General features: G+C 44.7%; 2 protein-coding genes across 4 annotated transcripts; both read left to right on the top strand.

Annotated features, from left to right (window-relative positions):
* Nucleotides 1-46,095: 46,095 nt before the first annotated feature.
* On the top strand, nucleotides 46,096-65,184 carry LOC115139958 (coiled-coil domain-containing protein 92-like). The gene is made up of 4 exons (XM_029677868.2): nucleotides 46,096-46,259; nucleotides 49,810-49,983; nucleotides 50,888-50,929; nucleotides 63,591-65,184. Exons 2-4 carry the CDS (start codon nucleotides 49,848-49,850, stop codon nucleotides 64,379-64,381), a joined length of 969 nt encoding a protein of 322 aa, XP_029533728.1. The 5' UTR covers nucleotides 46,096-46,259; nucleotides 49,810-49,847; the 3' UTR covers nucleotides 64,382-65,184.
* Nucleotides 65,185-66,744: 1,560 nt separating this feature from the next.
* LOC115139957 (E3 ubiquitin-protein ligase DTX1-like) lies at nucleotides 66,745-143,679 on the top strand. 3 transcript variants are annotated; one of them, XM_029677867.2, is made up of 10 exons: nucleotides 66,745-67,234; nucleotides 68,402-69,081; nucleotides 113,459-114,239; nucleotides 127,630-127,691; nucleotides 127,855-128,016; nucleotides 138,394-138,455; nucleotides 138,588-138,746; nucleotides 139,109-139,270; nucleotides 140,524-140,613; nucleotides 140,960-143,679. In XM_029677867.2, exons 2-10 carry the CDS (start codon nucleotides 68,823-68,825, stop codon nucleotides 141,182-141,184), a joined length of 1,962 nt encoding a protein of 653 aa, XP_029533727.1. In that variant the 5' UTR covers nucleotides 66,745-67,234; nucleotides 68,402-68,822; the 3' UTR covers nucleotides 141,185-143,679. The 3 variants fall into 3 exon arrangements, with proteins under 3 accessions (XP_029533727.1, XP_064882671.1, XP_029533726.1); XM_029677866.2 differs by lacking the exon at nucleotides 66,745-67,234 and adding an exon at nucleotides 67,245-67,635; XM_065026599.1 differs by lacking the exons at nucleotides 66,745-67,234; nucleotides 140,960-143,679 and adding an exon at nucleotides 67,242-67,635 and having other exon boundaries at nucleotides 139,109-140,612.
* The last annotated feature ends 500 nt before the right edge of the window (nucleotides 143,680-144,179 follow it).

Below are 144,179 nucleotides of genomic sequence, written 5' to 3'. Positions count from 1 at the left end.
TGAACCTGATATGGTTCTCAATCAGAGGCAGGTGTTAGTCATTGTCTCTGATTGGGAGCCATATTTAGGTAGCCTGTTTGGTGTTGGGGTTTGTGGGTGATTGTTCCTGTCTTTGTGTTTGTTACACCAGATAGGGCTGTCTTTGTGTTTGTTACACCAGATAGGGCTGTTTTTGTGTTTGTTACACCAGATAGGGCTGTCTTTGTGTTTGTTACACCAGATAGGGCTGTCTTTGTGTTTGTTACACCAGATAGGGCTGTTTTTGGTTTTTCACGTTTCTTGTTTTGTATATTGTTCAATTATCATCTTCATTAAAGATGTATCACAATAACCACGCTGCGTTTTGGTCCGCCTCTCCTTCAACAGAAGAATACCGTGACAGTTACGTGTAGACATTTAGGCCTGTGTGATATCATGCTTCCGACCTGATCCTAATTTAGAAATATTGTTGTTTGTTAAACAAGATGTATAATTGTTTTGTTTAATTTGAGTTTAAAAAAAATAGCCTTTTAGAAAGATTCACCATCCATGTTTTTTATACCTTTATTTAACCAGGCAAGTCAATTAAGAACAAATTCTTATTTTCAATGACGGCCTAGGAACAGTGGGTTAACTGCCTTGTTCAGGGGCAGAACGACAGATTTGTACCTTGTCAGCTCGGGGATTTGAACTTGAACCTTTCGGTTACTAGTCCAACACTCCAACCACTAGGTTACCCTGCCGCCTGAAGATGTAGGATGCATGGCTCAAATGCAGTGCAATTTCCTCTGCATTTTGCCATAGGGTGGAAAGAAATGTTTGCAGTTGTTCTATGATATCTGAGTGAGACTGACTAACAAAATCAATGAGCCCCCCCCCCCCCACAGCCGATAATTCGACCATGATAAGTTTAGATAGATGGCCGCTAAACCAGTAAAGGTGCGTGGTTAAATCACTGGGGAAGACAGAACAAAAGCCATATTACAACCTATATGTTGTGATAATTGGGTTGTTTGCTCTATGACCTGTTAGTTAAATACGCCATGCGACCGTAACATATAGGCCTAGAGGTCGAGACAAGAAGGCAGTCACAGTAAATTCAACCACACGTTTCAACACAAAAACCTCTGACCGGTGAAGTTCACAAAGCATATTTCATGTAACAGTTACCTACAGCATGGTCAAGCAAGTTAATGTTTCCCACATTTTTGCACCACTAAACACCCTTGATTAAGAACCACGGAGAGTTACCGCAAATCGCAAATAAAACAGGAGCCGCCTCCACTATTCCAGTACTATTTCAACATAACAAATCTCCTATGCTTGGTCAAATTTTTTATTTCACCTTTATTTAACCAGGTAGGCAAGTTGAGAACAAGTTCTCATTTACAATTGCGACCTGGCCAAGATAAGGCAAAGCAGTTCGACACATACAACAACACAGAGTTACACATGGAGTAAAACAAACATACCATCAATAATACAGTAGAAAAATAAGTCTATATACAATGTGAGCAAATGAGGTGAGATAAGGGAAGTAAAGGCAAAAAAAGACCATGGTGGCGAAGTAAATACAATATAGCAAGTCAAACCCTGGAATGGTAGATTTCCAGTGGAAGAATATGCAAAGTAGAGATAGAAATAATGGGGTGCAAAGGAGCAAAATAAATAAATAAATACAGTAGGGGAAAAGGTAGTTGTTTGGGCTAAATTATAGATGGGCTATGTACAGGTACAGTAATCTGTGAGCTGCTCTGACAGCTGGTGCTTAAAGCTAGTGAGGGAGATAAGTGTTTCCAGTTTCAGAGATGTTTGTAGTTCGTTCCAGTCATTGGCAGCAGAGAACTGAAAGGAGAGGCGGCCAAAGGAAGAATTGGTTTTGGGGGTGACCAGAGAGATATACCTGCTGGAGCGTGTGCTACAGGTGGGTGCTGCTATGGTGACCAGCGAGCTGAGATAAGGGGGGACTTTACCTAGCAGTGTCTTGTAGATGACCTGGAGCCAGTGGGTTTGTATGAAGCGAGGGCCAGCCAACAAAGAGCATACAGGTAGCAGTGGTGGGTAGTATATGGGGCTTTGGTGATAAAACGGATGGCACTGTGATAGACTGCATCCAATTGATTGAGTAGGGTATTGGAGGCTATTTTGTAAATGACATCGCCGAAGTCGAGGATGGTGAGTTTACGAGGGTATGTTTGGCAGCATGAGTGAAGGATGCTTTGTCGCGAAATAGGAAGCCAATTCTAGATTTAACTTTAGATTGGAGATGTTTGATGTGAGTCTGGAAGGAGAGTTTAGTCTAACCAGACACCTAGGTATGAGTAGTTGTCCACATATTCTAAGTCAGAACCGAGTAGTGATGCTGGATGAGCGGGCAGATGCAGGCAGCGATCGGTTGAAGAGCATGCATTTAGTTTTACTTGTGATTAAGAGCAGTTGGAGGCCATGGAAGGAGAGTTGTATACAGTGACAACTAAAAGATACCAAAGTAAAGGTAGTCCAATCAACGTAAAGCTACAGTGCATTCGGAGCGTATTGAGACCACCTTTCCCACTTGTTATGTTACAGCCTTATTCTAAAATGGATTAAATATTTTTCTCTCATCAATCCACACACAATACCCCATAAACCAAAAACAGGTTAAGAAATGTTGCACATTTATTAAAAATTAAAAACAGATACCTTATTTTGTGAGGGTTTTCCTCCTCTTCGTCTGAAGAGGAGAGGCGAGAAGGATCGGAGGACCAATATGCGACGTGGTAAGTGTCCATGTTTTTAATATGAAAAAACTCAACATGAACACTAATACAAAAACAATAAACGTGAACAAAACCGAAACAGTACCGTGTGGCGAACAAACACAGACACGGAAACAATCACCCACAAAACCCAACACAAAACAGGCTACCTAAATATGGTTCCCAATCAGAGACAATGACTAACACCTGCCTCTGATTGAGAACCATAGCAGGCCAAACATAGAAATAGACAAACTAGACATACAACATAGAATGCACACTCAGATCACGTCCTGACCAACAATTAAAACAAAGAAAACACAAAAGAACTATGGTCAGAACATGACAGTACCCCCCCCCCCCCCTCCCCAAGGTGCGGACTCCGGCCGCAAAACCTGAACCTAGAGGGGAGGGTCTGGGTGGGCATCTGTCCGCGGTGGCGGCTCTGGCGCAGGACGTGGACCCCACTCCACCATAGTCTTTGTCTGCTTTAGTCTCCTCCTAGGAACGGCGACCCTCACCGCCAACCTAGGACTCGCAACCCTACTAAAGGGCCCCACTGGACTAAATAAACTCCTCCGGGCTGAGGGGCAGCTCCGGACTGAGGGGCAGCTCAGTACTGAGGGATAGCTCAGGCTGGTTGACGGCTCTGGCGGATCCTGGCTGACTGACGGCTCTGGCGGATCCTGGATGAATGGCGGCTCCTGGCTGACTGGCGGCTCCTGGCTGACTGGCGGCTCTGGCGGATCCTGGCGGCTCTGGCGGATCCTGGCAGACTGGCGGATCCTGGCAGACTGGCGGCTCTGGCGGATCCTGGCAGACTGGCGGCTCTGGCGGATCCTGGCAGATTGGCGGATCCTGGCGGACTGGCGGATCCTGGCGGACTGGCGGATCCTGGCAGACTGGCGGATCCTGGCAGACTGGCGGCTCTGGCGGATCCTGGCAGACTGGCGGATCCTGGCAGACTGGCGGCTCTGGCGGCTCCTGGCAGACTGGCGGCTCCTTGCAGACTGGCGGCTCCTTGCAGACTGGCGGATCCGGCGGCTCCTTGCAGACTGGCGGTTCCTTGCAGAATGGCGGCTCCTTGCAGACTGGCGGCTCCTTGCAGACTGGCGGCTCCTTGCAGACTGGCGGCTCTGGCGGCTCAGGACAGACGGGAGACTCTAGCAGCTCTGGACAGGCGGGAGGCTCTAGCAGCTCTGGACAGGCGGGGGGCTCTACTAGCTCTGGACAGGCGGGGGGCTCTGGCGCCTCTGGACTGAGGGGCTCTGGCGCCTCTGGGCTGAGGGGCTCTGGCGCTTCTGGACTGAGGGGCTCTGGCGCTTCTGGACTGAGGGGCTCTGGCGCCTCTGGATTGAGGGGCTCTGGCACCTCGGGACTGTGGGGCGGAGGCTCTGGCACCTCTGGACTGTGGGGCGGAGGCTCTGGCACCTCTGGACTGTGGGGCGGAGGCTCTGGTGCCTCTGGCCTGGCGGGAGTCTCCGGCAGCGCCGAACAGGCGGGATACTCCGGCAGCTCTGGAGAGTAAGGAGGCTCTAGCAGCGCTGGACAGGCGGGAACACCTGTAGCCAAAGGACGGAGAGACAGCCTAGTGCGGGGTGCCGGCATTGGTGGTACCGGGCTGGGGACACGCACCTCAGGGTGAGTGCGAGGATCAGGAACAGGACACACCGGGTTGTGAAGGTGTACTGGAGACCTGGTGTGTATAGCCGGCATCAAATCTTCCGGAACTCTAACACAAGTTTCAGGCTGAGTACGAGGAACTGACACAGGTGGCGTCGGACAGCTAACACGCTCCTCAGGGAGAATGCCGTGCATACTACGCCAAACCAGCAGCTCTCTCTCTTCATTCTCCTCCAATTCCATCAACAACTCCTCAAATGTCTCATCATCTCCCATCCGTTCACTCTCCTCCAATCTGTCCAATAACCCCTCGACCCTCTCAGACTCACCCCTCAGCTTCGCCGACAGCTCCAAGTGCCTCTCCCCCCCCCAATACATTTTTGGGGCTGCCTCTCGGGCTTCCTTGCCAGTCGCATTCCCTCGTATCGTTGGCTCTCCTGCTGCTGCTGTTGCTGCTTCTTCTGCTGCTGCTATTGCTGCTGCTTCTGTTGCTGTTGCTGCTTCTTCTGCTGCCGTTGTTGCTGCTTCTTCTGCTGCTGTTGCTTCTTCTGCTGCTGTTGCCTCTCCTGCTGCTGCTGCCGCCGCTGCTGTTGCTTCTCCTGCTGCACCCTGGGGCGGCGACACTCCCCTGGCTTTGCCCAGGGTCCTCTCTCGTCAAGGATTTCCTCCCACGTCCAGGAGTCTTGTGTCTTCGGCCGCTGTTGCTGCTGCTGTTTACCACGCCGCTTGGTCCTTGGTTGGTGGGTGATTCTGTAAGGGTTTTCCTCCTCTTCGTCTGAAGAGGAGAGGCGAGAAGGATCGGAGGACCAATATGTGGCGTGGTAAGTGTCCATGTTTTTAATATGAAAAAACTCAACATGAACACTAATACAAAAACAATAAACGTGAACAAAACAGAAACAGTACCGTGTGGCAAACAAATACAGACACGGAAACAATCACCCACAAAACACAACACAAAACAGGCTACCTAAATATGGTTCCCAATCAGAGACAATGACGAACACCTGCCTCTGATTGAGAACCATATCAGGCCAAACATAGAAATAGACAAACTAGACATACAACATAGAATGCCCACTCAGATCACGTCCTGACCAACACTAAAACAAAGAAAACACAAAATAACTATGGTCAGAACGTGACATATTTACATATACTACCAGTCAAAAGTTTGGACACACCTACTCATTCAATTGTTTTTCTTTATTTTGACTATTTTCTACATTGTAGAATAGTAACCAAAAAAGTGTTAAACAAATCAAAATACATTTTATATTTGAGACTCTTCAAAGTAAACACGTTTGGCCTTGATGACAGCTTTGCACACTCTTGGCATTCTCTCAACCAGCTTCATGAGGTAGTCACCTGGAATGCATTTTAATTGACAGGTGTGCCTTTTTATTTTTATTTTTTTATTTCACCTTTATTTAACCAGGTAGGCTAGTTGAGAACAAGTTCTCATTTGCAACTGCGACCTGGCCAAGATAAAGCATAGCAGTGTGAACAGACAACACAGAGTTACACATGGAATAAACAATTAACAAGTCAATAACACAGTAGAAAAAAAATGGGTAGTCTATATACAATGTGTGCAAAAGGCATGAGGAGGTAGGCGAATAATACAATTTTGCAGATTAACACTGGGGTGATAAATGATCAGATGGTCATGTACAGGTAGAGATATTGGTGTGCAAAAGAGCAGAACAGTAAATAAATAAAATAAAAAATAAAAAACAGTATAAAAACTGTATGGGAATGAGGTAGGTGAAAATGGGTGGGCTATTTACCAATAGACTATGTACAGCTGCAGCGATCGGTTAGCTGCTCGGATAGCTGATGTTTGAAGTTGGTGAGGGAGATAAAAGTCTCCAACTTCAGCGATTTTTGCAGTTCGTTCCAGTCACAGGCAGCAGAGTACTGGAACGAAAGGCGGCCAAATGAGGTGTTGGCTTTAGGGATGATCAGTGAGATACACCTGCTGGAGCGTGTGCTACGGATGGGTGTTGCCATCGTGACCAGTGAACTGAGATAAGGCGGAGCTTTACCTAGCATGGACTTGTAGATGACCTGGAGCCAGTGGGTCTGGCGCGAATATGTAGCGAGGGCCAGCCGACTAGAGCATACAAGTCGCAGTGGTGGGTGGTATAAGGTGCTTTGGTGACAAAACGGATGGCACTATGATAGACTGCATCCAGTTTGCTGAGTAGAGTGTTGGAAGCCATTTTGTAGATGACATCGCCGAAATCGAGGATCGGTAGGATAGTCAGTTTTACTAGGGTAAGCTTGGCGGCGTGAGTGAAGGAGGCTTTGTTGCGGAATAGAAAGCCGACTCTTGATTTGATTTTCGATTGGAGATGTTTGATGAGTCTGGAAGGAGAGTTTGCAGTCTAGCCAGACACCTAGGTACTTATAGATGTCCACATATTCAAGGTCGGAACCATCCAGGGTGGTGATGCTAGTCGGGCATGCGGGTGCAGGCAGCGATCGGTTGAAAAGCATGCATTTGGTTTTACTCGCGTTTAAGAGCAGTTGGAGGCCACGGAAGGAGTGCTGTATGGCATTGAAGATCGTTTGGAGGTTAGATAGCACAGTGTCCAATGACAGGCCGAAAGTATATAGAATGGTGTCGTCTGCGTAGAGGTGGATCAGGGAATCGCCCGCAGCAAGAGCAACATCATTGATATATACAGAGAAAAGAGTCGGCCCGAGAATTGAACCCTGTGGCACCCCCATAGAGACTGCCAGAGGACCGGACAGCATGCCCTCCGATTTGACACACTGAACTCTGTCTGCAAAGTAATTGGTGAACCAGGCAAGGCAGTCATCCGAGAAACCGAGGCTATTGAGTCTGCCGATAAGAATATGGTGATTGACAGAGTCGAAAGCCTTGGCGAGGTCGATGAAGACGGCTGCACAGTACTGTCTTTTATCGATGGCGGTAATGATATCGTTTAGTACCTTGAGCGTGGCTGAGGTGCACCCGTGACCGGCTCGGAAACCAGATTGCACAGCGGAGAAGGTACGGTGGGATTCGAGATGGTCAGTGACCTGTTTGTTGACTTGGCTTTCGAAGACAGGGCAGGATGGATATAGGTCTATAGCAGTTTGGGTCCAGGGTGTCTCCCCCTTTGAAGAGGGGGATGACTGCGGCAGCTTTCCAATCCTTGGGGATCTCAGACGATATGAAAGAGAGGTTGAACAGGCTGGTAATAGGGGTTGCGACAATGGCGGCAGATAGTTTCAGAAATAGAGGGTCCAGATTGTCAAGCCCAGCTGATTTGTACGGGACTAGGTTTTGCAGCTCTTTCAGAACATCTGGTATCTGGATTTGGGTAAAGGAGAACCTGGAGAGGCTTGGGCGAGGAGCTGCGGGGGGGCGGAGCTGTTGGCCGAGGTTGGAGTAGCCAGGCGGAAGGCATGGCCAGCCGTTGAGAAGTGCTTATTGAAGCTTTCGATAATCGTGGATTTATCGGTGGAGACCGTGTTACCTAGCCTCAGTGCAGTGGGCAGCTGGGAGGAGGTGCTCTTGTTCTCCATGGACTTCACAGTGTCCCAGAACTTTTTGGAGTTGGAGCTACAGGATGCAAACTTCTGCCTGAAGAAGCTGGCCTTAGCTTTCCTGACTGACTGCGTGTATTGGTTCCTGACTTCCCTGAACAGTTGCATATCACGGGGCTATTCGATGCTATTGCAGTCCGCCACAGGATGTTTTTGTGCTGGTCGAGGGCAGTCAGGTCTGGAGTGAACCAAGGGCTGTATCTGTTCTTGGTTCTGCATTTTTTTAACGGAGCATGCTTATCTAAAATGGTGAGGAAGTTACTTTTAAAGAATGACCAGGCATCCTCAACTGACGGGATGAGGTCAATGTCCTTCCAGGATACCCGGGCCAGGTCGATTAGAAAGGCCTGCTCACAGAAGTGTTTTAGGGAGCGTTTGACAGTGATGAGGGGTGGTCGTTTGACTGCGGCTCCGTGGCGGATACAGGCAATGAGGCAGTGATCGCTGAGATCCTGGTTGAAGACAGCGGAGGTGTATTTGGAGGGCCAGTTGGTCAGGATGACGTCTATGAGGGTGCCCTTGTTTACAGAGTTAGGGTTGTACCTGGTGGGTTCCTTGATGATTTGAGTGAGATTGAGGGCATCTAGCTTACATTGTAGGACTGCCGGGGTGTTAAGCATATCCCAGTTTAGGTCACCTAACAGAACAAACTCTGAAGCTAGATGGGGGCGATCAATTCACAAATGGTGTCCAGGGCACAGCTGGGAGCTGAGGGTGGCCGGTAGCAGGCGGCAACAGTGAGAGACTTATTTCTGGAGAGGGTAATTTTCAAAATTAGTAGTTCGAACTGTTTGGGTATGGACCTGGAAAGTATGACATTACTTTGCAGGCTATCTCTGCAGTAGACTGCAACTCCGCCCCCTTTGGTAGTTCTATCTTGACGGAAGATGTTATAGTTGGGTATGGAAATCTCTGAATTTTTGGTGGCCTTCCTGAGCCAGGATTCAGACACGGCAAGGACATCAGGGTTAGCAGAGTGTGCTAAAGCAGTGAGTAAAACAAACTTAGGGAGGAGGCTTCTGATGTTGACATGCATAAAACCAAGGCTTTTCGATCACAGAAGTCAACAAATGAGGGTACCTGGGGACATGCAGGGCCTGGGTTTACCTCCACATCACCCGCGGAACAGAGAAGGAGTAGTATGAGGGTGCGGCTAAAGGCTATCAAAACTGGTCGCCTAGAGCGTTGGGGGCAGAGGATAAGAGGAGCAGGTTTCTGGGCATGGTAGAATATATTCAGGGCATAATGCGCAGACAGGGGTATGGTGGGGTGCGGGTACAGCGGAGGTAAGCCCAGGCACTGGGTGATGATGAGACAGGTTGTATCTCTGGACATGCTGGTTGTAATGGGTGAGGTCACCGCATGTGTGGGAGGTGGGACAAAGGAGGTAACAGGGGTATGCAGAGTGGGTCTAGGGGCTCCATTGTGAACTAAAACAATTATAACTAACCTGAACAACAGTATACAAGGCATATTGACATCTGAGAGAGACATACAGCGAGGCATACAGTAATCACAGGTGTTGAATTTGGAAAGCTAGCTAAAAACAGTAGGCGGGGCTAATCCGCTAGCACAACAAACAGCAGGTAAAATGGCGTTGACTAGGCAACGGGGCCGACAGGTACGACGACCATTTTGAAAAGAAGGTCGACGACATCCGATCCTCGTTTGCTAAGTCAAACGACACCGCTGGTTCTGCTCACACTGCCCTACCCTGTGCTCTGACCTCTTTCTCCCCTCTCTCTCCAGATGAAATCTCGCGTCTTGTGACGGCCGGCCGCCCAACAACCTGCCCGCTTGACCCTATTCCCTCCTCTCTTCTCCAGACCATTTCCGGAGACCTTCTCCCTTACCTCACCTCGCTCATCAACTCATCCCTGACCGCTGGCTACGTCCCTTCTGTCTTTAAGAGAGCGAGAGTTGCACCCCTTCTGAAAAAACCTACACTCGATCCCTCCGATGTCAACAACTACAGACCAGTATCCCTTCTTTCTTTTCTCTCCAAAACTCTTGAACGTGCCGTCCTTGGCCAGCTCTCCCGCTATCTCTCTCAGAATGACCTTCTTGATCCAAATCAGTCAGGTTTCAAGACTAGTCATTCAACTGAGACTGCTCTTCTCTGTATCACGGAGGCCCTCCGCACTGCTAAAGCTAACTCTCTCTCTCCTCTGCTCTCATCCTTCTAGACCTATCGGCTGCCTTCGATACTGTGAACCATCAGATCCTCCTCTCCACCCTCTCCGAGTTGGGCATCTCCGGCGCGGCCCACGCTTGGATTGCGTCCTACCTGACAGGTCGCTCCTACCAGGTGGCGTGGCGAGAATCTGTCTCCTCACCACGCGCTCTCACCACTGGCGTCCCCCAGGGCTCTGTTCTAGGCCCTCTCCTATTCTCGCTATACACCAAGTCACTTGGCTCTGTCATAACCTCACATGGTCTCTCCTATCATTGCTATGCAGACGACACACAATTAATCTTCTCCTTTCCCCCTTCTGATGACCAGGTGGCGATCGCATCTCTGCATGTCTGGCAGACATATCAGTGTGGATGACGGATCACCACCTCAAGCTGAACCTCGGCAAGACGGAGCTGCTCTTCCTCCCGGGAAGGACTGCCCGTTCCATGATCTCGCCATCACGGTTGACAACTCCATTGTGTCCTCCTCCCAGAGCGCTAAGAACCTTGGCGTGATCCTGGACAACACCCTGTCGTTCTCAACTAACATCAAGGCGGTGGCCCGTTCTTGTAGGTTCATGCTCTACAACATCCGCAGAGTACGACCCTGCCTCACACAGGAAGCAGCGCAGGTCCTAATCCAGGCACTTGTCATCTCCCGTCTGGATTACTGCAACTCGCTGTTGGCTGGGCTCCCTGCCTGTGCCATTAAACCCCTACAACTCATCCAGAACGCCGCAGCCCGTCTGGTGTTCAACCTTCCCAAGTTCTCTCACGTCACGCCGCTCCTCCGCTCTCTCCACTGGCTTCCAGTTGAAGCTCGCATCCGCTACAAGACCATGGTGCTTGCCTACGGAGCTGTGAGGGGAACGGCACCTCAGTACCTCCAGGCTCTGATCAGGCCCTACACCCAAACAAGGGCACTGCGTTCATCCACCTCTGGCCTGCTCGCCTCCCTACCACTGAGGAAGTACAGTTCCGCGCAGCCCAGTCAAAACTGTTCGCTGCTCTGGCCCCCAATGGTGGAACAAACTCCCTCACGACGCCAGGACAGCGGAGTCAATCACCACCTTCCGGAGACACCTGAAACCCCACCTCTTTCAGGAATACCTAGGATAGGATAAAGTAATCCTTCTCACCCCCCCTTAAAAGATTTAGATGCACTATTGTAAAGTCGCTGTTCCACTGGATGTCTTAAGGTGAACGCACCAATTTGTAAGTCGCTCTGGATAAGAGCGTCTGCTAAATGACTTAAATGTAAATGTAAATGTAAGACAAACAAGCAGAAAGGAGTACCGTGATTAATGGACAGTCCAGCGTGCGTCAGCTATGTAGCCAAGAGATCAGTGTCCAGGGGGCAGCGGTGGATGGGCAGGGGGGCTGGGCTGGCGAGTGTTATCCAGGTTTTTTTAAATTATTTTTATTATTATTATTATTTTTTATTTTTTTTTAAACTAACAATGACTTTTTATGACACACTCAAGAACCTCCAGACGCCAACCAGCTAACTAGCTGGTTAGCGTCTGGAGGTTCTTGAGTGTGTCATAAAAATAAAAGTAAAAGTAATAGCGATTCCGTATCACATTGGGTGAGGCAGGTTTCCGGAAGGTATAAACAACTTAAAAATCAAAAAGAGATAGAAAGTAAATGGGGTCAGAGAGTGATTGGGACGCGGTGGTTCAGACGGTTAGCAGGCCTGTGCTAACAAGCTAACAGTTCGTAGGCCCGAGCTAGACAAGGTAGCAGTTAGCGGACCGGAGCTTGACAAGCCGTTAGCAGGCCGAATTAGCAAGCAGGGAGATAGCGAGGGCTAGAGAGTTAACCTTTGGGGGACGTCGCGATGGGGGGAGTCTGTTAATTCCTCTTCATGCGGTGAGCTGGAGATACAGCGATTCAGAAAGCTCGCGGGCCTTGGCCAGCAGATGGATCTTTGGCGATGTCGCAGCGGAAAAGCCTGTTGAAACACCCTCGGACGATTATGTCGGCGGACCAGTCGTGATGGATCGGCGGGGCTCCGTGTCGGCAGCAGAGGGTCAGTAGAGGGTCCAGGCCAATTGGCAAATTAGGTATCTTTGGACCTCTTCGGCTAGTCGGGAGATGGGCTTAGCTCGAGGCTAGCTCCAGGCTAACTGGTGCTTGCTCTGGGACAGAGACGTTAGCCAGGAGTGGCCACTCGGATTGCAGCTAGCTATTTACGATGATCCGGTATAAAGGTTCAGAGCTTGCGGTAGGAATCCGGAGATGTGGTAGAGAAAAAGCAGTCTGATATGCTTTGGGTAGATGTCGCGCTGGTGTCCTAGTTAGCGTTGAAGACCGCTAGCAGTGGCTAGTTAGCGGCTAGCTTCTGATGAGGGTTCCGATTCTAAAGTATAGAAAAAGCAGATCCGTACCACATTGGCCTTGTTGAATATCTGCCATACTAATGGGGATCTATAATAAATGCCAATACATTTAATTCAAAAGTAGAGATTTGGATGTAAAAAATAAAACGTATCCTTTAAAGCAATTAAGTAGAGGTAACTCAACCATCTCCAACTGCCTGTAGAACTCAAAACATATAATTGGTACGCACTCTGCTGTTAATCAGATGTTCTTATGTTTTTCGAGTACTGTTTACAAATATTTCGTTCTGCTAATCTAATGTTACTGAGTTTACAAGTTATGATTGTTTAATATTTTAAAGTCCAACATTTATTAGACGAGCTGTTGTAACTTGATTCTATTATGTTTGACTTCTTTGCTTAACATAGTAAAGTAGTAGCCTGACACTGATATTTGAGTAAAAAACACTTGATTTGTCTATGTTGTGCTGATATAGAATGATTACTTTTTTGCAAGTTACGACTACTTAATAAAAACAGCAAATCCCTTCCTCATCCTCGTTGTGGAGTATGGCGGCCCCTTCAAAACGTGGGCTCAAAAAACACCCAAATACGTCCTTTTAGAAATGACAAACCTCTCAGTGTAGTGATGCACGTCTTTTAGATTTTGTACACATGAAGTTGTTTCATTCCGAACTTTATCCGCAATGTTATATTTCCTTTTGCGCGACTCGAGATGTTTCCCCTATCCAGCTGTTCCATTCTCTGTGTAGCCTGCTGCTACAGGTAACTGCCAAACTAAAGGAAACACCAACATAAAGTGTCTTAACAGGGTGTAGGTTGGGCCACCACGAGTCGCCAGAAAAGCTTAAATGCGCCTTGACATAGATTCTACAAGTGTCTGGAACTTCTTGTGTGGAAGCACCATAGGCTTTCAATATACTTTGTATCCCTCATTTACTCAAGTGTTTCCTTTATTTTGTCAGTTACCTGTACAGTAGAATGGACAGAGAGGCATCACTTGAGTCGCAACAAAATTGAATATAACACTGCTGATAAAGGTAGGAATGACAACATTTCATGTGTACAACATCTAAAGACCTGCATCACGGATGCATTTTGGTGTTTTTGGAGCCTTTGTTTATGTTTTCTGTGGGCCCCTATACTACTCAATGAGGAAGTGATTTGCTGTTTGGGGTAAGTTTCTCAAAAACATGTGAAATCACCACAAAAGGTGTCCGGACCCTTCTATAGCATGCAGTTTATATCAAAAATAGAGGTTTGGTTGTAAAGAAATAAAACATCTCCTTTAATGAGTTAGGCAATTACTTTTAATAGTATATATGCCTAGCCCCTACATCAGTGTGAATGCCATAGCCTAAGTTTAACAATGCATTTCCATTTTGAAGCAATGCAATTAGAACAATATTTTGCAAATGGGGCAGGCTATTTAACTAGGCTATAACGGACTAGCATTTGAATTGGAGTTGACGACGACGAAACACGTAAAATACTGTAAATACGCAACTTGAAGCAACCGCATATTTAACCATGGAGCACGTTCTGATTGGCCAGTGAAGGGCCAAGCCTTGACACACCCACAACTTGTTTATCCATCAAAACCCAGTCCTTCTGCGCCACCGCCAGCAACTGCGCCCATAACTGTGGTGATGAAAATAGCGAAGATATTTCTGACACACCCCCGAACCTATAGCGCTACTGCCAGCGCTTAACTTTACCATGCGTTCGGTTTGTTAAAATAGAGCCCCATCAGAAATACTGAGCCACTGAACCCGCTTGATTATGTTAAATGACTATTTTAGCCGAGATGCTTGGATTCAACAAAGAGGTATTCAGGCCAGCTGAAGCACAGTTTTCTCCTCCAGAAAGAGATGTTAATCCTAAAAGCTGTATTTGTTATAGTCACTTTGTAGAATCAATCAAATCATGAGATTAGATGATGTTAACTATAAACACCATATTAGAAGAGTAGTGAATTCGAAATATGAAAAAATTAAAACGGCAGTGAGTAAAGTAGTTATTTAACTGTAGAAATAATTCAACAGAGAAAAGCAATGAAGAGACATTGTAATTTCACTCTCTGCAACTCATAATTAGATACATATTTGATTTGCAAGACAGTGCTTTTCCACATGCAAGTGTCTCTGTCAGTGAAATGAGTAGGGAAAGGAAGGCAAGGCTGGGATGAGGAGGGAAGGAGGACAAAGGTATGTGTGACCAGAGCCCCTCCGCAGAGTCCTCCTCAGTATCAGGTGAAAGAATAACAGCAGTGCTGCTCACTGGATACAGCCGCTCCGCTACTTCAACAACATTACAACATTCTTCAGTGGCATTCAAAAATATTTAGAGAGGGAGGGATGGAGAGAAACCCAAGACAAACACATAGACCTGGGAGGGCTAACTAGGTCTGAAGGAAGAGCTGCCAACAGGAGCTACTGCTTCTGTGGTGCACAGGAATGTGTACAAGCACACCACTATATCCCATCCAAACCTGGACTGGGGTAGACGTAGAGTAACATAGTAAATATAAATCCGTGACACTCCAATTAGTATGATATGTTACGGTTTGTATTCATTTGTGGATGTCCATCCTCCATTTCATATGACATGTTACGAATTGCATTTCGTACAATATGCTGCGAATTTGAAAAACGTATTATATGTTCCGAATTCCAATTTATTATGGCTAGCGTTAGCTTGGTGGCTAACGTTACCTAGGTGGCTAGCGTTAGCTAGGTGGCTAGCGTTAGCTAGGTGGCTAACGTTACCTAGGTGGCTAACGTTACCTAGGTGGCTAGCGTTACCTAGGTGGCTAGCGTTAGCTAGGCTAGGGGTTAAGGATAACGGTTAGGTTAAAGGGTTAGGGTTAACATGCTAACCTTTGGGTGTGATGTGGTAAGGTTGGAGAGTACACTTGAAAAAACAACACACACTTAGTCTCAAAAATTCACTCAGGAACAGACCGCACACGGTAAACAATTCAAATGTTGCATACAACAGCAGAAAACACACCTCTTTTAACCGGGAAATCACAATGAGTAAATTGGACACACCTGAGTGTCGTTAATGTCTCCAAGATGGTCTCTGCCGACCTCTGGTGACAGGTGGAACCATGACATTGGGATGCTAGACATTAGTGTTATGCACCCACCCTTCCACCCCGACTAACCACCCTACGTTCGTAAAATGTACTGTTACCTCTAGTCTATGAGACCTCTCTCTCTCTCTCTCTCTCTCTCTCTCTCTCTCTCTCTCTCTCTCTCTCTCTCTCTCTTCCTCCCTCTCTCTCCCTCTCTGTTGCGGTAAGCATTGGACATTTGGAGCAGAAACACTAATGATACTGTGTGTAGCTGTTACTTTTGTGCTCACTCCCTGACGTCTCACCACCTGTCTCTCTCCACTGCTTTCTCAGCACTACTCAAAGTCAGCTAGGACAACACTGACAGGCATATAGCCACTGTGCTTATCTGACCTCTGATTCTGCTGTTTCACACTGGCAAGTTCATTTAAGATCAATGCTGTCAGATAATGATACCCTGCCTGCCAATGTGATATAAACATGCATTAGGTCTGTACAGACCTGTGTGGTGTGGAGCCCAGCCTAGTAGCAGATTGCTGCCTGCCTATATGACTGCAGGCTATTAAAGGTGCAAGTCAGAACACTGTATAAATGTAAACTGGTGTTAAATTTACAGCATTATCAAAGTCAGGAGGGTGTGCTTGCTGCCAACCACTTGTATCAGTGGGAAACCTTGTGCCAAAAAAGTCCAATCCAAACAGACAAAGGATTGATTTATGCAAAGGTGAATTGGGAGAGTTTTTAAATTGGTCCTGTGTCACAATATTGTATTATATATTTCATAGTATGATATTCGATAATGTTCTCTATTCCCTCCAAAAATAACCGTTTCTTATCACAAAGGTGTAATTGTTAGGTTCACAAAAAAAGCCTGTGAATAAGAGAAAAAACACTGTGAAAGTTTATAGACTTAGCTTTTGGTTTGTGTATCCTGGGCAGCGCATGCATTTTGTCAACTAGAGGTTACACATTTCAACTGCAGATCATTAAAGGGATCTTTTTGATAAATGTAATATGTAAGTGTTTCTGGCGAGGTGTTGTTCATGGTAATGAGAGTGACTGAGTGGCAGATAAAGCCTCTTTTCATTGAGTGCTCTGGGGCAACAGAGTGGACCTGCGAGGCAATGAAAATACAGCATGGAAACTATTTCCTGAAATGAAACTCAATCTGATTGGCTTCTAAACAGTAGAATGTAGACCCGCTTAGGGATCATCGGTAAAGTTCTGTTTTTGAGTTGTTTCTAGAGTGGTTGGCAAAATAAAACAAATAGTTTACATCCAAATAATTTTGTTGTATTATGGTGACACATTCATCAGAATCTGACAGCCTAACGGTTCAGTTACATGGTTGAGAAGGAGAGTTCTTTAGAATGAACAATAACAGCATTGTGGGAAAAAATCTCATAAAAACACCCACAATATTGGTTTAAAGAAATATACACTGTACAATTCAATGATTTCCATCTGAAGCGTTCAGACTGTGGCAGGGCCACTCTATTGTCGAGCGGCCTTCCTTCAGAGGAGGAGATGAGTGGAGTGCCAGCCAAGGACGACATGGGCGTTACTAAAGATACATGGTGTCGCGGTGGAAGTCATAATCCGTAGCTTTCCTGTGATGGCTAGTTTCAAAGAGCCCTGTTGGTTTTGGGTTTCCACCGAGGCAGCTGGGCTCAGAGGGCCTGTGGTCCCCTTCAGTTCCCTTTGAAAGAAGATAGTCAAGCTGAGTCCTTCATGGGGCCCCTTGGACCCTGCCACTGAAGATGTGCACAGCAGACATACAGTGAGGCTATTCCCTAGGGCATGCTGCTGAAGAGGCATCAACAACATACAGAAAGCCTGCAGAGAGCAGCTGGAGGACTCAGGGAAACAGGTGAGCACTTAAATCACCCCTTCCAGGGGAAAGAATTGGGAGTGGACTGTCTGGGACCAGGATGGGGAGTCAGCCATACCAGGTGCCATACTAGTATGGATGGATAGTAGAATGGCATAGAGGGGTAGCTGAATGGTCCAAGGGAGTGAATGTGGCACAGAGATAAGGCAGGTTGTGTGTGGAGCCTGACTAATTCTAGGAGAGAGGTACCTGGCAAGTTGACTGAGTCCATTTACTTTCCCTGCAGAGGAAGCTGACAACTTTAGGAAAAGCCTTGACAGTGCGTTGATTGGGTCTTTTCACCAATCTCTCTGATCTACACTTTTTCAATCGGGGAAGGTTTCAGGGTTGAAATGGTTTCCTTGTATTTTCCCTGGCCACACAGTCAGTGGAAAACAGGTCTGAAGCCCGTTTTGCTTGGCAAGGTAGCTCCGTTTTATTTGGAGGCCTCTGCTAAAGGATGAGTAGCACTGCTCGCCTGGAGCGGGCCCAAGACCTTTAGAGATCACACAGGCACTAAAATCCATGTGTGAGATGTATAAACAGCATCCAGTGTTTATTTTAGGCATAAGTTCCCTCAGCAGGTACCTCATACAGCTCCACACCGGAAAGAGAGAGGAGCAGGCCTCTAACATTCCTGTTTCAGGTGTAAGAGTACTGTGTTCCTCTTGCCGGCAAGGTGGAAAAATCTTCCCTTGAGCAAGGTAGTTACTTCCGGCGCCGACAGAGATGGCCGCCTCGCTTCGCGTTCCTAGGAAACTATGCAGTTTTTTGTTTTTTTACGTGTTATTTCTTACATTAGTACCCCAGGTCATCTTAGGTTTCATTACATACAGTCGAGAAGAACTACTGAATATAAGATCAGCGTCAACTCACCATCAGTACGACCAAGAATATGTTTTCCGCGACGCGGATCCTGTGTTCTGCCTTACAAACAGGACAACGGAATGGATCGCATGCAGCGACCCAAGAAAACGACTCCGAAAAAGAGGGAAACGTAGCGGTCTTCTGGTCAGACTCCGGACAAGGGCACATCGCGCACCACTCCCCAGCATTCTTCTTGCCAATGTCCAGTCTCTTGACAACAAGGTTGATGAAATCCGAGCAAGGGTAGCATTCCAGAGGGACATCAGAGACTGCAATGTTCTCTGCTTCACGGAAACATGGCTTACTGGGAAGACGCTATCCGATGCGGTGCAGCCAACGGGTTTCTCCACGCATCGCGCTGACAGAAACAAACATCTTTCTGGTAAGAAGAAGAGCGGCGGGGCGTATGCCTCATGACTAACGAGACATGGTGTGATGAAGGAAACATACAGGAACTCAAATCCTTCTGTTCACCTGATTTAGAATTCCTCACAATCAAATGTAGACCGCATTATCTTCCAAGAGAATTCTCTTCGATTATAATCACAGCCGTATATATCCCCCAAGCAGACACATCGATGGCTCTGAACGAACTTTATTTAACTCTTTGCAAACTGGAAACCATTTATCCGGAGGCTGCATTCATTGTAGCTGGGGATTTTAACAAAGCTAATCTGAAAACAAGACTCCCTAAATTGTATCAGCATATCGATTGCGCAACCAGGGGTGGTAAAACCTTGGATCATTGTTACTCTAACTTCCGCGACGCATATAAGGCCCTGCCCCGCCCCCCTTTCGGAAAAGCTGACCACGACTCCATTTTGTTGATCCCTGCCTACAGGCAGAAACTTAAACAAGAGGCTCCCACGCTGAGGTCTGTCCAACGCTGGTCAGACCAAGCTGACTCCACACTCCAAGACTGCTTCCATCACGTGGACTGGGACATGTTTCGTATTGCGTCAGATGGAAATATTGACGAATACGCTGATTCGGTGTGCGAGTTCATTAGAACGTGCGTCGAAGATGTCGTTCCCATAGCAGAAAGCGCGAACCACTGCTTTTAATCAGGGCAAGGTGTCTGGTAACATGTCCGAATATAAACAATGCAGCTATTCCCTCCGCAAGGCTATTAAACAAGCTAAGCGTCAGTACAGAGACAAAGTGGAATCTCAATTCAATGGCTCAGACACAAGAGGCATGTGGCAGGGTCTACAGTCAATCACGGACTACAAGAAGAAACCCAGCCCAGTCACGGACCAGGATGTCTTGCTCCCAGGCAGACTAAATAACTTTTTTGCCCGCTTTGAGGACAATACAGTGCCACTGACACGGCCTGCAACGAAAACATGCGGTCTCTCCTTCACTGCAGCCGAGGTGAGTAAGACATTTAAACGTGTTAACCCTCGCAAGGCTGCAGGCCCAGACGGCATCCCCAGCCGCGCCCTCAGAGCATGCGCAGACCAGCTGGCCGGTGTGTTTACGGACATATTCAATCAATCCCTATACCAGTCTGCTGTTCCCACATGCTTCAAGAGGGCCACCATTGTTCCTGTTCCCAAGAAAGCTAAGGTAACTGAGCTAAACGACTACCGCCCCGTAGCACTCACTTCCGTCATCATGAAGTGCTTTGAGAGACTAGTCAAGGACCATATCACCTCCACCCTACCTGACACCCTAGACCCACTCCAATTTGCTTACCGCCCAAATAGGTCCACAGACGATGCAATCTCAACCACACTGCACACTGCCCTAACCCACCTGGACAAGAGGAATACCTATGTGAGAATGCTGTTCATCGACTACAGCTCGGCATTCAACACCATAGTACCCTCCAAGCTCGTCATCAAGCTCGAGACCCTGGGTCTCGACCCCGCCATGTGCAACTGTGTACTGGACTTCATGACGGGCCGCCCCCAGGTGGTGAGGGTAGGCAACAACATCTCCTCCCCGCTGATCCTCAACACGGGGGCCCCACAAGGGTGCGTTCTGAGCCCTCTCCTGTACTCCCTGTTCACCCACGACTGCGTGGCCACGCACGCCTCCAACTCAATCATCAAGTTTGCGGACGACACAACAGTGGTAGGCTTGATTACCAACAACGACGAGACGGCCTACAGGGAGGAGGTGAGGGCCCTCGGAGTGTGGTGTCACCACCCGATGTTACAGGAAGGCCATAAAGATCATCAAGGACATCAACCACCCGAACCACTGCCTGTTCACCCCGCTATAATCCAGAAGGCGAGGTCAGTACAGGTGCATCAAAGCTGGGACTGAGAGACTGAAAAACAGCTTCTATCTCAAGGCTATCAGACTGTTAAACAGCCACCATTGAGTGGCTGCTGCCAACACACTGTCATTGACACTGACCCAACTCCAGCCACTTTAATAATGGGAATTGATGGGAAATGATGTAAATATATCACTAGCCACTTTAAACAATGCTACCTTATATAATGTTACTTACCCTACATTATTCATCTCATATGCATACGTATATACTGTACTCTACATCATCGACTGCATCCTTATGTAATACATGTATCACTAGCCACTTTAACTATGCCACTTTGTTTACTTTGTCTACATACTCATCTCATATGTATATACTGTACTCGATACCATCTACTGTTTGCTGCTCTGTACCATCACTCACTCATATATCCTTATGTACATATTCTTTATCTTCTTACACTGTGTATAAGACAGTAGTTTTAGAATTGTTAGTTAGATTACTTGTTGGTTATCACTGCATTGTCGGAACTAGAAGCACAAGCATTTCGCTACACTCGCATTAACATCTGCTAACCATGTGTATGTGACAAATAAAATTTGATTTGATTTGATTTTGATTTAACCCCGCAACAACTGCTCCCCTTCCATCTTCCATCTGGGCAGGCTGGAGAAACTGCTCCCCTTCCATCTTCCATCTGGGCAGGCTGGAGAAACTGCTCCCCTTCCATCTTCCATCTGGGCAGGCTGGAGAAACTGCTCCCCTTCCATCTTCCATCTGGGCAGGCTGGCGAAACTGCTCCCCTTCCATCTTCCATCTGGACAGGCTGGCGAAAATGCTACCATTCTGTCCTCCATCTGTGCAGGCTGGAGAAACTGCTCCTCTTCCGTCCTCCATCTGGGCAGGCTGGATAAACTGCTCCCCTTCCATCTTCCATCTGGGCAGGCTGGCGAAAATGCTCTCCTTCCATCTTCCATCTGGGCAGGCTGGAGAAACTGCTCCCCTTCCATCTTCCATCTGGGTAGGCTGGAGAAACTGCTCCTCTTCTGTCCTCCATCTGGGTAGGCTGGAGAAACTGCTCCTCTTCTGTCCTCCATCTGGGCAGGCTGGAGAAACTACTCCTCTTCTGTCCTCCATCTGGGCAGGCTGGAGAAACTGCTCCTCTTCTGTCCTCCATCTGGGCAGGCTGGAGAAACTGCTCCTCTTCTGTCCTCCATCTGGGTAGGCTGGAGAAACTACTCCTCTTCTGTCCTCCATCTGGGCAGGCTGGAGAAACTACTCCTCTTCTGTCCTCCATCTGGGCAGGCTGGAGAAACTGCTCCTCTTCTGTCCTCCATCTGGGCAGGCTGGAGAAACTGCTCCTCTTCTGTCCTCCATCTGGGCAGGCTGGAGAAACTACTCCTCTTCTGTCCTCCATCTGGGCAGGCTGGAGAAACTGCTCCTCTTCTGTCCTCCATCTGGGCAGGCTGGAGAAACTGCTCCTCTTCTGTCCTCCATCTGGGCAGGCTGGAGAAACTGCTCCTCTTCTGTCCTCCATCTGGGCAGGCTGGAGAAACTGCTCCTCTTCTGTCCTCCATCTGGGTAGGCTGGAGAAACTGCTCCTCTTCTGTCCTCCATCTGGGCAGGCTGGAGAAACTGCTCCTTCAGTCTCTCACTTTTTTTGCTCAGTTGAATGCATTCAGTTGTGCAACTCCTTTCCCAATGTTTCTGTTCATTTTATTTCAATGTAGATGTTGCGGTCATTGCTACCAGGGAGCTGGTGGGTTTATGTACCCTGAACCCCATCAACACTCCTGTACAGTCATACCTACAAATAAACATTGGGAGGGATGCTGGAGGTGCAGGGTCCAGTTACCCTCCTCCCCCTGCACTGGGCAAGTAGAAGGGTTTAATGATGTGTTATTTAAGGGCTTCCATCGTATAGACATATGAATGTTGTGAATATTGAACATCTTCTGATACTGTACCAGTGGTGGTGCATGGATAGAAACGAGGAGCCGAGAAGTGGAAGTCAGCAGGATCCTCTATGAGTAGACATTGGGAAATACACCTCCTACTGAAAAAAGAATGATCTTTCTGTTGAAAAACAATCATCTTTGAGCTCTATCTGTAAGCAGTGATTATGATGGTAAAGTAGTGACGGTTGAGGTGGTTGAAATCGGAGCCTGGAGGATTTTCAGAGTCCAGGAAAGGCAGGTCTGCTGGTAGCATTCCATTCTGTGAGTGATTGTGTCCACAAATAAGACTGAATATGCACTTAGTGTACTGTACAAAACATGACATAGACTAACCAGGTGAATCCAGCTGAAAGATATGATCCCTTATTGATGTCACTTGTTAAATCCACTTCAATCAGTGTAGATGAAGGGGAGGAGACGGGTTAAAGAATGATTTTTAAGCCTGGAGACAATTGAGACATGGATTGTGTATGTGTGCCATTCAGAGGGTGAAGACAAAATATTTAAGTGCCTTTGAACAGGGTATGGTAGAAGGTGTCAGGTTCAGAGGTCTGTGTCAAGACCTGCAACGCTGCTGGGGTTTTCACGCTCAACAGTTTCCCTTGTGTATCAAGAATGGTCCACCACCCAAAGGACATCCATCCAACTTGACACAACTATGGGAAGTGTTGGAGTCAACATGGACCAGCATCCCTGTGGAACGCTTTCGACACCTTGTAGAGTCCATTCCCCCCAACGAATTGAGGCTGTTGCAACCCAATATTAGGACGTTCTTAATGTTTTGTACAGTCAGTATAGATACAGTCCTGAGGCAAGGTTCTGTTCAGATTTTAGTGTTCAGAGAAAATATGGAAAGCATCTTGTCCAGATATTCAGTGAGTAAGTTATAGGTAGGCCTATTAGATTGTACAATATGAAATATACAACATGGTTACTATGCATCTTTGCTGATTTTAGTGGTGTATGTATGTATATGTTGAAACATTGAGTTCTGAAAAGAGAAAACATCACACAGTCCTAGAGCCAGAATCACTACAGCGCCCATATGTTATGTTAATAGCAAACCTACAGTGTAAGATTCTTGGCCTGAAGGAATGAGGCACTGCTATTTCTTTACAGGCGAGATTCAAAGGTTAAACCGCCGCCAGAGTGTAGAGTCTGTGCCAAGTCCCCTTCCTGATCATTCGGTATTGACTCTTCAATAAAATGTCAAAGTTCAGGAGCAAAATCAGGAGTCGCTGAAAGGAAGAATCCAGGTTTGTGCTACTAACAATAAAACATCTCCCCACCATAGGTCCATGTATTCAATAGTAATGCTCTCATCATGACTTCATCCAAATAGATGTTCTCCACAGACTGTACAGTAAACAGGACAGATCATAAAACAGCTCATGAGGAGCGCCTTGGGGAGATGTCTGTTCTGTGACATATTGTTTCAGACAATATAACATGTGTTTTTGTTACTCCATCTATTTGTTGGTGGAGGGAAAAATGGTTGATTTTTCTTTTTTTAGATGAACCTCTGTGCTTCAAGTCAAAGTCTGTATATTGTCATTGTCAGCTGTCCTGGGAACCCAAATGTTTTCATGTCCTGTCACTTCACTGACACTCTGTGTCTTATCACTATGTCTCTTGTACTGTACATGTTAAAAGATTCATTACACAATAATCACGCTGTACATTTTTTCCAGTGAGGCCGGTTGTGTGGGCACCTAAAGTTACAGCCACTTCTGACGCTGGTGTTAGTGGTCCATTAAGCACTAGTAATTAAAGTGTGGCTGTGAATGGCATGGGCATCGTTACTCTCCCTGGACTGTACAAATGAGTCGGCCTGAAAGCACGTCTTTCTCTTATAGTCCACCCTCATTACCAGAATATAAGGAAAGTGGTTTGGCAATGGTGGAGAAAGCAGTCCTAGTAAACCTTTCCATGTCGACTTTAAACAGTATGTAACATGTTCACTATACTGGAGCTTTTCTCTCTCTCCTCTTCGCTGACGTTATGTTCTCTTTTCCATCTCAGTCAGTAAGCTTGTCCCAAACTGATTGAAGGACATAATACACATATCAACAGAGCAGTGGCACATTGTAGACTTCTACTGCACGTTTGATCTGAAATCACATATATTCAACACTTTCTTCACATCATCAAACCTTCTTGTTTCCCCACCATCATTTAGCGAACTCTCATGAGCTAACCCTTTCAGTAAGTGTCCCCCCTTCAGTCTTACAGTAAGTGTCCCCCCTTCAGTCTTACAGTAGGTGTCCCCTCTTCAGTCTTACAGTAGGTGTCCCCCCTTCAGTCTTACAGTAAGTGTCCCCCCTTCAGTCTTACAGTAGGTGTCCCCCCTTCAGTCTTACAGTTGGTGTCCCCCCTTCAGTCTTACAGTAAGTGTCCCCCCTTCAGTCTTACAGTAAGTGTCCCCCCTTCAGTCTTACAGTAGGTCCCCCCCTTCAGTCTAACAGTAGGTGTCCCCCCTTCAGTCTTACAGTAGGTGTCCCCCCTTCAGTCTTACAGTAGGTGTCCCCCCTTCAGTCTTACAGTAGGTGTCCCCCTTCAGTCTTACAGTAGGTGTCCCCCTTCAGTCTTACAGTAAGTGTCCCCCTTCAGTCTTACAGTAGGTGTCCCCCTTCAGTCTTAGAGTAAGTGTCCCCTTTCAGTCTTACAGTAGGTCCCCCCTTCAGTATTACTGTAGGTGTCCCCCTTCAGTCTTACAGTAGGTGTCCCCCTTCAGTCTTACAGTAGGTGTCCCCCTTCAGTCTTACAGTAGGTGTCCCCCTTCATTCTTACAGTAGGTGTCCCCTTCAGTCTTACAGTAGGTGTCCCCTTCAGTCTTACAGTAGGTGTCCCCCTTCAGTCTTACAGTAGCCCCCCTTCAGTCTTACAGTAGGTGTCCCCCTTCAGTCTTACAGTAAGTGTCCCCCTTCAGTCTTACAGTAGGTGTCCCCCTTCAGTATTACAGTAGGTGTCCCCCTTCAGTCTTACAGTAGGTGTCCCCCTTCAGTCTTACAGTAGGTGTCCCCCTTCAGTCTTACAGTTGGTGTCCCCCTTCAGTCTTACAGTAGGTGTCCCCCTTCAGTCTTACAGTAAGTGTCCCCCTTCAGTCTTACAGTAGGTGTCCCGCCTTCAGTCTTACAGTAAGTGTCCCCCTTCAGTCTTACAGTAGGTGTCCCCCTTCAGTCTTACAGTAAGTGTCCCCCCTTCAGTCTTACAGTAGGTGTCCCCCCTTCAGTCTTACAGTAGGTGTCCCGCCTTCAGTCTTACAGTAAGTGTCCCCCCTTCAGTCTTACAGTAGGTGTCCCCCCTTCAGTCTTACAGTAGGTGACCCCCCTTCAGTCTTACAGTAAGTGTCCCCCCTTCAGTCTTACAGTAGGTGTCCCCCCCTTCAGTCTTACAGTAGGCCTATGTCTCTGTGTGTTCCAGCTGCTACTACAGAGATTCTCTCAAAGGACATACATAGACAAATACTTTCCATACCTTAGAGCAGTGAGCAGTGAGCAAAGGCAAAGACTAAAGCCTCTGGGAGGTCCCATTTACCATTTCAGAGAGTGAGAATAGCCTCAACATCTGGTTCAAACATGATGAGATGCCTTACCAGAACTAGGGTGGACTATAAGAGAAAGACGTCCCTTACCAGAACTGTCCCTTTGGGTATAGGTGGTTACAGCACATTTTGTGCATGTGTTCTGGGTGTATTGAAAGTAGTTTAGAATTGATGGCAAAGGTTAAATAGTACTCTAATAGTTGAGAACCGGTCAAACAGCGTTATACATCTAACATATTGAAGGTGAAATGCATCACGATGAACTTGAAGTAATTGAAATTAATCATGTATTTCAGTTACTGTAAATGGACTGATAGACTTGCTGACTTTGAAGTTATCAAATAAATGACACATTGCATTCAATATTGGAGTGATTACGACTGTCTTTTCACAACAACAAAAAATAAACTCTTGGAAAATGACATTAGGCTTTCAGAGTTTCAGGGCATTTAGCCTTGCCAACCTCAATATAACAACAGTAAAACTATTACAACCTGAAAAGAGTTGGCAATGGCAGCTGGTCAGAGCGGAGGCAGTAAAACCCAGCCTTATTGGATGCTACAGTATACAGCCACATCCAGCATAGAGATAATCAGACCTGCTGTGTCTGATGCCACGAAATGCCATTGAAATCCAATCAACCCTGATGTGCCAACTAAGAGCCCATCACCCACATTCTTTATTCTCCAGTTTAACAATTTCATATTTGTTTTTCTGACCTCCCTCTGTGTGCTTGACTGAATATATGCTGTTGTAACAAAAGCTTAATAGTTCAGTCTAATTACTTTCCCACCAGTGTGCCCTAGCTGTGCCTCCCTACGACAGTTTTGGGTCCTTTTCAAACACAAGTAAGGCATCACTTGGAACATTTCTGAAGATATAGCTGAATTTAGTGTCACTTGAAAGAATATATTTCCTTGCCTTCATAATTAAATAAAAATCACAATCTGGAGGCCTAGTGGGCAGTAAATCACTGCCACGTTTATTGGGCCTGCCAGCTTGTTAAAGAAAATCACAGACAGTGGACGGCTCTGGCATGGGGGAGTGCTTGGGAGATGTGGGGAAGGACATTTTTCAGCTGGACTTAATCAGCACCCCATCACTGTTACAGAGACAGGGATTCTCCTAGGGTGAGATGTCTGGACCTGCTTTTTTATCTAAATAGATGGCCATGAAATGAACAAATCTGGTTCCTTTATGAATCTTTGGAACACAAAAAGCCCAACTCTTGACCTATGTGGACAATGTTGACAATGCAAGTCTATACAAAACACAGTAGTGTAAAGGGCACTGAGGACTTCTGCCAAATAAAAGTCAATGGCAGGAAAGGAAAGGAGCTTTCCACGTTGACTCATTGACATGGCCATACACTCAATCATTGCTCTATAATAAAGGTGACATAAAGCTGGATTACAACCTGTCTGGTGAATGATTTTCTTCTCTTTTTCAAAATAATGTAGACTATTCATGATATGTTTTTTTAAACAGCTGATCCCCTTAAATCAAGGCAATCTTGGAAGGCACAACAGACAAATATCTAGGCATGGGTTTGAGTAAATGAATGTATTACCAGAACATTATCTTTGGATAATGTTTTATTTGGGAGAAGGGACAACACAAACACACCACCATAATGTTTCTGCTATGGAGCACAGTAAAAATGTCTTGAAGCAAAGAAAAATGCGCTGATACAGTATAGACTTAAGCTCCTGGTGCCCCGCTTTTCTGTCAATAGGTATCTGATTGACACACACTCGTTCCCAGTTATGATTCAGTGCTTTAGAGACACTGGACTTGACTGCTTCTAGATGGTAGTTTATAATGGCCAAGCTCCTTGTTTTACTTGGTGAGCCTCTCCCCCCCCCCATTGAGCTGTTTTACTACCTGTTATGTTATATAAATAACTCTAACAGCCTTTAAGTAAAACAAATCATGAGGAAGGTATGAGTCTCGGCTGAGGAATAATTGTTCACCTCAGAAGGGTAAAGAATATGCTGGAGGAAGGATATCTTATCCTCACCCCAACTGGTTGGTCTCTCCTCTCGATAGAAGGATCTGGGACGTGTGCCAGAAACACTCAAAATAAAGAAATGAGAAGAATTTAATCCCCGTCAAAAACATGCCAACGCCAGAGAGAGAGATTAAAGGCTGCTTTCAAAAGCAAGACAATAATCCCATTTATTCCATGAGACATTTCCCCCATTCATTTGAGACACTTTCTTAGGTTGGTTATGAAAATTGATTTCTTGTTTTTGGTTGATATCGTTTTACGCAGTATACGTGCCACTGTGGAATTCCTCGTGCCAGAGATAATTTAAGGTAGCTTTGTCAGGATGTGAGGAGTGCTGAGGGTGAAATGGTGGGAGTAGATAAAAAGTCCACTATTCTCACAGTTTATATACAAAAGTAGAGGAAACAGGACCTGAGCAGAGCTGTTATCCAGAGTAAAGCTTAGTTCAATTGTACTGCTTGAGAGGAAAGCAGGCAAAAGAAGTATGCTGCACCAGAGATCTCTTTAGGCTACTGTACTTACAGTTGACTTGAAATAACTTATAAGTTGGTATGTCTGATGTATCAGGAAAAAGTGTTTTGGGAAAGTACTACATTTTCCACTTAAAGTATTTACAATGTTCATTATGTTCATTATTGGTCAGAAGTAAACATTTGCTGGGAAGGTGGAAATATGTTTTTATTTTATTTTACCGTCAATGGTTTAGAAGCTGCAGTATCTTCCTAGGTTTAACCTTCTCTGTAAATGTTTGATATGCGCTGTCCTGTTTGGATACCTGTGGGGAATGTGAAAGAAACGTAGACTTTTCAGAGCAGAAGAGAAGGGTGCTCAAGTTCCAGATACAGGCCAAAGAAAAGTTGCATTCCAATCTTAGTTGAAGTGAAAATCAATCCGCATTATGTCAGTCTGCCTATCATTGTAGGCGTACACAGAATGTTTAGGTGGGCTGCTGTGCACTACTGCCCTGCACGTCAAAGGCCCATTCTTGAAGCATTGCTTCCCTCTGCTGTCTGTTCTGCTCTGTTGTATGTGATAATAATATAACAATTTAGGTCTATTATTTCATCTTTATTAATACTCAGATATAAATATAGTGTAAAGGAATTCTGTTTTTGTATTTCCTTTTCACATTGTGAGGAAGAAAGAGAGCCCTCTCACCAGTTACGTGTGCTCCTCTCTTTGCTAGATGGCTCAAATGTACGTACCAGATTTGTGAACAGGGCTGCATTCAGTATGTTCTTACGTTCTAGAAAGAATGGGTTGTACTACAATCCTGGTTTTACAAATGAAGAATGAGAGTTCTTGCTGTGCTATAAGCTGTCTCCAGACAGCACCACTGAATAATTTTCAACTCTGCAACCACCCAAGTTACGGCAGGCAGTGATTGGCCCCTCTGGGCCATGACGCATAATTGCCCCGCCCCTGAGGATATAATATGCACTGCCCTGCTGGACAATGTCACTCTAGCTACCCATTCAGCCCACGTAATGCTTCATTCGTAAAACCAGTTGTAGTACAACCCATTTGTTTTTTACTTCATTTCGAACTTGAGTTCTTACTTTGCTATAGTGTATATAACCAACCTTGTTGGTCAGCAGGACCTGCACCGCTGTGCAGCCTGCTGGATACAGTCAAGTGGTCTATAGAGAAAACCCCTGATATAACATACTTAGGACCGGGATAAGACAGGCAAAGCCTGCTGGATACAGTCAAGTGGTCTATAGAGAAAACCCCTGATATAACATACTTAGGACCGGGATAAGACAGGCAAAGCCTGCTGGATACAGTCAAGTGGTCTATAGAGAAAACCCCTGATATAACATACTTAGGACCGGGATAAGACAGGCAAAGCCTGCAGGCTATGTGATACATTTAATAAGAAATCGGTAACACAGGCCAATGTAAAGAATAACCTACTCCTACGGCTATGCACTGGTAGAAGGGATTATAGTGTGGACATGTAGGGCCTAAAGGGAAGTGTACAGTACATGTTTTGTGGGAACTAACGTCTAGCTGCAGACTATAGAACCTGACAAAAGTGTGAGGTGTAGCCCAAGAGGCTGCTGCGCCCCAAAGTAGGGCGCAAGATGTTTCCACACCTTTAGTAGAATACAGAGGCGAGGGCTAATAGTAAACAAGAGGAATACAAATGTATTGTGTCTATAGGCTCAAAAGGAGGGTTAGTTAACACATCCAGAACTGTAACCAAATCCCATCTGGGGAATAGAAAAGGTGTAGGCGAGCGCAGACGAAGGGTGCCATTCATAAACCGAGAGGCCAAAATGTGACTTCCCGAGGGCTTACCATCTATATCAGTGTGGCAAATAGACCTTCAACGTAGAAGGCCTTTATCAAACCGACTGTGAAGGAAGCTAAACATTTCACCAATACTGCAGTGCAGTGGTTCTTCACTAGGCGCCTTGCACCAGCGCGTAAACGCTTGCCACCTGTTTGCGTGAAGAGACGTTGTTGAAGGAGCCCTAGCACTCTGTTTAGTATCTATAACCGCCAGAGGTAAACCGTCACTTAAAAGACGTTCCCGTTCTGGTACCAAGCGACCAGCTTCCATTTGGGGAGGGGAGGGATGGAATATATCCCCTCCAGTCTGAGACAGAAGGTCTGTGCTTAACCGGAGTGTCTAAGGCGCTCTGGACACCGTTGAACTCAGGTCTGCAAACCAAGTCTGTGAGGGCCAAAACGGGGCCAACAGTATGAGCTTCAGCTTGTGCTCCCTCACTCTGTCTAAGACCTGTTGTAGCAGGGGAATTGGAGGAAATGCATATGGACGAGCTCATGGGCCAGGACATCGCGAGACAACGGTGGGTTGTTGTGTGTTACTCTTCGAGATGCGAACAGATCTACATGGGTTCGTCCGAACTGTTGCCAAATCGCCTCTATCACCTTTGGGTGGATACGCCACTCCGCAGACTGAGGCTTGGCATTCGACAATAGGCTACAACTAGATTCAACCGGCCTGGAATGTGTGCTACTGACAGTGAGCGCAGGTGTGTGTGTGCCCACAGATGTATCCGTGATGTCACCTGGTGCATGGCCAGTGAGCGGACTCCGCCCTGGCAATTGACATAAGCGATCGAGGCTGAGAAGTCTGAACAAATCAGAATTTGATGCTCCTCTATCCTGGGGGCAAAATGTAATATGGCCAGGTGAATCGTTTCCAGCTCCAAAACATAGATATGACGATTTTTGTGTTCCACCCACTGACTGTTCATTATGCGTCCCTCGTAAACTGCCCCCGATCCCCTCAGGGAGGCGTCAGTCTTTATGACAACCCCCAAGGCTACTGACCCAGCTCGATCCCAGCTGAGAGCATGCTTGGGTTTTGCCAGAAGGATAGGCTGTGGCGACATTGCCGCGTAATGGTTAATAGGCCGATAACGGTCTCTGTTGGATGAATGTGTTGGTTTGCTGGAGAGGTCTCATGCGTAATAGGCCGTGTGGTAAGACTGCTGATGCTGCAGGTACAAAAGGTATGTGAAAGAACGTGTCCTTCAGGTCCACAATGGTGAAATAATCTGCCTCTCTGACAGCTTTGAATAGACGGCAGTGTGTTAACATGTGAAAAGGTAGATTTCATAATGATTTGTTCAACTCCATCAAATCTAAGATCGGTCTCATTTTTGTCTGCATCCCTCACTGGGCGAATAGCTTCTTTTCCTAGAATTAGATTATTTCCTGTTCTTGAATAGGGGCTGCTTGAGCTGAAACTGTGCGGGCAAGACACCAGTGAACCCCAGCGGACTGCCAGCGAACTGCAATGCATAACCTTTCTAAATTTTATTCAGTCCCCAAGTGGTAGCTGGGCATGCGTGTTTCCGGACACACTCAGTCAGCTGGACAGGTCTACTCATTCTATTAGATAGGGCAGGGCTGTGGATTGATTGGGAATATCTGACTATAGACAGAGGCTGTTGTGCAGTTTGCTGATTTAGATTTGGACTGTTCAGCCAAGTCCCAGGCAGAGGCTGCTGTGTAGTTTGCTGATTTAGATTTGGACTGTTCAGCCAAGTCACAGGCAGAGGCTACTGTGTAGTTTGCTGATTTAGATTTGGGCTGTTCAGCCAAGTCCCAGGCAGAGGCTGCTGTGTAGTTTGCTGATTTAGATTTGGACTGTTCAGCCAAGTCCCAGGCAGAGGCTACTGTGTAGTTTGCTGATTTAGATTTGGACTGTTCAGCCAAGTCACAGGCAGAGGCAGCTGTGTAGTTTGCTGATTTAGATTTGGACTGTTCAGCCAAGTCCCAGGCAGAGGCTGCTGTGTAGTTTGCTGATTTAGATTTTGACTGTTCAGCCAAGTCCCAGGCAGAGGCTGCTGTGTAGTTTGCTGATTTAGATTTGGACTGTTCAAGTCACAGGCAGAGGCTGCTGTGTAGTTTGCTGATTTAGATTTGGACTGTTCAGCCAAGTCACAGACAGAGGCTGCTGTGTAGTTTGCTGATTTAGATTTGGACTGTTCAGCCAAGTCCCAGGCAGAGGCTACTGTGTAGTTTGCTGATTTAGATTTGGACTGTTCAGCCAAGTCACAGACAGAGGCTGCTGTGTAGTTTGCTGATTTAGATTTGGACTGTTCAGCCAAGTCCCAGGCAGAGGCTACTGTGTAGTTTGCTGATTTAGATTTGGACTGTTCAGCCAAGTCCCAGGCATAGGCAGCTGTGTAGTTTGCTGATTTAGATTTGGACTGTTCAGCCAAGTCCCAGGCAGAGGCTGCTGTGTAGTTTGCTGATTTAGATTTGGGCTGTTCAGCCAAGTCCCAGGCAGAGGCTGCTGTGTAGTTTGCTGATTTAGATTTGGACTGTTCAGCCAAGTCCCAGGCAGAGGCTACTGTGTAGTTTGCTGATTTAGATTTGGACTGTTCAGCCAAGTCACAGACAGAGGCTGCTGTGTAGTTTGCTGATTTAGATTTGGACTGTTCAGCCATGTCCCAGGCAGAGGCTACTGTGTAGTTTGCTGATTTAGATTTGGACTGTTCAGCCAAGTCCCAGGCAGAGGCAGCTGTGTAGTTTGCTGATTTAGATTTGGACTGTTCAGCCAAGTCCCAGGCAGAGGCTGCTGTGTAGTTTGCTGATTTAGATTTGGACTGTTCAGCCAAGTCACAGGCAGAGGCAGCTGTGTAGTTTGCTGATTTAGATTTGGACTGTTCAGCCAAGTCCCAGGCAGAGGCTGCTGTGTAGTTTGCAGATTTAGATTTGGACTGTTCAGCCAAGTCACAGGCAGAGGCAGCTGCATGACTGGAATTAAACTGTGTGTCTCGGTGATAACTGTCCCAACCTTACAGTAGGTTTGGCTTTGGGCTCATGGAATCTTTCTCTAGGGCCATGACGCTTGTAAGAACAAGTGGATAGGGGGCAGTAGAATGTGTGGGAGACAGAGGAGTGTGTACACTTAGTGTGTGTTGGAGGGATGTGTGGAATTGTGTGTCTTGTGTGCCACATACCGGACGGCTTTTGCTGGCAGTGGGTAATGTGTCGCTAGTCTTCTCTTTCGTGATGCTACCTGGCGTGGAGCGGATTTCTCTGACTGTAGGATACAACATGAAGTCGCTCCGAGGAAGGCTCTCAGGCCCTCTGCGGTTTCTTCCCTCTGTAAGCCTGGGCAGCATGCTGCTGCTGAGGGCAGCAAGGATTGCGGTTCCAGCCTCTCGCACTAGCTGCTGGAGCGGCGCGGGACACCTCAGACATCTGTCCTGGAAGCACTCGCAGAGTGACGGTGAGATGTCTTGGCGAAGCTGGTTGGAATGAGATTGTGGGTCAGGGAAAGGAGCCCGGGGCCTGCGGGCATGACAGCCTTGAAGGCTGCAGACTCCTTCTGTTCTGCTCAAACTTGTGTGTGATGGTCTCCACAATAGGCCCGAAGAGCCCAGGGCCAAGATTCGCAAAACCTTCTTGAGAAGAAATGTATTCTTAACTGCCATTTTTTCCTTAACTATAGACTTAAGGAGAAAGTTAAGTTGCTATTTCTCAAAAAGGTTATTGGGGGCCTCCCGAGTGGCGCAGCGGTCTAAGGCATTGCATCGCAGTGACCAGGAGACCCAAGAGGCAGCGCAGAATTGGCCCAGCATCGTCTGGGTTAGGGGAAGGTTTGGCCGGCTGGGATGTCCATGTCCCATCGCACTCTAGCGACTCCTTGTGGTGGCCGGGGACATGCACACTGTCTTCAGTTGTCAAGCAGTGCGGTGTTTCCTCCAATCTAAAATTAAATAAAAAATATCTTTGCCACTCAGTCGATGGCTTAGGCCATCCGATATTAAACAATTTAGATGAAAAATGAGTAAAGATGAATTTACAGATAAGAATGGTGGCTTCGATAAACAGCAGTGGCTGAATAAAGCAAGAGTGACACTCTCTTCTTCTTCTGTGAGGTTTAACAGTGGTTGGCATCCAATTTGCTGCATCACCACCTCCAATTGAACTATAGTATAGATCCATTACACGTTGTGATACAAAATGATAAAATATATACACACACACTACTAGTCAAAAGTTTGGACACACCTGCTCATTCAAGGGTATTTCTTTATTTTTACTATTTTCTACATTGTAGAATAATATTGAACACATCAAAACTATGAAATAACACGTATGAAATCATGCAGCAACCATCAAAATGTATTTTATATTTGAGATTCTTCAAAGTAGCCCTTTGCATTGATGACAGATTTGCACAGTCTTGGCATTCTTTCAAACAGCTTCACCTGGAATGCTTTTCCAAGGAGTTCCCACATATGCTGAGCACTTGTTGGCTGCTTTTCCTTCACTCTGCAGTCCCACTCATCCCAAACCATCTCAATTGGGTTGAGGTCGGGTAATTGTGGAGGCCAGGTCATCTGATGCAGCACTCCATCACTCCTTCTTGGTCAAATAGCCCTTACAGTACACAGCCTGGAAGTGTGTTGGGTCATTGTCCTGTTGAAAAACAAATGATAGTCCCACTAAGCCCAATCCAGATGGGATGGCGGATCGCTGCAGAATGCTGTCGTAGCCATGCTGGTTAAGTGTGCCTTGAACTCTAAATACTTTTTTAAAATATTACAACTGCCTTGTACAAGGGCAGAACGACAGATTTCTACCTTGTCAGCTCTGGGATTCGATCTAGGAATGTGTCGGTTACTGGCCCAACACTCTAATCACTATGCTACCTTCTGCCCTGGAAAAGCACTCTCAAACCATCACACCGCCTCCTCCATTCTTCATGGTTGGAACCACACCATGAAGGCCGACTCTTTTCTCTATATATATCAATGATGTCACTCTTGCTGCTGGTGATTCTCTGATCCACCTCTACGCAGACGACACCATTCTGTATACTTCTGGTCATTCTTTGGACACTGTGTTAACTAACCTCCAAACAAGATTTTATTTTATTTATTTATTTCACCTTTATTTAACCAGGTAGGCAAGTTGAGAACAAGTTCTCATTTACAATTGCGACCTGGCCAAGATAAAGCAAAGCAGTTCGACAGATACAACGACACAGAGTTACACATGGAGTAAAACAAACATACAGTCAATAATACAGTATAAACAAGTCTATATACAATGTGAGCAAATGAGGTGAGAAGGGAGGTAAAGGCAAAAAAGGCCATGGTGGCAAAGTAAATACAATATAGCAAGTAAAACACTGGAATGGTAGTTTTGCAATGGAAGAATGTGCAAAGTAGAAATAAAAATAATGGGGTGAAAAGGAGCAAAATAAATAAATTAATTAAATACAGTTGGGAAAGAGGTAGTTGTTTGGGCTAAATTATAGGTGGGCTATGTACAGGTGCAGTAATCTGTGAGATTCAAGATTCAATACCATACAACTCTCCTTCGATGGCCTCCAACTGCTCTTAAATGCAAGCAAAACTAAATGCATGCTCTTCAACCGATCGCTGCCCACACCTACCCACCCGTCCAGCATCACTACTCTGGACGGTTCTGACTTAGAATATGTGGACAACTACAAATACCTAGGTGTCTGGTTAGACTGTAAACTCTCCTTCCAAACTCACATTAACCATTTCCAATCCAAAATTAAATCTAGAATTGGCTTCCTATTTCGCAACAAAGCATCCTTCACTCATACTGCCAAACATACCTTCGTAAAACTGACTATTCTACCGATCCTTGACTTTGGCAATGTAATTTACAAAATAGCCTCCAACACTCTACTCAGCTAATTGGATGCAGGAGGTGAGAGGCCTGGTGGAGTGGTGCCAGGAAAATAACCTCTCCCTCAACGTCAACAAAACGAAGGAGCTGATCGTGGACTTCAGGAAACAGCAGAGGGAGCATGCATTTATCCACATTGATGGCACCACAGTGGAGAAGGTGAAAAGCTTCAAGGTTCTCTGCATACACATCACTGACAATATGAAATGGTCCACTTACACAGACAGTGTGGTGAAGAAGGCGCAACAGCGCCTCTTCAACCTCAGGAGGCTGAAGAAATTTGGCTTGGCCCCTAAGACCCTCACAAACATTTACAGATGCACAATTGAGACCACCCTATCGGGCTGTATCACTGACTGGTACGGCAACTGCACCGCCTGAAACTGCAGGGCTCTCCAGGGTGTGGTGTTGTCTGCCCAAAGCATAACCGGAGGCACTCTGCCTGCCCTCCAGGACACCTACAGTACCCGATGTCACAGGAAGGCCAAAAAGATCATCAAGGACATCAACTACCTGAGCCACGGACTGTTCACCCCGCAATCATCCAGAAGGTCTACTACTATTCACAGAGATCCTCTCAGAATACTTCACCCTTGACCCATCCACCTCTACTTTCTTCACTGCCTCAGCATACAACAACCTTCTGCACTACCCTGACTCTAGCCACCCCAACCTGCCTCTCTCGCAGCGGACATTTCTTATCCCCAGCGTCCCCTACAGTTGACACGCACAACTTTATCCGACCGAACTACACAATCCTCTTTCCCCTGCCCTGCACACTTCCCACATCTTGGAATCTCCCTCCTACACACTGCTGGGACATGACCATAAACGTTGTAACTGAAACAGTGCAGTGGATTCGCCACAAAAGCTCTAGCTGGATAACTGACACATTCTAATATGACCTTGTCAGGTATTTTTTTAAATATACATTTTACCTTTATTTAACTAGGCAAGTCAGTTAAGAACAAATTCTTATTTACAATGACGGCCTACCCTGGCCAAACCCGGACAGCGATGGGCCAATTGTCCCAATCACGGCCGGATGTGATGCAGCCTGGATACCTACCCGGTACTGCATTGACACCTCTTGCACTGAGATGCAGTGTCTTAGACCGCTGTGCCACTCGGGAGCCCAAGTGGCCATCGTGGTCATGATGGCTATTTAAAGACTCTTACTCAAAACTAAAAATGATTGACAGTGACTCCTCTGTTTCACCAGGCTCACCACCGGGTCTGCGTCGCATCATACGGCGGGCGTCACAAACACCTGTAAAAACAACTTAAATTGCTCCACCTCCACACTTAACGCTACCCCAGAAATCACTCCTTTCAATTGTGCCCTGTTCCTAAGAGCAAAGCAGGAAACAGATCTTGACCCAAGTTGCCTGACATGGAGCGCCCACACCCTCTGATCAGAAAAAACACAAACAAATATCAACAAGTCCACTACAGGTTACCTTCACTGATTCAACTGTACCCAACTCCTTTCCCACCCAACCTGAAATCACAAATGGATCCGCGGAAAGGCAAGGACACACTTTCACCTTCCACCTCATTTATCTCGCATTCACCTCCATTTCACCTCCAGAACTCGGTATAGCGCACAGCTCACTCTGTTTGCACTTGACACCTATCCTCGTTGACACCCCATCTCCACTTTTATCACCATCTTCCTCAAATTCAAATCCAACCTCTGCTTTCCTCATTTTCTTCAACCTCTTCTTCCTCTTTTTCCCCCTCCATTCCTCCTCAGAAATCCTCCTTTCTGTGTCCCTGCCCCAATATTCCTCTTCTCCTAACGTGGCCTGTGGCCCAATGGCATCCCGGCATAACTCCATCTCAAAACACTCCCTCCGTCTGTCTTTCTCCCAACGACATTAGTCCAAGATCGGAACTCCCACTCCTGTTCCACCCAGTGACACGCTCTTCTTCTTCTATGTGGTTTACTGGTGATTGGCGTCCAATACATGTTGTATTACCGCCACCAACTACACTGGAGAATACAGTAACTCCCTTACACTTTGCTTGGAAAAAGGGTAATAAATCATCAAATATCCTACCATCTAACCCTACACACATTAAAAACCCACCACCCTACTCCACTATTTATACTTATCTAGTCCTACCTCAGGCCAATGGCCTGGGAGGACGGGACACCACAATTCTATTGGAGTGGAGGGGGAAAAAGAGGAAGAAGAGGTCGAAGAAAATGAGGAAAGCAGAGGTTGGATTTGAAAAAAAGCTTGTAACACTTTGTCAGGCACTTTGTCAGGCAAAATCAAAACTCAAAAGAACCAGTGGCACTCTTCAGCAGGGCTGTGCATATTATATCCTCGGGGGCGGGGCAATATGCGTCATGGCCCAGAGGGGCCAATCACTGCCTGCCATGGCCAAGACGGGACTTGGGTAGTTTCAAAGTTGAAAATTATTCAGTGGTGCTGTCTGGAGACAGCTTATAACATAGTAAGAACTCGAGTTTGATATTTAGTAAAATGTTCAATTGAACAGAAACGGTGCTGTACTAAACGACCAGTTGAAAAACGGGTAGGGGAACGCTGTCAACAGGGACTTATTTTCTTCAATCTATGGCATGACAACTGCCCTTTAATGTCACTCATTGCTTCAAGCTACACCTCACCACGCCCACCAAACGAGAGCAAACATACCTCAAAGTCTGTTCAATAACATCAAATAATGTTTTGGAGAAACGTTTTTACGTTATGGAACATTCAATTGAATGGAAATTGTGCTGTACTGAACGACCCGTTGAAACACTGGGAGGGGTTGAGGAACACTGTCAGCATGGCCACCGCCCTTTAAATACGTCACTCATCGCTTCAAGCCACACCTCGCCACATCCATCAAATGGGAGCCAACCAATTATGTTTATACACATCATTGGAGCAAACGTACTTCAAAGTATGTTCAAGAACGTACAAGAAAGCTTTGGTGAAACGTGCCGTTCATAACTAAACATTCAAGAGAACCGAATGCACTATTTCTATGACAATGAAGCTTACGCCACAGATTAGCCTTTCTTAAAGTATGGGTCGATACCTAAAGTGGGTCGCGACGTGTCAGAGTAAATGTATCATTATATTTCATTGATTACTGGAATTGATTTGGCCAAGTGCAACTGCGCTCACTGTTCAGTGCGCTCTCTGCTTAGCAGCAGCCTCTGCTCAGTTTGGCAGCCGCTTGAGTGGGAGGAAGATGCCTGTGTGCTTCATTGTTTACCTGATATTTTTTGTGCGGTTTTCTTGAAGATCACTCCATGACCCACATGATGCAGCTCTGTCGTTCAGCAGCAGATGATGCGCTGTCAGCCACTGACTTGACATTCCCACAAGCCATCGCTCACCACTGTCATTAAATGGACTCAAGCTACCCGCAAGTTCTGCCTGAGCTCAATAGTCATGAAACGCAAATACAGCAGTGAACTTCTCTCTCTTGGTTTCATACAAACTTTGAGAAATAACGAGGAGCGCCCACAATGTGTTTTGTGCAGGGAAGTACTTAAAAAATGAGTCTCTCAAAACAATCAAATTAATAAAACGACCAGTGGTGATTTTGGCATGTAAATCTTGGTGGAGCAACAAAAATACAAGTGGAATGCATGCCAGCAAAGCCACTAAACTAAACTACACAACACTAAACAATACATTAATTGCAGTACAACGTTGACAATAGGTGCCAACAAACTGTTAGGGCCAACATAAAGCTGTCCCAACCAAATTCCCAACATCTTATCACTGCTACATCTGGCTATCAGCGGAGCCTTGTCTGGTAGAGAAACAGTTCATTCAGCCTCATTTGCTGCCTTTAGAAAAAAACTTAGCTGATATGGGAATTGATGGGAAATGATGTAAATATATCACTAGCCACTTTAAACAATGCTACCTTATATAATGTTACTTACCCTACATTATTCATCTCATATGCATACGTATATACTGTACTCTACATCATCGATTGCATCCTTATGTAATACATGTATCACTAGCCACTTTAACTATGCCACTTTGTTTACTTTGTCTACATACTCATCTCATATGTATATACTGTACTCGATACCATCTACTGTATGCTGCTCTGTACCATCACTCATTCATATATCCTTATGTACATATTCTTTATCCCCTTACACTGTGTATAAGACAGTAGTTTTGGAATTGTTAGTTAGATTACTTGTTGGTTATCACTGCATTGTCGGAACTAGAAGCAAAAGCATTTCGCTACACTCGCATTAACATCTGCTAACCATGTGTATGTGACAAATAACATTTGATTTGATTTGATTTGACTGACTTGTTTAACAAATGTGGTGTCTAATGTCAATTGAGATGTACAAACTATTGCATAAGGGGAGGACAGGTGGGTAAGAGGCAATCCGTAATTTCAATTAAGACAATGAGCAAGCTAGGACGGACATAACGTTAGTCAATTTGACTATGAAATGTCAATTGAACAATTGAAAAGTACAGCAACAGATTTCAGAACATGGGCCGTTCTTACAGTGTTCTCCTTGTACACCAAGTTAGAAGCATAGGATAAATGAAGGAGCAAATAAGCAGACAATTAAAAGCTCTTACAATATTCAATGATTACATTTCTCTAAAACAGGTTATAGGCTACAGTAGAACAGTCAGAACTGTATGCAAAATGAAGAGGGGTAAATAGACCAAATGTTTAGGGTGAGGCACATGGGCTACTAACATCTTACTACATAACGTATACTTAGTGTTACTTTCTTAGCTACAGTATACATATCTCCCTGGCATATTACATCATTTATGAAGCAGCATACAATAGATATTTGGACTCACATTGTTGTGCTCAGCTCACTTGAACAGGAAGGTGGCACGGCAGTTGTGGTAGCATAATTACAAGATGATGTTATGTTTATGCAGCATTATTGCAAAAATTAATAAATATTAAATAAAGATGATTGTTTGAAGAAATGACTAAGTTGCTCTCAGTACTGAATTTCCCCGACACGGTCCTCCGAGTTAACAGTTGTTTTGTGAGTGCGGCACAAATCATGCATCATTGACAGCATGATCAATGTTGAATGTTAATCATTTTAAACTTGGAAAAGAGTCCCTTAATCCCAGATTTGGAACCACACAACCACTGTCACTGATTCCTTCCAAACCACTCACTGAATTTGCCATTTCCAACTTGTTGTGTAATGTTTATGTCCAATGGCCATGTCACACCCCGACCATAGTTTGCTTTGTATGTTTCTATGTTTTGTTTGGTCAGGGTGTGATCTGAGTGGGCATTCTATGTTGTGTGTCTAGTTTGTCTGTTTCTGTGTTTGGCCTGATATGGTTCTCAATCAGAGGCAGGTGTTAGTCATTGTCTCTGATTGGGAACCATATTTAGGTAGCCTGTTTTGTGTTGGGTTTTGTGGGTGATTGTTCCTGTCTTTGTGTTTGTTACACCAGATAGGGCTGTTTTCGGTTTTTCACGTTTCTTGTTTTTGTATATTGTTCTATTTTCATCTTTATTAAAGATGTATCAAAATAACCACGCTGCGTTTTGGTCCGCCTCTCCTTCCCAGGAAGAACCGCGTTACAGGCCAATGAGCACCGATATGTTTTATGTATAATTTCTCTTCATTATTTCTCTTCATAAGACAAGGATTAAAAAGTATTTGCCTGTAGATTGTCGACTTGATTCATGATGATGACTGCTAGCTAAAATTGTGAAAGTATGATGTTGCTACTGTACATATAACGTGATTTGAAGTCATTTTATCTGTGGCCAATGACATTGAGCCTTCTTGGATGAGCACTTCTATGGCAGCAGCCGAAGGGGCAAGCATTTTCAATGTCTCCTCTTACACTTGGCAGTGATGTAAAGTCCCCATGAGTGACAGAACACTGAGCCAATCACGGTGCAATGCTTTGTATTTTCTGCTGGCTTGCCCCATCACCACAGAAAGGACTGAGCTGGGCTGAAACACCTGAATTTTGGAGCTGCCTTACTCAAGAAAACAAAAAAGAGTTTGTTTTTTGTACACGGCTTTATTAACTCACTGATATATATAATTTTTTACATTGTTTGCAAACTGATATGTGACACGTATTAATGCCAAAATAACATGCAAAACAGGCAAGCCCCAAAAACAAAACAAAAATATTTTTTTATTTTTTGCTAAAAATGTGGGGCTCAAAACAGGTGGGGCTCTGCCCTGAATGGCAGGTCACCACTGAAAATGAGACGTCCTGACCAACATCCACAGCATGAAGTTAAACAAAGTAGAGTACTTTCAGAACAGGGCAGAATGCTTCAGGAAACAGTGCTTCGAACAGTGGAAAAGTAAGTCAGCTAGCAAGGAATTGTTGTCATTTTCTAAGCAGATATAATGGAGTACTTTATTTATTTAACTAGGCAAGACAGTTAAGAACAAATTTTTATTGACAATGACGTCCTACAAGAAGGTAAAATGACTCCAGCGGGGACGGGGGATAAAAAATAAAAATGAATATAGGACAAAACACACATCACGAGATGAGAGACTGTGAGGACAGACGCTGGAGGCGAGAAGCAAGTACAGAGAGTGAACATTGAATGAAACACAGACAGGAACAGAAAACGGACAGCGTCTGGACAGGGGAAAACAAAATGATGCTGATACGGGGATGAAACAGAGGAAACAGACAGATATAGGGAAGGCAATCAAAACGTGAAGAAGAAGAATACCACTGAAAATATCAAAAAAGAAGGTCCAAGCATCTTCGACAGAGGGGGATCAATGTCACGTCCTGACCTTAGTTCCTTTTTTATGTCTCTATTTTGGTTTGGTTGGGGTGGGCATTCTATGTTGTTTTTCTATGTTTTCTTTTCTATGCGTTTGGTTCCCAAACAGAGGCAGCTGTCTATCATTGTCTCTGATTGAGAACCATACTTAGGTAGCCTTTTCCCACCTGGTGTTTGTGGGTAGTTGTTTTGTGTTTTCACCTTTCAGGACTGTTTCGATTTTTCATTTCCTACATTCACGTTGTTATTTTGTATGTTCGTGTTCTGTGTTAATAAATGATCATGGGCACTTATCACGCTGCATTTTGGTCCGATCCTTCCTACTCCTCATCCGATGAAGAAGAAGATCATTACAATCAAGCTGATTCTATACCAATTTGCAGAGGCCAGTTCATGAAGGAAGGCTTGCTCATTAAAGTTTTTTAGCAAGCGTCTATGACAAGTCAGGACAGGTAGTTTCACTGTGCAGCCACTACGAACAGAGGCTGTTAAACAGTGTTCACTAAGGTCATTACAGAAAACAACAGACTGATACCTATCAGAATAACATCAAGGAGAGTAGCCTTTTCTTGGTGTTTGGAATCATACCTTGTGGGATTGGTAATCATCTGAGCAAGATTTAGGGAGTCCCATTGCTTTAGGACTTGGTTTAAGCATGTCCCAGTTTAGGTCACCAAGCAGGACACATTCAGACTTTGTGTAAGTGGCCAGGAGAGAGCTTAGGGCATTTAGGGTACAGTGCTGATGGTGGCCTATAACATCCAGCAACAGTTAGCAAAGAGTTATTTGAAAGTTGAATCCGTAAAACCAGCAAATCAAATTGTTTGGGGACAGACTTGGTGAAGACAACCGAGCACTGAAGGTGTTCCTTGGTAATGATTGCCACTTCACCACCTTTGGAAGATCTGTCTTGCAGAAAAAGGCTATAACCATAGAGGTTAACATCAGTGTTGAAAACACTCTTTCTTAACCACGTCTCAGTAATGACCAACACATCTGGATTGGAGCCACACTTTCAATTTATTCATTTTAGGTAATAAGCTTCTCGTGTTAATGAGAGCAGAAATCAGTGAAGCAGATATCAGAGCACAAATCAGAATTGGGGCTAGCAACATTAGATGGGCCAGGGTGTACATGCACATTTCCAGATATAATCAGCAGTAATACAATCAGGGCACGGCAGAGGACTGGCAGAGCTCTGCAGTGTTGATTTATAACATTTAATGTGCATTAAATGGCAACAATATCATATTGTACAGCAATTCCATCAGGTAACATGAATACAAAGCTGGTGAGAGGTTGTTAGAATAGGTTGTGAGGCCAAGAGTCCAATAGAGAGTCAGAGTCCTGAGTGTGGGAACAAACATAGACTGTCCCACGGTTGGGTAAACAAGCTAGTTCATAGTCAACAAAGCATGCAGGAGTCATGATGCAAATAGCATAAAGCACAAGCGAAAAATATAACAACTTGGGGTTAGCCATTGTAAGTTCAGAGTCAATCGCCTCAACAGTGCATGTGTGCTGGAGGAGAGCGAAAGCTCGGGAGAGAGGGGAAGGTGTGGGAGGGTGTACCTATACCAGATAGGGGGAAGACAAGGTGGACGGCGAACAGATCACCAGGTGGAATCCAAGCAACAGTGCAGCAGGCAACGGGAGTAGGTGTCACACCGACTTGGGAGAAGCATTTTTCGGGAGGCAGAATCCTTGTAGAAAACCCCAGCTAGCTAGCTCTCTGTCCGTCTTTTCCACGTGGAAAAGGAGGTCGTTAGCTAGCTATATTTTTTCAGTATCGGAGAATGGTCCTTTACGACATCCAAACAAAGTTGTCCTGTTGTATTTTGGGGATTCTGAGGAGGATATCTTATCTGCGCAGATGGATGGGGCTTCAAAGTGAAAATCTCCTGCCATTGTTAGGCTCAAGAGTTTTCACACCTCTCACTTCATTCACACTTCAGTGCTAATTTCAGTCATATTCTTTCCTAGCAGCTTGGTAGCTTAGTGGCCTTATTTATTGAGCCTCATATAACAAAATTACCTAGAGATTGTTGTATTTTACATTTTGGCTTCAGAAAGTAGGTTCAGACTGAACATTACTCACTCAATTTTGTGTTGGATGGTATTTCCAGGTTCTGCTGTGTTTCTTCTGCAGGTTTTGGACAAAATGACCTGAATGGACTATTACTACCAAGGACAATCAAGAAAAAAACTTCTATCATGCCAAAACCTGCAGAAGAAACATAGTTTTGATGTTGAGGTTAGTATCTTGCAATAAAATGTAAGTTTATCTACATTTATCCAAATCTAATTCTATATTTTTGCAGGAGCCCATGCTGACACTCACACCCCACCTCCCTGCCTTGATCGGGCCTACCGTACATCTTACTGTAGAAATTATGTTGAAAACGAGTCTAGATTGGAACTGTGCTGTTAAAATACAAGTCATAATTTGTATTCTGAACTGGAATAAACTGATTGAAGCAATATGTTTTTAGAGGCAAACACACTCACACAGTTCTGGGTTGCTCATCTACAGCAGGACTGAGAAAGTATGTTCTTATCCAGTTTGGCACCACATACAAGACATGGTTCTCAACTATGGCATACTTAAAAAACAAGTACAAAAACAGACTCAATGCTGAGCATGACCTCTATGTTGCACTGTCAAAAACTGAGCCCAGAATAGACATGCTTGGTAAAAACGTCAACCTGTGTGATATGATTAATACGCTGATTAATTTTCACTCAGTTCAGAGTGAAAATTATTTATTGTATTTTAACAGCAACAGTTCCAACCTAGACAGAGTGTTTTTAATGGGGAAAAATAAACATGATTAGCTATTTATATTTCATTTCATTGTTATTTGTTTTTCTCTATATTGCATTTGTTTTAGGCATAAGGGCAATGAAATGTGCCAATATTTGCTTATAGTTGCATATTTTCATAAGTTTATGTCCCAGGAAAACACAGAATTTCTCATTTAGGCCCCAGGCTGAAAAAGTCTGGGTTTAACAATTTTATGTTTACCAAAATCACGTTTCCTTTGATTTTTTTATGCATCTATTTCTGAGTGTCAACTTATAAGTAATAAAACAAACGACCATTTATTGAACATTGTTACTACTTTTAGTAGTATCCCATGATGCATCGCCTTATTTTGTTGTAGTTCAGGGAGATGAGCGAGAGAACTGACAGACGTAGTCCTCTCTGTTACTGCAGACAACAGGAGCGTTTGACCAGCAGCAGCGACAATGCCTGACATGACAGAACGGATTTAGCCACTGTAGCAATTACGGCAACAATTTATATATTAGAGAATATCAGACGATATTGTAATATTGTTGAAGGTAGGTATCACGATATGTTATTACATTTATAAACCGTTTTCCACATTGATAACAGCAGGACCCCTCATCCATTGCACCTGTCTCTCGCAGAGTCTGGTTTTGTTAACATTCTCTAGCTAGCAGCAAGCTAGCCACATGAGCATAGCATTGTCAATGATTTATTGCTAAAATGAACATAACAACAGCTTCGAAATTTATTCGCGTGCAGCATCTTAGGTAGCGCTAGCTTCTGCACTCGTTGCTAACGTTAACGTTAGCTAACAGTTTGGTTGGCTAGCTAATTGTGACATGCCATGTGGGACTGGATATCAAGAATATAGCTACTAACGTTAGCTAGCTGACTTGGTGGTTGGTTGGCTACACAAAATGACAATCGTATTTACTAACTAGTAGGTGTACTAGATATTACCAGTTCAGCTATTTGGATTTGGAGTGCAATAAGACGATGTTGTTTACAAACAGGGCGGCCTTAACGAATTGTTATGGACTGATCATCCTACGTCTGAATTACAGTTAACATCAAATGAAACAATTAGCTAATGTAGCTAGATGCCTAGCTAACATTGTTGTCAAATAGATTTTTGATTGGAAAGTGATAGTCAGACGCGTGCCTGTGAAAGTCGGATCGGGTGCTGTCCGCAATGCAGGTGCTGAAACCAATATAAAACGACTATAATTTTGTCCTTGCATGAGGTCAGTTTGACTTGCTTTTCCATTCGGAGGAATAATTCTAATGAATAATAATTATTGCTCCAAACCCAACTGGCTACCTTGCTGTTATGGAGACAAGTGGATACATTTTTAATTCTGCACATTTTCTAGTAGAGCAATGCGGCCTTAATATCTCAATTGATTGTTCCAAAGCACATGGAAAGTTAGTTATATGAACTGGAACAAAGTATCCACGAGACAAAGATATTTGCTCAACACCCACCCTCCATAGGGTGACTTCATGATATTTTCAGCATACTAATTTGAGGCAGCACTTAGCTTGGTTAGGTGAATTGAAAGGGATTTTCTCAGTCTTAAGTGTGTGAGACTTCGACCAACCTTTTATCACAGGGGGTGTGTCTGTAGCGTTAATATCTGTTTAGCGAAGTATGGTAGCTAGTTTGTCTTGCTTCTGCAGTTCATTGGAGAGAGGGGAGGGGAGTTGGATATTACATTTTCTCTCCAAAAGCAACATTAATTTAGGATAACTGAGTATATCAGATCACTACAAATGGAGAAAGAGGGTGGAGGGTTGTTTGTTGGTGATGTCATTACAATGTGATATCATTAGAAAAGTAATCAAATGTTGTCACTGTGCTATGACATCAGCTGAGCTCTCAAGAACCAAGCCTGATGCTAGGAATGGGTTGTGCTGTGTGAGAGTGTCTGCCATCCAGGGTGTACAGGAAGGACTCAGGATTACTCATTTATTATAGATTATCTCTTTGAGTGCACCCTTTATGACGCGTCTCTCTCTCTCTGTGATTACTCGGCTGTGTTGGAGGTCAACTGGTGTCCTTTGCTTCTGTACACAATGAGAGAATTTGACATAAATCTCCTATCGCTGTAGAGCAAGCTTTGAGAGCCATCAGAGGTGACACAATTTATTAATGTTAGTAAACCGATGATGTAAGAGGGAGAAGCTATGAGATGTGTTATTGAAGCTTGCTTGCTAATGTATGCAGTGGAAGGCTCTCTCTGCACTCAGAGGGGAAAATCAATGTGCTCTCTACTCCCGGCCCAGTAGTGTTGTCTGGGAGAGGGTGGAGACAATGGGTCGGCTGCTCTGCTCTGACTGAGTGATGGTCTCTTACCTCACCTCTGGGCGCTGTCTCTGGCTGAACACTGGATGGAAGGACGTCCAAGGAGGGAGGAAGGGACAGGAGACGAGCGGACCCTGCCTGCTGCTGGAGACTGGCTGCATCATGCCGCACCCTGTGTCACTGTGACGTTTACTAATCTTCTCTGAAAGCATTCTGTACTTAGCCTCCTCCTCACGCTTTGTGCACTGAAATGGAGGAGTAAGTTCCTGACAGAGTTTTTTTGTTCCTTGTTTTCCTAGTTTTTTTTGGGATGACATGTTGATAATGACCTATTCAGCCTATGAAATACCCATTGGCCTATTAACCTATTCATTTAATCAAATCCATACCGTGTGTTCTGAAATGTGTGTTCTCTTATATGGTATTTGGATTGGTATTCATTTGAGGTCTTTTTAATCCAGGGTCTTGTCTCATTAAAGTGTTGATGTTTATTTTAAGCAACATGCTGGTAAAGGGCCCAAGAAACCCAACAAAAATGCAGATGACTTGTTTCCCCCTGAGGTGTCTTCTTTAGAGACGTAGACTGCTCTCTATCTGATGATCAAATCAATAGTTCGACATCGGTGTGTGTAAGCCAATTAGAGTAAGCAAAAAGGTATTAGCCTATGTGATCCTTCTCTCCTTGCAAGAAATATAGAATTAGGCTGCATTGCGAATTATATCAGTATAAAAAAGGGTATTGACTGAGTAGTGACCAAGAAACTGTATAAATGTACTCGGTTCATTATAATTTCTAAATAGTTCCGATTTGGTTTGAGTCATTTTTAAAGTATACTGAACAAATATATAAACGCAACATGTAAAGTGATGGTCCCGTGTTTCATTAAATAAATCCCTGAAATGTTCCATGCGCACAAAAAGCTTATTTCTCTCAAATTTTGTGACCAAATTTGTTTACATATGTGTTAGTGGGAATTTCTCCTTTGCCAAGATAATCCAGCCACCTGACAGGTGTGTTATATCAAGAAGCTGATTAAACAGCATGATCATTACACAGGTGCTGGGTACAATAAAAGGCTACTCTAAATTGTGCAGTTTTGGCACACAACACAATGCTACAGATGTTTTGAAGGAGTTTGCAATTGGCATGCTGACTGCAGGAATGTCCAACATAGCTGTTGCCAGAGAATGTAATGTTAATTTCTCTACCATATGCCGCCTCCAACGTCATTTTCTAGAATTTGGCAGTACGTCCAACCGGCCTCACAACCGCAGACCACGTGTAACCATGCCAGCCCAGGACCTCCACATCCGGCTTCTTCACCTGCGGGAATTTCTGAGGATGGGGGCATTCTGAGGAGTATTTCTGTCTGAAATAAAGCCCTTTTTGTAGGGAAAAACTCATTCTGATTGGCTAGGTCTGGCTCCCAGTGGGTGGCCTGGCTCCCAAGTGGGTGGGCCTATGCCCTCCCAGGCCCACTCATGGCTGCACCCCTGCCCAGTCATGTAGAGCCATAGATTAGGACCTAATGAATTGACTATATTTCAATTGACTGAGTTCCTTCTATGAACTGTAACTTAATAATTGTAATCTTTTAAAATGTTGTATGTTGCGTATATATTTTTATTCACTATATATTGAGTGATCCTCACCCCAAAAGTAAGAAAAATCAAAGGCAAAGTAAAGCTGGTGCACATCCCAAATGGGTGAAAGGGGGAGCATTTAGGCTAAGCACTGAACCCCAGATGGTACGGCTCTTGTTTTGATGTTGTCTCTCTGTCATCTATGTTTGCAGGTCTCTAGAGCTGGTGTGTTTCTACTGCATCATCTGCCATGGCATCCCCCACTGGTACCCTAGAGAATAATCTGCACAGCGCCCAGAAGAACCTGCTCTTCCTCCAGCAGGACCATGCCAAGACACTGAAAGGTCTACATGCAGAGATCCGCAGACTACAACAGCACTGTACAGGTGAACATGCTGAACCTCAAACTGAACTTGAACTAGGGCCACTAGACCTAAATACATACACTTCACAGGGTTCGTACAGTCATGAAAATCCTGGGAAAGTATTGGAATTTGAAAATTGTGTTTTTCAGGCCTGGAAAAGTTTTGGAAAACAATAAAATCCTAAAATGTATTTAGGCAGAGTTTAAAAAAATTATCATTTAAAAAATGTGTCCATCAAATAAAAATCAACATATCAGCCAGAATCGGAATGACAATATTGCATCTGTGTTTGAGCACATCACTTGCATAGTGCGAGACTAGTTTGCCGTTGCTTATGGAGAGAGTGACAGTCGGACATTGCAACAACAGGTATAAAATATGATAGAGAACAGATTAACTAGGTAGCCAAATCAAAACATATATTGTACCCTCTAGTTAACTGTTTAGCTATTATTAGCATATATTTTGTTATGTCCCCAAAAACATTCCATTGACACTCGCGAAAAGGTCATAGAAAGTTGATTTTCAATATTTGACAACTAACAAACACCAAAATAAAATCTAGACCGTCAGGGAGAATCTAAAACTCCAAAATTATGCATTGATTTTGTTATATGTTTGATATTTGAGTCACTCAGATAGCCATAAGTCTTGTCAAATGTGTAGAATTTCAGGAAATTTGCTTAAAACAGCTAAACGTTGTCTTTGTGGCCAACAGGATAGCCTGTTTAGGGTAGGCGACCTGCCCTGGCCATGCCCAACATCTAATCCACATTTTGATCCAGAAAAAACCCTGCTCTCCACTAGAGCTGCTAGACAGGCTCTGAATAGCATGCTCCTTTATGCCACCACACCACTCCTGTCAGAGCTGAAGATGTCACTTCCTGGTCTGACGGTGACATTTGATTCTCTTCTCTTTTCACAGACTTGACATATGAGCTGACAGTGAGAAGTTCAGATCCAACAGGTAAGATGTTTAACAGGCGTCCTTTCATAACGTGACCCCAGGCACACACACTTGGCCTGACTTTTTCCATACTTAATTATTACATAGTAATACCATAGTTATTGAGAGATCACTACTTTTTTACTGGGGTGGGATCCAGACAGTTTATTTTCTCACAATTTTTCTAGATGTAATTCTGTGGGAACTCTCTCTGTTTTGACTTGACTCTGCTGTCATTGTGTAAGTAATGTCAGTACTGGCAGTATAGTACACTGTTAGACTGAGACATGGAATGTAGCCATTGATGTTTTACCACTTGTAGTTATTCTCTTTGACACTGATTTCACTTTGATTGGAAAACTTTTGAAATGGATATATTTTCAATGCCTCTGCAAACTATCGTACTGGCAGGTATATTGTTCATGCTATTATATAGCCTATGTGAACTAAAAAAATCGCTCTCTGCTTGGCTTCACACTGGCTGTTCGAAAACAGTGGCAGTGCCCGTGAACAGCCCAGGTACTAAAACCTGCAAAGCTATAAATGAGACTTTCTGCAGCAGAACAGAGGCCTCTGTATGTCTTAGCCCTGGGAATGGGAGAGAGCAGAAGGCTTGTGCTGTATCCTGGTAACACTCCCCCACCCAGGATGCGGTGCTCTGCGGCCGGGACCCCCTGCTGTTCAGGGCACTGTCCTCCTTTCACTGTCAGCTCACCGTCAAGCTCATAGCACAGCCCCCTCCCCCACGTTACCATGGACATGTCCCAGAGTCAAACAGAAGTCTAAATGATATACACAGGAGAACTGACAATGAGCATACAGTAGAACCACACAGAGGTCCAACTCTGGGATTTGACCACGTAGTAGACAGACTCAAATAGGAATTGAACATGAATCACAGGGGATCTGTGCAATGGGTAGAAAATATAGCAATCAATGTGATGATAGATATCCTGTATACGGTCAGTACTACAGAAATACTATTAACAATGGGCAGAAGTCAAGGCCCTCCCACCCTCATCTTTCAGGACATCATTACAGTCTTGATTAAGCAGCTGAAATAGCTTTATATACTTGCCAGAGAACAGTGAGCTGATACTCACACTTTGTAGCATCTCTAGCCATGGACCCAAGCAAAAAAGAATGATAAAAAAGCTAAACAAATCATGGTTCTGAAATCAGGCTTGATCGTTGATGTCTTTTGTGCTTTTGAATTATTGAATGGGAAATCAGTCAGTTCACTGTTACAGAATAACAGTAGGTTGTAAGACAGGTAACATATCTCACTTAATGTTACCTTGTGAATCCTGTAAAGGGGCTCTGTGCAGTGCAGACAGCGCAGTACTGTGGGGGCTATTTTCAGAGACAGTAGCAGGTTAGTGTGGGACAACACGCAGATTTCAGTGCAGGAAATTAGATGATATGTCACAGCACTAATGGACAGTCTGCGACCTACTTAGTGCAGCAGGCAGGGCTCAGTGGCTCAAAACAAAGACGACATCCCCTCTCTCGGCTGGTAAAGAAACACCAATCATGACCCCCCCCGCCCATTAAGCTGATAGGAAATATACCAGACTGCCCAGTATAGAAAATAGACATCTACTCTAGTATTCATTGTAGATGGGTTGTATTGGGTAGACATCATTATGTAGGCTCTACAGTATGATATAGGCCTATCTATCTGATACAGAGAGGTAATAGCTAGGCAATATCTGTACAGTAGCTGCTTGTGAATGTGTGTCTGATCAATGCTAATGGGGTGGGGTGAGGTAGGAGCTGTGTTGATGTGGTAAGGGGAGGATGAAGAGCAATGATGAAGGTTAGAGCAGTGCTGTGACCTTGCTATCGACCAGATATGTAATTTGAGACAGGAGCTCTTCTCTCTCTCTCTAACTCTCTCTCTGCCCACCGCAGATGAGTCTCTGTAGACCATCACTCACATCAGCTGACAGACTCAGTCCATGGTCAGTGGATATACTTACTCTAGAAGCACTAAAACAGTCATTTGGACTGCTCATGAATGTATTACTCTGCCATTTTTAAAGTCATGCCCCTTTCCGTCCTTGACATTTCCGAGATACAGGGCATCGGGAAGTATTCGGACCTATTGACTTTTTCCACATTTTGTTGTGTCACAGCCTTATTCTAAAATTGATTAAGTAGTTTTTCCCCCCCTCATCAATCTACAGACAATACCCCATAATGACAAAGTGAAAACAGGTCTTTAGAATTTTTTGCTAATTTATACAAAATAAAAAACTTAAATATCACATTGACATAAGTATTCCGAATTTTTACTCAGTACTTTGTTGATGCACCTTTGGCAGCGATTACAGCCTTGAGTCTTCTTGGGTATGACGCTACAAGCTTGGCACACCTGTATTTGGGGAGTTTCTCCCATTCTTCTCTGTAGATCGCTGAAGTTGGAGACTTATCTCCCTCACCAACTTCAAACATCTGCTATCTGAGCAGCTAACCGATCGCTGCAGCTGTACATAGTCTATCGGTAAATAGCCCACCCAATTTTACCTACCTCATCCTCATGCTGTTTATATTTATTTACTTTTCTGCTCTTTTGCACACCAATATCTCTACTTATACATGACCATCTGATCATTTATCACTCCAGTGTTAATCTGCAAAATTGTAATTATTCGCCTACCTCCTCATGCCTTTTGCACACAATGTACAGTGCCTTGCGAAAGTATTCGGCCCCCTTGAACTTTGCGACCTTTTGCCACATTTCAGGCTTCAAACATAAAGATGTAAAACTGTATTTGTTTGTGAAGAATCAACAACAAGTGGGACACAATCATGAAGTGGAACGACATTTATTGGATATTTCAAACTTTTTTAACAAATCAAAAACTGAAAAATTGGGCGTGCAAAATTATTCAGCCACCTTAAGTTAATACTTTGTAGCGCCACCGTTTGCTGCAATTACAGCTGTAAGTCGCTTAGGGTATGTCTCTATCAGTTCTGCACATCGAGAGACTGACATTTTTTCCCATTCCTCCTTGCAAAACAGCTCGAGCTCAGTGAGGTTGGATGGAGAGCATTTGTGAACAGCAGTTTTCAGTTCTTTCCACAGATTCTCGATTGGATTCAGGTCTGGACTTTGACTTGGCCATTCTAACACCTAGATATGTTTATTTTTGAACCATTCCATTGTAGATTTTGCTTTATGTTTTGGATCATTGTCTTGTTGGAAGACAAATCTCCGTCCCAGTCTCAGGTCTTTTGCAGACTCCATCAGGTTTTCTTCCAGAATGGTCCTGTATTTGGCTCCATCCATCTTCCCATCAATTTTAACCATCTTCCCTGTCCCTGCTGAAGAAAAGCAGGCCCAAACCATGATGCTGCCACCACCATGTTTGACAGTGGGGATGGTGTGTTCAGGGTGTTGCTTTTACGCCAAACATAACATTTTGCATTGTTGCCAAAAAGTTCAATTTTGGTTTCATCTGACCAGAGCACCTTCTTCCACATGTTTGGTGTGTCTCCCAGGTGGCTTGTGGCAAACTTTAAACAACACTTTTTATGGATATCTTTAAGAAATGGCTTTCTTCTTGCCACTCTTCCATAAAGGCCAGATTTGTGCAATATACGACTGATTGTTGTCCTATGGACAGAGTCTCCCACCTCAGCTGTAGATCTCTGCAGTTCATCCAGAGTGATCATGGGCCTCTTTGGCTGCATCTCTGATCAGTCTTCTCCTTGTATGAGCTGAAAGTTTAGAAGGACGGTAGATTTGCAGTGGTCTGATACTCCTTCCATTTCAATATTATCGCTTGCACAGTGCTCCTTGGGATGTTTAAAGCTTGGGAAATCTTTTTGTATCCAAATCCGGCTTTAAACTTCTTCACAACAGTATCTCGGACCTGCCTGGTGTGTTCCTTGTTCTTCATGATGCTCTCTGCGCTTTTAACGGACCTCTGAGACTATCACAGTGCAGGTGCATTTATACGGAGACTTGATTACACACAGGTGGATTGTATTTATCATCATTAGTCATTTAGGTCAACATTGGATCATTCAGAGATCCCCACTGAACTTCTGGAGAGAGTTTGCTGCACTGAAAGTAAAGGGGCTGAATAATTTTGCACGCCCAATTTTTCAGTTTTTGATTTGTTAAAAAAGTTTGAAATATCCAATAAATGTCGTTCCACTTCATGATTGTGTCCCACTTGTTGTTGATTCTTCACAAAAATATACAGTTTTATATCTTTATGTTTGAAGCCTGAAATGTGGCAAAAGGTCGCAAAGTTCAAGGGGGCCGAATACTTTCGCAAGGCACTGTATATAGACTCTCTTTTTTTCCTACTGTGTTATTGACTTGTTAATTGTTTACTCCATGTGTAACTCTGTGTTGTCTGTTCACACTGCTATGCTTTATCTTGGCCAGGTCGCAGTTGCAAATGAGAACTTGTTCTCAACTACCCTACCTGGTTAAATAAAGGTGAAATAAAAAAATAAAGATACTCTCAAGCTCTGTCAGGTTGGATGGGGGGGGGTGTTGCTGAGCTGCTATTTTCAGGTCTCTTCAGAGATATTAGATTGGGTTCAAGTCTAGGCTCTGGCTGAGCCACTCAAGGACATTCAGAGACTTTTCCCGAAGCCACTCCTGCATTGTCTTAGCTGTGTGCTTAGGGCCGTTGTCCTGTTGGAAGGTGAACATTTTCCCCAATCTGAGGTCCTGATCGCTCTAGAGTAGATTTTCATCAAGGATCTCGCTGTATTTTGCTACGTTCATCTTTCCCTCCATCCTGACTAGTCTCCCAGTCCCTGCCGATGAAAAACATCCCCACAGCATGATGCTTCCACAACCAAGTGTCACTGTAGGGATGGTGCCACGTTTCTTCCAAGCATGATAATTCGCATTCGGGGCCAAAGAGTTCAATCTTAGTTTCATCAGACCAGAGAATCTTGTTTCTCATGGTCTGAGAGTCCTTTAGGTGCCTTTTGGAAAACTCTAAGCGGGCTGTCATGTGCCTTTTACTGAGGAGTGGCTTCCGTCTGGCCACTCTACCATAAAGGCCTGATTGGTGTAGTGCTGCAGAAATGGTTCTCCTTCTGGAAGGTTCTCCCGTCTACACAGAGGAACTCTGGAGCTCTGTCAGAGTGACCATCGGGTTCTTGGTCACCTCCCTTACCAAGGCCCTTCTGCCCCGATTGCTCAGTTTGGCCGGGCGGCCAGTTCTAGGAAGAGTCTTGGCTGTTCATAACTTCTTCCATTTAAGAATGATGGAGGCCACTGTGTTCTTGGGGACCTTCAATGCTGCGGAAATGTATTCGTACCCTTCCCCAGATCTCTGCCTTGACACAATCCTGTCTTGGAGCTCTACGGACAATTCCTTCGACCTCATGGCTTGGTTTTTGCTCTGACATGCACTGGCAACTGGGGGACCTTATATAGACAGGTGTGTGCCTTTCCAAATCATGTCCAATTAGTTGGGACATAACATTTTTGCATCTGAGCTTCTAGAGTGTGTGGCTGTCCTTTATTTATTTTTTAAGTGTTCCACTCCGCTAGGCAGCACCTCGCCTAAATAGGTGTGCGTTTCTTTCGCCTCACATTTAGTTGGGTTTAACATAGGTGGTCTCCAAAGTAATACAAACATCTCAAGGATGAGCAATGGAAACAGGATGCACCGGAGCTCAATTTTGAGTATCATAGCAGAGTCTGAATACTTAAGGTAATTCTGTTTAGATTTTTTTGCAAACATTTCCAAAAACCTGTTTTCGATTTGTCATTATGTGGTATTGTGTGTAGATTGATGAGGATTTTGTATTTATTTAATGCATTTTAGTATAATGCTGTTACGTAACAAAATGTGGAAAAAGTGAAGGGGTCTGAATACTTTCCAAATGAACTGTAACACACGGTCGTTGTTAGAATCTTAAATTCACAAACAGAACTGGAGTTATAACTATTTTTAAATGGTATTCCCCCCGTTGCTCCTCCTTCTCCCGACAGTAGGGCTTGCTCCTTCCTTCTCCCGACAGTAGGGCTTGCTCCCCTCCTTCTCCCGACAGTAGGGCTTGCTCCCTTCCTTCTCCTGACAGTAGGGCTTGCTCCCTTCCTTCTCCTGACAGTAGGGCTTGCTCCCCTCCTTCGCCCGACAGTAGGGCCTGCTCTCCTCCTTCGCCCGACAGTAGGGCCTGCTCTCCTCCTTCGCCCGACAGTAGGGCCTGCTCCCCTCCTTCTCCCGACTGTTGAAGGTGCTCTGCCCAGTTCCTAATCACACAGATAATTGTCTCAACTGAACCTAAACTATGCCCAAACTAATTTCACACATAAGAACAGAGTAAATAAATTAAGTGAAGTATGATTGGGGAGAATGGGTGATTTGATGAGCGAGGGGAAGTGTACACTGCAGTCAGACGTCTTGATTCCAAGATGGCGTAGCAGTCAGACGTCTTTTTCCTCGTCTTGTCGTGTCCCGTGTATTTATATTTTTATATATATTTTTTCCGCATATATATATATATATATATATATATATATTATTATCTTAACCTCAACTTCAACATACTCTCCTGCAATCTGCCTCACCCAATATGGTGTGGATCTGCTATTTTCTTTACTTTTGAACCGGAACCCCCAACAGAAGCTAGCCAGCTAACTAGCTACTAGCTAGTAGTCAGCTAGTCACTGCTAGCGGTCATCAGCTAACCTTTAGCCCGGACAACTCTTGCCAGTCTGCACAGCTCGACTCAAAACAGAGCCAATCGAACTTATTTTTCTCCATATCTCCGGATTCCTACCGCAAGCTCTGAACCTTTTCACCTGGATCATCGCAGCTAGCTAGCTACTATTCCGAGTGGCCACTCCTGGCTAACATCTCTGTCCCGAAGCAAGAACCAATTATCCTGGAGCTAGCCTTTGCTAGGCCCATCTCCCGGCTAGCCGAAGAGGTCCATCAGCCACTCCTTGGGCTACAATACCTATTTTGACAATTGGCCTGGACCCCTTTTATTGCCGACACGGAGCCCCGCCAATTCCATCACGACTGGACTACCGACATAATCTGCCCGAGGGGGTTTTTCATCTGGCTCCTCCGTTACGACGCCCCATGAAAGCCCATTTGCTAGCCGCGGCCCGCTAGCTGTCTAGAGCATATCGGACTGTTAGCTGAAGAGGCCCATCGGACAAATTCTTTGGTCACTATACCTATTTCAGAACCTTTTACCACTCGGAGCCCTGCTGATCCATCACGACTAGTCTGCCGACGCAACAGCGCGAGGGGGCCACAACAGACTTCTTCCGTTGCGACGTCCCTCTAAGGCCCTTCCGCTAGCTTGCTAGCCCCGGCCCGCTAGCTGTCTGAATCGATGTGTCTCCAGCCCGCCGAGCTACTCACTGGACCCCTATGATCACTCGGCTACGCATGGCTCCCTTATGTCAATATGCCTTGTCTATTGTTGTTTTGGGTAGTGATTATTGACTTATTTCACTATAGAGCCTCTAACCCTGCTCAATACGCCTTAGCTAACCCTTTAGTTCCACCCCCCACACATGTGGTGACCTCACCTGGTTTAAATTGTGTTTTTAGAGACAATATCTCTCTCATCGTCACTCAATGCCTAGGTTTACCTCCACTGTATTCACATCCTACCATACCTTTGTCTGTACATTACGCCTTGACTCTATTCTACTGTGCCCATAAACCTGCTCCTTTTACTCTCTGTTCCGAACGTACTAGACGACCAGTTCTTATAGCATTTAGCCGTACCCTTATCCTACTCCGCTTCTGTTCCTTTGGTGATGTAGAGGTTAATCCAGGCACTGCAGTGTCTAGCTCCATTCACATTCCCCAGGCGCTCTCATTTGTTGACTTCTGTAACCGTAAAAGCCTTGGTTTCATGCAAGTTAACATTATAAGCCTCCTCCCTAAGTTTGTTTTATTCACTGCTTTAGCATACTCTGCCAACCCGGATGTCCTAGCCATGTCTGAATCCTGGCTTAGGAAGACCACCAAAAATGTCCATCCCTAACTATAACATTTTCCGACAAGATAGAACTGCCAAAGGGGGTGGAGTTAGCCTGCAGAGTTCTGTCTAAACTATCCAGGTCTGAGCCCAAAAATTTCAGCTTCTACTTTTAAAAATCTACCTTTCCAGAAACAAGTCTCAGAAACAACTCTCAACAAGTCTCAGCTGTGCCCTGGACACCATATGTGAATTGATTACCCCCCATCTATCTTCAGAGCTCGTGCTGTTAGGTGACCTAAACTGGGACATGCTTAACACCCCGGCCATCCTACAATCTAAGCTTGATGCCCTCAATCTCACACAAATTATCAATGAACCTACCAGGTGCAAACCCAAATCCGTAAACACGGGCACCCTCATAGATATCATCCTAACCAACCTGCCCTCCAAATACACCTCTGCTGTCTTCAACCAGGATCTCAGCTATCACTGCCTCATTGCCTGCGTCCATAATGGGTCTGCGGTCAAACGACCACCCCTCAACACTGTCAAATGCTCCCTAAAACACTTCAGCGAGCAGGCCTTTCTAATCAACCTGGCCCGGATATCCTGGAAGGATATTGACCTCATTCCGTCAGTAGAGGATGCCTGGTTATTCTTTAAAATTGCTTTCCTCACCATCTTAAATAAGCATGCCCCATTCAAATAAAATTGAACCAGGAATAGATATAACCCTTGGTAGACTCCATACTGCCCTTGACCAGCACAAAAACAGCCAGTGGCGTACTGCATTAGCATCGAATAGCCCCTGCGATATGCAACTTTTCAGGGAAGTTAGGAACCAATATACACAGGCAGTTAAGAAAGCAAAGGCTAGCTTTTTCAAACAGAAATGTGCATCCTGTAGCACAAACTCCAAAACGTTCTGGGACACTGTAAAGTTCATGGAGAATAAGAGCACCTCCTCCCAGCTGCCCACTGCAGGCTAGGAAACATTGTCACCACCGATAAATCCACGATAATTGAGAATTTCAATAAGCATTTCTCTAACGGCTGGCCATGCTTTCCACCTGGCTACCCCTACCCAGGTCAACAGACCTGCACCCCCCACAGCAATTTGCCCAAGCCTCCCCATTTCTCCTCCACCCAAATCCAAACAGCTGATGTTCTGAAAGAGCTACAAAATCAAGACCCTTGCAAATCAGCCAGGCTAGACAATCTGGACCCTCTCTTTCTAAAATTATCTGCCGAAATTGTTGCAATCCCTATTACTAGCCTGGTCAACCTCTCTTTCGTATCGTCTGAGTTCCCCAAAGATTGGAAAGCTGCTGCGGTCATCCCCCTCTTCAAAGGGGAGACACTCTAGACCCAAACTGCTACAGACCTATATCTATCCCACCGACCATTTCGATTCCCACCGTACCTTCTCCGCTATGCAATCTGGTTTCCGAGCTGGTCATGGGTGCACCTCAGCCACGCTCAAGGTCCTAAACGATATCATAACCGCCATCAATAAGAGACAATACTGTACAGCTGTATTCATCGACCTGGCCAAGGTTTTCGACTGTTGTCCGGACCTCAGGAAGTCTCTATGGCAGTGCCACAGGTTTCAATCCTCGGGCCGACTCTTTTCTCTGTATACATCACTGTATACATCAATGATGTCGCTCTTGCTGCTGGTGATTCTCTGATCCACCTCTACGCAGACGACACAATTCTCTATTCTTCTGGCCCTTCTTTGGACACTGTGTTAACTAACCTCCAGATGAGCTTCCATGCCATACAACTCTCCTTCCGTGGCCTCCAACTGCTCTTAAATGCAAGTAAAACTAAATGCATGCTCTTCAACCGATCGCTGCCCACACCTGCCCACCCATCCAGCATGACTACTCTGGACGGTTCTGACTTAGAATATGTGGACAACTACAAATACCTAGGTGTCTGGTTAGACTGTAAACTCTCCTTCCAGACTCACATTAAGCATCTCCAATCCAAAGTAAAATCTAGAATCGGCCTCCTATTTCGCAACAAAGCATCCTTCACTCATGCTGCCAAACATACCCTCGTAAAACTAACTCTCCTACCGATCCTTGACTTCGGCAATGTCATTTACAAAATAGCCTCCAACACTCTACTCAGCAAACTGGATGCAGTCTATCACAGTGCCGTCCGTTTTGTCACCTAAGCCCCATATACTACCCACCACTACGACCTGCATGCTCTCGATGGTTGGCCCTCACTTCATATTCGTCACCAAACCCACTGGCTCCAGGTCATCGATAAGTCTTTTCTAGGTAAAGCCCCGCCTTATTTCAGCTCACTGGTCACCATAGCAGCACCCACCCGTAGCACGCACTCCAGCAGGTATATTTTACTGGTCACCCCCAAAGCCAATTCCTCGTTTGGCCGCCTTTCCTTCCAGTTCTCTGCTGCCAATGACTGGAACGAACTGCAAAAATCACTGAAGTTGGAGACTCAAAACTCTCTCGCTAACTTTAAGCACCAGCAGTTAGAGCAGCTCACAGATCACTGCACCTGTACATAGCCCATCTGTAAATAGCCCATCCAACTACCTCATCCTTTTATTTATTTTGCTCCTTTGCACCCTAGTATCTCTACTTGCACACTCATCTTCTGCACATCTATCACTCCAGGGTGTAATTGCTATATTGTAATTTTTTCGCCACTATGGCCTATTTATTGCCTTACCTCCCTTATCCTCCCTCATTTGGACACACTGTATATAGACTTTTTCTATTTTATTATTGACTGTGTGTTTGTTAATTCCATGTGTAACTCTGAGTTGTTGTTTGTGTTGCACTGCTTTGCTTTATCTTGGCCAGGTCGCAGTTGTAAATGAGAACTTGTTCTCAACTAGCCTACCTGGTTAAATAAAGGTGAAATAAATAAAACATTTAAAAAATAATGTAATCACCAATTGTGAATGATGAACAGGGTGGGCCATTCTATTGTATGGATCTATTCTAATTATAATCTCAAGATGGTATGTATCCTATATCAGTCCACCGAATCCAAGCAGTCTTATCAGTCTACTCTGTCCTACTTAGAGTACACAGTGTGCGTAATTTACAATGGCAAGAAGACCAAGACGAATGGATCTACTTGCTGCATTAGCGTTGCTACAAAACAAGCCTGGCCGATTATCAGCACGAAATGTCCTCGCTGAGAGAGAAGGACCTACATCGGAAGCAAAAACACACCATGTCAGCACAAGCTGACAATAATTGACCATTATTTACATCTGTAGCTTCTGTCCTGATGTTCACTATTTATCAAGCACACTTTGCGCTTATAATGATGTTTAGTTTACTGATGTTTTCATCATTTCACCGTGTGTCTTGGTGAGTGGGGTATTTAAAAAAATGTGTTTGTCATTATAGACAGAAGCTGTTACCGCTTTCTAACACATGCTTTCTATGTCATAGTTGTAACAAAGGCACGTCCCTCTCCAGCGCTCGAGTTCGTTGGTTATTATTATTAGGCTGATTTTATTTTTATTCACACCTGTCACCATCAGCGCCTAATCGGACTCAATCACCTGCTTGATTACCTTCCCTATAACTGTCACTCCTGCACGCTGCTCCGTGTTTCTTGTTTTGTCCATGTTCGTTTTATTTATTAAATTATTCTCTCCCTGTACTTCCTTCCCGACTCCCAGCGTACACTTTCCAGAACTCCATGAATAAAATCTGTTGGACACTTGAATATTGATGTTGTTTGTTTTTACATATTTTTTACAGCCTACAGTAACATAAACAAATTAAAATGTTGTTATTATAAGTACCTATGTGCAAGGTGTGTGTGTGTGTGTGTGTGCGTGTGTGTGTGCGTGTGTGTGTGTGTGTGTGTGTGTGTGTGTGTGTGTGTGTGTGTGCGTGTGTGTGCGTGCGTGGAGGGTTGGATACACAGTATGTGTAGCTTATATTTGGAATTTGCAGTGTGTGTGTGTGTGTGTGTGTGTTAGGCCCAATGCAGCAGTTTTTATCTTAATATAATTTCGGGGTAACAGTTATTTACCTTACCTTTTAATTAAAATGGTCAAAAAGAATCAGAAATAGCTTCTTAGCAAAGAGCACATTTTCAAGCAGGAATTGTACAATTTTTGTGTACCTATGATAAAAATTACAGACCTCTACATGCTTTGTAAGTAGGAAAACCTGCAAAATCGGCAGTGTATGAAATACTTGTTCTCCCCACTGTACATATGTAGGATGTTAATTTGACCAGATTCTCACAGCAGGAAAATAATCCTGCAGTAACAGGAAATGTGAATTATTGTCTGGATTAGAATGAATTGACAATTATATAGGGGTTGCAACATTTTTTGTTGAGGCAAATCAAGTCTGACATTTTTAAGATGAAATTACTTTCTTTAGAAGCATTTTTTAACCTTGAATACACTACAAGTTTGCATTTCCTGCTGTGCAGGAAATTTCCTGCAACAACAGGGTGGTCAAATTAAGATCTTATATCTGTACACAAGCCTACAGTATGTTAACTGCAGATGGCAGCCCTACCAGACAAATAGCAAAACAGCCTTGTTTGTACTCCTGATGGAATATTTTGAGAGGAATGGACAATGTTTTCTTGTGGATCCAAATAAAGCAGGCTATGTGAGACTATTTTGTGTGTTTCAACAGGGTGTAGATTTCTGATGGTTGTGTGAATGTGCATGTTTTGTCTTCATATAGGGGTCTAACAGTGTGATTTGTTTGTGTGTGTGCAGACAGCAGTGAGGCACGCTGCAGGGAGCTACACAGTAAGTGTGAGGAGCTTGAGGCTCAGCTGAAAGTGAAGGAGGAGGAGAACACTGAGCTGCTGAGGGACCTGGAGCAGAAGAATGCCATGATCTCTGTCCTAGAGAACACCATCAAGGAAAGGGAGAAGAAGTACCTGGAGGAGCTGAAGATGAAGAGCCACAAGCTGGCTGTCCTGTCTGGAGAGCTGGAGCAGAGAGCCAGCACCATTGCCTACCTCACCTCTCAGCTCCACGCCACCAAGAAAAAGCTCCTGGCAGGCAGCTCCTCTGAGGCCAGCCCCAACGTCAGCCCTGTGAGCTCCTACAAGCCCACCCCTCCCAAAGCCAAGGACCGTCAGTCTGGCCCTGAGACCCCTCTACGCCGCATGAAGAAGAGCCTGTCTCAGCCGCTGCACTCTGAGTTAACCGAGCTGTACCGGCTGGGTTCTGACGGGAGGAGGATGGTCCTACGGGAGGCGGTGGACGCCATGCCCGACCCCACCCCATTTCTGCAGGCAGCTCGAGACACGCCTGATCTACAGATGGTACGAGACCGGCCTGCTGTCATCCCCCCCATCGCCTGTGATCGCTCGTCCAGCCCCCGCCACAGCCTGGCACGGGACCGTCAGCACCGGGCACACGTGGGCGTGGCACACCGCATCCACCACAGCACCCCTCCACTAGCGCCGTCTCAGCCAGAGGTGGAGATGCTGGCTGTGGACCAGGTCAATGGGGACAAGGTGGTGAGGAAGCGATCCGGGGCGGACAGAACAGTTTAACACACGACAAGAGCGAGAAGGAGCATCACCTACTCTATAATCAGCTGCTTTTTATGCAATTCTGCAACGAGCAAAAGAAAGTCAAATGGGATACAGACAAAAAAAGAAAAATGTCACTTTCTTCACTTCAAAAGAACGTTTTTAATATGTAGACACGGACTACTGTAAGCATGCCAAATGTTTTGTTTTGAAACCCATGTGACTTAAACATCCTGTCCTTTTTGCATGGTCTTTCATCTCACTCCATCTTACATCGTGCACATAAACTTCTCCGCCAAACATCTGCATTATCGCCTGCTTACCCGGTGAATCCAATACACATCGTCATAGTTAATACTACAGTTAAGTTATCCATACTTCATCTGGTCAGCAATACTGTCCAGACAGATAAACAAGCTATATGAAGTCTGCAGCTACGTACATGTTATAGAAGTTAAACTTATTAAACTAATACTCCCTGAATGTTTTTCATCTTGTGATGTTAATACATTAACAGAAACAAATCACACAAATGAATTGGTAATTGTCTAGTTCTCACACAAATGAATTGGTTACTTGTCATGGGCATTTCTAAGACATAATCTACACAGAACTGTCTGACCTATGTGTCCGTGATATCTGTAAATATCTGTAAATCCATCACATATTTTTATTTATTGTTTTGTTTTACTTTTAATATAGAAAAAAATACATCTCAAGTATGGAAAAGTGGCATAATCACTTATTGTCATGCTTCTCACATCACACTTACTCGTCCTTGAATACTATGTCTATGACAATATAATAAAGCAGTCTTTTTGTTACTAACGTGGTGTGTGTTGGGAAGAATCTAACCTCTGTCACAGGCTTTCACCATGTCAGCGAAGCCTGGAAGCAGAACTTTGGAAGAATCTGAAGCGGAAACTGCTTGAGGTTTCAGGCTGCCAGTGGACATAGGGTGAGAAATAGGTCATTAATAGATGTGTTTTTTTTCAACTATTGAAACACTGAGTGTGGACAAAAGAATACCAACATTTTCACACTGTCATGCTGTTATTCTAATAGCACAAGTAATATAAAGTAGGTATTTGATCATTCATATAGATTTGGTCTATTATTGGTAGTAATGTGTGGGATACATCTTTCTGTGTCTAAATGAAAACGACTAGTTTCCACAAACACTCATCAGGTTTGCCATAGACATTGGCAGCCCTGCTTACTACTTTACATCTGTGTCACACTCTGCCCATGAGATTGGTTTTCCAAGAGACAGGTTCAGATCCCACCTGTGTGTAGTTGACATGAGACAGGGTCACGGTCTCATGATGAGGTAGCCCTTCATGCGACTTCAAAATCAGTGTCTCCCTCCTTCCCTCTAGGGAATGACCTATTGGGCTAACTGTTAAGACATTGGTTTCTTCTGTGGAAAATCCGGTTTCAGATCCCGGCTGTGAATGGCATCCAACGGTGGGATCTTCTTTCGTGGGAGAGGAGGTCAAAGGGGGGTGAATGTAGCGGACATTAGTTGCACTCAAAGTCTCGTGATGTAGCCCTGCCTGTTACTTCTAAATCACTGTCGCCCAAAAGGGAACCAAGACGTTGGTTTCTTCGGTGGGAGATTGCGCCCGTGAGTCATAGATTTGCACTCTGTTACTCATTCGAATTCCCTCTTTCCAGAAGTCTGCTCTAAAGCCAGCAGAGGTCGTCTTTTCACAGACAATGGTGAGCCAAATAACAAGGCGAATAGATGTGTGAAACAGACAAGCACAGCATGAGTGACGTCTGGAGGCAAGATATGTAATAAACAAGTGATCATACTGTACTGTACAAATTCAATCCCTAGGTTATTTATGAAGAAGAGGACTGGCCCAACTAGTCTATATAGTTCATATTCTACGTATTGTTTTAGGCAGAAAAGGGCTCCATGTTGTATCAGAGAAGGTTGGAAGATGTGGAGAAAGACAGTTTATGGGGATGGAAGAAATTGTGGGCCGTTTTTGACATGGAAACTCTTAATTTACAATACTTAATGAGTGAAATAAATGCAATTTGCTTAGGACCAATCCAATTGAATTACTCGTGGAAGTGTTTACCTCTAGCCTACATTTCCATATCTAGACACAAGATGTCACTATACTATCAGTACAGACTGGCAAAACCAAACATGTATTTTAAAATACCAAATGAAGCATAGGATAGAGAACAAAGGCCTAGAGATTGAGGAGACACAGACAGATAAGGGCTTGAACCATGTAACCATAGGGTTACAGAGCAAGTACACTACCTCCTGACATTTAGGCCTACAGATCCAGACCTCTTGGCAGAGACAGTAGCAATTTTACATGACAGAGAGAGATGGAAGAGAGAGCGCACGCAGTTAGAGGTGCAAACATGGGAAACCAGAGATAATCCCACCGCTGCCATCAACGTGGCGAACATATCAAATTCGCTATGATAAAGTCAAGTTCTTAACAAAAGTCATGTGTAGAAAAATCCTCTGCCGCGAAAGTGGTGCTTTCTGTTAGGTTTATCTCTATAGCGTACTATTTTATCTTAAAGTTGTGGAGCAACAGTCCAGTGCTGTGATGCACACACCGCAGGCTTTTCTCCCGGACTCGGCTTGGGTCTACCGAATGTAGGCTAAGGAAATTCAATGGAAATGTTCAGATCAAAGCGTTGAAAATGACCTATTTCATGCAAATATTTGTTTATTTATTTGATGAGTAAAAAATATAGTTGATTTCGTTCATTTACATGAGCAATATTTTGCTGTTTTTAGAACAGACTGTTCACCGTCGTCTCATTTTCACTTCAGCGATGCAACATCTTCCTGTCATTTTTCCACAACGCAACGCGATTACGCGCGCAGCCAAGGTAATAGTAGAGATTTTCTTGGTCAGCATCACAGGTGCTCGTGGACCGTTGTGCGTAATTTTCGACCACTTTTGCATGTTCAGTTTATGAGCGAATTAATTGAATACATCTAAGGGGGAAACCACCAGACCAGTCCTATAGCAATAATGGCTCCGCACCTCAAACGTTCGGGTGATTGTAATTGGGGCATGTGTTTTATTGTTTATCCATAGCAGGCTGTCGGAGTTCGGATAAACTGAGATGCATAGAACGGAAAAATGCAAATAATTGGAAATAACACCCGGCACTGCTTGATTATAAGGCAATTCATCATCTGAAATATATTTTTATTTGTAATTTATGGGAGGACATATCACATGTTTGAATAACGCTACTGTCCTGAAGAATCGAATACCGATTTTGTAAGTATTCCTGCGTTATACTAAATCACAACCTATGATTTGATTTGCGCCTGTGTATTTTTGCTTGAATTTGCAATAGGCAACATTCGCCTCGATCACAACCTACAGGTCTGTCTGCCGACCAAAATAGGCAATCATTGCAAACTCGACGGGATTAGAACAAAACCTCGATTATTATTACAATGGTTTATCGAGCCCAGCCAAAATTGTGCTTGGACGTAGCTATACTTAATATATATATATATATATATATATATATTTTAAATGTATAATTAAGATCTCGGTAGCCTAGTATGTGTTGGATTAAGCTATAATTATATTCAGCACATAAACACTTAAGAGCTGAATAAGAATGCGAACCCTATATCGAAAAAAAGAGACCTCGATAATATTGTAGAATACCGTTGAGGAATATCGTGCACATGATTGTAAATAATTAATGAATAAGATGTTGTAAATAAATTCCAAAATGAAAAGATAACGACTCAAATCATCCTTATATTGCTGTTGATATGCTAACATATACATTGTGTCACCATACTACCTAGAAATAACTATGCAAAGTATAGGATCCTGGAGCAGCATGCTTATTATGGAGTAATAACACTGTGAAGTATTAATGGTATCCTTTGAATGTATTTAAATCATAATGTTTTTGTTGCCATTTTTCCTTTTAGTTGAGTCAGCTCAGGACAAATCCTACCAATGTGCATTTTCTATCTGTTTTTTTTATGTCACATTCTTTCCTGTCTCCTGTCTGATTTAGAGTGTATATCCCATGTTCATCTGCTTGGGTTTTCTGAGACTGCTCCGGTTGTATACTTCTGCAAAGCTCATCAACATCAACATCATCTGCCACTTCAAACACATCAAGCCATAAGAGGAGGGAGCTTAGCTGCTTTTGGCATTTCAAAAAGAGGCTGGTTAAAGAAACTGCAGTGTAAAAAAGTACCTTCAGGATGACAGTGAGTTTCTTCTAAGTGAACTAGATGACTCCACTGGACCTGTGCCCTGGAAACATCACCATTTGACCGAGGACTATCAGAGTGACTGCTGACATCAAAGTTTTAATTGTTGTTTTAAAAAAGAAGAACAAATGCTTGGGCATCTCTGGTGGCCTGCTGGGTAGCAGTGGTCTTCTTGTACCGTAGTAGCAGCAGCTGAACCACGGTTGCCATAGTGGAACAATGGCACGGCCAGGCTCTGGGGTGCTGGTGTCGGTCAACGGGCTGGGGTACCCTCCTCAGAACCTGGCCCGGGTGGTGGTGTGGGAGTGGCTGAACGAACATGGGCGCTGGCGGCCCTACAGCGCGGCAACGTGCCACCACATAGAGAACGTACTGAAGGGGGACGTGCGGGGGACTGTGGTCCTTGGACAGGTGGATGCCCAGCTGGCCTCTTACATCATCGACCTGCAGTCCATGCACCAGTTTAGACAGGACACAGGTAAGAACCAGTCAAAACATCTGTGTCGTTCATCATAATTATCATGTGATGCATGTGGGGTCACACACACTTATGTAGCTGTATTTCCCCATTATGAACTTCAATGGTAGACTAGATGAACAATGTAAAAGGTGCAGTTCATGCTACAGCATGCTGTACGTATTATTCAGATGTTCATTCTTAGCCAATAGACCCCTCCATTATGGTGTACATTTTCTTTGCAACCTAGCTCAACAAGTTAATATGGAAACCACCCTTGAAGGATGTGCATCTATTTCTGTATTTTCCATACAACCATTTGCGATATTAGCATCTTGGTAGGGGAAACTCCCCCCAATTTTTTGTAGATGCATGCCAGCAAAGCCACAACACAACACTAAACAATACATTAACTGCGCTATGACAAGGCCAAGCGGTGCCCACAAACTGTTAGTGCCTACATAAAGCTGTCCCAACAGCAGAGCTTTCTTTCCAGCACCATGGAGTGAATCCTTACCACCGCTACACCTGGCTATCAGCGGAGCCTTGTCTGGCAGTGAAACAGTTCATTCAGCCTCGTTTACAGCCTTTTTTTTTAAACATAGCTGATATGGCTGACCATTTCTCACTGGCATATTACATCATTTATGCAGCAGCATATAAGACATGGGACTCACCTTGTTGTCCTTCGTTGGAACATTTTGTCATCAAAGAAAAATATTATGGGGCTCAAAAACATTATGGGTTGCCACTGCGTACAACAAATTGAATTGAACTCCTTCGGGAAGTCAGGCGAGAGATCCAAATGTACTGGGACCTATCTGAACCACAGGTTGAGATGGGTATTGTTGCTACAACAGAAGATGAAGCACTCCGAGGACCATTAATGCTCATCAGATGAAAAACAAGTTTAACAACCACGTTAATCATTACCTCATCTTCTACGCTTTAATGTCATGACCTTGCCAAAGGTCACCTTGAATGAGGCAGCCAAGCATTTCAAGTGATCGACTGCTGTATTCCTCACTCAATCCAGCGCCATAAAACAGAAAATACCGCTGGGTTTTTCATGCACACCAGTTTCCCATGTGTATCAAGAATGGTCCACCACCCAAAGGACATCCAGCCAACTTGGCACAGCTGTGGGGAGCATTGGAGTCAATATGGGTCAGCATCCTTGTGGAACACTTTCGACACCTTGTAGAGTCAATGCCCCAACGAATTGAGACTGTTCTATATTATTATTATTTGGCTCAGAAAACTTGGGGCCAAAGGTCACAATCCCAGCAAGAATCAACAGAAACATACTAGGCTTCTGATCGCCCTATAGGTTGTTTGGTCATTGAACTCACAAATGTATCCCACTAAGGTGTTAATTTGCCTGCCTGTGTTGCTTCTGTTTCTTGGACACGTTTGCTTCTCAGATGTGAGAGTGTTTTTGCCTAAGATTATCAAAGTGTTCCTGTCTGAGTTTTAGATGTCAATGCTGCCACAGTGTGTTGTGGGAGAGGATGCACGCATGTGGAGGAGGTCTCAGAAAGCTGTTCTGTCTCAGCTATAGAGAATCCTTTGACACCTCAATTAGCCCCGCAGGCTCATTCACCTGAACAATTAATGTATCATAGTGATTCATTAATTGATGAACCTTCTATGTCCCAATAGCCAAACCTCTATATTAACAGGGCATAGAACATGACACTGTGTCAGAGAGAGTGCTGGAGAGAAAGGGGAGGATAACTCATTGAGTTTTACTAGCTGGTGCATCTCTTTTTTCATAGAATATCAACTCACTCAGCATGAGCAAAACATTCTTGCTATCCTATATGCTGTGTAGCTTATGAGGATTGGCACAACAGAACAAATGCTACTTTGAAGTGAAATGAATTGTTCAGTTGGATGCAAAGTCATTGGTCTTCTATTGATAGTCACGGTGAAATCATGTTGGCTGGTGTGAATGTGACAAGGCAGTATCTTAGCATGGCTGCCTGTCACACTTGCCTAAAAGCCTAGGAAAGTGCTGTGGGTGATTTCTGCTGTCCTTGTCGTCGTGTCCTTTGATAGAATAGAGCTGCACATGTGTCTGAGACTGGGTGTCTGAGAGAGAGAGAGAGAGAGAGAGAGAGAGAGAGAGAGAGGAGCTAGCCAACCGTTTGTCAGCCATTACCATGGTGCTGGGCCTGTGCCTGACGTTTATCGCTCCTCATTGTGCTGTTCTCCGTGTTACCTTCCCCCTCAGCTGGGATAAAACTGTCACAACAGGTTCTGACGGACAGCATCCTGGACACCCCTGGCCCCTCTCCTCCACCTTCTAAAAACTGTGATAGGCTCCTGCAGCTGTGGCTGTCTTCATATAGGGCCCTGGTGAGAGGCTATGTGATATTGATCCATTTAAATGAACGCTGGAATGGGAAACCGTGGCCTCGGCTCTGTTTGTTATGGCTTTCAATACATTTGTTCACAGTGGATGTTTGCTGTGTGAAGGACAAGCGCAAATCCACAATCAACTAGCCTGCTGCAGGGCCTCAGATTGTTCCTCTGGTGGAAGACCATGGTTAATATACCAGTGGTGCTGCTGTCTACTGCAGCTGTGGATGGAGCTAGAGGCTGAAAACAGCAGTGTCAGGGTCGGACTACTGCATTCGGGGCCCCGTGGCACCGACTTAAAATGATGCAGTTTTAAAGCAAATTTCCTGCTATTCTACAAATTTTGCCGTGAGGCTGAGAGAAAGTTGACGAGCAACAAGTACTGAGACCTAAAAGACACCCACCATGAGCGCCCACAAAATTTACCCAAGAAGAGGCAAACAAAAGAAAAACTCACACCAAACCAAAAAGTGGAGCAAAATAAAGACAGGGAAGAGCATTGTATATTTTCTACATTGTGGAATAATAGTTAAGACGTCAAAACTAATAAATAACACATATGGAATCATGGAGTAACCAAAAAAGTGTTAAACAAATCAAAATATATTTTAGATTTGAGATTCTTTAAATAGCCACCCTTTGCCTTGATGGCAGCTTTGCACACTCTTGGCATTCTCTCAACCAGCTTAATGAGGTAGTCACCTGGAATGCATTTCAATTAACAGGTGTGCCTTGTTAAAAGTACAGTTGTGGAATTTCTTTCCTTCTTAATGTGTTTGAGCCAATCAGTTGTGTTGTGACAAGGTAGGGGGGTACAGAAGAGAGCCCTATTTGGTAAAAGACCAAGTCCATATTATGGCAAGAACAGCTCAAAAAGCAAAGAGAGACGACAGTCCATCATTACTTTAAGACATGAAAGTCAGTCAATACGGAACAAGTTTCTTCAATTGTAGTCGCAAAAACCATCAAGCACTATGATGAAACTGGCTCTCATGAGGACCGCCACAGGAATGGAAGACCCAGAGTTACCTCTGCTGCAGAGGATAAGTTCATTAGAGTTACCAGCCTCAGAAATTGCAGCCCAAATAAATGCTTCACAGATTTCAAGTAACAGACACATCTCAACATCAACTGTTCAGAAGAGACTGTGTGAATCAGGCCTTCATGGTTGAATTGCTACAAAGAAACCACTACTAAAGGACAGAAATAATAAGAAGAAACTTGCTTGGGCCAAGAAACACGAGCAATGGACATTAGACGGGTGGAAATTGTCCATTGGTCTGGAGTCCAAATTTGAGATTTTTGGTTCCAACTACCATGTCTTTGTGAGACCCGGTGTGGGTGAATGGATGATCTCTGCATGTGTATTTCTCACCGTAAAGCATGAAGGAGGAGGTGTTATGGTGTGGGGATGCTTTGCTGGTGACCCTGTCTGTGATTTATTTAGAATTCAAGGCACACTTAACCAGCATGCCTACCACAGCATTCTGCAGCAATATGCCATCCCTCCTGGACTTAGTGGGACTCTCATTTGTTTTTCAACAGGACAATGACCCAACACACCTCCAGGCTCTGTAAGGCCTATTTTACCAAGAAGGAGAGTGATGGAGTGCTGCATCAGATGACCTGGTCTCCACAATCACCCAACCTGAACCAAATTGAGATGGTTTGGGATGAGTTGGACCGCAAGGTGAAGGAAAAGCAGCCAACAAGTGGTCAGCATATGAGGGAACTCCTTCAAGACTGTTGGAAAAGTATTCCAGGTGAAGCTGGTTGAGAGAATGCCAAGAGTGTGCTGTCATCAAAGCAAAGGGTGGCAACTTTGAAGAATCTCAAATATAAAGTATATATATACTGCTTCCTAACACAGCGCCATCCAACCCGGAAGCCAGCCGCACCAATCCAATGTGTCAGAGGAAACACCGTGCACCTGGCAACCTTGGTTAGCGCGCACTGCGCCCGGCCCGCCACAGGAGTCGCTGGTGCACGATGAGACAAGGATTTCCCTACCGGCCAAACCCTCCCTAACCCAGACAACGCTAGGCCAATTGTGCGTCGCCCCACGGATCTCCCGGTCGCGGCCGGTTATGACAGAGCCTGGGCGCGAACCTAGACTCTCTGGTGGCACAACTGGCGCAGCAGTACAGCGCCCTTAACCACTGCGCCACCCGGGAGGCGGAAAGACAATCATTAACCAAGTTGTCCTTACCATGGACATGTCTGTTTTCAAAGGGCAAATCTTGCGATGTGAGACTCCAGTGAAGGAGTTGGCTGTTCGTGGAGCTCGTATTTTGCAGGAAAAGAGAGAGTTGTGATCGGTATAGACCACCATAGGGGTAGAGGCCGTTACATAAAACTGGAAGTACTGAAGAGCCAGTACCAAAGCGAGTGTCTCCTTCTTGATAGTTGAGTAGTGTTTTTGATATGTCTCAAGGAAGAGCACGTGCCTCGGGGGCCCCGGGGTACGTGCTCTGCGTGCCCGTTTGGTAATCCGGCCCTGAGCAGCGTTGTGTTACGCTTGTGTGTCCATGGTGTCCTAGCAGGAGTGTGAGTGATGGAGTGCTCTGTCAGTTGGATGGTGTGTGTCCTCTCTACACACTCTCCGGGATCTGGATAGTCTCCTGTGGCTTTGGGCAAAACCGTCCCTCCTATGGATGGGATCCAGACCATAGACCTACACGCACCAAGCCCATACTACCAGAATGAGAGAGCAGCAGCTCTATTTGAATTCCTCTCCCTGTAATCAGTGGAGGATGACGGCATCAGCAGCCACCACAGCCTGTGCAGCAGGGCCCTTCTCTCTTCTCTCCTGCCCAGCACATCTGCATGCTGTTGTCATTCTAAACACAGGGTTTACACAGTGCTCAGCTCAGCACTGGCTTGTGAAGAGAAGATACCAGTCTATGGTGAAGTGTAAAAAAATGGATTGCGTGCGCACAGGCTTACAGGGCCGCCTAATTTGTGGAAGTATCTCTGGCTGGAGACTGGGAATGGGTTGGCTCACATCCAAAGTGGATCGATCCATTCCCCTCCCCAGAGGGGTGTTTGAAGCTCTAAAAACTGCTCTGGACTGATCCCCTTTCACTCCACCCACTCCCATAGCACAACACATGAGCTTATCAGCCATCTCTATTGTACCCCAACACTCTCCCTGCCACTGGCCAGTGATAGGGTTCAATGCTGCCTCACCACTGTTTACCTCTCATTCTCCTGATGATGGAAAGCCAATGTAATAAACACTTATGCACCACACACAGTCATGTAACACTACATGACTTTTACATATGCAGATCATGACATTAGGCACACACAAACTGTTGTTTGTAATTTCATTCCATGAGATGTAACTTTTACATGGAATTCAACACGCTTGAAACTCCACAGCAGCTTATGACTAATCAAAATGTAGAACTTGTGACTACGGCATGTTATGCTATGACTTTAAAGACATTGTATCATTCTTATATACAGTCGTGGCCAAAAGTTTTGAGAAAGGCACAAATATTAATTTCCACAAAGTTTGCTGCTTCAGTGTCTTTAGATATTTTTGTCAGATGTTACTATGGAATACTGAAGTATAATTACAAGCATTTCATAAGTGTCAAAGGCTTTTATTGACAATTACATGAAGTTCATGCAAAGATTCAATATTTGCAGTGTTGACCCTTCTTTTTCAAGACCTCTGCAATCCGCCCTGGCATGCTGTCAATTAACTTCTGGGCCACATCCTGACTGATGGCAGCCCATTCTTGCATAATTCTTCAATGCTTGGAGTTTGTCAGAATTTGTGGGTTTTTGTTTGTCCATCCGCCTCTTGAGGATTGACCACAAGTTCTCAATGGAATTAAGGTCTGGGCAGTTTCCTGGCCATGGACCCAAAATATCGATGTTTTGTTCCCTGAGCCACTTAGTTATCACTTTTGCCTTATGGCAAAGTGCACAATCATGCTGGAAAAGGCATTGTTCGTCACCAAACTGTTCCTGGATGGTTGGGAGAAGTTGCTCTTGGAGGATGTGTTGGTACCATTCTTTATTCATGGCTGTGTTCTTAGGCAAAATTGTGAGTGAGCCCATTCCCTTGGCTGAGAAGCAACCCCACACGTGAATGGTCTCAGGATGCTTTACTGTTGGCATGACACAGGACTGATGGTAGTGCTCACCTTGTCTTCTCCGGACAAACTTTTTTCCGGATGTCCCAAACAATCGGAAAGGGGATTCATCAGAGAAAATGACTTTACCCCAGTCCTCAGCAGTCCAATCCCTGTACATTTTTCAGAATATCAGTCTGTCCCTGATGTTTTTTCTGGAGATAATTGGCTTTTCTGCTGCCCTTGACACCAGGCCATCCTCCAAAAGTCTTCACCTCACTGTGCATGCAGATGCACTCACACCTGCCTGCTGCCATTCCTGAGCAAGCTCTGTTCTGGTGGTGCCCCGATAACTCAGCTGAATTAACTTTAGGAGACGGTCCTGGCGCTTGCTGGACTTTCTTGGGCGCCCTGAAACCTTCTTCACAACAATTGAACAGCTCTCCTTGAAGTTCTTGATGATCCGATAAATGGTTGATTTAGATGCAATCTTACTGGCAGTAATATCCTTGCCTGTGAAGCCCTTTTTGTGCAAAGCAATGATGACGACACATGTTTCCTTGCAGATAACCATTATTGACAGAGGAAGAACAATTATTCCAAGCACCACCCTCCTTTTGAAGCTTCCAGTCGGTTATTCAAACTCAATCAGCATGACAGAGTGATCTCCAGCCTTGTCCTCGTCAACACTCACACCTGTGTTAATGAGAGAATCACTGACATGATATCATCTGGTCCTTTTGTGGCAGGGCTGAAATGCAGTGGAAATGTTTTTTGGGGATTCAGTTCATTTGCATGGCAAAGAGGGACTTTGAAATGAATTGCAATCACTCTTCATAACATTCTGGAGTATATGCAAATTGCCATCATACAAACTTAGGCAGCAGACTTTGTGAAAATTAATATTTGTGTCATTCTCAACTTTTGGACACGACTGTATATATATATACAGTTGAATTCGGAAGTTTACATACACCTTAGACAAATACATTTAAACTCAGTTTTTCACAATTCCTGACATTTAATCCTAGTAAAAATTCCTTGTCTTAGGTCAGTTAGGATCACCACATTATTTTAAGAATGTGAAATGTCAGAATAATAGTAGAGAATGATTTACTTCAGCTTTTATTTCTTTCATCACATTCCCAGTGGGTCAGAAGTTTACATACACTCAATTAGTATTTGGTAGTATTGCCTTTAAATGGTTTAACTTGGGTCAAACATTTCAGGTAGCCTTCCACATGCTTCCCACAATAAATTGGGTGAACTTTGGCCCATTCCTCCTGACAGAGCTGGTGTAACTGAGTCAGCTTTGTAGGCCTCCTTCCTCGCACACGCCTTTTCAGTCCTGCCCACAAATATTCTATAGGATTGAGGTCAGGGCATTGTGATGGCCACTCCAATACCTTGACTTTGTTGTCCTTAAGCCATTTTGCCACAACTTTGGAAGTATGCTTGGGGTCATTGTCAATTTGGAAGATCCATTTGCGACCAAGCTTTATCTTCCTGACTGATGTCTTGAGATGTTGCTTAAATATATCCACATAATTTACCTCCCTCATGATGCAATCTATTTTGTGAAGTACACCAGTCCCTCCTGCAGCAAAGCATCCCCACAACATGATGCTGCCAACCCCGTGCTTGCACGGTTGGGATGGTATTTTTCGGCTAGCGACCCCTTTTTCATCCAAACATAATGATGGTCATTATGTCTAAACAGTTCTATTTTTGTTTCATCAGACCAGAGAACATTTCTACAAATGTCCCCATGTGCAGTTGCAAACCGTAGTAAGGCTTTTTTATGGCATGTTTTGAAGCAGTGGTTTCTTCCTTGCTGAGCGGCCTTTCAGGTTATGTCGATATAAGACTTGTTTTTACTGTGGATATAGATACTTTTGTACCTGTTTCCTCCAGCATCTTCACAGGGTTCTTTACTGTTGTTCTGGGATTGATTTGCACTTTTTGCACCAAAGTACGTTCATTTCTAGGAGACAGAACACATCTCCTTCCTGAGCGGTATGACAGCTGTGTGGTCCCATGGTGTTTATACTTGCATACTATTGTTTGTACAGATAAACGTGGTACCTTCAGGCATTTGGAAATTGCTACCAAGGATGAATCAGACTTGTGAAGGTCTTGACTGATTTCTTTTGATTTTCCCATGATGTCAAGCAAAGAGGCACCGAGTTTGAAGGTAGGCCTTGAAATACATCCACATGTACACCTCCAAATGACTCAAATGATGTCAATTAGCCTATCAGAAGCTTCCAAAGCCATGACATAATTTTCTGGAATTTTCCAAGCTGTTTAAAGGCACAGTCAACTTAGTGTATGTAAACTTCTGACCCACTGGAATTGGCACACAGTGAGTTACAAGTGAAATAATCTGTCTGTAAACAATTGTTGGAAAAATGACTTGTGTCATGCGCAAAGTAAATGTCCTAATCGACTTGTCAAAACTGTAGTATGTTAACAAGACAATTGTGGAGTGGTTGAAAAATGAGTGTTAATGATTCCAACCTAATTGTATGTAAACCTCCGACATCAACTTTATATATATATATAGGTGATTCATTTTTTTCTAGTAATTGAGATTTACATTAGGCTACAGTGTGGGCTGCTGGTCTGACATTCTAGTGTGTGTGACTGACTACAGAGATGAACTCTATCGGAGCGGCTTTGTTCCGTTGCTGTGACCCATGCTAGTGACGTGCTTTGTTTCTCCTCCTTATTTGTTTTGGTATTGCAGGCGTGAGAACCTGTTCTCCTCTGACCTGCTTTCTCTCTGCTTGCAATCCTCAATGACTAATTCAAAACAGTTTGGTGGCTTGTGGTGGAAAAAGATACAATTGCAGAAAATTAAAGCTGTCACTTTCCATTTTCATGTGCAGATGACAACCGGCAGTAGCTGCAGTCTTGTTTCTATTGCTGTTGACGGCATCTTGCTGAGTGTGTGTACTGCAGGTGTGTTGGGGGAAGGCAGTGTCTGGTTTCTTTACTAGCCTGCAGTGTGTGTGGGGGATGTTCTGAGAAGGATTCCTGCTACGTGCTACAGGTCGGGTATGACTTGGCGCTCAGCCGTCACCATTTGAAATCAAAACATTATTGACCCACATGTGAACAGGAAGGATGAGCAGAGTAAAGGAGGACATGTGTATTAGAAAGGCTACGTGTATGTTTTGCAGGGGGGCTTTTGTCGGGCTAACTCCATCACCCTTCTGTCCTGAACTGAAGGAGAACTGGATGGATCTAAGGAGATATCGGACCATTCAATTAGGAGGACCATGGACTATTTCTAATTTCCTGTAAAAGCCTACCAATAATTTGTATTTCCTGTATAGGCCTACCTATTATTTGTATTTCCTGTATAGGCCTACCTATTATTTGTATTTCCTGTATAGGCCTACCTATTATTTGTATTTCCTGTATAGGCCTACCTATTCTTGTGATTTCCTGTATAGGCCTACCTATTCTTGTGATTTCCTGTATAGGCCTACCTATTCTTGTAATTTCCTGTATAGGCCTACCTATTCTTGCCTTTTCCTGTATAGGACTGCCTATTCTTGTAATTTCCTGCATAGGCCTACCTATTCTTGCCTTTTCCTGTATAGGACTGCCTATTCTTGTAATTTCCTGTGTAGGCCTATCTATTCTTGTCATTTCCAGTATAGGCCTACCTTTTCTTGTCATTCATACTTATAAATAATTCTGTCTCTCTGAAGACAGAATGATCTGTTTTATTGGAAATAGCACACAATATATGTAAATCGTGTACACGATAATAGAGTAGAGTTTTATTGTGTACCTGAAAGGAAGGAGGAGAGGGAGAGCTTGTTTTTATGTAAACCGTGGATGCGGTGGGAGGGGTGGTGCGTGTTTGTGTGTGTGTGTCAGCAATACGGAACTGAGTGTGTGATGCCCTCCCTGTCAAGGCAGGAATGTTGTTGAGTGACACAATGGGGTTATGTTGAGCTACAACAGATGTTCTACGCATTGTTAGATAAGACCACATCAGTGTTACGATTGTTGAGTGAGAGAAAGAATATTCCTATCTTCTAATGAACACTGGTGTCATGGTTTACAGTCATTACATCCAAAGCTGAGAAGAATAGATGAAGTAAATTAATCTGAAGCTCCCAAGTGAACTCATAACAGCACTTGTACCCCCATATTTGAGAGAAGTTTTAGCGCACAAAGCAAAAGCCCATGAGAAAGGTGCAGAGAGGAGCTGAGGACTGAGATCCTGAGAGAAAAGGGACAGAGAGAGAGAGAGGTGGAGTGTTCCCATGATTGTACAACGAGTGTTGGAACAGTTGGAACACCTGCTCTTTCCATGACATAGACTGACCAAGTGAATCCAGGTGAAAGCTATGATACCTTATTAATGTCACTTATTTATCCACTTCAACTGGTGTAGATGAAGGGGAGGGGACAGGTTAGGATTTTTAAGGCTTGAGACAATAATTGAGACATGGATTGTGTATGTGTGCAATTCAGAGGGTGAATGGGCAAAACAAAAGATTTAAATCCCTTTGAACGGGTTATGGTAATAGGTGCCAGGTGCACCGGTTTGAGGGTGTCAAGAACTGCAATGCTGCTGGGTTTTCACGTTCAACAGTTTCCCGTGTGTATCAAGAATGATCCACCACCCAAAACACATCCAGCCAACTTGACACAACTGTGGAAAGCATTGGAGTCAACATGGGCCAGCATCCCTGTGGAATGCTTTCGACACCTTGTATAGTCAATGCCCTGATGAATTGAGGTTCTTTTGAGGGCAAAAGGATGCAACTCAATAGTAGGAAGGTGCTCGTAATGTTTTGTACTAGAGGTCGACCGATTATGATTTTTTCAACGCCGATACCGATTATTGGAGGACCAAAAAAGGCAGATACCGATTAATCGTCCGATTTAAAAAATAAAAAATAAATGTATTTGTAATAATGACAATTACAACAATACTGAATGAACACTTATTTTATCTTAATATAATACACCAATAAAATCAATTTAGCATCAAATAAAATGAAACATGTTAAGGCTAAAGCTAACGTTTAAGTTCCTTGCTCAGAACATGAGAACATATGAAAGCTGGTGGTTCCTTTTAACAGGAGTCTTCAATATTCCCAGGTAAGTTTTAGGCTGTAGTTATTTTTATAATTATAGGACAATTTCTCTCTATACGATTTGTATTTCAGATACCTTTGACTATTGGATGTTCTTATAGGAAATTTAGTATTGCCAGTGTAACAGTATATCTTCCGTCCCTCTCTTTGCCCCTACCTGGGCTCGAACCAGGAACATATCGACAACAGCCACCCTCGAAGCAGCATTACCCATCGCTCCACAAAAGCTGCGGCCCTTGCAGAGAAAGGGGAACACCACTCCAAGTCTCAGAGCTAGGGACGTTTGAAACGCTATTAGCACGCACCCCGCTAACTAGCTAGCCATTTCACATCGGTTACACCAGCCTAATCTCGGGAGTTGATAGGCTTGAAATCATAAACAGCTCAATGCTTGAAGCACAGCAACCAGCTGCTGGCAAAACGCACGGAAGTGCTGTTTGAATGAATGCTTACGAGCCTGCTGGTGCCTACCATCGCTCAGTCAGACTGCTCTATCAAATCATAGACTTAATTATAACATAATAACACACAGAAATACGAGCCTTAGGTCATTAATATGGTCGAATCTGGAAACTATCACCTCGAAAACAAGACGTTTATTCTTTCAGTGAAATACGGAACCGTTCCGTATTTTATCTAACGGGTGGCATCCATCAGTCTAGATATTCCTGTTACATTGCACAACCTTCAATGTTATGTCATAATTACGTAAACTTCTGGCAAATTAGGCGGCCCAAACTGTTGCATATACACTGACTCTGCGTGCAATGAAACGCAAGAGAAGTGACACAATTTCACCTGGTTAATATTGCCTGCTAACCTGGATTTCTTTTAGCTAAATATGCAGGTTTAAAAATATATACTTCTGTGTATTGATTTTAAGAAAGGCATTGATGTTTATGGTTAGGTACAGTCGTGCAACTATTTTTCGCAAATGCGCTTTTGTTAAATCATCCCCCGTTTGGCGAAGTTCGCTGTCTTTGTTAGGAAGAAATTGTCTTCACAGAATTCGCAACGAGCCAGGTTAGCAGGCAATATTAACTAAATATGCAGGTTTAAAAAGATATACTTGTATATTAATTTTAAGAAAGGCATTGATGTTTATTGTTAGGTACACATTGGAGCAAGACAGTCCTTTTTCGCGATTACGCACCGCATCGATTATATACAACGCAGGACCCGCTAGATAAACTAGTAATATCATCAACCATGTGTAGTTAACTAGCGATTACGATTGATTGATTGTTTTTTATAAGATAAGTTTAATGCTAGCTAGCAACTTACCTTGGCTTCTTACTGCATTCGCGTAACAGGCAGTCTCCTCGTGGAGTGCAATGTAATCAGGTGGTTAGAGCGTTGGACTAGTTAACTGTAAGGTTGCAAGATTGAATCCCCGAGCTGACAAGGTAAAAATCTGTCATTCTGCCCCTGAACAAGGAAGTTAACCCACCGTTCCTAGGCCGTCATTGAAAATAAGAATGTGTTCTTAACTGACTTGCCTAGTTAAATAAAGGATAAATAAAGGTGTACAAAAAAATGGCCAAATCGGTGTCCAAAAAATACCGATTTCCAATTGTGAAAAATGTGAAATTCCGATGAATCGGTCGACCTCTATTTTGTACACTCAGTGACAGCCATGAAAGAGGGGAGCACAAAGACAAGAACCAGACAGAAACACAGGGCAGGTGTGATTTCTCTTTTACATTCTCTTTCCATGTTTTGTCTCTTTATCCATCATCCCTTCTCTCCTTTTTCCAGTTCCACCCTCCCCTGTTCACTCTGGATAGAAGTCACCTTTCCACCTCATCTGGTCCTTCAGAAGGTTACTTTATTATTTTGCCATTGTCTTTGTTTATATCACATCAATGCAAAAGTACTGCAAGATCTAATCAAATGTACAGGTTCACATTCTAACTTGAGGCGGCTACACAGCATTTCTGTATATGGAACAGAAAGACAGTTTATAAAGACTGAGTCTTTCAGAATCAAACAACTGTTCTAGCCTCCTGATCTCCATCACCACGTCATGGTTCCTTTTCTGGAATGGGGACATGTAGCTCTGGGATACTGTTCCAATCTCTAGCAGCTTGGAGAGGTAGTAGCTTACTACAACACTTGTAGCTCAATGTCCAGACCAGGCCCTTCTGCAGCTCCTTCGTGAAAGTGACCCTATGGCCCCCTTTATTCCTGGACCTTGTGTTTGTAGTTCTTGATGTGGTCCTGTGAGGAGGAGGAGGTCTGATATATGGCCACGTCCTACCCAAGTGATTGAGGTAAGCGGACTGGGCGCTGGGCACTGGAAATGGTAGCAGCTGCTCTGGCTTGGCAGCCTGGCACATGCAGAAGCACAGTTAGACACCCAGGGCATCTTTCCCTCCTCTCAACCTCTAATCCGATGAGTCAACACTTTTAACTTCTGAGGTGGATATCTGTCTCTTTCATCGCCCGTAGGGCAGCGCACAATTAGCCCAGGGTCGTCCAGGTTAGGGTTTGTCCGGGGATGGCCGTCATTGTAAATAAGAATTTGTTCTTAACTGGCTAGTTAAATAAAGGTTAAATCAAATGTATGAAATAAATATCGAGCCAAACCTTTTAAAGCTGCTCTCTGCCAGTGCTTCCCTTATCAGGGCCAATCTAGGAGGTCACTCAGATTCAAGCCTCCCCTCTCTCTCGCTCCTTCATGCTCACTCTCACTCACTCACCACTGCTGTGAATATGAATGAGGCCCACCCGCCTCTCTCCCTCTAAACAACTCCATTAAGGTCTCCCTCTCTGCTGCCTGGTTTAATCTATCACCATCTTCTGTGTGTCAGAGGGACACTGGTGGTTAAGCTGTGAGTGCCAGGGTTGACTCTTGGGGTGCCCTAAAATAGTGATCTGGACTAATGTTTTTATGTTTGAGTTGGACCAATGTGCTAGTGGGGTTAGTCAGGTTTGTTAAACTCCAGAGCACCCATACTTAACCTGGTCTGTAGATGTGGGTGTTTGATGGGAAGGTATGTGCCCATGTACAGCCTGCATGATAAATGGTCTCAGGTACTTTGAGACTACAACCCACCATGGACTAAAATTAAAGGCAAGGAGGTATATCTTTTTTTGTCAAACTACCATGTGTTTGATCTGTGCTGTCACAGAACATGATTGATGAAGTTAACATTTAATTAATTTTGGTAACAGATGCTCGAATGAATCCATTAGAGCCTCAAGTCTCTATTTCAGCCATACAGCAGAACAAAACGATCGTTAGGGACTTGTCACGTTAAAGGTGACAAAGGAATGATAAGTCAGCACTGGTGTCTTTGATCAGTAGGGTATGTGATCATTAGTGCAGAAAGATCATTGTTTGACTCAGAGCAGAGCTGTATTAAGGGAGCTTTGCACAGCTAGCTTAGAGCACATGGCTCCCCTTGATCACTGACAGTACAGATCTCAGCATGGGCCTTTTATTTTGGTTCCAGTCTTCCCTATCTGTAGAACGCACTATTCAGCCACCACACTGTGTGCATTCTGCACTGCAAAGCTGACAAAGCAGAGCTTAGTTTGAGGCTTTAACGATTGAATAGATGTACAGTGCATTCGGAAAGTATTCAGATCCCTTGACTTTCTCCACATTTTGTTACGTTACAGCCTTATTCTATAATTAATGAAATAGTTTTTTTTCCCTCTCATCAATCTACACAAAATACCCCACAATGACAAAGCAAAAACAGGTTTTTTGAATTTTTTACAAATACACATTTACAATAGTATTCAGGCCCCTTACTCAGTACTTTGTTGAAGCACCTTTGCTAGCGATTTCAGCCTTGAGTCTTCTTGGGTATGACGCTACAAACTTGGCACACCTGTATTTGGGGTGTTTCTCTGATTATTCTCTGCATATCCTCTCTAGCTCTGTCAGGTTGGATGAGGAGCATAGCTGCACAGCTTTTTTCAGGTCTCCAGAGATATTAGATTGGGTTCAAGTCGGGGATCTGGCTGGGCCACTCAATGACATTCAAAGATTTGTCCCGAAGCCACTCCTGCGTTGTATTGGCTGTGTGCTTAGGGTTGTTGTCCTTTTGGAAGGTGAACCTTCACCCCAGTCTGAGGTCCTAAGTGCTCTGGAGCAGGTTTTCATCAAGGATCTCTCTTTACATTGCTCGATCCTGACTTGTCTCTCAGTCCCTGCCGCTGAAAATATCCCTAATGCATTATACTGCCACAACCAAGCTTCACGCTAGGGATGGTGCCAGGTTTCCTCCAGACGTGATGCTTCGCATTGAGGGGCGCCAGGGTAGCCTAGTGGTTAGAGTGTTGGACTAGTAACCGAAAGGTTGCAAGTTCAAATCCCCGAGCTGACAAGGTACAAATCTGTTGTTCTGCCCCTGAACAGGCAATTAACCCACTATTCTTAGGCCGTCATTGAAAATAAGAATTTGTTCTTAACTGACTTGCCTAGTTAAATAAAGGTAAAATAAAAAATTGTGGCCAAAGAGTTCAATCTTGGTTTCATCAGACCAGAGAATCTTGTTTGAATCTCCACTGTGGAGTGCTGCAGGGATGGTTCTCCTTCTAGAAGGTTCTCCCATCTCCACAGAGGCACTCTGGAACTCTGTTAGAGTGATCATTGGGTTCTTGGTCAACTCCCTGACCAAGGCCCTTCTCCCCTGTTTGCTCAGTTTGGAAGAGGTTTCACTGTGTTCTTTGGGACCTTCAATGCTGCAGACCTTTTTTGCTACCCTTCCCCAGATCTGGGCCTTGACACAATCCTGTCTCGGAGCTCTATGGACAATTCCTTCGACCTCATGGCTTGGTTTTTGCTCTGACATGCACTGTTAAATGTAGGACCTTATATAGACAGGTGTGTGCCTTTCCAAATCATGTCCAATCAATTGAATTGACCACAGGTGGACTCCAATCAATTTGTAGAAACATCTCAAGTATGATCAATGGAAACAGGATGCACCTGAGCTCAATTTGGAGTCTCATTGCAAAGGGTATGAATACTTATGTAAATAAGTGACGTACCCAGTCATGCTCTTGATGGTGCAGCTGTAGAATATTTTGAGGATCTGAGGATTCATGCCAAATCTCCTGCCCTCTTCACGACTGTCGTGGTGTGCTTGGACCATGTTAGTTTTTTAGTGATGGAGCTTGAAGGAGCTTGAAGCTCTCAACCTGCCCCACTATAGCCCCGTTGATGAGATTGGGAGCGTGCTCGGTCCTCCTTTTCCTGTAATCCACAATCATCTCCTCAGTCTTGATCACATTGAGGGAGAGGTTGTTGTCTGACACCACATGGACAGCTCTCTGACCTCCCTATATGCTGTCTCGTCGTTGTTTGTGATCAGGCTGTTGTATCATCTGCAAACTTAATGATGGTGTTGCAGTCATGAGTGAGTAAAGGAGGGGACTGAGCACGCACCCCTGAGGAGCCCCCGTGTTAAGGATCAGCGTGGTGGATGTGTTGTTACCTACCTCTACCACCTGGGGGCGGTCTGTCTGGAAGTCCAGGATCCAGTTGCAGAGGAAGGTGTTTAGTCCCAGGGTCCTTAGCTTAGTGATGTGCTTTGAGGGCACTATGGTGTTGAACGCTGAACTGTAGTCAATGAAGAGCATTCTCACATACAGTTGAAGTCAGAAGTTTACATACACTTATGTTGGAGTCATTAAAACTCATTTTTCAACCACTCCACAAATTCCTCGTTAACCTCTCTGGGATATGTGGGACGCTAGCTAGGGAGAAAATGCAGAGTGCCAAATTCAAATAAATACTTTCATGAAATCACACATGTAAGATACCAAATTAAAGCTACACGTGTTGTGAATCCAGCCAACATGTCAGATTTCAAAAAGGCTTTTCGGCAAAAGCAAACGATGCTATTATCTGAGGATATCGCCTCCGTAAACAAAGAGAGAGAAGCATATTTCAACCCTGCAGGCGCTAAACAAAACGCAGAAATAAAAATATAAATCATGCCTTACCTTTGACGAGCTTCTTCTGTTGGCACTCCAATATGTCCCATAAACATCACAAATGGTCCTTTTGTTCAATTAATTCCATCGATATATATCCAAAATATCAATTTATTTGGCGCGTTTGATCCAGAAAAACACCGGTTCCAACTTGCGCAACGTGACTACAAAATATCTCAAAAGTTACCTGTAAACTTTGCCAAAACATTTCAAACTACTTTTGTAATACAACTTTAGGTATTTTCTAAAGTAAATAATCGATCAAATTGAAGATGGGATGATCTGTGTTCAAAACAGGAAGAAACCAAATTGACGCTACCTTTCTGGTCACGCGCCTCTAACAAACAGTACACTTGAAGTGACCCTCGTTTTGAACAGGGCTACTTCTTCATTACACAAAGGAATAACCTCAACCAATTTCTAATGACTGGTGACATCCAGTGGAAGCGGTAGGAACTGCAAGAAGGTCCCTTAGAAATCTGGATTCCCAATGAAACCCATTGAAAAGAGAGTGACCTCAAAACAACAACAAAAAAGCAGGGTTTCGCCTGCTACATAAGTTCTGTTATACTCACAGACATGATTCAAACAGTTTTAGAAACGTCAGAGTGTTTTCAATCCAAATCTATCCATACTAATAATATGCATATCTAATGTTCTGGGGATGAGTAGCATTTGGGCATGCATTTCATCCGGACGTGAAAATACTGCCCACTGTCACCAAGAAGTTAACAAACTATAGTTTTGGAAAGTCGGTTAGGATTTTTACTTTGTACATGATACAAGACATTTTTCCAACAATTGTTTACAGACAGATTATGTCACTTATAATTAATTGTATCACAATTCCAGTTGGTCAGAAGTTTACATACACTAAGTTGACTGTGCCTTTAAACAGCTTGGAAAATTCCAGAAAATGGTGCCATGGCTTTAGAAGCTTCTGATAGGCTAATTAACATAATTTGAGTCAATAGGAGGTGTACCTGTGGATGTATTTCAAGGCCTACCTTCAAACTCAGTGCCTCTTTGCTTGACATCATGGGAAAATCTAAAGAAATTAGCCAAGACCTCAGAAAAAAATTGTAGACCTCTACAAGTCTGGTTCATCCTTGGGAGCAATTTCCAAACGCCTGAAGGTACCACGTTCATCTGTACAAACAATAATACGCAAGTATAAACACCATAGGACCGCTCGGGAAGGAGACACGTTCTGTCTCCTAGAGATGAATGTACCTTGGTACGAAAGGTGCAAATCAATCACAGAACAACAGCAAAGGACCTTGTGAAGATGCTGGAGGAAACAGGTACAAAAGTATCTATATCCACAGTAAAACAAGTCCTATATCGACATAACCTGAGAGGCAGCCACAGCAAGGAAGAAGACACTGCTCCAAAACCGCCATAAAAAAGCTAAACTACGTTTTGCAACTGTACATGGGGACAAAGATCATACTTTTTGTAGAAATGTCCTCCAGTCTGATGAAACAAAAATAGAACTGTTTTGCCATAATGACCATCGTTATGTTTGAAGGAAAAAGGGGGAGGCATGCAAGCCGAAGATCACCATCCCAACCGTGAAGCACGGGGATGGCAGCATCATGTTCTGAGGGTGCTTTTCTGCAGGAGGGACTGGTGCACTTCAAATAATAGATGGCATCATGAGGGAAGAAAAGTATCTGGATATATTGAAGCAACATCTCAAGACATCAGTCAGGAAGTTAAAGCTTTGTTGCGAATGGGTCTTCCAAATTGACAATGACCCCAAGCATACTTCCAAAGTTGTGGCAAAATGGCTTAAGGACAACAAAGGCAAGGTATTAAGTGGCCATCACAAAGCCCTGACCTCAATCCTATAAAAAATTTGTGGACAGAACTGAAAAAGTGTGTGCGAGCAAGGAGGCCTACAGAGCTGACTCAGTTACACCAGCTCTGTCAGGAGGAATGGGCCAACATTCACCCAACTTATTGTGGTAAGCATTTGGAAGTCTACCTGAAACGTTTGACCCAAGTTAAACAATTTCAAGGCAATGCTACTAAATACTAATTGAGTGTATGTAAACTTCTGACCAACTGGGAATGTGATGAAATAAATAAAAGCTGAAATAAATCATTCTCTCTACTATTATTCTGACATTTCACATTCTTAAAATAAAGTGGTGATCCTAACTGAGCTAAAACAGGAAATGTTTACTAGGATTAAATGTCTGGAATTGTGAAAAACTGAGTTTAAATGTATTTGGCTACGGTGTATGTATACTTCCAACTTCAACTGTAGGTGTTCATTTTATCCAGGTGTGATAGGGCAGTGTGGAGTGCAATATAGATTGCATCGTTTGTGGATTTGTTGGGGCGGTATGCAAATTCAAGTGGATCTAGGGTTTTTGGGATCATGGTGTTGATGTGACCCATGACCAGCCTTTCAAAGCACTTCATGGCTACAGACGTCAGTGCTACGGGTCGGTAGTCATTTAGGCAGGTTACCTTAGTGGTCTTCGGGCACAGGCACTATGGTGGTCTGATTGAAACATGTTGGTATTACAGACTCAAACAGGGAAAAGTTGAAAATGTCAGTGAAGACACTTGCCATTTTGTCAGCGCATGCTCGGATTACACATCCTAGTAATCTGTCTGGCCCTTCGGCCTTGTGAATGTTTAGCTGTTTAAAGGTCTTTTTCACATCGGCTGCGGAGAGCGTGATCACACTGTCGTTCAGAACAGCTGGTGCTCTCATGCATGTTTCAGTGTTACTTGCATAGAAGTAGTTTAGGTCGTCTGTTAGGCTCGTGTCACTGGGCAGCTCTTAGCTGTGCTTCCCTTTGTAGTCTATAATAGTTTGCAAGCCCTGATACACCCGACAGCGTCGGAGCCGGTGTAGTACGATTCGATCTTAGTCCTTTATTGAGGCTTTGCCTGTTCGATAGTTCGTCGGAGGGCATAGCAGGATTTATTATAAGCTTCCGGGTTAGAGTCCCGCTCCTTGAAAGCGGCAGATCTAACCTTTAGCTCAGTGCAGATGTTGCCTGTAATCCATGGCTTCTGGTTGAGGTATGTTCGTACAGTCAATGTGGGGACGACATCATCAATGCACTTATTGATGAAGCCAGTGAATGATGTGGTGCACTCCTCCATGCCATCGGAAGAATGCCGGAACATATTCCAGTCTGTGCTAGCAAACAGTCCTGTAGCTTTGCGTCTGCTTCGTCTGACCACTTTTTTATTGACCGAGTCACTTGTGCTTCCTGCTTTAATTTGTGTTTGTCAGCAGGAATCAGGAGGATAGTATTATGGTCAGATTTTCCAAAGGGACGGCGAGGGAGAGCTTTGTACGCATCTCTGTGTGTGGAGTAAAGGTGGTCTAGAGTTTTTTCCCCCTCTGGTTGCACATTTAACATGCTGATAGAAATGAGGTAAAACGGATTTAAGTTTCCCTGCATTTAAGTCCCCAACCACTAGGAGCCTCTGGAAGAGCCTTTCCCTGTTTGCTTATAGCGGTATACAGCTCATTGAGTGCGGTCTTAGTGCCAGCATCGGTATGTGGTGGTATGTAGGCAGCTACGAAAAATACAGATGAAATCTCTCTAGGTAGATAGTGTGGTCTACATAGACCACCACCCCTTGTCTTACCAGAGGCTGCTGTTCTATGCTACTGATACAGTGTATAATCCGCCAGCTGTATGTTATTCATGTCGTCATCAGCCACAACTCAGTGAAACACAAGATATTACTGTTTTTAATGTCCCGTTGGTAGGATATATGTGCTTGTAGTTCATCCAATTTATTTTCCAGTGATTGTACGCTGGCCAGTAATACAGATGGCAAGGGCATATTAGCCACTCGTCAGCGGTTTCTCACAAGGCACCCCGATTTCTTTCCGCGATATATTTGCCATCTTTTCTGACGGGATGACATCGATGATGGCCTGTTCGGGTGTCTGAAGTAAATCCTCTCGTCCGACTCATTAAAGATAAATTCTTCGTCCAGTTCAAGGTGAGTAATCGCTGTTCTGATTTTCAGCAGCAACATTATTTACAAAATAAGTTACAAAAAATGCGAAAAAACAAACAAAATAGCACGGTTGGTTAAGAGCCCATGAAACGGCAGCCATTTTCTCCGGCGCCATCTTCTAGAATGGCTATAGAATATACTATAGTAGGTATACTATGTAGGTTTCTCACTTATGGGTGGCACAAATTGCAACATGGGAGTGAGAAATGGGCAGGGTATATGTAAATGAAATACCGTAGTATTTATTTACTATAGCTAAGTGTTTTTTGTGGACTGTAGTGCTTTTGCTAACATTACAGTAGTATTTACGACAATGTTTTTTTAAAGGATAATACTGTAGTATTCTACAGTATACTACAACATTCAGCACTACACATAATCGAGGGATACTAATGTGTGTAGTATAATATTCTACACTATACTGTAGTATTTTTTTCATGTGGGTAAAGACAAACAGAATTAATTGTTTGGCACTTTGAAATTAAGGATTGGTGTAGGAGTGTTTGTTGGTGTTATTTCTGTATACTTTCTGTACGAGCCCCAGAGACTTGGAGGTCTGCCTTGTGCAAGTCTGTCTGTCGCCAAGTTTTTGGTGTGTGAATCATTTACTCAAACTCTCAAAGGCTGTCAGTTCCAGGGACTAATGAAAATGAGAGTGGGGATGACAGCGACAAGCCAGAGGAGGTACAATACACGCCTGGCAGACAACCCGGGGTTCACACTCCCCACACACACACACTGACTCCTCCCTCCCTGCCATGGAACTACAATAATGTATTTTGATGTTTTCAGAATGGCCACTCTGCAGAATATCAATGTGAATCTCACCCTTCTCTCTCATTTTCTCTCCTTCTTCTCAGTCTTTCTCTCTTTCACCTGTAAGTGCTTCTAAATCGCCATTCTTGGTTCCATTCCAAGTCCTATGACTGGCCAGCAGGAGAAACATCCTGCCGCAGCCTGTGAGGTGAATAATATTGGCCAGGTGTTCATGGCACATGGAGCACTGTGCTGTCGATCCTGAATGGAGCACCGAGCGGCTTCACTTTCCAGATGTCTCATTAATAATGACAGCAAACACACTCTCAGGGGGTTTGTTACTATTGGCTCAAGGTGAATTGTCTTCAGGCAAAGAAATAGCCAATCCCTCTATACCTTTCTGTCCCTCACATTGGCTATCAGTCTGTGAGACATTAGTCAATGTGAAAGGGAGTGGGAGTCGCAGCAGAGAGATGTATTGTCTCTGGTTGAAATGTGTGTGGGTTTTCACTGCAGATGGTTTCCCAGTTAATATGGACGCCTGAACAGACGATAGATCTGAAGCACAGCAAAGATCACACATTGCAGCTCAATCTGTTGGATGGAACATTACCATGTTCATTTCCATATGATGAATAATACAATTATTTAAATAATTTGATCAAATGCATACACATAATTTAGTTCTGCTTCATTGTATTCCCTTGAGGACTTGCATCTCATGTAACATACACTGAGTATACCAAACATTAGGATCACCTTCCTAATATTGAGTTGCACCCCCCACACTCTACAAAGTGTCAAAAGCGTTCCACAGAGATGCTGGCCCATGTTGACCCCAATGCTTCCCACAGTTGTGTCAAGTTAGCTGGATGTCCTTTGGGTGGTGGACCATTCTTGATACAAACCGGTGTGCCCGGCACCTACTACCATGCTCCGTTCAAAGGCACTTAAATATTTTGTCTTGCCTTATTCACCATCTGAATTGCACACATACACAGTCCATGTCTCAACTGTCTCAAGGCTTAAACATCCTTCTTTAACCTGTCTCCTCCCCTTCATCTACACTGATTTGAAGTGGATTTAATAAGATATCATACTGTAGCTTTCACCTGGTCAGTCTATGTCATGGAAAGAGCAGGTGGTCTTAATGTTTTTAATGCTCAGTGTAAATCAATATAGCCTCTAGAACAAATGATCTGCATAAGAATGACCTAGAAACCTTTTCCCCTCAGAATGATATATATTATATATGGAAAAGTTACTTTATTTTTTAGAAATGATAAGCATCCTCCCCAGGTATTCAGAGTACACTAGTTATATGTAATGATACATTTACGGTGCTGTACTGAAAATACAATACTTACACTTCACACCAGTGTAGGCTAAAGACTATAACAGACAGAAGACAGTTATCCCATACTCGGGAATCTCCTATAGCACCAGCCATTGATATTTCATAATATTTCAGTTGGTTTTCAGTCCTCACGCTCCACACTGTACCACTAGGCTGACCCACCCGAGAGAGAAAGCCTGACTTTAAAAAAAAGTGCTGAGCTGCTTGATGTGCGGTTTTGGATTTATGAAATGAGTTTCTTCAAAAGCTCTGACCCCATCTCTAGGTAACACTGTTACGCTGCTTTACCCTTTGATGAAGCCCTCTGGACTTCTGGCTAAAGCAGGGTGAAGCCTCTTAGACCTCCTACACCTTCCTAGAGAAGACATGATCCTGATTTAGAGCCTGAATATGACTTTTAGCCTCAACAAGCACATTCTCCCATTCTCAGGAGACCTGGTTGAGCTTGTCCTGTTTCGCTAAATACCCTGCTGGCTCAGAAGAGACAGTTCATTCAGGACAGATACCGTTTTGTATCAAAATGGTCTAAATCCCTCATTAGTCAATCAGATTGGAACAACATGGAATAATTGAAACATTCACCAGATCGGAACAAGATGGAATCATTTAAACATTCGTCTTTTTTTTTATTTTTAAAAGACAACAACATCAATTTGTTTGTAACTGGCTGCAGTGTCAAGACATTTCCAGTTGATGTAAGTTGCAAAGTTCATAGAAGAGTACAGTAGAATCTTTCTCTCCAGCCATGTTGTTCCAGCAGTAAATCAGTGCAGCTCTGTCTCTATCTGTCTGCAGAGGGAACAGTGTGGCCTGCCTGCTGACCTGCTGCATCACACTACCTGGACGTGTTAGAGCTGATCAAAGCTGACCAGCACGGACAGGGAATCAAAGTGACACCTTGCTTTTATGTAGAGTCTTCACAGATAAGGCCAGACACTGAGCCTGTCTGGCAGCTGGCTGCGTAGACCAGAGGGTTTAAAAAACCCCTGTCTCAGCAGCACAGGGGATTCTAGCCTGTCTACTCAACCAAGGCATCATCATCCTACAGGAGGCTAAAGGACACCATATCCACACCAGCTAGAGTGGCAATAAAAAGTATGTGAACCCTTTGGAAATACCTGGATTTCTGAATGTATTGGTCATAAATTTGATCTAATCTTCATTTAGGTCACAACAATAGACAAAGTCTGCTTAAACTAATAACACACAAACAATTATACGTTCATGTCTTTGTGTAAACATTCACAGTGCAGGGTGGGAAAAGTATGTGAACCCTTGGATTTAATAACTGGTTGACCCTCCTTTGGCCGCAATAACCTCGACCAAATGTTTTCTGTGATTGTGGATCAGACCTGCACAACGGTCAGGAGGAATTTTGGACCATTCCTCTTTACAAAACTGTTTCAGTTCTTCAATATTCTTGGGATGTCTGGTGTGAACTGCTCTCTTAAGGTCATGCCACAGCATCTTAATCAGGTTGAGGTCAGGACTCTGACTGGGCCACTCCAGGAGACGTATTTTCTTCTGTTGAAGCCATTCTGTTGTTGATTTACTTGTTTTGGGTCGTTGTCCTGTTGCATCACTCAACTTCTGTTGAGGTTCAATTGGCGGACAGATAGCCTAACATTCTCCTACAAAATGTCTTGATAAACTTGGGAATTCATTTTTCTATTGATGATAGCAAGCTGTCCAGGCCCTGAGGCAGCAAAACAGCCCCAAACCATGATGCTCCCTCCACCAAACTTTACAATTGGGATGAGGTTTTGATGTTGGTGTGCTGTGCCTTTTTTTCTCTACACATGGTGTTGTATGTTCCTTCCAAACAACTCAACTGTAGTTTCATCTGTCCACAGAATATTTTGCCAGTAGCGCTGTGGAACATCCAGGTGCGCTCTTGCAAACTTCAGACATACAGCTATGTATTTTTGGACAGCAGTGGCTTCTTCTGTGGTGTCCTCCCATGAACAACATTATTGTTTAGTGTTTTACGTATCGTAGACTCGTCAACAGAGATGTTATCATGTTCCAGAGATTTCTGTAAGTCTTTAGCTGACACTCTAGGATTCTTCTTAACCTAATTGAGCATTCTGTACTGTGCTCTTGCGCTGTGATCTTTGCAGGATGGACACTCCTAGGGAGAGTAGCAACAGTGCTGAACTTTCTCCATTTATAGACAATTTATCTTACCGCGGACTGATGAACTTCAAGGCTTTTAGAGATACATTTGTAACCCTTTCCAGCTTTATGCAAGTCAACAATTCTTAATCGTAGGTCTTCTGAGATCTCTTTTATTCGAGGCATGGTTCACATCAGGAAATGCGCCTTGTGAATAGCAAACTCAAATTTTGTGAGTGTTTTTTTATAGAGCAAGGCAGCACTAACCAACATCTCCAATCTCGTCTCATCGACTGGACTCCAGGTTAGCGGACTCCTGATTCCAATGGGCTTTTGGAGAAGTCATTATTCTAGGGGTTCTAAATGATAGACAAGAAAAATACAATCATTTGTGTGTTATTAGTTTAAGCACACTATGTTTGTCTATTGTTGGGACTTCAGATCAAATTTGATGATTTATGCAGAAATCCAGGTAATTCCAAAAGGTTCACATACTTTTCCTTGCCGCTGTATATCTGTTCATCTTCTATATTTGCCAAGAGTGGATTGTGAGAATGATACTCCATGAGTTGTATTATTTGATATGCAGTACATAGCAATTGTATCACCGCACTGGGGCTTGATTAAATCCAACTATGAGTGTCTAGGGTCAGAAGGATTGCACCGCACTGGGATTGCATTGTCATATCCAATGACTCATAACCATTAGTTTGTATTTTATTTGCGTTTCTATGTAGCTAGTACAGCTCCTCTTGAGGTCGAGAAGGACCTGTGCAAACATCCCTCAATGGCCCCAAAAACTAGAATGCCTCTCAATTAGCTTTCTGCTGAGTTAGCGAACCATTTTAACTGCCTTACAGGCTTGTTAACTGGCTGATGGCTGACATGAAATATCATCCTGTCACATAGATAAATACTGCTTGGAGTAGGCAGGGGTGTGGTGGAGGGGTTGCGTGTGCTTGTCACTCTCTCTTGTAGTGAAGGGAGTGAGAGGCTGTCTGCTCCACAGGTGGTTGGTGGCACCTTAATTGGGGAGGACTGGCTCATGGTAATGGCTGGAATGGAGTAAAGGAATGGTATCAAATGCATGGTTTCCACTCCATTCACCTCATTCCAGGCATAATCATAATCCATCATACCCTCAGCAGCCTCCTGTGGTCTTCTCACATGTAAGGTCACCTGTCAGAGATAGAGAGGAGAGGCCTCTGAGCTCCAGCAATCCACTGTGTCTGCAGATGGCTCAGACAGACACATGCACTCACTTCCCCACCTGCCACCACCCACCTCCCGCCTTAACACAGTACAGTACTGTCACCACCCACCTCCTACCACCCACCGTAACACAGTACAGTAATGCCCCCACCCACCTCCTCCTGCCACCCACCTTAACACGGTACAGTACTGCCACCACCCACCTCCTCCTACCACCCGCCTTAACATGGTACAGTACAGCCACCACCCACCTTAACACAGTACAGTACTGCCACCACCCACCTCCTACCACCCGCCTTAACACAGTACAGTACAGCCACCACCCACCTCCCACCACCCACCTTAACACAGTACAGTACCTCCACCACCCACCTGACCACCCGCCTTAACATGGTACAGTACTGCCACCATCCACCTCCTACCACATGCCTAACACAGTACAGTACTGCCACCATCCACCTCCTACCACCCGCCTTAACACAGTACAGTACTGCCACCACCCACCTCCTACCACCCGCCTTAACACAGTACAGTACAGCCACCACCCACCTCCCACCACCCACCTTAATACAGTACAGTACCTCCACCACCCACCTGACCACCCGCCTTAACACAGTACAGTACTGCCACCATCCACCTCCTACCACCTGCCTTAACACAGTACAGTACTGCCACCATCCACCTCCTACCACCCGCCTTAACACAGTACAGTACTGCCACCATCCACCTCCTACCACCCGCCTTAACACAGTACAGTACTGACACCACCCACCTCCTACCTCCCGCCTTAACACAGTACAGTACTGCCACCACCCACCTCCTACCACCCACCTTAACACAGTACAGTATTGCCCCCACCCACCTCCTCCTGCCACCCACCTTAACACGGTACAGTACTGCCACCACCCACCTACTCCTACCACCTGCCTTAACATGGTACAGTACAGCCACCACCCACCTTAACACAGTACAGTACTGCCACCACCCACCTCCTACCACCCGCCTTAACACAGTACAGTACAGCCACCACCCACCTCCCACCACCCACCTTAACACAGTACAGTACCTCCACCACCCACCTGACCACCCGCCTTAACACAGTATAGTACTGCCACCATCCACCTCCTACCACCTTAACACAGCAGTAGTGCCACCATCCAACACACCTGTAACACAGTACAGTACTGCCACCATCCACCTCCTACCACCCGCCTTAACACAGTACAGTACTGCCACCACCCACCCACCAGTCCTCCACCACCCACCACCACCCTTAACACCTTAACACAGTAACACAGTACTGCCACCACCCACCTCCTACCACCCGCCTTAACACAGTACAGTACTGCCACCACCCACCTCCCACCACCCGCCTACCACCCGCCTTAACACAGTACAGTACCTGCCACCATCCACCTCCTACCACCTGCCTTAAACACAGTACTGCCACCATCCACCTCCACCACCTGCCTTAACACAGTACAGTACTGCCACCACCCACCTACCACCCACCTTAACACAGTACAGTACTGCCACCATGCCACCACCTTCTCCTTAACACTCCTGCCACCATCCACCTCCTGCCTTAACACAGTACAGTACTGCCACCATCCACCTACCACCACCCGCCTTAACACAGTACAGTACTGCCACCATCCACCTCCTACCACCCGCCTTAACACCTGCCACCATCCACCTACCACCCGCCTTAACACAGTACAGTACTGCCACCATCCACCTCCTACCACCAGTACAGCTGCTTATCACAGTACAGTACTGCCACCATCCACCTCCTCCTACCACCCGCCTTAACACAGTACAGTACAGCCACCACCCACCTCCTCCACCACCCACCACCCAGCCACCACCCACCTCCCACCACCCACCTTAACACAGTACAGTACCACCACCACCCACCTGCCACTGCCACCATCCACCTCCTACCACCTGCCTTAACACCCTGCCACCATCCACCTCCTAACACCCACCTTAACACAGTACAGTACTGCCACCATCCACCTCCTACCACCTGCCACAGTATAGTACTGCCACCATCCACCTCCTACCACCTGCCTTAACACAGTATAGTACTGCCACCATCCACCACCCACCTTAACACAGTACAGTACTGCCACCATCCACCTCCTACCACCCGCCTTAACACAGTACAGTACTGCCACCATCCACCTCCTACCACCCGCCTTAACACGGTACAGTACTCTCACCATCCACCTCCTACCACCCGCCTTAACACAGTACAGTACTGCCACCATCCACCTCCTACCACCCGCCTTAACACAGTACAGTACTGCCACCATCCACCTCCTACCACCCGCCTTAACACAGTACAGTACTGCCACCATCCACCTCCTACCACCCGCCTTATCACAGTACAGTACTGCCACCATCCACCTCCTCCTACCACCCGCCTTAACACAGTACAGTACAGCCACCACCCACCTCCCACCACCCACCACCAGCCACCACCCACCTCCCACCACCCACCTTAACACAGTACAGTACCACCACCACCCACCTGACCACCCGCCTTAAAACGGTACAGTACTGCCACCATCCACCTCCTACCACCTGCCTTAACACAGTACAGTACTGCCACCATCCACCTCCTAACACCCACCTTAACACAGTACAGTACTGCCACCATCCACCTCCTACCACCTGCCTTAACACAGTATAGTACTGCCACCATCCACCTCCTACCACCTGCCTTAACACAGTATAGTACTGCCACCATCCACCACCCACCTTAACACAGTACAGTTGCCACCATCCACCTCCTACCACCCGCCTTAACACAGTACAGCCACCATCCACCTCCTACCACCCGCCTTAACACGGTACAGTACTCTCACCATCCACCTCCTACACAGTACCTGCCACCATCCACCTCCTACCACCCGCCTTAACACAGTACAGTACTGCCACCATCCACCTCCTACCCCTAACACCAGTACTGCCACCATCCACCTCCTACCACCCGCCTTATCACAGTACAGTACTGCCACCATCCACCTCCTCCTACCACCCGCCTTAACACAGTACAGTACTACAGTACCACCACCACCCACCTCCCCACCCACCTTGACCACACTGCCACCATCCACCTCCTACCACCTGCCTTAACACAGTACAGTACTGCCACCATCCACCTCCTACCACCCACCTTAACACGGTACAGTACTGCCACCATCCACCTCCTACCACCTGCCTTAACACAGTACAGTACTGCCACCATCCACCTCCACCACAGTACTGCCACCATCCACCTCCACCTTAACACAGTACAGTACTGCCACCATCCACCTCCTACCACCCGCCTTAACACAGTACAGTACTGCCACCACCATCCACCCATCCACCTCCACCACCCTAACACCTACCATCCACCTCCTACCACCCGCCTTAACACAGTACAGTACTGCCACCATCCACCTCCACCACCCGCCTTAACACAGTACAGTACTGCCACCATCCACCTCCTACCACCCGCCTTAACACGGTACAGTACCACCATCCACCTCCTACCACCCGCCTTAACACAGTACAGTACTGCCACCATCCACCTCCTACCACCCGCCTTAACACAGTACAGTACTGACACCACCCACCTCCTACCACCCGCCTTACACAGTACAGCCACCACCCACCTTAACACCACCTCCACCACCCACCCTGACCACCCGCCTTAACAAGGTACTTGCCACCATCCACCTCCTACACCCGCCTTATCACAGTACAGCCACCATCCACTCCTCCACCACCCACCTTAACACAGTACAGCCACCACCCACCTCCCACCACCCACCTTAACACAGTACAGTACCACCACCACCCACCTGACCACCCGCCTTAACACAGTACAGTACTGCCACCATCCACCTCCTACCACCCGCCTTAACACAGTACAGTACTGCTCACCATCCACCTCCTAACACCCACCTTAACACAGTACAGTACTGCCACCATCCACCTCCTACCACCCACCTTATCACAGTACCTGCCACCATAACACAGTACAGTACTGCCACCATCCACCTCCTACCACCCGCCTTAACACAGTACAGTACTGCCACCATCCACCCTCCTACCACCTGCTTAACTACAGTAACCATCCACCTCCTACCACCCGCCTTATCACAGTACAGTACTGCCACCATCCACCTCCTCCTACCACCTCCTCCCACCACCACCCACCTTAACACAGTACAGTACTGCCACCATCCACCTCCTACCACAGTACCACCCTCTACCACCCACCTTATCACAGTACAGTATTGCCTTAACACAGTACAGTACTGCCACCATCCACCTCCTACCACCAGCCTTAACATAGCCTACTCACCATCCACCTCCTACCACCCGCCTTAACACAGTACAGTACACCACACCTCCTCACCACCATCCACCTCCTACCACCCGCCTTAACACAGTACAGTACTACCACAGTACAGTACTGCCTACCATCCACCTGCCACCATCCTACCACTTAACACAGTACAGTACTGTCACCACCCACCTCCTTAACACAGTACAGTACTGCCACCATCCACCTCCTACCACTTAACATAGCCTTAACCTCCACAGTACAGTACTCTCACCATCCACCTCCTCCTAACACAGTACAGTACTGCCACCATCCACCTCCTACCACCCGCCTTAACACACAGCCACCATCCACCTCCTACCACCCGCCTTAACACAGTACAGTACTGCCACCATCCACCTCCTACCACCTTATCACAGTACAGTACTGCCACCATCCTCCTCCTACCACCCGCCTTAACACAGTACAGTACAGCCACCACCCACCTCCCTACCACACCAGCCACCACCCACCTCCCACCACCCACCTTAACACAGTACAGTACCACCCGCCTTAAAAACGGTACAGTACTGCCACCATCCACCTCCTACCACCTGCCTTAACACAGTACAGTACTGCCACCTTAACACAGTACAGTCCTCTCACCATCCACCTCCTACCACCTGCCTTAACCTGCCACCATCCACCTCCACCAGTAACACAGTGCCACCTGCCACCATCCACCTCCTACCACCCGCCTTAACACAGTACAGTACTGCCACCATCCACCTCCTACCACCCGCCTTAACACAGTACAGTACTGACACCACCACCTCCACCACCCGCCTACAGTACCAGTACAGTACTGCCACCTCCACCTCCACCACCCACCTTAACACAGTACAGTACCTCCACCACCCACCTGACCACCCGCCTTAACCACTGCCACCATCCACCTCCTACCACCACCCAGTACTGCCACCATCCACCTCCTCCTTAACACAGTACAGTACAGTACAGCCACCATCCACCTCCCACCACCCACCTTAACACAGTACAGTCCTGACCACCACCAGTACTGCCACCACCCACCTTAACACAGTACAGTACTGCCACCATCCACCTCCTACCATAACACAGTACAGTACCTCACCATCCACCTCCTACCACCCGCCTTAACACAGTACAGTACTGCCACCATCCACCTCCTAACACCAGTACTGCCACCATCCACCTCCTACCACCCGCCTTAACACAGTACAGTACTGCCACCATCCACCTCCTACCACCTGCCTTAACACAGTACAGTACTGCCACCATCCACCTCCTACCACCTTAACACAGTACAGTACTGTCACCACCCACCTCCTACCACCCGCCTTAACACAGTACAGTACTGCCACCATCCACCTCCTACCACCCGCCTTAACACAGTACAGTACTGCCACCATCCACCTCCTACCACCCGCCTTTACACAGTACAGTACAGCCACCACCCACCTCCCACCACCCACCTTAACACAGTACAGTACTGTCACCACCCACCTCCTACCACCCGCCTTAACACCACTGCCACCATCCACCTCCTACCACTTAACACAGTACAGTACTGCCACCATCCACCTCCTACCACCCGCCTTAACACAGTACAGTACTGCCACCACCCACCTCCCACCACCCACCTTAACACAGTACAGTACTGCCACCACCCACCTACCACCCGCCTTAACACAGTACAGTACTGCCACCATCCACCTCCCACCACCCCTACCACCCGCCTTAACACAGTACAGTACTGCCACCATCCACCTCCTACCACCCGCCTTAACACAGTACAGTACTGCCACCATCCACCTCCTACCACCTGCCTTAACACAGTACAGTACTGCCACCATCCACCTCCTACCACCCGCCTTAACACAGTACAGCCTCTCACCATCCACCTCCTACCACCCGCCTTAACATAGTACAGTACTGCCACCATCCACCTCCTACCACCCGCCTTAACACAGTACAGTACTGTCACCACCCACCTCCTACCACCCGCCTTAACACAGTACAGTAGCCACCATCCACCTCCTACCACCCGCCTTAACAGTACTGCCACCATCCACCTCCTACCACCCGCCTTAACACAGTCTGCCACCACCCACCTTAACACAGTACAGTACTGTCACCATCCACCTCCTACCACCACCTTAACACGGTACAGTACTGCCACCATCCACCTCCTACCACATGCCTTAACACAGTACAGTACTGCCACCATCCACCTCCACCACCTGCCTTAACACAGTACAGTACTGTCACCACCCACCTCCTACCACCCGCCTTAACACAGTACAGTACTGCCACCATCCACCTCCTACCACCCGCCTTAACACAGTACAGTACTGCCACCATCCACCTCCTACCACCCGCCTTAACACAGTACAGTACTCCACCATCCACCTCCTACCACCCGCCTTAACACAGTACAGTACTGCCACCATCCACCTCCTACCACCCACCTTAACACAGTACAGTACTGCCACCATCCACCTCCTACCACCCGCCTTAACACAGTACAGTACTGCCACCATCCACCTCCTACACCTCACTGCCACCATCCACCTCCTACCACCCGCCTTAACACAGTACAGTACAGCCACCACCCACCTCCCACCACCCACCTTAACACAGTACAGCCACCACATCCACCTCCCACCACCCACCTTAACACAGTACAGTCCCACCACCACCCACCTGACCACCCTCCTTAACACGGTACAGTACTGCCACCATCCACCTCCTACCACCTGCCTTAACACAGTACAGTACTGCCACCATCCACCTCCTACCACCCACCTTAACACAGTACTCCACCACCACCTCCTACCACCTGCCTTAACACAGTACAGTACTGCCACCATCCACCTCCTACCACCTGCCTTAACACAGTATAGTACTGCCACCATCCACCACCCACCTTAACACAGTACAGTACTGCCACCATCCACCTCCTACCACCCGCCTTAACACAGTACAGTACTGCCACCATCCACCTCCTACCACCCGCCTTAACACAGTACAGACACCACCCACCTCCTACCACCCGCCTTACCACACCATCCACCACCCACCTTAACACCTCCACCACCTGACCACCCGCCTTAACACAGTACAGTACTGCCACCATCCAGCCTTATCACAGTACAGTACTGCCACCATCCACCTCCTCCTACCACCCGCCTTAACACAGTACAGTACAGCCACCACCCACCTCCCACCACCCACCTTAACACAGTACAGCCACCACCCACCTCCCACCACCCACCTTAACACAGTACAGTACCACCACCACCCACCTGACCACCCGCCTTAACACAGTACAGTACTGCCACCATCCACCTAACCAGTACAGTACTGCCACCATCCACCTCCTACCACCCGCCTTAACACAGTACAGTACTCCACCATCCACCTCCTACCATCTTAACACAGTACAGTACTGCCACCATCCACCTCCTACCACCCACCTTAACACAGTACAGTACTGCCACATCCATCCACCTTAACACAGTACAGTACTGCCACCATCCACCTCCTACCACCCGCCTTAACACAGTACAGTACTCACCATCCACCTCCTACCACCCGCCTTAACACAGTACAGTACTGCCACCATCCACCTCCTACCACCCGCCTTAACACAGTACAGTACTGCCACCATCCACCTCCTACCACCCGCCTTAACAGTACAGTACTGCCACCATCCACCTCCTACCACCCGCCTTAACACGGTACAGTACAGCCACCATCCACCTCCACCACCCACCTTAACACAGTACAGTACTGTCACCACCCACCTCCTACCACCCGCCTTAACAAGGTACAGTACTGCCACCATCCACCTCCTACCACCCGCCTTATCACAGTACAGTACTGCCACCATCCACCTCCTCCTACCACCCGCCTTAACACAGTACAGCCACCACCCACCTCCCACCACCCACCTTAACACAGTACAGTACCACCACCACCCACCTGACCACCCGCCTTAACACAGTACAGTACTGCCACCACCCACCTTAACACAGTACAGTACTCTCACCATCCACCTCCTACCACCCGCCTTAACACAGTACAGTACTGCCACCATCCACCTCCTACCACCCACCTTATCACAGTACAGTATTGCCACCATCCACCTCCTACCACCTGCCTTAACACAGTACAGTACTGCCACCATCCACCTCCTACCACCCGCCTTAACACAGTACAGTCCTCTCACCATCCACCTCCTACCACCCGCCTTAACATAGTACAGTACTGCCACCATCCACCTCCTACCACCCGCCTTAACACAGTACAGTACTGTCACCACCCACCTCCTACCACCCGCCTTAACACAGTACAGTACTGCCACCATCCACCTCCTACCACCCGCCTTAACATGGTACAGTACTGCCACCATCAACCTCCTACCACCCGCCTTAACACGGTACAGTACAGCTACCACCCACCTCCCACCACCCACCTTAACACAGTACAGTACTGTCACCACCCACCTCCTACCACCCGCCTTAACACGGTACAGTACTGCCACCATCCACCTCCTACCACATGCCTTAACATAGTACAGTACTGCCACCATCCACCTCCTACCACCCGCCTTAACACAGTACAGTACTGTCACCACCCACCTCCTACCACCCGCCTTAACACAGTACAGTACTGCCACCATCAACCTCCTACCACCCGCCTTAACACGGTACAGTACTCTCACCATCCACCTCCTACCACCCGCCTTAACACAGTACAGTACTGCCACCATCCACCTCCTACCACCCGCCTTAACACAGTACAGTACTGCCACCATCCACCTCCTACCACCCGCCTTAACACAGTACAGTACTGCCACCATCCACCTCCTACCACCCGCCTTATCACAGTACAGTACTGCCACCATCCACCTCCTCCTACCACCCGCCTTAACACAGTACAGTACAGCCACCACCCACCTCCCACCACCCACCTTAACACAGTACAGCCACCACCCACCTCCCACCACCCACCTTAACACAGTACAGTACCACCACCACCCACCTGACCACCCGCCTTAAAACGGTACAGTACTGCCACCATCCACCTCCTACCACCTGCCTTAACACAGTACAGTACTGCCACCATCCACCTCCTACCACCCACCTTAACACAGTACAGTCCTCTCACCATCCACCTCCTACCACCTGCCTTAACACAGTATAGTACTGCCACCATCCACCTCCTACCACCTGCCTTAACACAGTATAGTACTGCCACCATCCACCACCCACCTTAACACAGTACAGTACTGCCACCATCCACCTCCTACCACCCGCCTTAACACAGTACAGTACTGCCACCATCCACCTCCTACCACCCGCCTTAACACAGTACAGTACTGACACCACCCACCTCCTACCACCCGCCTTACCACGGTACAGTACAGCCACCTCCCACCACCCACCTTAACACAGTACAGTACCTCCACCACCCACCTGACCACCCGCCTTAACAAGGTACAGTACTGCCACCATCCACCTCCTACCACCCGCCTTATCACAGTACAGTACTGCCACCATCCACCTCCTCCTACCACCCGCCTTAACACAGTACAGTACAGCCACCACCCACCTCCCACCACCCACCTTAACACAGTACAGCCACCACCCACCTCCCACCACCCACCTTAACACAGTACAGTACCACCACCACCCACCTGACCACCCGCCTTAACACAGTACAGTACTGCCACCACCCACCTTAACACAGTACAGTACTGCCACCATCCACCTCCTACCACCCGCCTTAACACAGTACAGTACTCTCACCATCCACCTCCTACCACCCGCCTTAACACAGTACAGTACTGCCACCATCCACCTCCTACCACCCACCTTATCACAGTACAGTATTGCCACCATCCACCTCCTACCACCTGCCTTAACACAGTACAGTACTGCCACCATCCACCTCCTACCACCCGCCTTAACACAGTACAGTCCTCTCACCATCCACCTCCTACCACCCGCCTTAACACAGTACAGTACTGCCACCATCCACCTCCTACCACCCGCCTTAACACAGTACAGTACTGCCACCATCCACCTCCTACCACCCGCCTTAACACGGTACAGTACTGCCACCATCCACCTCCTACCACCCGCCTTAACACGGTACAGTACAGCCACCACCCACCTCCCACCACCCACCTTAACACAGTACAGTACTGTCACCACCCACCTCCTACCACCCGCCTTAACACGGTACAGTACTGCCACCATCCACCTCCTACCACATGCCTTAACATAGTACAGTACTGCCACCATCCACCTCCTACCACCCGCCTTAACACAGTACAGTACCTCTACCACCCACCTGACCACCCGCCTTAACACAGTACAGTACTGCCACCATCCACCTCCTACCACCCGCCTTAACACAGTACAGTACCTCTACCACCCACCTGACCTGCTTTAACACCAGTACTGCCACCATCCACCTCCTACCACCCGCCTTAACACAGTACAGTACTGCCACCATCCACCTCCTACCACCCGCCTTAACACAGTACAGTACTGCCACCATCCACCTCCTACCACCCGCCTTAACACAGTACAGTACTGCCACCATCCACCTCCTACCACCCGCCTTAACACAGTACAGTACTGCCACCATCCCCTTGCTCTGCTAACAAGAAGGCTGCTTGCCGTATCCTCTGTGGCAGGTCTGGACAGTGTCTTATGGAGAGTCTTTGTGACGCCCCAGGCCTGGGGCTCTGTGTCCCATCCCAGTGACATGCTAAAGATGCAGGCTGCTGCTAGACCTGCTGCCTGATGAGGGGCTTTATCTGTGTGGCTGTGTGAAGTGGAAGTGACAACTTGTGACACACTCAACGGGGTGGCAGAGAAGTAGAAAGAGAGTACACTTGACAGAGCTGAAGCACCTTGACACAGGACAGTCACGACACACACACACAAACACACACACACACACACACACACACACACACACACAGTCTGGAGGGTTGTTTCAGGGTCTGTTGCATTGCTGCAGTGCAATATCTGACAGGTACCTCAAGACTAATTCAATTTCTTTGGTCCGTCTTTGTTACCACCATAACTGCAAACTCTGCACAAGTGCATTGTAACTGGCCAGCTCCCCAAGGCAAGGGGGTAGAGATGGGGGGGCTCTGCTACTCCCCCCCAGCTTGTCTTGTTTGGCAGCCTGTCTTAGGAGGACTGAGTCATTGGGGGCTACTCTGCTCTGCTGCAGTATACACATTGTAAGCTTGCCCGGGTAAGAGAAAGTGAGACATCCTCATTTCATTCCACTCTAGCAGAGAAGCTCTATGCATATCACCAACCCTCCCCCGCCAGCCTCTTCCTCTCCTCCCAACCACCTGTACCTTTTCGTCCTTTGTTCATCCATCACGTCGACTGGATAGAGGAGGCTGCTGCTGTAGGGATTCTAGGTTGCTTCCCAGCACCACGGGTCCATTATAGCTCTGCATTAGTATGTCAAAACTGTACAGTGGCTCAGCAGTATAGAAATTTGCTTTGTTAAAGTGATGGATAATTAAGTTTGAGGGAGCTTGGGTGGGATAGTTATGGTAAGGAGTAGTATGTTGTAGCCAGTAACATTCTCAAGCCAGCTACTGATACCACACTGTCATCCTCATTACCTAGCTCTCTGATCTCAGACGAGTTAGTGGCATGCTGGTATAACGCTAGAACAGTATCTCACAGTACCTATGATGTATGTTATATTACTTTGTGAACATGCTTGCTGATGCTGTATGCATGTCATCCATATGTTTCAGGGGTCCTAATCCTTATGGGTACATACCTAGAGATTGTATTTTCACTACTTCACCACAGACCTGTTTGACCTAGATGTTTTATCTCACAACCAGGACATATTTTTATGTCATCGACACCCTCCTAGTTCTGTGTGTTCTCTCATAACTGTATCGGGTGAATTGTTTGTGAAGGCCTTTTTTCAGGAGATGAAAGGGATATTTCCGTTCAAGCTGTGCTAGTGGGGTTTATGGAAAACATCAAACATACCTCAATTACTTTATTGCCTGTATACAGTAGCAGCACATAATGGAATATTTAGTCTTCTTTCACTGATATACAATATTCGCATAGAGAACGCGTAAATGGATAATAAATCCATTTAAGTGCAGGCTGATGTACAGCCCAATAAACATTTAGTTAGAAATTAGGTCGATGAACTGTACCAAATGGCAATATATCCCACAGCAGTAAAATAGAAAAGCTTGTATATGTCAAACCCTGATTTAGGAAAGGTATAGCTATAATGAATCTTATGTTATGATATATAAGTGAGCAAAAGAGTGCACCTGACCTAGCACCACAGTGTTCGCTACTGGCCAGTCAGTTTGGCTGCTGTACAGATGTAGGATCTTAATTTGATCACACTGTTGCAGGAGAACTTATAGTGTACAGTATTTAAGGTTTAAAAAGACTTCTGAAGTTTGTAATTTCCACTTAGACATTTTTGACTTGATTTTCCATTATGAAAAATCTAGCAACCCCTACAAAATTGTCCATTAATTATAATCCACATAATAATTCACATTTCCTGTTGCTGCAAGATCATTTTCCTGCTGTAGCAAACTGCCTCAAATTAAGATCCTACATCTGTAATAAATAAAAAATATTAGCCTCTTCCTATTAAGTGCTACTCAGTTAGCTAGCATTCGGCAGCCTCACAGTGTAGCTGTTACTGGCCTCTCTCCCTCTGTAGTTACAGGAACTCATGGAGCTATTTTTAATAAGCTCAGGGTGGCCCAGGGGGAATTGGAGAAGCTTGTCAATTATTAGGATACATAATGGGCCTGTATCTAGAGGCATACAGGGCTTATCATCAGCCTGTCTAGTGCAGCACTAGCGAGAGCATGAGTGCTGGGTAATGTGGACAACAAGAGTGTTGTCTAAGATCAGGATGGTAGCCAATGGGTGACAGGGTGGAAAATGTGACAAATTTGTCAGAGAGTTGGTGACTAGCCAGGAGTGACAGGAGCGGAAAGGGAGGGCTGGCATCAGCGGGAGATGAGAGAGTGGAAGAGAGAGTCAGACAGACCTGTGAGGAGAGAGTCAGACAGACCTGTGAGGAGAGAGTCAGACAGACCTGTGAGGAGCGAGTCAAACAGACCTGTGAGGAGAGAGTCAGACAGACCTGTGAGGAGCGAGTCAAACAAACCTGTGAGGAGCGAGTCAAACAGACCTGTGAGGAGCGAGTCAGACAGACCTGTGAGGAGAGAGTCAGACAGACCTGTGAGGAGAGAGTCAGACAGACCTGTGAGGAGCGAGTCAGACAGACCTGTCTTCAGCTGAAGACCAAAACAATCCTATTAAAGAGAGTGGTGGAATGATAGACTCTGTCAGGGAAGGAACATATCTTCAGGAAGCCACAAGAGTCTTAACAGTTTAATTCACCCTGAACTCACCTTTCCGTGTGTGAGCTAGGGTCCCACAGTGAGGCTTGACACAGTTGTACATGACACAGCCACGTCTCCTCACCCAATGGGACCGCTGTTTTGTTAGGCAAGGACATCTGGAGGATGTCATGAGGAGGAGGATGGGACGGGGAGAGGGGAGGAGAGACTTAGGGGGGAAGGGAGAGACCGGTGCCAAAGGCACATAGGGTCAGACAGGAAGTGACCACTCTCTCTCCGTTTCCTGTCAGGAAGAGCATAGAGGGTCGGTTGGGTCACACGGAGAGCATCAACAACTCAGCCTCAGTCTTTGGGCTGGAGCCATTTTATATACAACAGTAAATTACTGCATGAGACAGACAGCCATATAAGGTGCTGCGAGGTTGTTCATGCTGTATGTGAGTGGAGCTTCCTGTTATGGTTCCATGTGATTACTGCACTGTTCTGACCTTCACTCACTCTTTGAGGCCCTATCTAACCCCAGTCACTACCACAGCATAGAAATGCGCACAGTAGACCAGATACAGTCCCTCAGCTAGAGGGTTAGCGCTTGTCTGTTCGACGTTCCCATGTTTCTTCTTTTGCCAGTTTATATCTGTCACGCCCTGATCTGTTTCACCTGTCCCTGTGATTGTCTCCACCCCCTCCAGGTGTCGCTTACTTTCCCCAGTGTATTTATCCCTGTGTTTCCTGTCTCTCTGTGCCAGTTCGTCTTGTATGTTTTCCCAAGTCAACCAGCGTGTTTTTCCTGTACTCCTTTTTGCTATTCTCCTTTTTCTAGTCCTCCCGGTTTTGACCCTTGCCCGTTTCTGGACTCTGTACCTGCCTGCCTGACCATTCTGCCTGCTTTGACCATTCTGCCTGTCTGCCACTCTGTACCTCCTGGACTCTGTACCTGCCTGCCTGACCATTCTGCCTGCTTTGACCATTCTGCCTGCCTGACCATTCTGCCTGTCTGCCACTCTGTACCTCCTGGACTCTGTACCTGCCTGCCTGACCATTCTGCCTGCTTTGACCATTCTGCCTGCCTGACCATTCTGCCTGCTTTGACCATTCTGCCTGTCTGTCACTCTGTACCTCCTGGACTCTGTACCTGCCTGCCTGACCATTCTGCCTGCCTGACCATTCTGCCTGCCTGACCATTCTGCCTGCTTTGACCATTCTGCCTGCTTTGACCATTCTGCCTGCCTGACCATTCTGCCTGCCTGACCATTCTGCCTGCTTTGACCATTCTGCCTGTCTGCCACTCTGTACCTCCTGGACTCTGAACTGGTTTTGACCTTTTTGCCTGTCCACGACCATTCTCTTGCCTACCTCTTTGGATTATTAAATATTGTAAGACTCCAACCATCTGCCGCCTGTGTCTTTATCTGGGTCTCGCCTTGATAATATCCTGGGGTTTATATGTGAGGTATATGATTTATGGTCTGGAATAGGAAGGGTAATGTATTCACAAATTCCTGGTGAGGGATTATTCCTCATGGGAATGTCATGGCCCTACATCATAACCTGTTGGAGTAATTTGCTGTAATAACCAGGTAACATGATTTCCAATCAAACCTCCATTTGGACATGTCACCGTTTACAGAATATATTTTAGTGATTTTGTGTATGTTCTCTACATTAGCATCCATTAGGGCCTATGAAAATCTAATTGGGTCTTAAAGGAAGATAATGTTTATAGGGCCCTATAAAATCTGGGATAGAGAACTCGGACAGAGTCCAGACATTAAATCGTAATTCAACAAAATTAAAAAAACGAATTGAACTTAGTAAGGAAATCAACTAAATGTATTGAAAATGAATTAATTTGCCAAAGTTTATCATAAGACATGAACAGAATGCATCAGTGATTCGTATTTCCTGCAACTTTCTGAAGAGGCGATGAGAATTCCCCGTCTGTGTAGCCGAGGCTAATGAAAAGTCTTCTGGTAGATGGAAAGGCTTTCCAGAACACCTTCTCAATTAAATGTTAACTAGCTACAATGTAGCCTATGCCTACCTGGCAGAATTATATCATGATTATTTGCGTCAATCCAGTTGGTATTTGTTTCGCAAAATCTACCAACACGTGCACTACAAAACCACCCGCTAAAAACCACGCTGGAATTAAAGGGTTACTACACCCAACAATGTAAATAAAATAACAAAATATCCTAGACCTCAAAAGTGGTCCCCTGATGTGGTTTAAACATTGTTGTGGACTTTAGAACATCCAAATGTGTTGTTTTTCTATTTCTTTTTTTAAAGTGTGATTTAAAAAAAACCACAAAAAAAAACAAGGGAAAAGGAAACCTTGAAAAACAAGGGAAAAGGAAACCTTGAAAAACAAGGGAAAAGGAAACCTTGAAAAACAAAACAGATTTTTATGGGGCCCTGTGTTTATATTTCCTTGGTGAAGCTACATTGATGCCCAGCAGATAAAAAGTCTCCACATCATCAAATATTTATAAGGCTAGTGTTAGTTAACTCAGCGTTTAACAAGAGAGTGTGGTGCTGCTACACACCCATTGAGAGGGTCTGAGATGTGAGAACACACACACACACACACACCGCCTAACAGGGAGAAAGAGAGAATGTGTGTCTGCTGCATGTTAATGTGTCCCACAGGAGAGAACACTAAGTGATAAAAGCCTACTCTGTAGAAGAGCTGTTCACTCCATCTCATCCTCTATCCCCACCTGAGGCTCTGGGTATACTACTGTAAATCAACGTGCTGGATGAGTAATTGGTAGTCAGGAGTGAAACAGTGAATAAGTGATACAGTGAGTGAGCTCATTGAATGGATGAAACAGTGGTAGCTATGAGTGAGTGAGTGTGAATTGGTGAGTTTTATCCTAACATCAGGCATGGGAAGTAATGCATGAGGAAGAGAGTGTGTGTGTGTGGAGGAAATTGAAAGTCAATCAATAGACCACCGAGGCAAGGAGAATGAGGGAAGGAATGGATGACTGACTGCCTGGGGAGGTGAGTGACAGAGGCAGCTGGCTGTGTGTCTGTGTGCAGAGGTTCTCAGCAGCCTTCCAAATGAAATGAGCTGCCAAGCCAAGTCCTTTAGCACAGTTTGCGGCAGGGATTCAAGGTCAGTGCTGTTGATTCTGCTGATGCGTTTTATTCTCTGGTGCCAGTGATGCTGTGCTGTGTGTCTGGGGGGGACAGCCTTTTACGCCAGCCTTTCCCCCCACCACACACACGTCCTTCCTTCCATTATCACCCCGGTGCTCCACTGCAAGTTAGTGTGCATTTAGCTGTTAAATTAAATGGGGGAAGGGTGGTGGTGGCGGTCCTAGCCGTAGAGCCTGGATACCCTTGCTGGTGTGCTGCGTAGCAAGCAGGAGATGGATGGGGAGAGGTGTCCTGATTTCGCATGTGACCACAGTAATTGTGTTATATTGGAGGTGGGGGCTGTGAGGCCATCAGCGGGAGGGCAGGGTTACACCTCTGTTTTGAAGCATGCTTGGCCAATTTATTCAATGAGTTATACATTTAAATCCATGATTATTTAAACAAAACGTGGTTTGAGATCTTGGTAAGTGAATCATCTATGATGGATACGTACAGTAGTTCTTTCCTCTGACCTCCTATCCTCTCGCTCTCTCCCTCCAGGCACCATGAGGCCGGTCCACAGGAACTTCTATGAGCCGTCGTCGGCCCCGGGGAAGGGTGTGGTGTGGGAGTGGGAGAATGACAGCGGCTCCTGGACGCCCTACGACATGGAGATCTGTGTGACCATCCAGAACGCCTATGAGAAGCAGCACCCCTGGCTGGACCTGACCTCTCTGGGCTTCTGCTACCTCATTGACTTCAACAGTATGGTCCAGACCAACCGGCAGAGCCAGAGGAAACGCCGCCTGCGCCGACGCATGGACCTGGCCTACCCTCTCATCATGGGCTCCATCCCCAAGTCCCAGTCGTGGCCTGTGGGCGCCAGCTCCGGCCAACCCTGCTCCTGCCAGCAGTGCATTCTAGTCAACAGCACGCGGGCCGCTTCCAACGCCATCCTGGCCTCTCAGCGTCGTAAGCTGTACGGAGGGGCCGCAGGAGCTCCAGGGGCCACAGGCACGCTCAATGTGGTACGGCAGAGTAACACTTTCACCGGGACCACACTCTGGTCCCCAACCTCCGGTGCCGGGAGCAACAACATACAGCATAACAACATAAGTGCAGGAAGTGGCCAAGCTAAAGTTGAACAGGTGCAGTCGCCCCTGTCTAGTTCCAACTTCCCTTGTTCCCCGGCCCTGCCGTCCCTTCCGCTTGCACATGGCCACTCCCACACCCATGCACACTCCCACGGCCACCATGTCATCATCAATGGGCAGAACAACCTGAACCGGCCAGGAACCCAGCGCATTTCCATGGGCACTGCTAGAGGAGCCATCCCACCAGGGTAACCAGGATTCATTTAGATTACATTCCACTATAGATTTGCAAACCAAAACCACATCTCTTTTAGTATGAACATTAGAATAACACACAAGCAGTAGGGACATAACAAAAGCACATTAGGCTAGTCTATAGATTGCTTTTTCAATGAGATGACAATAGATTAAAGTAATTTGAAGGTAAAAAAGGAAAATAAGAACACCATCTCGCTCTGTCTGTCTACCTGTCTAATGTGCCATACAGTTTTAGAATATCTCTGTTGACATACTGTATACAGCGTATGTGTCTGGTGCATTGTGTTGTGTTGCATCACATTATGTCTCTTTGTCTCTCTCTCTCTCTCTCTCTTTCTCTCTCTCTCTCTCTCTCTCTCTCTCTCTCTCTCTTTCTCTCTCTCTTTCTCTCTCCCTCTATCTCGTTCTCTCTCTCTCTCTCTCTCTCTCTCTCTCTCTCTCTCTCTCTCTTTCTCTCTCTCTTTCTCTCCCTCTATCTCGTTCTCTCTATCTCACTCTCTTTCTCTCTCTCTCTCTCTCTCTCTCTCTCTTTCTCTCTTTTTCTCTCTCTTTTTGTCTTTCTTTCTCTCCCTTTTCTATCTCTATGTTGTGTGTCTGCTGATTTACTGCACTTCTTGTTAACTGGGTGATCAATGGCTCTGCAGTGGGAGCTCCAGGTCCTGGGTGCATTGACAGCTCTAATTCCTCTCCTCTCCTCTCCTCTCCTCTCCTCTGCTCTCCTCTGCTCTTTCTCCTGTTTTATCTCTTCTCTCTACTCCTCTCTCTGCACTGGGGAGTGTGGGGAACTGTTCTGCTCTACATTTGAATCTTAGCATGGTTGTCCTGGATATCAAGCTTACAGTTGCCTCAATAGACTCCAAATAGCTGTTTTCTGCTCAATGCCTCTAATTTTACCCAGTAATTTTTTACCACACAGTAAGCTATGTGTCATTATATTCTATGCGGAGCACTGTGTGTGTTCTGTTGTTTGTGTGTGTGAAGGTGTGTTCAGTAAGCTATGTGTAATTATGTTCTATGCTGAACACTGTATGTGTGTTCTGTTGTTTGTGTGTGTGAAGGTGTGTTCAGTAAGCTATGTGTCATTATATTCTATGCTGAACACTGTATGTGTGTTCTGTTGTTTGTGTGTGTGAAGGTGTGTTCAGTAAGCTATGTGTAATTATGTTGTATGCTGAACACTGTATGTGTGTTCTGTTGTTTGTGTGTGTGAAGGTGTGTTCAGTAAGCTATGTGTCATTATATTCTATGCTGAACACTGTATGTGTGTTCTGTTGTTTGTGTGTGAAGGTGTGTTCAGTAAGCTATGTGTAATTATGTTGTATGCTGAACACTGTATGTGTGTTCTGTTGTTTGTGTGTGTGAAGGTGTGTTCAGTAAGCTATGTGTAATTATGTTCTATGCTGAACACTGTATGTGTGTTCTGTTGTTTGTGTGTGTGAAGGTGTGTTCAGTAAGCTATTTGTAATTATATTCTATGCTGAACACTGTATGTGTGTTCTGTTGTTTGTGTGTGTGAAGGTGTGTTCAGTAAGCTATGTGTCATTATATTCTATGCTGAACACTGTATGTGTGTTCTGTTGTTTGTGTGTGTGAAGGTGTGTTCAGTAAGCTATGTGTCATTATATTTTATGCTGAACACTGTATGTGTGTTCTGTTGTTTGTGTGTGTGAAGGTGTGTTCAGTAAGCTATGTGTCATTATATTCTATGCTGAACACTGTATGTGTGTTCTGTTGTTTGTGTGTGTGAAGGTGTGTTCAGTAAGCTATGTGTCATTATATTTTATGCTGAACACTGTATGTGTGTTCTGTTGTTTGTGTGTGTGAAGGTGTGTTCAGTAAGCTATTTGCAATTATATTCTATGCTGAACACTGTATGTGTGTTCTGTTGTTTGTGTGTGTGAAGGTGTGTTCAGTAAGCTATGTATCATTATATTCTATGCTGAACACTGTGTGTGTTCTGTTGTTTGTGTGTGTGAAGGTGTGTTCAGTAAGCTATGTGTCATTATATTATATGCTGAACACTGTATGTGTGTTCTGTTGTTTGTGTGTGTGAAGGTGTGTTCTTGTGGAAGTGTATGCCTGTGTGTGTGCGTGTGTAAAGTTGTGCTCCCATGTAGCTGTGGAAACCCATTTGCCATGGAGGCAGAGATACACTGGGGAGAGGTGAATAATGGATCAGGGAAAAATGGGAGCTTGAGCAGAGCGATCCGACCCGAGAGCAATTTAGTGAAGGGAACTAAAGGAAAGTAGTGTCTAGAACTGTAACCAATACCGTTGTTCCTATCAAATCAAATCAAATGTATTTATATAGCCCTTCGTACATCAGCTGATATCTCAAAGTGCTGTACAGAAACCCAGCCTAAAACCCCAAACAGCAAGCAATGCAGGTGTAGAAGCACGGTGGCTAGGAAAAACTCCCTAGAAAGGCCAAAACCTAGGAAGAAACCTAGAGAGGAACCAGGCTATGAGGGGTGGCCAGTCCTCTTCTGGCTGTCCTGTTTTCTATCCTGTTTTCTTTACTAAAATAAACCCTCTGGTGATCTCATTTCATTCCATTTCCCTTTTCACAGCTTATGGGGAGAGGCACAGTTAGACAGTATGTATTGAAATGATACTGTCCTTCAGGCAGACTTTACAAGGCCTAGTTCTGTGTAAGGGAATGTGTGTGTGTGTGTGTGTGTGTGTGTGTGTGTGTGTGTGTGTGTGTGTGTGTGTGTGTGTGTGTGTGTGTGTGTGCATGCGCGTGCGTGCGTGCGAGCCAGCTGAGAACCCCTGTAGTGATTTTTAAGGGTCCTATCAAATCAGAGGGCTGGAGTGGATGGAGTGCTCGTTTCTCACCTCTCTGCGCAGTAGGCGGGAGGGAGCTGTGAGAGGCTGTGGGAGAAGACTGAGAGAAAAAATGGAGCGAGACAGAGTGAGAAAGGGTTGAGGTGGAGAACAACATTTCCCAGGCGTGTGGCTCTGTACACACAGGATGAGTGTGGTTAACAACTACACACACAGGAGGACACAGACACGTGAACACCCTCACATATTCTCACCAGTGCATTGCAGACAGATAACACAGAAACCCACGCAGAATAGAAACATTTCAAGTTTTTTTTCTCACACACCCACACCCAAATATCACTTGTTTTATACATAAACTCGTAAACTCACTGCGTCCTTTCTGTTCTCTGTGCTGATTTTGAAACCCACTCAGGGTTGATGGTGTGAAGTAGCTGAAAAGAAAACATGCTTCTTGTCTGATGTTGCAGTAATTCTCTCCATAGTAAATGTTCAAATAACATGTTCCGTTCTGCAGCACTGTGTAGTATGAATTTCACACTTGCCGGTAGTAGGCAGGTGCTATATTACACATCTATACACATTGTAAGTTGTCACCAGTGACAAAGAATGTCGCTGAAATAATAACCTTGTGAGAACATGTAGGTGTTTATCATTTTTATTTATTTATTTCACCTTTATTTAACCAGGTAGGCCAGTTGAGAACAAGTTCTCATTTACAACTGCAACCTGGCCAAGATAAAGAAAAGCAGCACGACAAAAACAACAACACAGAGTTATACATAAACAAACGTACAGTCAGTAACACAATAGAATAATCTATGTACAGTGTGTGCAAATGTAGAAGAGTAGGGAGGTAAGGCAATAAATAGGCCATAGAGGCAAAATAATTACAATTTAGCATTAACACTGGAGTGAAAGATGTGCAGATGATGATGTGCAAGTAAAGATACTGGGGTGCAAAAGAGCAAGAGGGTAAGTAACAATATGGGGATGAGGTAGTTGGGTGTGCTATTTACAGATTGACTGTGCTCTGACACCTGATGCTTAAAGTTAGTTAGGGAGATATAAGACTCCAGCTTCAGTGATTTTTGCAATTCGTTCCAGTCATTGGCAGCAGAGAACTGGAAGGAAAGGCAGCCAAAGGAAGTGTTGACTTTGGGGGTGACCAGTGAAATATACCTGCTGGAGCGCATGCTACGGGTGGTTGTTGCAATGGTGACCAGTGAGCTGAGGGAAGGCGGGGCTTTACCTAGCATAGACTTATAGATTTCCTGGAGCCAGTGGGTTTGACGATGAATATGTAGTGAGGGCCAGCCAACGAGAGCATACAGTTCGCAGTGGTGGGTAGTATATGGTGCTTTGGTGACTAAACGGATGGCTCTGTGATAGACTATATCCAGTTTGCTGAGTAGAGTGTTGGAGGCTATTTTGTAAATGACATCGCCGAAGTCGAGGATCGGTAGGATGGTCAGTTTTACGAGGGTATGTTTGGCAGCATGAGTGAAGGAGACTTTGTTGCAAAATAGGAAGACAATTTTAGATTTAATTTTGGGTTGGAGATGCTTAATGTGAGTCTGGAAGAGAGTTTACAGTCTAACCAGACACCTAGGTATTGGTAGTTGTCAACATATTCTAGGTCAGAACAATCCGGAGTAGTGATGCTAGTCCAGGCAGCAATCGGTTGAAAAGCATGCACTTAGTTTTACTAGCATTTAAAAGCAGTTGGAGGCCTCGGAGGGAGATAGGAGTTTAATGAGCTAGTTTACGCCTGGATAATTTCAGGCTTAGTCTCAATCTCCTCGAACATGGCTGTTGTAATGTAGTCATGATTATCAGAGGTGGAGTGGAGCTTGCCTTGCTACCCAGACTCCTTGCTACAAGCCAAACGCTACTCACAAGGATGTTCGTTTCTTCTCTGCAATGAACACATTCGGGTTAGTCTGATTGGTCCAGAAACCGATGGGTTTGGCCAGAGCCAGAACACAGGCGGGTAAAGCGACAGTTTGAAAAGTCGTCATTGACTTGATATTCTGATTGGTTAGGGACGATCCAATCAGTGATGACTTTGTTTTGTACAATGACCCTCGTGCGCCTCGTCACCACAAACAACTTCCATGGTGGCAGTCTCAGACTAAAGTATGTAGCAAACGACAGAGCAGCGAAAGAATTTGTGTTTATATTTACATTACCAGTCAAAAGTTTGGACACACCTACTCCTTCAAGGGTTTTTCATTCGTTTGACTATTTTGTACATTGTAGAATAATAGTGAAGACATCAAAACTTTGAAATAACAAATTTGGAATCATAGTACCCAAACAAATCAAAATATATTTTATATTTAAGATTCTTCAAAGTCGCCACCCTTTGCCTTGATGACAGCTTTGCACACTCTTGGCATTCTCTCAACCAGCTTCATAAGGTAGTCACCTGGAATACATTTAAATTAACATGCGTGCCTTGTTAAAAGTACATTTGTGGAATTTCTTTCCTTCTTAAACCTCTTGGAACTACCCATCCGGGAGAATTGTCATCAACTACACTAATTAGCATAGCGCAACGGTCAAAAAATATTACTCGAAAATATTCATGAAATCACAAGTGAAATATAGTGAAACACAGCTTAGCCTTTTGTTAATCACCCTGTCATCTCAGATTTTGAAATTATGCTTTACAGCCAAAGCAAGACAAGCGTTTGTGTAAGTTTATCGATAGCCTAGCATAGCATTATGTCCAGCTAGCAGCAGGAAGCAATCAAATTAACCGTTTACCTTTGATGATCTTCGGATGTTTTCACTGACGAGACTCCCAGTTAGACAGCAATGTTCCTTTTTTTCCATAAAGATTATTTTTATACCCTTTTGTTGGTCACGTTATGTTGAGAAATCCACCGGAAATAGCGGTCACGACAACGCCGATAATAATAAATATCGACAGAAACATGGCAAACGTTTTTTATAATCAATCCTCAAGGTGTTTTTCAAATATCGATTCGATAATATATCAACCGGGACAATTGGCTTTTCAGTAGGAGCGAGTGGAAAAATGACTTCCTCTGTCCTTTACGCAAGAATCACTCTGTATGCAATGTAGTCGTTTACACTCATTCTTCAAAATAAAGGCCTGAAACTACGTCTAAAGGCTGTAGACACCTTAGGGAAGCCACAGAAAAAGGAATCTGGTTGATATCCTTTTCAATGGGCAATAGGGATGCATAGAAAGACAGGGGTTTCAAAATAAGAGTCACTTCCTGATTGGATTTTTCTCAGGATTTCGACTGCAATATCAATTCTGTTATACTCACAGACAATATTTCTACAGTTTTGGAAACTTTAGAGTGTTTTCTATCCCAAGCTGTCAATTATATGCATATTCTAGCATCTGGTCCTGAGAAATAGGCGGTTTACTTTGGTAACGTTATTTTTCCAAAAATAAAAATAGTGCCCCCTAGTTTCAAGAGGTTTTAATGTGTTTGAGCCAATCAGTTGTGTTGTGACAAGGTAGGGTTGGTATACAGAAGAGAGCCTATTTGGTAAAAGGCCAAGTCCATATTATAGCAAGAACAGCTCAAATAAGCAAAAAGAAACCACAGTCCATCATTACTTTAAGAAACTTTGAAATTTTCTTCAATTGCAGTCACAAAAACCATCAAGCGCTATGATTAAACTGGCTCTCATGAGGAACGCCACAGGAAAGCAAGACCCATAGTTACCTCTACTGCATAGGATACATTCATTAGAGTTTCCAGCCTCAGAAATTGCAGCCCAAATAAATGCTTCACAGAGTTCAAGTAACAGACACATCTCAACATCAACTGTTCAGAGGAGACTGCGTGAATCAGGCCTTCATGGTTGAATTGCTGCAAAGAAACCACTACTAAAGGACACTAATAATAAGAAGAGACTTGCATGGGCCAAGAAACACGAGCAATGGACATTAGACCAGTGGAAATCTGTCCTTTGGTCTGATAAGTCCAAATTTGAGATTTTTGGTTCCAACCGCCGTGTCTTTTTGTAAGACACAGTGTTGGTGAACAGATGATCTCTGCATGCGAGATCATCCGATCTCTGCATAAATAATTGAGTAATCTATTGCCTGTAAGCTCGATAAATTATTATAAATATTTTCAAAGAAGTGTGGATCATCATTATTTGGACCAAATAGATTGAGCCAAATCTGCTTATGGTCCAATCGAATAGTTTGCACACTTGGTTCAAAATGATTGTTAATTAATATCATCACCCCTTTCAAGTTTCTTTGCCTACGGGATAAATATATTTAGTCCCCCCAGTCCCTTTCCCATTAAACTTTGTCTAAAGGGGTGATGATACCGTTCAACAGTTTGGGGTCTCTAGAAAGAGGAGTGGGAGGCCCCGGTGCACAACTGAGCAAGAGGACAAGTACATTAGAGTATCTAGTTTGAGAAACAGATGCCTCACAAGTCCTCAACTGGCAGCTTCATTAAATAGTGCCCGCAAAACACCCGTCTCAACGTCAACAGTGAAGAGACGACTCCGGGATGCTGGCCTTCTAGGCAGAGTTCCTCTGTCCAGTGTCTGTGTTCTTTTTCCCATCTTAATCTTTTATTTTTATTGGCCAGTCGGAGATGTGGCTTTTTCTTTCCAACTCTGCCTAGAAGGCCAGCATCCCGGAGTCGCCTCTTCACTGTTGACGTTGAGACTGGTGTTTTGCGGGTACTATTTAATGAAGCTGCCAGTTGAGGACGGATCGTCTTTTGAGGACTGATCGTCTTTTCTTATTATCTGTTAAACCATTACATTTATAACTAGCTATACTTATTTCACCACCTACCATAATGAGATACAAGTTTCGATTATACTTACCATAATATATGTTTGTAAACTTACCATTAAGAAGTACCATGATAATTGAATGTTTATATAGCTGTACCATGCTATTTGCACTGTTAAGAATACTGCAGCGGTGACTAAGTAAACCTCTAATTGTCCTCTAATATTCCACCTGCTAAAACCTCTCCCCCATCCCAAGTTGGGTTGTCATCCCAGTGGCTGGCTGACCACCCCTTTACACATGGATCCTAGGGTCTTCAAGAGATAGGGGCCCATCCTTTAAAAAGAACACATGGTGCCACCTACATTACAGGTCCAGTTTTGCAGCGGAATAATTTTGTGCTTGTCTTCTATGGCTAGTAAAGAGCATCACCTACTGGTCTGGGTAGGCATGTCACATTTGCTTTTCATATTGAGTTTCCACGGTTTTCATCTGATATTCACTTTCCAACGGGCCTTTACTTTTGATCTTCTGTACCTGAATCGCAAATGTCAGAACGTGTATCAGTAAAAACAACCTCAGAACTATGAACACATTCATCCAAAGTAGGAAGAAAGTGGAATTTAAAAGATGTTTGTGTTCCAACAAGGCCTTTGATTCTTTGCCTATCTGGAGTGTACAGAGCACTCCTCTTATGAACATTTCCTCTGTGATCATACCAAATGTTAAACTCAAAACTTGCCATATATCTGGACATTGGGTTTCTCAGGGAGTTTTACAGTTATAGTAAAGGACAGAGAGGCAGTTTGCAGGTGATTTGTTTTGTTTTGTCATTTCAACATCAGGAAGTCACTTCCTCATCTCAACTTCCTCAATTCACTTCCGCGTTAGAGCACAGAGAAACACAATCTAAGGTTTTGTGCTGTCAGACAGGAAATGTTAGTTTTACTTTATCTGTGTGTGCTAAAGATGGCTGAGGGGGATACATGGTAAGAGAGATCCTTTCTACTTGCACTACTAGCTTGTTTGATAATGAGGCTGTGAATAGTACTTTACTCTGCAATTGCCCAGCAGTTCTCTCTGCCCTTGGCTGAGTGAGTAAGGCTTGTTTTGGTGCTCATGTCTCCTTGTGTTAAGTGATTATTACCAACGTTGTCCTCTGTTCAGACTGGAGAGCAGAGCTAGCTCTCTAAAGAGGGGAAGCCAGTGGATGAAGCAGGGATTACACAGCCGTGTGTGTTACCTGCCCTTCTCTGCTCTCCACTAGACCCCCTAGCCCTGTCTCAGTCCTGTCTCAGTCCTGTCTCAGCCCTGTCTCAGCCCTGTCTCAGCCATGTCTCAGCCCTGTCTCAGCCCTGTCTAAGCCCTGTTTCCATTAGATTGAATTAAAGGAGAAATAACTGAATAAATCATGAAGGCCCATCCAGACCAAACCGATGCTATGTAAGAGATGCTCTGTGTCATTATTGCTTATTTGTCTGTTTTGAGAGTGCTTTGTAAAGTGCATTACTGATGTTGTTCTCTTCCCCTGGGCATAACCAGGGGCAGGGTCTGCCTTCCTCTCCCAGTCCTCCAGCACATTAATATGCGATTAAGCACTTTTTGAGTTTTCTCCTCTCCTCCTCCTCCTCCCTGTCTTCCTGGTGCATGATAAACAGACGATGAGCTATAAGGGCTCCGTCAGCACTTCTGTAACTGGGCCTAATTTGGTCTCTGTATCCGGAGGAAATCACATTGCTATCAGCCTAATTAATTCCTGCTCAAGTCAGGCTGGAGAGTCAGTCTTGGAGAGAGGGGAGGAGAATGAATAGAGGAGAAGAGAGGGATGGAGGAGAGGAAGGGTAGACAGGACTGTGAAAAGGGAACAGAGGATGAAGAGAGTGATAAGGGTTGATGGAGGGGAAGAGAAAAAGAGGTTACTGGGTCTGTATTCTCTCATGGAATTTACTTGAAAGTGAAATACCAGAAGACAGTATTGTTTTACTGTACTGTACGTTTGTAAGGTACTACCTCCTGATCAAATCTGAACACTAGTTTTAATAATAGATGAAAATACAGCTAAATGATCAGTAGATCTTAGGAGTGACTGCGAGGCTTTTCTGTGTGCAGCATGGCATCCAGCTGTGAACTCGTGACCATGTCCCTGCCCACACAGGGAGAGGAGCAGAGGGGGGATGTAGGTCAGCAGTGGCCCATCGCATGAATCCCAGCCCTCGCCCCAGCTGCAGGAAGGACCAGGTTACTGGCCCCAGAGACGGTCCCTTCCCTGAAACAGTTCAATGATAAAGAGCAGAGCAGAGAAGAAGAGGGATACTATAACCCTACATACGCTTACAGATTACACCCTGAATGTTGTCAGATCTTCAACCAAAACCTAATATTTTAAAAAAGGATCCAGAGTGAACAAATAACACAAAAATGTGATACTTATTTCATTTTTCTGCAACACTCAATTCCCCTTTGTGAAAAAGTAATTGCTCCCTTACATTGAATAATTGGTTGTGCCACCTTTAACTGCAAAGACTGCAAGCAAACGTTTCATGTGGTTGTTGATCAGTCTCTCACGTCACTGGAGGAATTTTGGTCCACTCTTCCATGCAGAACTGCTTTAACTCAGCAACATTTGTAGGTTTTCAAGCATGAACTGCTTGTTTCAGGTCCTGTCAAAACATCTCAATCTGGTTTAGGTCTGGACTTTGACTAGGCCATTACAAAACTGTGCATTTGTTGCTTTTCAGCCATTCTGATGTAGACTTGATTGTGTGTTTTGGATCATTGTCTTGCTGCATGACCCAGCTGTGCTTCAGCTTCAGCACACAGACGGATGGCTTGACGTTCTCCTGTAGAATTCTCTGATACATAACAGAATGAATGATTCCTTCAATGATGGCAAGTTGTCCAGGTCCTGAGGCAGCAAATCATCCCCAGACCATCACATTACCACCACCATATTTAACCGTTTCTGCACATGTCCACGCTGTTTAAAGGCACAGTCAACTTAGTGTATGTAAACTTCTGACCCACTGGAATTGTGATACAGTGAATTAAAAGTGAAATAATCTGTCTGTAAACAGTTGTTAGAAAAATTACTTGTGTCGTGCACAAAGTAGATGTCCTAACTGACTTGCCAAAACTATAGTTTGTTAACAAGAAATTTGTGGAGTGGTTGAATTTGTGGAGTGAGTTTTAATGACTCAAACCTAAGTGTATGTAAACTTCCGACTTCAACTGTATGCAAAAACTAGCCTTTTTGAATTTTGTCTAACGTTAGTAGCTAGTAGCCTTGTCAAGGATGCGTCATTCATTTGTCACACTAAACGTGTTACAGAGCAAGCAGAACAATAGTAAAACTTGATTTTTTTGGTTGAAAAACCCCTCTGGTGTCCACGTTGACCTATTTTAAAGATTTTACTTGGCAAGTCAGTTAAGAACAAACTCTTATTGACAACGACTTGTAAAGCTCCCCCAGCCAAACCCTCCCATAACCCGGACAACACTGGGCCTATTGTGCACCGCCATATGGGACTCCCAACCATGGCCAGTTGTGATACAGCTCAGGATGGAACTCGGGTCTGTAGTGCCACGTGCGATGTAGCACTGCGATGCAGTGACTTAGGCTGCTGTGCCACTCGGGAGGCCATCGGTTGGTGGATATAAAGTCTAAGATCTTTGGTTGGCTGATGAAGAATTTCTTATTGGAATAATCATGGCCAGCTGGTTTTGTTATCATAGGGCTAACTGTGCCAGGTTATCCCATGGGAGCAGATAACAAGAAATATTCTATCACATATTTCTATTTTATTTGGCTGATGCAGATTTTAAGACGCAGAAAAAGTTTACATTTTTTTCATGTTTGCAAGTGTGGACCAGGTGTTACTAAGAATAACTCGAGGGTCTTGTTAATTAAAAGCTTCAAGTTGGAGTTACTAGCTTCCCATATTTAGAAATGAAATGTGGCAAGAAATGCTGTTGTGTGTCTTTGTGCAACAAGACTTTATATGGTTGAATGATCTCATGGTGTTAAAACATTACGCTTACAAATCCTGTAACACTTGCACTGTCTCAAGGTGCACTCGCGTGTGTGTACGCATGGGTGTACGCATGTGTGTGTACGCGTGTGTGTGTATGCATGTGTGTGTACATGTGAGTGCCAAGGGCTCTTTTATATGTTGCTCTCTCCTGGTGAAAATGTATTGTTTAATCACAAACACTCTCCATGAAATTCCTGAATTATACGTGTGTTTCAAGAGGCAGGCGCTCTTGATTTGAGATACTGTAAGTGCATGTTTAAATATAGGGAGGAATTCTCCCCGTGGGCAATGCCTAATTTGTTTTCGTTGAAAATGCCTGATTGTCTGCTTGAGCTGATTTGCGCGCACTGCAGACATGCCAGCACAATAATCTTATTGGCTCTTGGCCTTTCTCCAACACAATACATACAGGTTTTTTTCGGCCTTCCTGAGCATAAATGGGCCACGCATGCACACAGCTGTCTGACATGCATCATGCTATAGTATAGGCCATTACCCAGCTAGCTGACCTTGTCCTGGCCACAGCTTCATATCTCTACTCCTCTATGTAGCCCAGCCTGTATATCGCTACGCTAGTTCCCCTGAGAGTGAGCGGAGATAAGGCAGCTCAGACCCAGAGTGTCCAGGACACGTGGGCCTTTGTTAATTCTGTAAAGCTCATTGAAGGGCTCCCCTGGCACAGGAACACAGGGTCTACTCACATCAAAGCGGCCTTTCGTTAGGGATTTGTGAGGGAGGTGCTGAAGAGATACTGGGCTAAGGGTCCTGGACACTGCCTGTACATGGAAGAGAGAGACAGAGATGGAGAGAGAGAGAGGCTGGTGGGAGGGGCGGGTTCGTGTGGAGCACATCTAGTCAGAGCTGCTATTGGGGGAAGGGATCTCTTAGATCAATGGTATTAACGTTACATAATACCTTTGGGAAAGTAAGGCAGTTTTATTATTCTACTCTAATTCAGTGACGTGCTTCTTGCGTGTACTGAAATACTGTGTAAGTTAATACAGGATAATAATTCAATCATCAAAGCAATGGTCATTGCGTAAAGCGCTAAACTGTTTTGGTTGTGTTGACATCAAAATGGCTTCCTTTTCTTCTATTTGGTCCTCTCCATCACCGCAGATCAGTTGTTCTTTTCTCTGCACATAGAGTAGCAGAAGCAGCAGCAAAAGAAGCTCAGCCTGCGGTCTCGAACCTTAAAGCTCTAATCCTAGCTCTGACAGGTGACCTTTCCCTGCAGTCTGGTCTGCCCTGTGTGGGAGGGCACTCCATTACCAGACTGAGGCTGTGGTTTCTTAAAAGGGACTTACCAACACACACTCACACAAGCTCATCTTGACCCACATGCTTTGTGCACAGCTCTCTATCACTCCTATTTTAGATGTCTTTGCAGGTAAACAACAGTGGTTGTCCTCTCTCTGTGTGTGTGTGTGTGTGTGTGTGTGTGTGTGTGTGTGTGTGTGTGTGTGTGTGTGTGTGTGTGTGTGTGTGTGTGTGTGTGTGTGTGTGTGTGTGTGTGTGTGTGTGTGTGTGAGAGTGTGTGTGCTCTAAGTGTCATTCTGAATCATGCTCTGGGACAGCAGTGACTGTTGATGAGTCAGGCTGTCTTGTATGTGTTTGTGGTGTAGTTACTAGCTAGGACACGTGACTTGACCATGGACTCTTTCGCACAATGGCGACATATTCTACATCTGTTTAAGTGTGGCCATTCTGACTGAGGAAGTACAGTACTTTATAACAGTGACCGATAGTCATTATGTTTAGTTTTCTGAAAACCGGACGATTTCATATTGGACGTTTTTCTCTCTGCAGGGTCCCGGCCCTCCCTGTTAAGAACTTCACTGGCTCTGGACCAGTTCACCCAGCAATTGCAGGTGATGGTTCTATTTTTCTTCTCTTTTGCAATACATTTTATTTTTTATTCCCGTAGGCTGCATCTACACGAGTGCTTTACTTTTCGCATTCCATTCTTAGTCATAATACTAAACCAACACGGCTCTTTTCTTTCATGTATGTATGTATGTGTGTGTGTGCCAGGTATGACAGGTATCCTGATGTGTGCTGCTGGCCTGCCTGTGTGTCTGACCCGGGCCCCTAAACCCATCCTGCACCCACCGCCCATAAACAAGAGTGACATGAAGCCTGTGCCCGGGGTCAATGGCATCCGCCGCAAGACCAAGAAGAAGCACCTCAGGAAAGGTAAGTACAGGTGTAGGATCTTAATTTGATCACCCTGTTGCAGGAGAACTTTCATATTATGCCAATTGTGGTGTAATTGAGGTTTAAAAAGGCTTCTGAAGTTTGTAATTTCCACTTTGAAATTTCAGAGTTGATTCTCCCTTAAGAAAAATGTATCAACCCCTACAAAAAAATGCCCATTAATTAAAATCCATTCACATTTCCTGTTGCTGCAGGATTATTTTCCTGCTGTAGAAAACTGGCTCAAGTTAAGATCCTACATCTGTATGTATGACAGGTAGGGTTCCCTTGGACACTGGAGGGGTGGGGCTGTCATGGAGTGTGAGAGGAATTCTATTGAGACATTAAAATGTAAAGTAAATCTCTCCTCTGGATAATCAGAATATCTTTATTCATTTAAACATACCTGGTATTTGACTTAGTGACTAGGTTCTGCCACCAATAGACAATACAAACAGATAGAGACACAAAGTCAACATACAGGATATACAGTATAAATAGGGTAAACATACAACTCTGGAGTATACGATGATTTACAGTGATGACATACAATTTACAGAGGGGATATATCTATATATGGAGAGGTGTACATAGTGCAAATGCAGTATAGTGCAGTTATTATTATTTCACCTCATTGAAGGCAAGGTGCAGTGCTCGGCTCAATGCAAAGTTTTAATCCCTATGAGCCTGAGGGCCAGTTGGTGAGGGCCACAGTACCGGATAAGAAACTGTTCAGGCGGCAGTTGGTTTTGGTCATGATTGACTTGAACCATTTGCCAGAGGGGATTCTTTGAAGGATGGGGTGTTCGAGGTGGGTGGGGTCTGCGATGATCTTTCCTACACGCTTCCTTGTCCTGGAGTCGTGCAGGTCCTCGATGGAGGGCAGGTCAATCAATCAAATGTATTTTAAAAAATAATACAAAAATCAACTTACATTGCTACATCAAACATGTCTAGCAAACCAAACACAGGTATTAACAATGCTCAAACATACAAAAAATATAAATAAAATACAAAAAAGAAACAATTTAAGTTTAATTTATATTCACTCTGAAAATATCTTATTATAATGATCCATGAAGATGTTATTCTTTTTGTTATTCACTATGGTTAGTGGTTTAATAAGATCATTAAATTCAATCAGAAAAATTGGTAATTTTGGTATAGAATTTCGGAATTTTTGTTTGTGTATAAAGTATTTGGCAGCAAGAATTTTAAAAATAACAATAATTTCAGTGGTTTTGTTATCATTGCAATAGTAACATATTATATATTTTATGTTAAAATTATAGGCAGTGTTCATAATGGTAAATAAGTACTTTGCAAGTTTTTCCCAAAATTCTGACACAAATTTACATTCAAAGAACAAATGAGACAGATTCTCACCTTCTTTTTCACAGAAAACACAGATATCACCAATAGCCACAAATTTGGACATCATAGAATTACATGGATATATCTCATGCAAAATGTTGAAGTGCACTTCCTTAACTTTGTTTGGTATACAGTATTTGTAAGGTCTTAACCTTAATTTTTCCAGACAATGTCAGGAATCAGCATGTTCCAGAAAAACTGTCTTCTCGGTGTAAGTTGGTTTTGTGAATGAAGAATTTGTTTTATATATTTATTACAACAAGCTCTCCCAAGTAAGCCCACACCTTCCAATCTGAGTTCTGGAAAAACTTTGTGATCATTCCCAAAATTAAGATGACTTTTCACAAGTGTAGTTAAACCACTGGGAACGGCTTTGATCACAGAAATAAACTCTCTGAAAGGTATTGGAAACTCTTTCAATGTTATAAATTGTTCATATGTGAAAATATTACCCTTGTTGTCGAAAATATCAAGGACAAAGTCAATATTCCTCTCATTCCAGCTGGGGTAGAACAAAGACTTATTCCTTACAGTTATGTCTGAATTATTCCACAAAAGAGCTTTATGAGGGGGAAAATTGTGCAGGAAACATATTTTCCAGGCCAGTAAAGCTTGTTGGTGAAACCTAGCCAATTTAGCAGGTAATCTTTCAGGAATATAATTACATTTCAGTAAAAATTGAAGACCTCCCAATTTATCAAACACATTATTTGGAATATAATACCATATTGAATCAGTATCGAGCAAACATTTTTTCAACCAGTTTATCTTGAAAGTGTTATTTATGTCAACAAAATCCAACACTTCTAGACCGTCTTCAGCTCTTTTGTTAGAAAGGACAGATTTTTTAGTTTGTGAGACTTATTTTTCCAGATGAAGTCAAGAAAGGTCTTATTGATCTCTTTACAAGTATCTGGATTTACACATAACGATAATGAGGGGTACACAAAATGAGACAGTCCTTCTGCCTTGGACAGAAGTACGCTGCCAAGTATAGAAAGATCTCTTTGTAGCCAATTATTAACTATATTTTTAGTTCTCTTAATTTTAGGAGAGAAATTCAAATGTTGTCTGACTAAGTGTTTTTTGACAGATGAATTCCTAAATATTTAACACAGTCCTTTACAGGAATATTTTCTATTTCTTTATCATCAGAGTCAAATAAACATAAGATTTCACATTTAGAAACATTCAGCATTAATCCTGATGCAATAAAAAATGCAGTTATAACATTAAGGGCATGTGAGACCTGGTCTTTGTCTCTTAAGAAAAGAGTAGTAACATCAGCCAGTTGGGAAATTTTGATTTCTTTGTTAAAAATGGTTAAGCCATACAAATTTGCATCATTCAGAATATCTAGAGATAGAAGTTCCACAACCAAAATGAATAAAAATGGCAAAATTGGGCATCCCTGTCGTACACTTCTGTTGATACTAAATCTTTTGGAAGTATTAAGGTTTAGTAGCATAGAACTATTTATATCTTTGTAAAACATGCCAATTACTTTAATAAAATGTTCACCAAATCCAAAAAGTTTAAGAGACCTAAAGAGAAATTAATGTTCAATTGTGTCAAAGGCTTTACAGAAGTCCAGAAATGGGACAACCGCATCTGAGTCAATTGCATCTGAATAATCTATAACGTCCAAGACTAAAGGATGTAATGTTAGAGCTTATGTGAAGGCCCTTCATAAATCCTGTTTGAGTCTCATTTATAATGGTATCTATTCCTTTCTTTAATCTTTTGGCATAAAGCAGAGCAATCAATTTGTAATCAGTATTTAATAAAGTAATTGGTCTCCAATTGTCAATGAGAGAAAGTCCTTTATCAGGCTTCGGAATCAGTGAAATAAGGCCCTGTTTCATAGTGGAGACCATTTCCCCTTTTTTAATGCAATCTTGAAACATATTGAAAATCGGGTCTTCTAGTAACTCCCAAAACTGTCTATAGAATTCAACTGACAGGCCATCAGGGACAGGTGATTTCCCTTTTTTCATTGAATTCAAAGCCTCTCTAATTTCTCCCATTGACACAGGTGAATCGCAAACTGAGTGGAAATCATCCTCAATTACAGGCCATAATTCTGAATGTGGCAAATGTAGCTTTCACAACCATCATCCTGAAATTGAGAGCTATAAAGGTTTTCATAAAAGGAATTGATAAATGATGATATTGTAATGGGATCTTTGCATAAAACATCGTTAATTTTGAGTGCAGTTATAGATTTTCTTTTGTAGTTTCTCTTTTCAAGTGCAAAAAAGTAACTAGTGTTTCTTTCCCCCTCTTCAATCCATTTTGCTCTTAACCTTACAAAGGCGCCCTTTGCCAGATCCGTATAAGTCTGTTCTAATTCTAGTTGTAAAGACCTGAACACAGACTCCTCTTCTTCAGATAGATTATCTTCCTTTAGAAAACTGTCAAGCTTGCTCATCATCTCCTTTTCTCTAAGGTTCTTTAATTGCATCAGCTCTTTGGCGCGTTTAATGGCTACCACTCTGACTTTATATTTGAAAAATTCCCATCTACTTCCATGACCCAAGACTTTTCTAGCAAAAATATCTTTAGCTAATGATTTGATGTTTTCAATGAGATCAGTATCTTTACGAAGTGTATTGTTTAATTTCCAATATCCTCGAGTACCTTTTGATTTTTTAGTAGCTTGTAAATTCAGGGAAAACAAGTGATGATCAGAAAAGGGAGCCACCTGATGATCTACATCTATAACAAATTGTAACAAAAATGGGGAAATTAGGAATAAATCTGTTCTAGATTTACGTGACATAGTTTTGTTGGTCCAGGTATAACCCTTAGCATCTGGATTGAAATAACGCCAGGCATCCTCAACACAGAGATCCTTGCAGAATGTAATGATAATGTTACTATTTTGAAGGTTTTGACTCGTTCTAGGAGGAAAACGATCAGCAGATGCATCAGGTGTTTCATTAAAATCCCCTGAAATAATTAGAAAAGCCTCCGAGTATTTGTTGTTTAAATCCTGTACATTACAGATGATGAAAATAGCATTGTCAAGTTTAACAGTTACTATGACCCATCTGCCCTCTTGTGAAGATGTGGATTCAAGAATGTCACCTTTAAACTTGTGAATAAAAATCAAAACACCAGCAGACTGATTTGATCCATGACTGAAACAGGCCATATCTCCCCATTGTGCTTTCCAAAATTTCAAATAACTTTCACCCGAATGAGTTTCCTGAAGAAGGACAAAATCTGCATTACTGCGTTTACAGTATAAAAATAAAGCTTTCCTTTTTGTAGAATTTCTCAAACCCCTAGCATTCAGACTAACGATATTGAGTGAATTGAAAACGAACTCCTGCATTCAAAAATAAAGAACACAAATTAGATAACAAGTATTAATGTGAACAATAAAACAAACAGTGAACCTTGAGAGGATTACTCGACGGAAAACTACGCTCAGATGAGGTAGAGGTGGTTAACAGAATAACAAATCCATTTACTTCCTTTTCTTTGGCAAGAGTTCATCAGTTGTAGTTCGAACGGCACATGTATAATTGGCAGTACATTAACTGTACTCATGGTAATACTCACAGTTCCAATTAGCTTAATGTCAACAGAGTTACCCAGTAATCATTCGTCCTTGGATAAATGCGTGTGGGCCCTTGAACCCCGTCTTTCCTTCTTGTTGCGCCTTTTGTATAAGCGTCCACAGTTTCTCTCTGGCAGCCTGATCCTGTGGCATCAGAGCTTCTTTGATGCGGAGTTTCTTCTCGCCCAGAAACTTGTTCCCCTTGGCCATTTTCCATATGATGTCCTTGTAATGGCGCATAGTTAAGCGCAAGATGATATTGCGAGGGGGTCCATCAGATCTTCGTTTCCCAAGTCGATGTACCACATCAATCACGTCTCTTAGTCTGTCTTTGATGCATGGTGCCACTTTTCCCAGGATATTAATGAATCCTTCTCTAATATCCTCTCCCTCTACCGCTTTTACACCTTGGATTTTCAGATTCCACCTGCGAGAGTACCTTTGAAGTTCAGCTACATTCTCACACAGCTCATTATTTTTGGATGGCATTTTCTTCAGCTCATTCTCTAGGAACGTTATCTTTTCCTTGTTCTCGCTCACAGTTTTGTGTAGTTGATTGACAGTTTCTGACAGATTGTCGATCTTCTTTGATGTTTCTTCTGTAGCCCGCTCTATGATGGACACGTTGGAGAGCGAGGCGTCTTGTTTAGTAGACAGGGTTCTTGTGTATCCATGCTGCTCTGGTCCTCGTGGTGGCTAGCTAGCATGTCGGCCGTCTTCTGTGAGACTTGGATATTTCGTCTACTTTTGTCTTTCTGTCGTGTTCTTCCCATTCAACTTGATAAAAACTAACTCTAAACTTATCCCATGTCCATAAAAAAGTTATAGTTAATTTCTTTCAATATTAATAGCCAATATTTGACTGTTAACCACCTAACCCTCAATATTGCTTTGAAGAGCGCGAAAACACTCCCTCTCACAGCGACGCCATCTTGGAGTCTCAATCAAATGTATTTATAAAGCCCTTTTTACATCAGCAGATGTCACAAAGAGCTATACAGAAACCCAGCCTAAAACCCCCAAACAGCAAGCAATGCAGATGTAGAAGCAGGTAGCTAATGACCCTCTCAGCATATTGAACAATGCACTCCCGGTGACCCTGGCGAAGGGGAAGGGAGGGCTCACGGTCACATTCACCACATTTCATTGGCTTCCCACCACATTGAAATTAACAGAGCTATTTCCACAAGCATAATTAAGATGAAGCTATTGTAGTGAGATGGGTTGATGACGATCCAGTGGTGATATGTGGTCGCTTTAGCTAAAATGGCACCAGGCCAATTTGATGACGTGGAAACCATAGGCGTCCCCAGGGGACTGCCTGTCTTGGTCAGTGCATGATGTGGGTTTTTCAGCCCTGTTCCACCCAGATGTCTCCGCCATCTCTCCCCTCCACCCCCGGGCTGCAGACCCAGGCGGGGGCATTGGGACGGGAGGACACCACGGATTGATAGATGGGTTGCAGCCAATTGTGCCTGCATTGATGCAGCATAGCCCCCATGGAGCGAGGCAGAGAGGGAAAGAGATTTAGGGATATCCTGTTCCGGCTTCCGCTGTAAAGGAGGCCAGAGAGGCCTTTGATCTGGCAAATGAAACCATCAAAAAGGCAATGCCGGAAAATGCATAATGCAGTCCTTCCCCATATCTCTCCCTCTATCGCTCTCTCTATATCTCTCTCTCATTATCTCTCCCTCTATCTCTCTCTCATTATCTCTCCCTCTATATCTCTCTCTCTCGTTATCTCTCCCTCTATTGCTCTCTCTATATCTCTCTCTATATCTCTCTCTCTCATTATCTCTCCCTCTATATCTCCCTCTATATCTCTCTCTCATTATCTCTCCCTCTATATCTCTCTATATCTCTCTCTCATTATCTCTCCCTCTATATCTCTCACTCTATATCTCTCTCTCGTTATCTCTCCCTCTATCGATCTCTCTATATCTCTCTCTCATTATCTCTCCCTCTATATCTCTCTCTCGTTATCTCTCCCTCTATCGCTCTCTCTATATCTCTCCCTCATTATCTCTCCCTCCATATCTCTCTCTCTATATCTCTCCCTCATTATCTCTCCCTCCATATCTCTCTCTATATCTCTCTCTCATTATCTCTCCCTCCATATCTCTCTCTCTATATATCTATCTCTATATCTCTCTCTCTTTATCTCTCCCTCCATATCTCTCTCTCTATATCTCTCTCTCTATATCTCTCTCTCATTATCTCTCCCTCCATATCTCTCTCTCTATATCTCTCTCTCTATATCTCTCCCTCATTATCTCTCCCTCCATATCTCTCTCTCTATATCTCTCCCTCCATATCTCTCCCTCTATCGCTCTCTCTATATCTCTCCCTCATTATCTCTCCCTCCATATCTCTCTCTCTATATCTCTCCCTCCATATCTCTCCCTCTATCGCTCTCTCTATATCTCTCCCTCATTATCTCTCCCTCCATCTCTCCATCTATATCTCTCCCTCCATATCTCTCCATCTATATCTCTCCCTCTATATATCTCTCTCATTATCTCTCCCTCTATATCTCTCCCTCTATATCTCTCCCTCTATATCTCTCCCTCATTATCTCTCCCTCCATATCTCTCTCTCTATATCTCTCTCTCATTATCTCTCCCTCTATATCTCTCCCTCTATATCTCTCCCTCTATATCTCTCTCTCATTATCTCTCCCTCTATATCTCTCCTTCTATATCGCTCCCTCTATATCGCTCCCTCCATATCTCTCCCTCTATCGCTCTCTCTATATCTCTCCCTCCATATCTCTCCATCTATATCTCTCCCTCTATATCTCTCTCTCATTATCTCTCCCTCTATATCTCTCCTTCTATATCGCTCCCTCTATATCGCTCCCTCCATATCTCTCCCTCTATCGCTCTCTCTATATCTCTCCCTCCATATCTCTCTCTCTATCTCTCTCTCTCTATATCTCTCTCTCATTATCTCTCCCTCTATATCTCTCCTTCTATATCTCTCCCTCCATATCTCTCCCTCTATATCGCTCCCTCCATATCTCTCCCTCTATCGCTCTCTCTATATCTCTCCCTCCATATCTCTCCATCTATATCTCTCTCTCTATATCTCTCTCTCTATATCTCTCCCTCCATATCTCTCCCTCTATCGCTCTCTCTATATCGCTCTCTCTATATCTCTCTCTCTATATCTCTCTCTCTATATCTCTCCTCCATATCTCTCTCTCATTATCTCTCCCTCTATATCTCTCTCTCTATATCTCTCCCTCCATATCTCTCCATCTATATCTCTCCCTCTATATCTCTCTCTCATTATCTCTCTCTCTATATCTCTCCCTCATTATCTCTCCCTCCATATCTCTCTCTCTATATCTCTCCCTCCATATCTCTCCATCTATATCTCTCCCTCTATATCTCTCTCTCATTATCTCTCCCTCTATATCTCTCCTTCTATATCGCTCCCTCTATATCTCTCCATCTATATCTCTCCCTCCATATCTCTCCATCTATATCTCTCCCTCTATATCTCTCCCTCTATATCGCTCCCTCCATATCTCTCCCTCTATCGCTCTCTCTATATCTCTCCCTCCATATCTCTCCATCTATATATGTCCCTCTATATCTCTCTCTCATTATCTCTCCCTCTATATCTCTCCCTCTATATCTCTCTCTCATTATCTCTCTCTATATATCTCTCTATCTCTCTCCTCTATATCTTTCCCTCCATCTCTCTCTCTCTATATATCTCCCTCTATATCTCTCTCTCTATATCTCTCCCTCCATATCTCTCCATCTATATCTCTCCCTCTATATCTCTCTCTCATTATCTCTCCCTCTATATCTCTCTCTCTATATCTCTCCCTCCATATTTCTACATTTACATTTTACATTTAAGTCATTTAGCAGACGCTCTTATCTTATTTCTCTCTCATTATCTCTCTCTATATATCTCTCTATCTCTCTCCCTCTATATCTTTCCCTCCATATCTCTCTCTCTATATATCTCTCTCTATATCTCTCTATATCTCTCCCTCCATATCTCTCTCTATATCTCTCTCTCTCTATATCTCTCTCTATTTATCTTTCCCTCTATATCTCTCTCTCTATATCTCTCCCACTATATATCTCTCTCTCTATTTCTCTCTATATCTCTCCCCTCTCTCTCTCTCTCAGAATATAATATATATATATATCTATATATCTCTCCCTCTATATCTCTCTCTCTCTATATATATATATATATATATATATATATATATATCTCACTATCTCTCTCTCTATATCTCTCTCTATATATCTCTCCCTCTATATATATATATCTCTCTCTCCATCACGTTCTCTCATCTCAATTCAAGGGGCTTTATTGGCATGGGAAACATGTGTTAACATTGCCAAAGCAAGTGAGGTAGATAATATACAAAAGTGAAATAAACAATCAAAATTAACAGTAAACATTACACATACAGAAGTTTCAAAACAATAAAGACATTCCAAATGTCATATTACGTATATATACAGTGTTGTAACGATGTACAAATGGTTAAGGATACACAAGGGAAAATAAATAAGCATAAATATGGGTTGTATTTACAATGGTGTTTGTTCTTCACTGGTTGCCCTTTTCTTGTGGCAACAGTTCACAAATCTTGCTGCTGTGATGGCACACTGTGGAACTTCACCCAGTAGATATGGGAGTTTATCAAAATTGGGTTTGTTTTCAAATTCTTTGTGGATCTGTGTAATCTGAGGGAAATATGTGTCTCTAATATGGTCATACATTGGACAGGAGGTTAGAAAGTGCATCTCTCTCGCTTCTCTGTCTCTTTCCCTCTCTTCCTCCCTTCCTCCTTTCTCTCTCTCCCTCTCTCTCTTCCCCAAATGAGCAAACAAAAGTGTTGGGGGAAGAGTGCCCGCCTGTAAGCGTGTTAGAGGTGTAAGCTGTGGGTGAGCTCTGTCAGCCATACTAGCTTGGTTTCACACTGGGATTAGTTTAGTGTGTGGGTGATGGCTCATTGTTCTATGTCACTTTGAAGGTGATCTCCTCTTCAACATCACACCCAGCATACTTTCTTATTGAACTGGTCTGTCTCATCATAATAAAGTAGGGCTGTGGTAGGTTAACAGGTTAAAACCTGTTAGGGATAGGGCAGAATACTGCCCCCTTTGGAGGAATTGCGTGCCTATAGTAAACTGAAAAAAAATATGCATATCATAATTATTATTGGATAGAAAACACTCTAAAGCTTCTAAAACCGTTTCAATTATGTCTGTAAGTATAGCAGAACTCACAGGGCAGCCAATCTTCCAAACTTTTTCTCTCATCAGGAAAGTTGGGCCAGACCAGTCCCTGGGTTTACCTAGTGCTCAAATAGACAGGATTCACTTCTCCTTATGCAGATCTATCTAGTCATGTTTTCCTTTTAACCATATCCTTTCAATGTTGTGTTTTGTTGCTAGGGAAAAGCCCAGAGGATGTGGTGCGGAGATACACGGAGAAAGTGAAGGTTGCCCCTGATGAGGTAAGGAGAGTCCTGGGTGACACACACTTTAATACGGTTTGAAATCAATACACTGTACAGTGTATCATTGCTATGCATCCCAACCCTGCAGTCAGATACAGTAACTGGTGCCCACTCACTTTCCCTTCCCAGGACTGCACCATCTGCATGGAGAGGCTGGTGACGTCATCGGGCTACGAGGGCGTCCTGCAGCACAAGGGCATAAAGCCAGAAATGGTGGGCAAGCTTGGCAAGTGTGGGCACATTTACCATCTGCTGTGCCTGGTGGCCATGTACAACAATGGCACCAAGGTGAGAAAGGGCATTCGCGCCAGCGCTTGTTATGGTATCAATGATACCATGTCGTAATATGATATTGTATAATAGCGGGTGAAATTACACACCCCATTTGATGTGGTGTTATACTTTGATATCATTCGATTAGATGAGATTAGATTGAGATCAAACTAATTCAGAACAGGCCTTAGCCTGCCAAACACAGTTCATGCTCATTTTAATGCATAACCATGAAACAAAATGACAATTACTTGTTTTATTAAAAGTCAATTTAGTACAGAAGGTGGCTCGATGTTCATGAAGTCACTCTAGATTAGATTCCATTTGTTTGATTAGATTAGTTATGAATATTGAACATTTAATGTGTCCCTGTCCAGGATGGCAGTCTGCAGTGCCCCACCTGTAAGGCTATCTATGGGGAGAAGACAGGCACACAGCCCCCTGGGAAGATGGACTACCATGTCATCCCCCACTGCCTGCCCGGCTACCTGGAGGCCAAGACCATCCGCATCGTCTATGACATTCCTGCTGGCATACAGGTAAGCACGACTCACGACGTGCCACAATTATATCCACCACACTCCCACGTCCACTCATCCACTGGCTCTCCTTCCTAGGCCTATTTTCTTCCATCTACGTTGGTATAAGACTGCTGTGTCTGACATGAGGATGCTTCAGAGGGTATTTGACTACGTGCTTAGTGTTGCTGAGGGGGTTGAAGTGTCCCAAAGCCGCGTGACTGCATCTTTGTAAAGAGAGAGAGAACGATTCACCTCCTCTCTTTGCAGTGGGCGGGGCGGTCGAGAGGAGGGAAGATGGCTGCATATTTCATCCTGACTGCAGAGCGGAGCTTTAGTAGAGTCAATGACCTTTATTTTCAGAAGAGCAGACTTAGCCTCAGTCTGTCCTCTGCCCTCCACACTGCAGCAGCACATCACACCACAGCCCACTCACAGTGCCCCATCACACCACAGCCCACTCACAGTGCCCCATCACACCACAGCCCACTCACAGTGCCCCATCACACCACAGCCCACTGACAGTGCCCCATCACACCACAGCCCACTCACAGTGCCCCATCACACCACAGCCCACTCACAGTGCCCCATCACACCACAGCCCACTCACAGTGCCCCATCACACCACAGCCCACTCACAGTGCCCCATCACACCACAGCCCACTCACAGTGCCCCAAACACACCACAGCCCACTCACAGTGCTCCATCACACCACAGCCCACTCACAGTGCCCCATCACCCCACAGCCCACTCACAGTGCCCCATCACACCACAGCCCACTCACAGTGCCCCAAACACACCACAGCCCACTCACAGTGCCCCATCACACCACAGCCCACTCACAGTGCCCCATCACCCCACAGCCCACTCACAGTGCCCCATCACACCACTGACTCTCCTCACTTCCCCCTTGAAACACATCTTCACTGACAGCTGTACTCTGTGGAAGAAAGTCATGAAATAGTAATGATACAGTGCATTATGATGTAGAGTGGAGTACAATGACTACGGTGTGTCATGTCAACACATATCACCTGCATCACAGAGCATGGCAGTTACTTGTTTGCTATACAACTGGAATAAAGAATATGTTTCTTAATGATAAGTAAAAAGGTTTTGGCAGTGCCCCCCAAAATGAATGATTTGATAGAGTCAAATAAACTAGTATGACCATTAGTATAAAAGTTTATCCCAGGGGCACATTTGACATTTCCCTCTGACTGAATGTTAAGAGAAAGAGAGGGGTTGTTTTTGTTTTTGTCCTTTTCACCAGGCCACAGAGCATCCCAACCCAGGGAAGAAGTTCAGCGCTAGAGGCTTCCCACGGCACTGCTACCTCCCAGACAATGACAAGGGCAGGAAGGTGAGACATACATGACTGTCTGTGTGTATATGGGAAGGACATGTTTTCCAAAATACATTATGCAGAGATGGTGACTGCACTGTAAGCTGCTGCTGTACCTACAAGGCTCTCATCCTCTGTCTGTCTGTCTGTCTGTCTGTCTGTCTGTCTGTCTGTCTGTCTGTCTGTCTGTCTGTCTGTCTGTCTGTCTGTCTGTCTGTCTGTCTGTCTGTCTGTCTGTCTGTCTGTCTGTCTGTCTGTCTGTCTGTCTGTCTGTCTGTCTGTCTGTCTGTCTGTCTGTCTGTCTGTCTGTCTGTCTGTCTGTCTGTCTGTCTGTCTGTCTGTCTGTCTGTCTGTCCGTCCCCAGGTCCTAAAGCTTCTGATCATGGCGTGGGACCGCCGCCTCATCTTTACCATCGACACGTCCAGCACCACCGGCGAGTCAGACACGGTGGTGTGGAACGAGATCCACCACAAGACAGAGTTTGGCTCCAACCTGACAGGGCACGGCTACCCAGACCCCAACTACCTGGACAACGTCCTGACAGAGCTGTCAGCCCAGGGGGTCGTGGAGGAGAACCTGAAGGACTGAGGGGGGAAGAGAGGCCACTGAGGACTACCACCCATACTCCTCTCTGACATAGAGTAGGCCTCTGCATGAAGAGGCAACAAGATAACTATATTTTACTCCCACACCCAAAACAGACCTAAAGACCCTCAGATTCTGTATGTGGCCATGAGAGCGGAGGAAATATAGCAAATGACATGATAACATCACGATTGTGTTATACTGTTATTTGCATTTACCTAAACATAACTGTAATACTTTTCTGACTACTGTCTCTTTGTCAATGCCTTGAGCAGGTGTATGTTTGGCAAAATTTCAACCTGATAGGGTAAAGGAACGTAAAGACAGGATTTGAATGAAAACTGATCTCAATGTGTATTGGTGGTTGTGGGGTTTATACATTGATGATCAACTGATCATTGATTCCTCTGAAACTGGATTTTGAACTTCCTCTTTTGTACTGAAGAAGATTTAAGACTGTGACATCGTAGCATTGAAAGAGATGTCTGTTTATACTCACCACCAAACCATGTGGCCCAGAATTTGATATTGCATTTTAATGTTGACTGCACACCTGGGATTTTTGCAGAGACAGTTGGCTCGGGCTCTGAAGGCTTCAGATGTCTGTCCCGGTTTGTTCTAGTTTTATCAGATGTGTATTTTTTAATGAGTAGGGAAGTGATTTCTCAAGTTGTAGTTGGTATTTGTGTGGAAATCTTCAGGATCATTTTTATATGCAGAATTGTAAAAGCGTGAGTGCTTTCCCAGTCCAATTCACACCAAATCTACACAGTTCAGCTTGTTGTGATATGCTGATGAGGTTGATAGTGAGAGTCTTTTGAAAGTGAGGCCTTTTGCTTTAGTTTTAGCTTGGTGATTTTCTGCAACAAAACTGTCTGTAGATCTGAGTGGACAGTCACGGTGATGTGATTCTCAGGAAGGAGAGAGGGCATCTCTGATTGGCTACACAGGGCCGTTTCACAAAGGCTTGGCTCCACTGGCCTTTGAGCCTGTTGAAGGTTCACATGCACCTTCTGACAGAGAGACAGTCAGTTGATCTGAAGATTCAGCTGTCTCACAGTAGATGTATATTCTAACAGGGGTGCCAACCTGGGGAGGCCTTTGGAAGTTAACCTGATATAGATCCATACACAAGCATCTTACCGATCAGTTAGATGATTGTTCAAAAAATGTATGCTTCTGTAAGTTAAGATCTGAGGCAGTCGAGCAAGCCTCGCTCCACTCCAAGGTTAACCTCATTCGTTTTGTTGAAACACTGGTGACGTTGACCTCTGTGAATAAGCCTGTCTTAGAGGAGGCGTTGGAATGATCTATCACGCTCGCATCACATGTGCTTGCCTACTTGCGTGTGTGTTTGAATGTGTGTTAGTGTGTGTGTGTGCTGTGGTGTTAATACACTCTCTGGCTTTCTAAGGGCTTTATTTAATCCATATTGCGGTAGTTCAGCATTACAGCGTGATTTAAATTTAAAGACAATGTTCCCGCTTCAGCAGAGACTGCATTCATGGTAAACTCAATCGGAAATGACTTATACATTTCCATGGCGCAATCTGGAACGCCTCAGTCCTTGAACAGAGGAGCAGAACATGCTTCGCAGAGAGCGATGTCCTCTTCAAAGAATGACTCTCTCCTCTGATCCATCATAGAGTAGAGTAGGCACACACACACACACACACACACACACACACACACACACACACACACACACACACACACACACACACACACACACACACACACACACACACACACACACACACACACACACACACACACACTGTGATGTACGAGCCTCTGGTGTTCCTCCTGTTGGGCTGGTTGCATGATAAGCCTCTGCTGCAGACAACACCTACCCCATACTGTCTGATTCCTCTGAAGGCTCTTAGGTCTGATACTGATGTACGGGCAGCAGCTGCGTTTCCCCTTCCCTCAGCAGCTAGAGGAGCTCATTTTACAGTAGGATCACTCAGAATGTTGTTCTATAAAGTACAGTATGTGAAGCTGATGTTGCATTGGGAATTTCCACTCCCTTTGCTCCCTCCTCTCTCCCTTCCCACAGATTATTTGCTCATAAGCTAAAGAGTTCTTGAAGATTTGAGTTATTTTCCAAAAAGAAAAGTTAACCTTTAAGCTGAATAATTCTCTCCTCCAGTTGGATCTGACCAATTTGAATGAGTGGGGATGTTGGTATAATCTAGAAGAGATTCATGTTGAGGTTTTATGGTGTCCCACCCACGTCACGGGTTTTGATCCTTGAAATGCTTTTGAATATCTTGGACTGAATCATAGTCTTCCGTAGCACTTTGAGGCAGCAGTTTTCTTTAATTGATCCTTTCATTTTAGGAAGATGTCTTGAAATGTATTCAAATTCAGCAGTTTTTTACGTTTATGTTTATAAACTTGTCTTGTATTGCTTCAAAAATATACGTATATATATATATATATATATCTATACATTTGCAGATGTGATCTACCTTTAAATGTACATGTATGCTCAATTTGAGTCATATGGTGTAAGTTTAATTTATTTTTATACTCTTCTATTTATGAACATATACACTCACATTTACCCGTCCACATCACTATACACACAGGCACATATTAAAATGAATACAGTGCCTTCAGGAAGTATTCGGACCCCTTGACTTTTTCCACTTTGTTACGTTACAGCCTTATTCCAAAATTGATGAAAACAAACATTTCCTTCCTTTCTTTTAACACAATACCCCATAATGACAAAGCAAAAACAGTTTTTGCTAATTCATTAAAAATAAAGAAAAAGGAAATATCACATTTTACATAAGTATTCAGACCCTTTACTCAGTACTTTGTTGAACCACCTTTGGCAGCGATTACAGCATCAAGTCTTCTTGGGTATGATGCTACAAGCTTGGGACAACTGTATTTGGGGAGTTTCTCACATTCTTCTCTACAGATCCTCTCAACCTCTGTCAGGTTGGATGGGGGGGGGGGGGGGCGTTGCTGCTATCTTCAGATC

The sequence above is a fragment of the Oncorhynchus nerka genome, linkage group LG13 (genome assembly GCF_034236695.1).
Source record: "Oncorhynchus nerka isolate Pitt River linkage group LG13, Oner_Uvic_2.0, whole genome shotgun sequence".
NCBI classification, from domain to species: Eukaryota; Metazoa; Chordata; class Actinopteri; order Salmoniformes; family Salmonidae; genus Oncorhynchus; species Oncorhynchus nerka.
The sequence above is the reverse complement of the archived record's forward strand: the minus strand, read 5'-3'. Positions and strand labels throughout refer to the sequence as shown.

Coding starts and splice junctions, on each gene's coding strand:
- LOC115139958 (XM_029677868.2), top strand. CDS start 49,848: ATGGCATCCCCCACTGGTACCCTAGAGAATAATCTGCACAGCGCCCAG. Junction 49,984..50,887: donor ACTACAACAGCACTGTACAG/GTGAACATGCTG, acceptor CTCTTTTCACAG/ACTTGACATATGAGCTGACA. Junction 50,930..63,590: donor GAGAAGTTCAGATCCAACAG/GTAAGATGTTTA, acceptor GTGTGTGTGCAG/ACAGCAGTGAGGCACGCTGC.
- LOC115139957 (XM_029677867.2), top strand. CDS start 68,823: ATGGCACGGCCAGGCTCTGGGGTGCTGGTGTCGGTCAACGGGCTGGGG. Junction 69,082..113,458: donor CCAGTTTAGACAGGACACAG/GTAAGAACCAGT, acceptor CTCTCCCTCCAG/GCACCATGAGGCCGGTCCAC. Junction 114,240..127,629: donor AGAGGAGCCATCCCACCAGG/GTAACCAGGATT, acceptor TTCTCTCTGCAG/GGTCCCGGCCCTCCCTGTTA.